Source organism: Tachypleus tridentatus, chromosome 11 (genome assembly GCF_004210375.1).
Source record: "Tachypleus tridentatus isolate NWPU-2018 chromosome 11, ASM421037v1, whole genome shotgun sequence".
NCBI lineage: Eukaryota > Metazoa > Arthropoda > Merostomata > Xiphosura > Limulidae > Tachypleus > Tachypleus tridentatus.
In genome coordinates, this window is record NC_134835.1 from 25,752,143 (window position 1) to 25,896,321 (window position 144,179).

At 33.4% G+C, this 144,179-nt stretch overlaps 1 protein-coding gene across 2 annotated transcripts; it reads right to left on the minus strand.

Moving 5' to 3' along the window:
• Window positions 1-11,261: 11,261 nt before the first annotated feature.
• On the minus strand, window positions 11,262-82,407 carry LOC143231778 (SKI family transcriptional corepressor 1 homolog-B-like). 2 transcript variants are annotated; one of them, XM_076466423.1, is made up of 8 exons: window positions 81,756-82,404; window positions 45,860-47,395; window positions 27,179-27,221; window positions 20,746-20,829; window positions 18,374-18,448; window positions 15,905-15,979; window positions 12,802-12,867; window positions 11,262-11,778 (listed from the first exon to the last, which is right to left on the minus strand). In XM_076466423.1, the coding sequence occupies exons 1-8, from the start codon at window positions 81,810-81,812 to the stop codon at window positions 11,687-11,689; spliced, it is 2,028 nt and encodes a 675-aa protein (XP_076322538.1). In that variant the 5' UTR covers window positions 81,813-82,404; the 3' UTR covers window positions 11,262-11,686. The 2 variants fall into 2 exon arrangements, with proteins under 2 accessions (XP_076322538.1, XP_076322539.1); XM_076466424.1 differs by lacking the exon at window positions 18,374-18,448 and having other exon boundaries at window positions 81,756-82,407.
• Window positions 82,408-144,179: the final 61,772 nt, after the last annotated feature.

Sequence of the window (144,179 nt, forward strand, 5' to 3'; positions counted from 1 at the left end):
GTGGGGGCGTTATAATGATACGGTCAATCCCACTATCCGTTAGTAAAAAAGTAGCCCGAGAGTTGGCGATAGGTGGTGATGACTAGTTGCTTTTCCATTTAGTATTACTCTGCTAAATTCGGGACGGCTAGCGCAGATAGTCCTCGTGTAGCCTTGCGCGAAATTAAAAAAAACAAATGAATGTTGTGAGATATATTTCTTCCTACTTACTTTTTAAGGTAAGAAAGTAGCTATTTTCACACCAGGTGTTAGCACGTGATTTTCAAAATAGTCGAAACGTCGTTGTTTAAAGGAAAAAACCAAAAACCTTAAGATTAATAAAAATGTATTTGCTTATTATTTGGAATTTAATGGATGCCTTCTGTAAGAAGTGTTTGTTTGACGAATCGTGCTATTAATGGTTTTATTCTTGTGGGTCAGGTTTGGCCTAGGGATAAGCGTACTTGAATAGTGAGTCCGTGGATTCATGTTTCGCGCCTCGTCGCGACGAGCGCTGTGTGGGTGTAGTGTAAGAGTGACTGATAGTCACTTCGAGAGCCAGATTATAGTAGGTCAAACATTATTGATAAATATTGTTGACCAGCTATACGAGAATATATCAAATACTGTCTGTTGGTGATTGTTATTGACTAGTCAGACTAGAAAACATCAAATATTGGTTGTTATTGGATACTGTTGACGAGCCAGACTAGAGGAGGTCAAATATTGGTTGTTAATGGATACTGTTGACTAGCCAAACTAGAGGAGGTCAAATATTGGTTGTTAATGGATACTGTTGACTAGCCAGACTAGAGGAGGTCAAATATTGGTTGTTAATGGATACTGTTGACTAGCCAGACTAGAGGAGGTCAAATATTGGTTGTTAATGGATACTGTTGACTAGCCAGACTAGAGAAGGTCAAATATTGGTTGTTAATGGATACTGTTGACCAGTCAGACTAGAGGAGGTCAAATATTGGTTGTTAATGGATATTGTTGACTAGCCAGACTAGAGGAGGTCAAATATTGGTTGTTAATGGATACTGTTGACTAGCCAGACTAGAGGAGGTCAAATATTGGTTGTTAATGGATACTGTTGACTAGCCAGACTAGAGGAGGTCAAATATTGGTTGTTAATGGATATTGTTGACTAGCCAGACTAGAGGAGGTCAAATATTGGTTTTAATGGATACTGTTGACTAGCCAGACTAGAGGAGGTCAAATATTGGTTGTTAATGGATACTGTTGACTAGCCGATTCGCTCTTGTTTATGACTTCAAACTTAGGGATGCTGTTTGGGTGTAGTATTTGTGTGAAAATTCTTTAAAATATTGTTTTGGAATTTCTCGTAAAGCTACACAACAACTATCTGCGTTAGCCGTCCCTAACTGAGCAGTGAAATACTAGAGGGAAGGCAGCTAGTCTTTATAACCAACCGCCAACTCTTGGGCTAGCCGTCCCTAATTTAGCTGTGAAAAACTAAAGGGAAGGAGCTAGTCATCATCACCCACCGCCAACTATTGGGCTACTTTTTTACCACCGAATATTGAGGTTTACCGTCACATTATGAAACCCATACAGCTGAAAGGGCGAGTACGTTGGATGGGAGTAGGATTCGAACCCGCGACCCTCAGATTGCGAGTCAAGGTCTCAATCCACCTAGCAAATGTAAAATATAAATATTTTGGTACAGATTTTATGTTGCTGTAAAGTGTTCGTTTTAAATAATTAACATTTTAGCGATAGCTTCTTCTATCAATAAAACTGATTGTCGAAGTTAATTATACAGCAATAAAAGAAAAAAAAAAACATAATGCGATGTGTGGATTTTGTCATTTTAATACAGAAATAAATATTCACTTCATTATACCACGGCCGGCATGTCTAGGTGGGCTAAGGCGTTCGACTCGTAATCCCAGGGTCGTGGGTTCGAATCTCCGTCGCACCTAACATGCTCGCACTTTCAGCCGTGGGGATGTTATAATGTGACTGTCAATCTCACTAATCGTTGGTAAAAGAGTAGCCCAAGAGTTGGCGGTGGGTGGTGGTGACTAGCTGCCTTCCTTTTGGTCTTACACTGTTAAATTAGGGACGGCTGGCGAAATACAAACAAACAAATATTATATTACCACAAACAAGCAAGGCGTCTAAACACAATTAGTGGACTTCGCTCTTCATTCAAGACACAGCTAAATACTGAAAGATCGTTTGAATATTATAATTGATAGATGAACTGCTTTTCCCCCATCCTTGTGTATCTTCCATCTTAAAACCGGATTTTTATCCTGGACTACACTTTGTGTAACGTGTTACAATCTTAAATGTTTTTACAAGTGTAATGACGACTCTTATGAAGTTGCGAATCTCGAGCTTCGTAGAAGCGGGCCTACTGCTTTTCGATAAGAGGGACACCAAATTCTGATACTTCACTCTTCTGTCCGTCTGTATTCCTCCATTTATCTTTCCTACTTGCAGTCAAGATGCAACAAACTGAAACACATTTAATTTCACTGTGCCACAATCGACACGGTTGTATGCCCGGTCCCATTTTTCACGCGAGGGAAAACCGACTCTTAGACAAATGATGTTAGTCCTACGTAATTCATATTAGTCCGAACTTTCGTACATCTGATCTTTTTGACGTTAACAATCGGTTTTCTCGACTCTCTGGAGACGTAACTCACACGCTCACAACGTTTCCAAGAATTTAACCTTTACTTATCCCAAAATATTGATCTAGATACAGCCTAACTCAGTTAACTGAACAGTAAAAGTTGACGGAACTTTAAACCGACGTGGACTAATATAAAATTCAATTTAACCGTATGTTTTTACGTCTGCGCTAGTAGTTAGTTTTTGTAACGGCGCCCGATTTTCTAAATGCCGGGAAACACCTGTCTGTATAAAGCACAAACTAATGATAGAGTATCTGATAACATGAACTAATATTTATTTTATCTAAAACCATTCACTTCCGGTTGTAATTACTTGTAAATTTTAACCTTTAAAGTAGTGTTATTATTTTTTATGTAATATATTATAGGGTAGATTATTACGTTTTGACTTGCTAATAGAAAATATTGATCAGTTTCTGTACCAGCCAGTGAAAATTGTATGCTTTTGTGATCTGTAAATAACTCATAAATTTGATAAAAACTACACTTCACCAGCTTAATAAAGCTCACATCATTGAAGTTGTTGTTTTCACATATTGGGTCACCTATTTTTAACCACTAGCACAAGTATACAGCAGTGTGTTGTCTGTTAGTCAGTCAGTAGACACTAAAACGACGTCTCATAAGGGACGCTTGACGTTGCAGTTTTACTGTAGTGACGTCAATAGAATGGGAAACACGAGAAAACGCATGCACTCTATAAGCTGTAACACGAACTTCTAAAACTAGAAATAAAAATATCTGTCACTCTTAATTTTCGTTTTATTTAAGCATGAAAAAGAACACTTTCTGGGACCCTGCGGAAGTTCCTCTAGTGTCAACACCACTACTATGCCAACCGGCCTGAAGATCCCTGGTATTGTACGAAAAATATATATATTGTGTTGGTTTGTTTTTGAATTTCGCACAAAGCTACTCAAGGGCTATCTGTGCTAGCCGTCCCTAATTTAGCAGTGTAAGACAAGAGGGAAGGCAGCTAGTCATCGCCACCCACTGTTAACTCTTGGACTACTCTTTTACCAATGAATAGTGAGATTGACTGTCACATTATAACTGAAAGGGCGAGCATGTTTGGCGCGACAGGGATGCGAACCCGCGGCTCTCAGATTACGAATCGCACGCCTTAACACGTTTGGCCATGCTGGGCTGATATATATTGTATGGTTGCCGTGTATAAACATTTGTAGTTCTAGGTTTTCTCTCATTGGCGCTGTCTTTGTTTGACCTGCTTCAAGTACTAAATGATTATCATACTTGCTTCCCAGTTCGTTGAATGTTGATAAAGTTAAATAAAGTAATAATAATAATAATGGTTAATATCTCGTGTTTTTAATAAATAACTAACAAACTGTAATTAATTTTTCTTTGTAAATGATACAAATAAAACCGATATCACTTATATTTCACTAACTTCATTGAGTTCACTCAATAAAAGTTAATGTTTATGCAGCTGGTGATATAAATAGCACCTCGACCACTGTGATACTTGTCGTAGTCTAGCCAGCCTGACGAGTCATGGTATTGGCCGAAAGGCCTCGTCGTCTGTGGATATGGTAGATGTAGTGGGGTTAATATGTTATTCTATGCTTGGCTTTATTTTGATTCGTTATATATTGTTTTCCCACTTATACGTATTGTTTTGCACTGACTGTTGACTTATCGCATAGATTTAGAAGTAGCTTTAATATCCAAGGCACGTGACTCACGTGATAAGATATAGTGATGTAGTGACGAGATGTACTATGATTTAAGTTTTTGTTTCTAAGCTGTTTTACAATATTACTTACTTCTTGTCACATTAACATAAATAATTAGACACTTTATTTATTAATTCTGTTTTATATAGCAAGATTTGATTAAAAGTTAAAATAATTACGAGTAATTTATGTCTGCGGTTCAAGGAAGACATTTAAATAGCAGGTCAGTCACAAATGTTAATGATACATTCGAGACTTCTGATTCAGGTTTCGCAAAAGGACATAATGATGTTTGTGGTATTTCCACTTTATGTTCTAACAGTTTCACCTCTTCTGACATTTTAAGCCTATTAAGAGCGAGCGGGCCTCCCAGTAGCACAGCGATACGTCTGCGGATTTATAACGCTAGAATCCGGATTTCAATACACCTGGTGAGCAGAGCAAAGATAACCCATGGTGCAGCTTTGTGCTTAATTACAAATAAACAAGAGCGAGCGGAAAAATAACAGCTTTTTCTTACAGAAATGTTCATACTTATATTAGGTTAAAAACAATAAACAAAACGTGTAAGACGTACAAACAATATAAAGATAAAAGCTCGTGAGATTTCCTATTTCAGGTGTTGTAATGCACAACTTTGAAAACACTCTAAGGTGTTTTTCATTCTTTTTTGTCAAAACAAGAAATAAATGGTTCGAACTTTTTTAAATACAAGAACCACATAAATAGCACTGCTTGTTGGATATATATCCAATCTTACCACTGTTGTCTGCTAGAAGCAGAAATTTATTGCTATACTTTGGCTGCTACAAACAGTAGAGACGGGTTTGCTTTGTTTCGTATCTGCCGTTGGCAACTGTAACAGAGGAGAAAACGAAGTGGCGAATTTTTGCCCTCACGTTTACTGTATCTGATGGGCTTGTTTGATATTTTTTTTTGTGTTTGAAGTTAAGCACAAAGCAGCATAATGGGCTTTCTGTGCTCTGCCCACCACGGGTATCGAAACCTGGACTGTAGTGTTACATGTCCGTAGACGTACCGCTGTGTACTAGGGAGCGTAGGTGATGGAACTGGACGATTTATGCGCGTGTTTGATGTTTCTTAATAAACAAATAAAGTAAAATAAAACAAGCTAAAGCTAGACAATGATCTATGCTTTCTCTCTCTCACCACCAGGAGAAATCGAAACATGAGTTATAATGATGCAGATCAGTGAACTTACCACTGGTCTTGGAAGACATTGAATGTTTAAAGTAACATTTTGTTAAGAGATCGATAGATTTTTCAAACTTTTTTTATCGTCTGTAAGTAAATAAAGAAAAACTGACATCTTGTTATGTTTATTTGTTTGTTTGTTTTTAATTTCGCGCAAAGCTACTCGAGGGGTATCTTCACTAGTCGTCCCTAATTCAGTAGTGTAAAACTAGAGGGAAGGCAGTTAGTCATCACCACACACCGCCAATTCTGGTCGTTACAGGAGGTTAACAAATGAAACACTGGTCGTTACAGGAGGTTAACAAATGAAACACTGGTCGTTACAGGAGGTTAACAAATGAAACTCTGGTCGTTACAGGAGGTTAACAAATGAAACACTGGTCGTTACAGGAGGTTAACAAATGAAACACTGGTCGTTACAGAGGTTAACAAATGTATACTAATAGTGGTTAAGAGCGACAGACTGGCGGAGTTTCAAAACTTTCTTGTATACATACTTGTTATGTGTGTTCTAACTTTAAACCTTGAGTGCTTACTCTTTACTGACCACTAATTAAATACGTGTCTACTATAAGTGCTACTTTTAGTATTGTTAATTGTACTATCTGTAGCTGGTGTTTTCAACATTTATGTACATGTGTATAATGGGAATTTACAACATGTTTTGGTTGAGTTGGATGAAATGTTGTTTTCTATCAGTTGTATTTTATCCATTTTTTGTTATATCTCCGTTAAAACTATGGCCAATTTCCGTAATTTGTTCAGTTCAGTTTAATGCCCACCTCTAGAACAGTGGTTCGTTTTCGGATTTACAACGCTAAAATCAGGTGTTCAATTTCCCTTGGTGGACACAGCAGATATCACGATGTGCCCTTGCTATAAGAAAATAACACACACACTCCTGTTTAGTTTGCCCCGGCGTGGCCAGGTGGGTTAAGGCGCTCGACTCGTAATCCGAGGGTCGTGGGTTCGACTCTCCGTCACACCAAACATGCTCGCCCTTTCAACCGTGGGGGCGTTATAATGTGACGGTCAATACCACTATTCGTTGGTAAAAGAGTAGCCCAAGAGTTGGCGGTGGGTGGTGATGACTAGCTGCCTTCCATCTCGTCTTACACTGCTAAATTAGAGACGGCTAGCGCAGATAGCCCTCGAGTAGCTTTGCGCGAAATTTAAAACAAACCAAACAAACCAAGGCCTGTTCAGTTTAAATGAAAGATAGGTCAAGTTGAATATTTACCTTTGTTTATATTGCAATATATTTTCCTTTTCATTTTATAGAGTTTATGTGTAAACCATTCCATAAATCGTAAGGTAATAAAGTTCCTTCTGTTTTTTCAATTTTGTTCCGTTTAGTGTTTTAATCAGGAACAATTCTTTGCCCTCCAACTGTTAAAAAAAATCGAATATTTTCTCGTTAAAATTCAAATCTGAGAGTGACGTCCTTCTACAAAAAAAAAAAAAAAGAGAAAAACTTGTGTCTTAGTTGTCAAACGTGAAGCTTATCCGAATGTAGGGTTACTGTTAACAGCCAGCGAACGCAAACAAGCCAACATAAAAGTGAGCCCAAGGTGGTCGTATATTTGTAACACTAGTCTAACTTGCCCGTTCAAATCACCCTCTTATCGTGGGTATTGGCTTGGATCGCTCTATATATTATAAGAGTAGACGTTACGTGTGAAACTTTCGCTAACGCTACAACAGAATGAACTGTGTGCGAGGTACCCTTACTGAGTGATTTAAACTTGTCTATTACAGATTTTGGTTACACAGCTGATCTGGATGTAAAGCGGTAATTTGTTTCAAGGTACATCATTATGCCATGAATTTCAAGAGTTGTAGTCAGTGTTGATTATTCTGAGTTAACGTTTTGCACTCAAGGTTGAGTCTATCTGAAACGGTTCATCGCGTAAATGAATATTTAGATATGCATCATTTACAATTTGTATTCAAAATAGAAACAAACAAACTAGTGGAGTTTTCAATATAGCACTAGCGTTGATCAGATCTGGCCCTGAAACAAATACGGAAATGTGTTTGTATGTTCGTTCTTATTAACGAACACTGACCATTACTGCAGGTCAGTGAGTAACAATATTCTGTACACGTCCACCAAGTTTCGTCAAAATACAATCACTTCTTGACTGAGTTATAGAACAAAAATAGAAAAATCAGTCCCCATGTTAACAACTAAAGAGTTTTGGATTTTCATGTCATTGTTGTCACTTTGACCATTGAAATTGATCCTCTAAAATTCCTTTTAAGTTGGGTCATAGTTCAAATGTATATCAACGTTCGTCCAAATCTATTCAGTCTTTTCCGAGAAATTGTGCTGACAAACGTAAGCACACAACAGGAGTGCAAACATAGCTTCTGTCCATCTTCAGTAACGGAGGTATTGAAATATCACATATACATTTTAAAATTTTCTATATATTTAAGAGATTTTATGCTGAAGACCCAATCGTCAGCTGAATTTGGTTTTGCCACTTTTCTCTCCCTCTCCCGTGGTGAGTCAATAATAAGTTTACGGATTTACAGCTCTAAAATCCGGGGTTTGATTCCCCGTGGTGGCCAGAGCTCATAAAGCCAACTGTGTACCTTTGCGCTAAAACAGTAGCAATGCTTACCAATTATCTGAATTACATGTTTTTATCATTTGCTCTAAAAATATAGCGCAGAACTCGACTATTGTAAACTAATAACTTTCATTAATAGAACCCATTCCGTTAGGCTTAGTTCCCCAATGGCACCGTTAGAAACCGAGCTTCGATACCCGTGGTGGGCAGAGCACAGATAACTCATTGTGTAGCTTTGTGCTTAATTATAATCAACTAAACAAACAAACCATTAGACTTAGAAACTGTGTCATTCTTGGATGAATATTTTAGTTTTATTGTAGTAATATTATGCTTATGCTAACTTATGCATGTTTAGGCTTAGATTCATAACTTGTAACATGTAATTTGTCACCATTTATTTTGTGTGTGTGGCTTCCCATTTTATTTTCAATTAATCACCTGTTATTTACTAATGGTAAAACTGCATCAAACAATAAGATTATTTAATATTAATGACATCTTAATAATTCTAACGCTAAAACCAAGGTTTAATACCCGTGTTGGGCATAGCACTGTGTAACTTCGCGTTTAACACTGAGTAAACATATTCTTTATGATTTAATCTTGAACTTCTTACCTCTAGTGTCCAGATGGTAATTAATATTATATATCTTCAACCTACTGTATTATATTATATTCAGTATGTGAATATTCCTCAGTCCCTACAAAACATGTCATAAAGACCTTTTGTGAGTTTCTAGTATTTGGTATAAAATAAATACTTGTAAAAAACACGTTTTCTAACTCTTCGTTCACATGAAAATATATAAATTTGAAATCATAATTTTAACCCAATGATATCTGTACGAAAAGGCGTGTGCATGAAAGCATGGCTACCAACTGAAAACCGACCGAAGAAATATTTATCTATCAGTCGTTTTTGTCAAAATCATAGACTGAAACTTGAGGTTAAATTAAAATCGATGAGTGGCGGAGTAATAACAGTAAGAAATAGAGCAGTGTGTGGTTTTAACTCGTGACGCAACTCTAGCATCAGCTTTTTATGCATTCGTCTGAAAAATAAAAACAAACCAATGGGATCAGGAAAATAAGATGGACCAGTTTCTTATGTTTTAATTAATTCTGTTTCACGTATCAAAATATTTTCATAAAAAGTAGTCCCTCGGTTTATCAGTGGTAAGTTTGCGGACTTACAATGTTAAAATTCGGAATTCATCTTCCGCGATGAAAAAATTAAAAAACAAAACATTATTTCGAGCTATGGGATAACAACGTTTTTATAGTAGTTCTTGTATTTCTGTTTGACAAACTTTTATTGAATTGAGTGGGTTAAAATGTCTTAAAAATCTCAAATAACATAATCTCCTAAAGTTTGGTTTGTTTTGAATTTCACGCAAAGCTACATGATGGCTATCTTCGCTAGCCGTCCCTAATTTAGCAGTGTAAGACTAGAGGGAAGGCAGCTAGTCATCACCACCCACCACCAACTTTTGCGCTACTCTTTTACCAACGAATAGTGGGATTGACCGTCACATTATAATGTCCCCACGGCTGAAAGGGCGAGGATGTGTGGTGCGACGGGGATTCGAACCCGCGACCCTCAGATTACGAGTCGAGTGCCTTAACCACATTGTCATACGTTTCCTAGAGAGAGATCTGAAGGCCGGTCTCCTTTTTTAACCATTTACATCACTTTATTGTAGTGTGTTGTCTGTCAGTCAGTCGGTCAGTAGACACTAAAATGACGTCACATAAAAGATGATCAACGTTGAAATTTGTACTTTCGTGACGTCAGTAAAATGTACGCATGACATGAATCAGGAGAAGAATTATGAAGTCTGTAGGTTACAACACAGCAGTAAATATGAAATAAAAAACAAGGAACAAAAATATTTGTTACTGTTAATTTGGTATTATTTACTCTTGAAGCGGATAAACCCTCCCTGCGGATGGACATCTAGTAAGCATTTATGAAATTAATTGGTCTGATAATATCTCATTGAAAACAATAACACACATCAATTAAGTAAATAGCATTTAAAGACATGTTGTTCCTGAAAGGTCAGAAAAATCAGATGCTTATAGTCCATTGAGTTTCTGACAATACAAAGTTCTTGCTTTTATTTTGTACAAGATTTAAATGGATATCTTTGGTTTGAAAACGAGCTAAGTAAGCAAAACTAAAAGTACTTTACTTCTTGTTAATACAGTAAAATGTGCTTTCATATAACTTTGCGTTTAAAGTCTTTTTTTATTTAGACAATATTCTGTTTATCCGTTTGAATACAGTGGTTGAGTACGTTATATTAAAATAATTTTGTTGTCTCACCATGCTGTTTCTCTTCAAGTTGCCACGAAGGTTTTGCTCTAGTCAACAACTGTGCATCCTGAAAGTAACTTTACAGCGTCGGTTATATTGTAAAATGTTCAACTGTAAGTCTGTCTGGTTCAAAGCACGTTTCTTCTCCATGAATCGTTTCATAAGCCTGTCCTGTTCAAAGCGCGTTCCTCCTTCATGAAGCTTTCCACAAGCCTGTCGTGTTCAAAGCACACTTCTTCTTCCTGAAGTTTATCGTAACTAATCTAATGTCTAAAATCATCGAATTCCTTGCATCGGTTTTAACAGCTCGATCGTACAAACATTCATAGGTTCTCCGTCCGGCGACTTTACTGGTATGCTTTAATATGGAAATAGCATAAATATCCATTCATATTTCTTTATCTTACAATGCCATTAAGTAGAAGGGATATCCATGTTCTAGAAATTCTATATCTCCGATCTGAACATATCTTTAAAATCTGACATTATGAATATTTTGATTCGGAAAAGTTTTTTATTTATGCTTCTTAGAAGTGATCAATTGTCGCTAACATTAGACTACGTTAAAGAATATCAAAATGTAGTTCTGATACATGCTGTCCTACAGCAAATTCATCTTGACTTTGGTTGTCACGTAATTTGCTGATTAGAATACAAAAAAATATTTTAATCTAACGTATTCAAGCCTATATGATGAGTACCTCATATACCTTCATGGATATTTTACTTGTGATAGATATGATATTAAACTTGGAGTGGAACTGAATATTAGTTGTTACAAAGACAACAAGAATGACAGTTCTATTTATTTATTTCACTTTAACTTACATTTATAAATTATATGGCAATAAGTTTTTCTATCATTGTACATCGTACATAACAAGGACAATAAACAGCATTAGACTAGGCTTATCTCCACTAATCTATATGACTAACCAGTACTTATTGGCCAATACGACTTATCGTTTCTGATATGTTGTAATTAACCTGACTTCGGCCAAACTTAACCCTAAGACCATTCATGCCCTTCATTTGAAATATATACAGAAATCCACTGACTTCTATACTAACCAGTTTAACAAATAAAAACAAGCCAATGTGATTAGGGAAGTTTACACACGCAGGTAAAGAGTGAAAAGTTACACACAACTAAGATCAGATGTACCAGTAATTGGTTACAAGGTGCTAATGGGATGGGACATTGTCGAAAAGATCTCGTCATTCCATTAAAGAAGACTTGTAACCACACTCGCCGCAGTGACGTGGGTTCAGCACCTTACAGGTGAAGGCCTGGAGAGCTGTCTGAGCTTCTGGAAGAAAAAACGAAAACAAAATATTTTTTATACACACACACACACAAATAAATCAATGCATTTCTCTATAAATATCTAACAGAAGCACCACATAAAATCTGAGATTTTGATCCGGGCATTTCCTGACCTTATTCCATACACCCTGCAGATGTATATCTCTTGGTGATTAGTAACTATGTAAGCAGGTGGATACGACATTGTCGTATAACCACGGTTTATGTGAAAAGAGTCTTCACGTTACCGCTGTATATGATTAAGTTACTAATACACTTTCCTGGTGAAACAAAACAGATCTTCTTACAAGGTCCACTGCCTTCACACCCGGCATGGCCAGGTGGTTAAGGTGCTCGAATCCCCATCACACCAAACATACTCGCCCTATCAGCCGTGGGAGCGTCATAAAGTGACGGCCAATCTCACTATTCGTTGGTAAAAGAGTAGCCCAAGAGTTAGGGGCGGGTGGTAATGACTAGCTGCCTTCCCTCCAGTCTTACACTGCTAAATTAGGGACGGCTAGCGCAGATAGCCCTCGTTTAGCTTTGTGCGACATTCAGATCAAACCACTGCCTTCACAAGAAAACATAAATATATTATTTGGTAGGCATTATTTTTAAATTTAATATCCCTTTTTGAGTCTTGGAATCAGTACCAAAGCCATAACAACTGGTCACGGCAATACGGATAATGGAAAGATTGAACGGTGTTGCTGTTAACAGATATTTAACATTTAGTAACAAGTGGTAAAATATATATAAAATAAGAAGCTGGCAAGTGTTTGACGCCTGACGAAAGATCTTCGTGTTTTGTCCATAAACTCAAATAAAAGGAAATGAAACGTTTCGAAAGTTTATATTGAAACATTTAATTCATTCTTTAAAAAACAAATCCGTCTTAGGCTTCCATGTGCAAACATTGATTGATACATATTGGTTGAAAATAAAAGATGGTAAAAGCGTAATGCTGAAGCATTATCGTTAGGACTATGTGAAGGACTGCAGGTAACATGTGTCTGTTTTTTACCTTTAAGTTTTTGCTGCACAGTGAAACGTGCCTTCCTTTCTTGATCCAGCTCTTGGCACAGAGCATCTACACGAAAAAACCAAAAGTTGTGGTTCGTATTACAGTACACACTAAAAACTAAACAAACTATTATATATAGGAACACTTAAAACTCTTAAGACAGAGCATCTACACGAAAAAAAAAACTTGTGGTTCGTATTACAGTACACACTAAAAACTAAACAAACTATTATATATAGGAAAACTTAAAACTATTAAGACAGAGCATCTACACGAAAAAAAACAAAACTTGTGGTTCGTATTACAGTACACACTAAAAACTAAACAAACTATTATATATAGGAAAACTTAAAACTCTTAAGACAGAGAATCTACACGAAAAACACAAAAGTTGTGGTTCGTATTACATTACACACTTAAAACTAAACAAACTATTATATATAGGAAAACATAAAACTCTTAAGACAGAGCATCTACACGAAAAAAACAAAACTTGTGGTTCGTATTACATTACACACTAAAAACTAAACAAACTATTATATATAGGAAAACTTAAAACTCTTAAGACAGAGCATCTACACGAAAAAACAAAACTTGTGGTTCGTATTACATTACACACTAAAAACTAAACAAACTATTATATATAGGAAAACTTAAAACTCTTAAGACAGAGAATCTACACGAAAAACACAAAAGTTGTGGTTCGTATTACATTACACACTTAAAACTAAACAAACTATTATATATAGGAAAACATAAAACTCTTAAGACAGAGCATCTACACGAAAAAAACAAAACTTGTGGTTCGTATTACATTACACACTAAAAACTAAACAAACTGTTATATATAGGAAAACTTAAAACTCTTAAGACAGAGCATCTACACGAAAAAAACAAAACTTGTGGTTCGTATTACATTAACACTAAAAACTAAACAAACTGTTATATATAGGAAAACTTAAAACTCTTAAGACAGAGCATCTACACGAAAAAAACAAAACTTGTGGTTCGTATTACATTAGACACTAAAAGTAAACAATTTTTTTATATAGGAAAACTTAAATCTCTTGACATAAAATATCTAGTAAAATGAAACGTTTTGTCTCAGTATATTGGTATCTTATGTTACGTTTTCTAAAATGAACACAGGGGTCTCTTTCATACTCAAGGTATCAGATTGTTACGTTTTCTAAAATGAACACAGGGGTCTCTTTCATACTCAAGGTATCAGATTGTTACGTTTTCTAAAATGAACACAGGGGTCTCTTTCATACTCAAGGTATCAGATTGTTACGTTTTCTAAAATGAACACAAGGGTCTCTTTCATACTCAAGGTATCAGATTGTTACGTTTTCTAAAATGAACACAGGGGTCTCTTCATTCTCAAGGTATCAGATTGTTACGTTTCTGATTATACACACATTTCTTCTTTGACCACAATGGTCTGATTACATCGCTGCAGGGTAATGGTTTTCTAATGTCTAAGTTACAGCTTGCTGCTACAGGTTAAAACTGCTTGAACTGTAATTTGTAGGATGGGTTTTATGTCGTCAAATAGCAATACAGATATCAAGTTATTTTTAGTTATCAACGCTTTGGACTCCTAAAACGTTTTCTAGATTGTCTCGAACATTTTATCCTAGAAGATGTTTAATTAATATTCTATCACATTTTAGAGTAACATATGCTACATCAATGTTTTTTGTGACACACCCCGAAACTTCCCTTACAGAAAAAACAAAGTTTCTGATACCCCGAAACTTCCCTTATAGTAAAACTAAAGTTTTTGTGATGCCTCTAGAACTCCCTTACGTTAAAAGCAATGTTTTTTGTGACGCACCCCGAAACCTCCCTTACACTAAAAGCAATGTGTTTGTGATTCCCCCTAGAACTCCCTTACAGTAAAACTAATGTTTCTGTGATCCCTCTGAAACTTTCCTTAGAGTAGAACCAATGTTTTTGTGATGCTCCCTGGAACTCCCTTACAGTAAAACTAATGTTTCTGTGATCCTTCTGAAACTTTCCTTAGAGTAGAACTAATGTTTTTTGTGATACCTCTGAAACTTCCTTATAATAAAAAGGAATCAAAATATTTTGTTAGTGATTATTCACGAAAATCGTGTAGAAGTAATAATCATACAATTAAAATCACTATATGCTTTTGGCTGACAAAGATATTGCACACAAAAATATATGTTCGCAAATAATCACAAATCTAGACAATCAACTGTTCTTGTTGTGCCTACGACGGGTATCGAAACCCGATTTTTAGCGTTACAAGTCTGCGGACTTTCCGTTGAACTACTTGGGGCAGGCAACAGTGACAATGAAAATGAATAGTTTTTTAGCATCAATAGCAATAATTTTTGAAAATAATCAAGGCTCGCATTCTTGAAACTTAATTTAATATAATTTAATAACAACGGTAGTTGTTCTTCGTTTTCACTAAAATTTGGGTTTATGATCGAAAATGTCGTTATTAAGGAGAGTACATGACTGATGAAAGAATTCTTTCTGAACATTCTAAGTAAGAGAGTGAAGGCAGTATATTTAATTAGCTATTTTCGTTACCGGACTGATTTTTATATAAATTTAAATTTCACTAAGTACATTTCACCTGTCGGAAGTTGATGTTATTAACTTTTTTATCTTTATTACGAAAATCAGTGATTAAGAAAAATCTTTTTAGTCTGCTCATTTATCTCTGACCCCAAGCGAGGATTTTAAGAAAGTGTTTTTGAGAATCATGAAACTTACCGTTTAACTGCAAAGGAGCCCCCTCTAGTAGAGCGGTAAGTCTACGGATTTACAACGCTAAATCATGGGTTCGATACCGCTCGGTGGGCTCAGCAGTTAGCCCGAAGTGGCTTTGCTATAAGAAAACACACACATTACAGGGGGACTAAAAGGGAGTGTTTTTGTTAGATAATGAAATTCACCACTGACGCAGCGGGGAATTTAGGGGGAGTGCTTTTGTGGATAAAGAAACTTACCTCCGAACCACCAGGGGAATTTATAGGGAGTGCTTTTGTGGTTTGTAAAGCTTCCTACTGATTCCCCAGGAGAATTTACAGGGAGTGCTTTTGAGGATTGTGAAACTCACCTCTAACATAGTGAAGCTGCTTGGAAAGTTCTTCTCTGTATGCCATTTCCTTTCGAACTTGTTCTTGAAAAGTTTCTAACAGCGAATAAAAGTAAGTTGGTGGTTTTCTGGTTAAAGTGTTTTATTACATTTACATATATATATATACATACACACACCAAGTAATGGCATTCATTAGTTTTTCGCTTCGAGTAGTGAGTGCTTACGTCTTCTTATTACGTTAAAATAAATCAATACATACATATATATATATACAGTTTGTAAGAGATTTTGGCTGGTGTTCATGAAACCATCACATATTTGTCTTAATATACAAAAGATGCAAATCAGAAGTTTATATCAAGAAGCATATCCACCAAATATATACTAAGTTGGTATAATTTAATAATTTTGCTATAATAATATCTTCTAATGTTATTTATACGTGGAACGTCCATAATAAGAACTACCTATCGTAATCGAAGTAAACTTAATATATGGTTCTAATTCTTTATTTCTTATGTGAGACTGGCGAATGGAGGTTAAAACTGATAGACGGTGTATCCCCACTGCTATGTGGGTCCTACTTAGGCAGTCACCTCCAAAACCTGGTGTACATTTTATAATCCCACATTATAGTTTGTACCCTGGGATCTTTTCAATTAGTGCAGCGTTTTTTAAGTTATTTTTGTATATATACACATTGCCAACTGAGGCCAAGGACTTTCTACAAACTACAAAGATTTATGATGTAGAAAAATTCAGAAAGTGTTGAATAACATGATGTCAAAGGGCCCCGGCATGGCCAGGTGGGTTAAGGCGTTCGACTAGTAATCTGTGGGCCACGGGTTCGAATCCCCGTCGCACCAAATATGCTCGCCCTTTCAGCCGTGGGGGCGTTATAATGTGACGATCAATTCCACTATTCGTTGGTAAAAGAGTAGCCCAAGAGTTGGCGGTGAGTGATGACTAGCTGCCTTCCCTCTAGTCTTACACTGCTAAATTAGGGACGGCTAGCGCAGATAGCCCTCGTGTAGCTTTGCGCGAATTTCTAAAATAAACAAACAAACATTGATTCGTAAACAGTTAAATATGAAAAACTTGCCTTAACTACCACTTCCAAAAATAACTTATTTTAACATTATCTAAATAAAAATTTTCACATTAAATTTATTTAAAACAATCTTATGTATCTGATAGAGAATATTTTTAAATTAATTGAGGTACATATATCTAAACCATTATTGGACAAAAATCTCTTTGTGTGTGTGGCCACCTATAATTGGCGAACTAATATAGAATTAGGGTACAAACAAGAAGGTAAAATGGTAAATGTGCTTTAACAAGAGAGGAATATGTGAAATTAGAACCCACTCTTCTATTGTTTTTTGTTTCATGTACAGAAACAATGTATATATATGTATGAGTGTGTGCTTTTACACACAAAAAAATGATAATTCTGATTTTCATGTTTCATTGAGTTTTAGATCTGACCAATCAGATTTGCATAGTAGGAAACAAAACCCAATAGCATGCCCTTCAGTGGCACAGCGGTATGTCTGCGGACTCACACCGCTAAAAACCAGGTTTCGATACCCGTGGTGGACAAGCACATATAGTCCATTGTGTGGTTTTGTGCTCAATTCAAACAAACCAAACCCAGTAGTACACCCTCCCTGTTGTATGTCTTCAGATACGTAATAACTTTTAGTATGGGATTCGTATCTATGAAGCTTATTTTTTGCATTAAGATTATCTTTCTTCGAGGTCTTGTTATTTAAGATAAAAAGTAATCGAATGTGGGAGATGCTGTTACATAAATCCTTCTTTCTGCCCCCCGCTAGTACAGCGGTATGTCTCCGGATTTACAACGCTAAAATCAGGGGTTCGATTCCCCTCGGTGGGCTGAGCAGATAGCCCTTTATGGCTTTGCTATACGACAAACACACAAACACACACACCTTCTTTCTACTAGATATTAAAATTAGATAAGTCTGTGTATAATACAGAATACACCCAAATCTTTTCTGTTTCAGTGATGTATTTAAGATAAGTCTGTGTATAATACAGAATACACCCAAATCTTTTCTGTTTCAGTGATGTATTTAAGATAAGTCTGTGTATAATACAGAATACACCCAAATCTTTTCTGTTTCAGTGATGTATTTAAGATAAGTCTGTGTATAATACAGAATACACCCAAATCTTTTCTGTTTCAGTGATGTATTTAAGATAAGTCTGTGTATAATACAGAATACACCCAAATCTTTTCTGTTTCAGTGATGTATTTAAGATAAGTCTGTGTATAATACAGAATACACCCAAATCTTTTCTGTTTCAGTGATGTATTTAAGATAAGTCTGTGTATAATACAGAATACACCCAAATCTTTTCTGTTTCAGTGATGTATTTAATTTATAACCTTAAATAAGCACTATTGAAGGAGTTGTCCGTAAGCAACACAAATGATCCGTATACTAATTGTGATACCTCTCATTTTGTCATATTCCTTCTGGACCTTTCGTCTTGCCTCTGTGTTTTGCAGAAGAGCTTCAGAAAAAGATTCTAATGTAATAAAGAAAGTTCACATGTTTATAAGCCGTATAAATATTGTTGAAAGTCACGAATAAACGTTTGTTGAACTATTTTAGAAAATTTCAGAAAATGTATTAAAATTAAGCTTAATGTTTTTAATTTCGCGTAAAGCCACTAGAGGGCTACATGCGCTAGCTTTCCTCACTTTAGCAGTGTAAGACTAGAGAGAAGGCAGTTAGTCATCACTACCCGCCGAAAACTCTTGAGTTACTATTTTACCAACAAAAAGTGGGAGTGCCCAGCACATTATAACGCCCCTACGGCTGAAAGGGCGAGCACGTTTGGTGTGTGATGGGAATTCGAAACCGCCGCCCTCGTATTACAAGTCGAGCTCCCTAACCATCTAACCATGCCGAACATGTCTATACGTACTTCATAACATTAATACAACTACCGTCTAAATCCCTAACACGTCTCACTCGGCCAGACGAACCAGGAATCACGAATGCTCGCTTGCTGGTTCGTCAGTTCGTTTGATCATCCAGCGTAACAATTGACAATATATGAGACTGGAATAAATAAATAATGACAGTAATAAGTCTTTTTCCTTAATTATATTATGTTGTCAAGCAGTTTGCTAATATAAATAATGTTCTCAGTTTTCCAGCTGGCATGACACATTTTGGTGTCGTACGGCAGACTTCGTCGGCACCGGTTACAGTAGTTATAAGGTGGTTAACATATTATTATAGGCTTTTATTTACTTTCACTGGATGTTTCTTGCTGATTATTACTATAGTAGTATCGTCCATCAAAATTATGTTGTCTAATGTAAATATTGAATTGTGTTTATTATAAGATATTAGTTTGAGGTTCATAATAATAATAATTTTAATATTACATTACTTATTATTTCCTTTAATTATTCTTTTCAGAGAAGTAGAATGTATGATAGTATTTCAGTTACTCTATGCTTGCCATATCCATTCCCAACGACGCGTTTCATTCAAGACCAGAGCTCATCGGGCCGGCCGAAACGCATTAAATGTATTAGTGGTCAGGGAGCTGCTTATTTAATATACTTGTTATAATAACTTTTATTATGTGAACACCATTGCTAAGCTGTGAAATAGTTATTGTAATAATTATATTTGACATAAGACAACAGTATTAAACTTGCTGAATTTTTAACAGTTCATTCTTTACCAAGTCCCGTAGGATATTTCTGAGAAGAACATATATAATAGTATTTCAACCGCACCATGTCCATTATATTATTTACGAAATAAAAGGTCTACGAAACACTTATAAGATTGAATAAACTAATAAATTCATTAAAAAAATGAAAAACCTTGCAAATCGGAATTGTAATATTCTAACGAACATCTGGGAGATGTTATTCCTTTCACTGCCTGGTGCAAAAAAAAAAAAAAAGGTAGAGTTACTCTTCGTCTTGGTCCGGCATGGTCAGGAGGTTAAAGCATTCGATGCGTAATCTGAGGGTCGCGGGTTCAAATCCCTGTCACACCAAACATACTTGCCCTTTTAGCCGTAAGTTTTAGGTAAACAATATCCTTTCCAGCGAAATAATATGTTACGCCACGGTCCACAAAATGACTATCATTTATGTAAAACAGATACTACATTACATACAGAATACACTTCAGCTTCTCTTTACAGAGAGTAGGTAACAATGAGTAATAATGTACTTGATATAAAGATGAATAAACATCTCAATATTACATTAAATAGAACTGGTTAGTGCTACATGTAAGATAAATATTTTATCTAATGTAGAGACGAATATACACCTCAATGTTACTTTAAATAGAGCCGTTTGTTGATATATATATGTATTACAAATAATGTAATTGATAAATATTCAAATAAACACCTCAACGTTATTTTACAGGGAATACGTTACAAATGTATTATAGAGAATAGTGCACTTGATGTTTATACGAATAAACACTTCAATGATACTTTAGAAAAAAGATGTTTACTGCTACATCTATAACAATTCACATACTTGATATAGGTAAGAGTAAACACATCACTATTCGTTGGTATACAAGAGTAGTACAAGAGTTGGCGGTGGGTGGTGATGACTAGCTGCCTTCCCTCTAGCCTTACACTTCTCAATTAGGGATGTCTAGCGCAGATAGCTCTCATGTAGCTTTGCGCGAAATTTAAAACGAATCAAACCAAACCTCTTCGTCTCACTGATTTTGTAATGATATAACTACATCTTCGGTCCTAAAAACACATCAAACTAAATAATATAATGTAGCTGTCTAATCGAATTGCTAAATCTTAGACTAAGATACCTTGTGAAGTCATAGAAGCAGAGACGTGGAGGTCATTCTCATCTTGATTTCTTTTCTTGTAACTACTAGCCTCGGTAGGTCCATCTAAGAGAATGTAACAGTGCACATCAGTGACACCTAGGTTTAGTGTTAACTTTTATTATATATTATTTATTTGAAAATAAAGTGCTTATTGAAAATATAATATTATTTCAGTTATATTTGGTTAAACAACAAGTACAACATATACTATACTTAAATTTTAGTGTTAACTTTTATTATATATTATTTATTTGAAAATAAAGTGCTTATTGAAAATATAATATTATTTTAGTTATATTTGGTTAAACAACAAGTACAACATGTACTATACTTAAATTTTACATAATGTATTAAGAGTTAAGCCTAAGAGACCCAAAAATACCCCATTTTTTTCTTTACTATTTATATTTTGCAACAATAATGTGTGTTTAAAGTTGGCTGTTGGTTGTTCTCAATGCAAAACTACACAATGGGATATCTGTGTTCTGCCATTCAAGTTCATAGAAATCCAAATTTTAACGCTCTAATCACGCGTACATACTTTGGTATTGTGACGGTAAATTCTACTTTTTGTTGATAAAATAGTAGCCCAAAACTTGGCGTTGAATAGTATTAACAAACTCTCTTCCCTCTAGTCTCAAGCTTCTAAATTGGGGATTCGAGTACCTTTACACGGAATTTAACAAATAAAGATATTAAAATTGTGTTTTGAAATATTAACACTATATCATAATACAAAGTAAAACTAAGTGGTTAAGGCTCTCGACGCGTAATCTGAGGGTCGCGGATTCGAATCCCCGCCACACCAAACATACTCGCCCTTTCAGCCGTGGGGGCGTTATAATGTACGACCAATCCCACTATTCGTTGGTAAAAGAGTAGCCCAAGAGTTGGCTAATTTTACACTGCAAAATTAGGGACTGCTAGCGCAGATAGCTCACGTGTAGCTTTGCGCGAAATTCAAACCAAACCAAACCAAATCGATACCCGTGGTGGGCAGAACGCAGATAGCCCATCGTGTAGGTTTGTGCTTAACAACAAACAAACCAAACTAAGAGGAACTATCAGAAAGCCTTGTTGACTTTCATGAGAATTAAAAAAGGATAACATAGCCGTATCTTGATTTTTGTTTGTTTCCTTCTATCATATCCCTCATTCAATGACTCAGCAGTGAGTCTGTAGAATTATGACACAAAATTCGAATTTTAAATGCTTATCTCTAACCTTAACAACAAACAAAACAACTTCTCAAAAATCTGTTATTTTTTTTTATTGTTTTAACATTGTTTCACCTTATGTTTTTGGCGGTGTTATAGTTTCTGAGAATGGTTTATGTGAGTTTTACGTATTTATTTTTCAGTTATTTTAATCTTAAGTAAACCACAAACAATCTGGTTTTTATTCTCAATGATCATTCCGTCTGCGTAAGGTCAAAAACTTGTGAAATATTTATTGGTAAAAAACACACGAAGAAATTCTTTGTGATATAACCGTGATCATAATTTTGTGCATTTATGTTTTTCTTTTAAAAATTACAAACAAAACTAGAACCAAGCCCACTACATGCATTAAAACATCTTTAATGAGCAAAATGCTTCAACAAACAGAAACAGGTGGTTAGAATTAGGCAGAAAAAGTTTTAATCGTGAATCACAATATTAAAGAAAAGAACCAATCAGGAGAGTCTCTAAGAAATACAAGCACGAATCAGTGATCCAAACACATCTGTAAACATTGTTGCTACCACCAGCATCATATAATCTTCTATTTAAATAAGAAATATGTGAACGAACACTAATTTGTAATCCAAACACATCTGTAAACGTTGTTGCTACCACCAGCATCATATAATCTTCTATTTAAATAAGAAATATGTGAACGAACAATAATTTGTGATTCAAACACGTCTGTAAACGTTGTTGCTACCACCAGCATCATATAATCTTCTATTTAAATAAGAAATATGTGAACGAACACTAATTTGTAATCCAAACACATCTGTAAACGTTGTTGCTACCACCAGCATCATATAATCTTCTATTTAAATAAGAAATATGTGAACGAACAATAATTTGTGATTCAAACACGTCTGTAAACGTTGTTGCTACCACCAGCATCATATAATCTTCTATTTAAATAAGAAATATGTGAACGAACACTAATTTGTGATCCAAACACGTCTGTAAACGTTGCTGCTACCACTAGCAACACATAATCTTCCATTTATAACCATCCTGCTGGTTCGATATTTGTCCACAAGCGAGCACACAAATGAGGACTGCTCAAGTGGTCCCTGAGGACTAGTGTGTCAGGTTTCCTACATATGGTAGTCGCGCTACACAGTAGACTAGATGGTCTTTGAAGTACCTCTATGGTCCTGATATAATATATCCTCTTCCTCGCACTACTGTTCGCCATGTTTAATTTACCATAAGGAACCATTTCCACATTCTGCCGACGAAATTTCTTCTTGAAAATTGGAAGTGCCAAATACAAAAGAGAAAAAACAAATCTCGTTGCATAAAACACATTTCGATAAGGAGTAATTATAACTTTAATATCATTTCATTATCGAGCAACATTCGAAACACAACACGATTTTGAAATCATAAGATTAAACAGTGGACCCCCATACCCACTGCTCTATCAGAAAGGAGATAATTTTACTCTTGTTCGTGATCTCAATATCACATTTTTTGTTTTGTTTTAGTTAAGCACAAGAAGCTCTCTGTGCTTTGCTCACCATGAGTATTGAACCTCGATTTCTATCGTTGAAAGTCAGCAGACATACCGCTGTGCCACTGGGGGCTTAAAATTAAGAAAAAAATATTTGTTGATTTCTTAACTCAGAGTCTCCACTGATTAAAATTTGTTTTGTTTTTAACGTTGGTGATATAATAGAAAATAGCTTAATCCTAAAATTGGAGGGGGTACAAGTATCACATAATTACTACAGGGGGTAGGGTAACACATGATCACTGAAGAGAGTACAAGTATCACATAATCACTGGAGGGATACAAGTATCACATAATTACTGGAGGGGTACAAGTATCACATAATTACTGGAGGGGTACAAGTATCACATAATTACTACAGGGGGTATAGTATCACATAATCACTGGAGGGGTACAAGTATCACATAATTACTGGAGGGGTACAAGTATCACATAATCACTGGAGGGGGTACAAGTATCACATAATCACTGGAGGGGTACAAGTATCACATAATCACTGGAGGGGTACAAGTATCACATAATCACTGGAGGGGTACAAGTATCACATAATCACTGGAGGGGTACAAGTATCACATAATCACTGGAGGGGTACAAGTATCACATAATTACTACAGGGGGTATAGTATCACATAATCACTGGAGGGTACAAGTATCACATAATTACTGGAGGGGTACAAGTATCACATAATTACTACAGGGGGTATAGTATCACATAATCACTGGAGGGGTACAAGTATCACATAATTACTGGAGGGGTACAAGTATCACATAATTACTACAGGGGGTATAGTATCACATAATCACTGGAGGGGTACAAGTATCACATAATTACTGGAGGGGTACAAGTATCACATAATTACTGGAGGGGTACAAGTATCACATAATCACTGGAGGGGTACAAGTATCACATAATTACTGGAGGGGTACAAGTATCACATAATCACTGGAGGGGTACAAGTATCACATAATCACTGGAGGGGTACAAGTATCACATAATCACTGGAGGTACAAGTATCACATAATCACTGGAGGGGTACAAGTATCACATAATTACTGGAGGGGTACAAGTATCACATAATCACTGGAGGGGTACAAGTATCACATAATCACTGGAGGGGTACAAGTATCACATAATTACTGGAGGGGTACAAGTATCACATAATTACTACAGGGGGTATAGTATCACATAATCACTGGGGGTACAAGTATCACATAATTACATAATATCACTAATTACTGGGGTACAAGTATCACATAATCACTGGAGGGGTACAAGTATCACATAATCAAGTATCACATAATCACTGGAGGGGTACACATAATTACTGTACAAGTATCACATAATCACTGGAGGGGGTACAAGTATCACATAATCACTGGAGGGGTACAAGTATCACATAATCACTGGAGGGGTACAAGTATCACATAATCACTGGAGGGGTACAAGTATCACATAATCACTGGAGGGGTACAAGTATCACATAATCACTGGAGGGGTACAAGTATCACATAATTACTGGAGGGGTACAAGTATCACATAATCACTGGAGGGGTACAAGTATCACATAATCACTGGAGGGGTACAAGTATCACATAATTACTGGAGGGGTACAAGTATCACATAATCACTGGAGGGGTACAAGTATCACATAATCACTGGAGGGGTACAAGTATCACATAATCACTGGAGGGGTACAAGTATCACATAATCACTGGAGGGGTACACAGTATATCACATAATCACTGGAGGGGTACAAGTATCACATAATGACTGGAGGGGTACAAGTATCACATAATCACTGGAGGGGTACAAGTATCACATAATTACTGGAGGGGTACAAGTATCACATAATCACTGGAGGGGTACAAGTATCACATAATCACTGGAGGGGTACAAGTATCACATAATCACTGGAGGGGTACAAGTATCACATAATTACTGGAGGGGTACAAGTATCACATAATCACTGGAGGGGTACAAGTATCACATAATCACTGGAGGGGTACAAGTATCACATAATCACTGGAGGGGTACAAGTATCACATAATTACTACAGGGGGTATAGTATCACATAATCACTGGAGGGGTACAAGTATCACATAATTACTGGAGGGGTACAAGTATCACATAATTACTGGAGGGGTACAAGTATCACATAATCACTGGAGGGGTACAAGTATCACATAATTACACATGGAGGGTACAAGTATCACATAATCACTGGGGGTACAAGTATCACATAATTACTGGAGGGGTACAAGTATCACATAATCACTGGAGGGGTACAAGTATCACATAATCACTGGAGGGGTACAAGTATCACATAATTACTGGAGGGGTACAAGTATCACATAATCACTGGAGGGGTACAAGTATCACATAATAACTGGAGGGGGTATAGTATCACATAATCACTGGAGGGGTACAAGTATCACATAATCACTGAGGGGTACAGGGGGGTACAAGTATCACATAATCACTGGAGGGGTACAAGTATCACATAATCACTGGAGGGGTACAAGTATCACATAATCACTAGTATCACATAATCACTGGAGGGGTACAAGTATCACATAATTACTGGAGGGGTACAAGTATCACATAATTACTGGAGGGGTACAAGTATCACATAATTACTACAGGGGTATAGTATCACATAATCACTGGAGGGTACAAGTATCACATAATTACTGGAGGGGTACAAGTATCACATAATTACTGGAGGGGTACAAGTATCACATAATCACTGGGGGTAGGGGTATCACATAATTACTGGAGGGGTACAAGTATCACATAATCACTGGAGGGGTACAAGTATCACATAATTACTGGAGGGTACAAGTATCACATAATCACTGGAGGGGTACAAGTATCACATAATCACTGGAGGGGTATCACATAATCACTGGAGGGGTACACATACATAATCACTGGAGGGGTACAAGTATCACATAATCACTGGAGGGGTACAAGTATCACATAATCACTGGAGGGGTACAAGTATCACATAATCACTGGAGGTACAAGTATCACATAATCACTGGAGGGGTACAAGTATCACATAATCACTGAGGGGTACAAGTATCACATAATCACTGGAGGGTATCACATAATTACTGGAGGGGTACAAGTATCACATAATTACTGGAGGGGTACAAGTATCACATAATCACTGGAGGGGTACAAGTATCACATAATTACTGGGGGGGTACAAGTATCACATAATCACTGGAGGGGTACAAGTATCACATAATCACTGGAGGGGTACAAGTATCACATAATTACTGGAGGGGTACAAGTATCACATAATCACTGGAGGGGTACAAGTATCACATAATAACTGGAGGGGTACAGTATCACATAATAACTGGAGGGGGTATAGTATCACATAATAACTGGAGGGGGTATAGTATCACATAATCACTGGAGGGGTACAGTATCACATAATCACTGCAGGGGGTACAGTATCACATAATAACTGAAGGGGGTACAATATCACATAATCACTGGAGGGGTACAGTATCACATAACAACTGAAGGGGGTACAGTATCACATAATAACTGAAGGGGTACAGTATCACATAATCACTGGAGGGGTACAGTATCACATAATCACTGAACGGGTACAGTATCACATAATCACTGAAGGGGGTACAGTATCACATAATCACTCACCTACATCAAATGAAGAGGTCCTTGTAGAGCAGTGTTTCCTTCCCTAATGAAATTTTAAAAAATAATTAAATTTCCTTCGTTAAATTCAACCATTTTTTTATAATTCATTAAAAGTTGTATATTAGTTGAGAAAAAATTACAAAGAAATACAAAGAAACCAAAACCCAAATCTCTGGAACTACAAGCACTTCAACATATATTACAGAATGCGTTCCACAGACTCGCTTTGTAATTCGAAACATGTCTGGATTAACTGGAGCTCATATGTGAAAATAAGAAAAATGTTAGTGACCTCTAGTTCCAGATTTTTCGGACACTCCATCTATTCATAACACTCACAGCACTGTTCTACCTAACTGTCTTTCCGTAATGCACACAATATCAACAGTGTTCGGTTGTATCCAAGAAACATTATAAACAATCATTAGTATACGTTGCGTTATGATACGTTTATTGTTTATACAATTTTATTAAAAGTGGAATGTGTAAATACAACTACTTTCTTACTGCGCTGTTTTGATGATTTCAACTTCCTAAGTTGACCTTTTTGCGGCCTGATGAAAGATTGTTTCTTTGTTTTTTGAATTTCGCGCAAAGCTACACGAGGGCTATCTGTGCTAGCCGTCCCTAATTTAGCAGTGCAAGACTAGAAGGAAGGTAGCTAGTCATCACCCCCCACCGTCAACTCTTAGGCTACTCTTTTACCAACGACTAGTTGTATTGGCCGCCACATTATAACGAGTTGACAGCTGAAAGGGCGAACATGTTTGGTGTGACGGGGATTCGAACTCGCGACCCTCTGATTACGAGTCGAGCGCCTTAACCACCTGGCCATGCCGGGCTCTAACGTTAAAAGTTGGTTTCTGGATATGGCTTGGTGAATACATTTCATTATATGTATTACTTAGAGTAAGTAAAAACAGAACGTGAAGGTTATTTAAATTACTAGTTTTCCTTTATTTTTATTACGTATAGCCGTTTATTCTACTTCATACAGTATTTAGAATATTTTATGAAACAATTAATTTATTCCATTAACAATTATCAGTAATTCTTTTAACGGTTCCTCAAAAAAAGGTCATGAGCACAAAACGTCACGGTTAGGTTAAGTCCGACAAGATATTCACATGTTGCCGTTAACAACAAGCGGCTGAGAATTGTCCTAGATCTCTCGCAGTACTCCGATTAAACCCTGCAATAAATGTTTAATAACTCTATGTTCGTTAAAATATTGTTTAAGATATATTTATGTCCACCCTTTTCTAGTTCCTTGTTATTCATACCAGTTTTAAACTATAACATTTCTCACAAAGCAGACATTTATGTAAATATAGATACCATCGATTAGGGCTAGGTAATGTCACCTTAAACAAGATTGCAAATCAAGTAAATCAGAGAGATAACGAGTTAGTGGTAATTAGATGCTTATCGCATACGTTACTATGGTATAAATATACATCAATCGTAAACGTTCGCACATCGGGGAACCGGATGGTCAGGACGCTCGATTCATAATCTGGGGTTGCGGGTTCGAATCCCACCAACAAACACACTAGATCTCTTTCCGTTGTGGGGACGTTATAACGTGAAGACCAGTTCTACTATTCGTTGATAAAGAATACGCCAAGAGTTGGTGTCGGGTGTTGTTCACTAGCCACCATATCTCTAGTCTGTCACTTCAAGATTATATTAATTCAGGGCAGATAGACCTGGAGTAGCTATGCGCGAAATTCAACACCCAAAGAAATTAAGATCAGGAAATAAAGTATTGGTGGAAGTCTGTGTCAGATATTATATATTGGTTAAAATAAAAGTTAATAACTACACTGTATTAAAAGTAAACCCTGGTTTCTTTGACCAGTTTTCAAGAAATAGTGGAACCAGAACACTAAATCTATTTTGCTATTTTTTATATGTTCGTATTATTCAATTTTCTCCTATTTTAGTTGTTTTTTTCCTGAAGTAGTTAAGACTCGACATAACACAGCGGAAAAAATATAAATAAACTTTCAGTAATTAATTCAGTGTATTTTGTTAGTACGTGACTCAACAAGATTGTAATAACACGAAACTTTTCTTGTGTGTTTCTTTGTTTTAGCGCAAAGTTACACAGCGGTCTATCTGCGTTCTGTCCACCGCGAGAAAATAACTCCAGCTGGTAATTAGTATTGTAAGACTGTAAATTTACCGCTGACCTCTGGGAGACATGTCACAGGGTGAAAGGTTATATTCTCAATAACTTATGAGTGATCTATTCACTATCTCGAGCCTTTCTTTCTGAACACTCCAAAACTTAAAGCAATGTATCTATATATACAGTCACGTGAAAAAGTTACGACATCCTATGAGAGCCTGTGTATTTTTTTAACATTTTTGGATACATAGATATTAAATCTCAATTTCAACAATACTGAGAGATTATGGGAATATAACTAAACAATTAAAACTGAAGAAAAGACTTTTCAAGATCTTCTGTAAATGTCATGCTACAAAAATGCATATTCTAACTGAGGAAAAAGTTAGGACACCCTACCCCCTAATAGTTAGTGTTACCCCCTTTGGCTGAAATAACTGCAGTGAGATGGTTCTTGTAGCCATCTATCAGTCTCTGACATCGGTCTGAAGAAAGTTTGCCCCACTCCTCAATGCAGAATTCTTTTAGCTGTGAGATGTTTGAGGGATTTCTTGCATGTGCAGCCCGTTTCAAGTCACCCCACAGCATCTCAATGGAATTAAGACCTGGGCTTTGACTTGACCATTCCAGAACTCTCCATTTCTTAGTTTTCAGTCAGTCCTTGGTGGATTTACTGGTATGTTTTGGGTCATTGTCGTGTTGCTGGGTCCAGTTCTGTTTCAGCTTTAATTTTCTTACAGATGGTCTCAGATGATCCTCAAGCACCCTCTGATACACAGTAGAATTCATGGTGGATTCTATGATTGTGAGCTGTCCAGGTCCTGATGCAGCAAAGCAGTCCCAAACCATGACACTTCCACCTCCATGCTTCACAGTTGGTATGAGGTTCTTTTCCTGGAATGCTGTATTTGGTTTACGCCAAACATGTACTCTGTTCTAGTGTCCAAATAATTCGAATCTGGACTCATCTGTCCAAAGAACATTATTCCAGAAGTCCTGGTCTTTGTCTACATTCTCTCTGGCAAACTTCAGTCTGGCCTTGATGTTTCTCTTAGAGAGCAAAGGTTTCCTCCTTACACACCTCCCATGCAAGTTAAACTTGCGCAGTCTCTTTCTGATTGTAGAGACATGCACTTTCACATCAACAGTAGCCAGAGCCTGCTGTAGGTCCAGTGATGACGTGTTAGGGTTTTTGGAGACCTTTCTTAGCATCTTGCGGTCTACTCTCGGAGTGAACTTGCTTGGACGACAAGACCTGGGCATGTTGACAGTTGTTTTGAAAGCCCTCCACTTGTTTACTATTTTCCGGACAGTGGAATGGCTGATTTCAAAATCTTTTGGGATCTTTTTAAATCCTTTACCAGACTCATAAGCTGCTACAATTTTCTTTCTGAAGGCCTCAGACAGCTCTTTTGCTTTCACCATGGTGCTCACTCTCACTTCAACAGTCAGGAGCACACCAAACTAAATGTCTGAAGTTTAAATAGGGCAAGCCTCATTCAAAACGCTGAGTAACGATCTTCTAATCATTTGAGCCATTTTAAGTGGGAATAAATGTGGGGGTGTCCTAACTTTTTCCTCAATTAGAATATGCATGTTTGTTGAATTACATTTACAGAAGATCTTGAAAAGTCTTTTCTTCAGTTTTAATTGTTTAGTTATACTCCCATAATCTCTCAGTATTGTACATCCGGAGACTTACCGCTGTACTAGTGGGGGAGTGTATGGGGTTTATAAAGGCAGAAATCTGTAACTAGACAGCAGCTATTTAGCGATTTTATGCAGCATTAAAAACTGTAAATATTTCTGTTTACCCGTTATTTCTATCCAAATCCAATATTCCAGAGAAATGAAATAACAGTAGAAAACATTTAATCAGTTTTCAGTCCATGAAAGCTTTTAAACATTTTATGAAACGAGCGAGACTTCACAGTATTACGTTTTACAAACAAACTTCAACTTATTTGCCAACACTCACAGTCTATTAGCAAGTGTTTTAGAACTTAACTCAGACCAAAAACAACATAAAACTGCGATATGCAGAAATTAAACTCGCTTCTGTTTCACTTTCTCAGGTAGATAGATCTTAGTAGTGGGTGGAATATAATGGTTGGGACATAACGGTATCGCCCCAAATACGAGGAACAGTCGGGAGGGCAAATAGAGATATAAGTATCCCTGAACGTCCCAGCTAAACAAGTCCCGCTTTACTTTAAAACCAAATTTGTGCCACGATGTTAAAATTAAATTAGAAGAAAGAAAAGAAGGGAGAAAACTAGTTTGAATGTGACTTTGTCCTCAAAAATGTGACGAGATGTAAGGACAATGTCCTAGTTTTGACATGGATGAATCGTCTGGATCATGAAGAAAAGTGAGGAGAATATCCTAGTTTTTACATGGATGAATCGTCTGAACCATGAAGAGAAAGAAATGAGGAGAATATCCTAGTTTTTACATGGATGAATCGTCTGAACCATGAAGAGAAAGAAGTGAGGAGAATATCCTAGTTTTTACATGGATGAATCGTCTGAACCATGAAGAGAAAGAAGTGAGGAGAATATCCTAGTTTTTACAGGGATGAATCGTCTGAACCATGAAGAGAAAGAAGTGAGGAGAATATCCTAGTTTTTACAGGGATGAATCGTCTGAACCATGAAGAGAAAGAAGTGAGGAGAATATCCTAGTTTTTACATGGATGAATCGTCTAAACCATGAAAAGAAAGAAGTGAGGAAAATATCCTAGTTTTTACATGGATGAATCGTCTGAACCATGAAGAGAAAGAAGTGAGGACAATATCCTACTTTTTACATGGACGAATCGTCTGAACCATGAAAAGAAAGAAGTGAGGAAAATGTCCTAGTTTTTACATGGATGAATCATCTGAACCATGAAGAGAAGTGAGGACAATGCCCTAGTTTTGACATGGATGAATCGTCTGAACCATGAAGAGAAAGAAGTGAGGAGAATATCCTAGTTTTACATAGATGAATCATCTGAACCATGAAGAGAAGTGAGGACAATATCCTAGTTTTTACATGGATGAATCGTCTGAACCATGAAGAGAAAGAAGTAAGGAAGAATATCTGAACGATGAGAGAAGTGAGGACAATGCCCTAGTTTGTACATGGATGAATCGTCTGAACCATGAAGAGAAAGAAGTGAGGAGAATATCCTAGTTTTTACATGGATGAATCATCTGAACCATGAAGAGAAGTGAGGACAATATTATTATCTGAACTTATTTCACGTGATTTAGACTCGATTCTCTAACAATTGTAAAATAATCCATGAATTTCTTGTCATATTATAATAATATTTCAAGTCCTCTACCAGCTGCCTTAATGTATGTAAACAATAACCTTTCCAGCGAAATAATATGTTACGCCACGGTCCACAAAATGACTATCATTTATGTAAAACAGATACTACATTACATACAGAATACACTTCAGCTTCTCTTTACAGAGAGTAGGTAACAATGAGTAATAATGTACTTGATATAAAGATGAATAAACATCTCAATATTACATTAAATAGAACTGGTTAGTGCTACATGTATGACAAATATTTTATCTTATGTAGAGACGAATATACACCTCAATGTTACTTTAAATAGAGCCGTTTGTTGATATATATATGTATTACAAATAATGTAATTGATAAATATTCAAATAAAGACCTCAACCTTACTTTACAGGAAATACGTTACTGATATATGTATAGAGAATAGTGCATTGTGTTTATTCTTATGCACATCAAGTACTTGAATTGTTATCGATGTCAACATCTTTCTGTAAAGTATTATTGAGGTGCTTATTCGTCTAAACACGTCACTGTAGGGTCGGCATGGCCAGGTTGTTAAGGTATTAAACTCGTAATCTGAGGGACGCAGGTTCGAGTCCCCCTCGCACCAAACATGTTCGGTCTTTCAGCGGTGGGGGCGTTATAATGTGCGGTCAATCCCACTATTCGTTGTTAAAAGAGTAGCCCAAGAGTTATCCGTCGGTAGTGATGACTAGCTGCCTTCCCTCTAGTTTTACACTAGTAAATTAGGGACGGCTAGCGCAGATAGCCCTCGAGTAGCTTTGCGCGAAATTCAAAACAAAGAAAACTTTATCATTGTAAGTTTACAGAGACTTGGTTACTGTTATATCTATTTGCAACAATGTACATGGTGCATAGAAGGATCAATACCTTTTTGTTTATCTACAAAAAATTCATTACTGTTATAAACCTATAACAAATAAGTACTTGACATACAGACGAATAAACACCTTTATTTACAAAGAGTTGGTTACTGCTATATGTATGACAAATAACGTACAGACAAAAAAAGGTCCCATTTTATATTACAGAGAGTTAGTAGCTGGTAAGTCTGTGACAAGTGATATACTTGACATAGAAACAAATAAACACCTAAAGATTACTACGCCAGAATGGGTTGTTCTTTTTTTCTAACTATTTCTATGTTTTAGTTTATAATTATTGGAACACTAAAATATAATTAATGTTTTTCATTGATTTCCTATTCACTGGAGTTCCCACATTAAATTATATGTTATCATATAATATTAAATTATTATTCGAAGATTTCTGTTTGTTGCGCAAAGCTACAAAGAGCTCTCTGTGTTAGACGTCCTTAATTTAGCAGTGTAAGACTAGAGGGAAGGCAGCTAGTCATCATCACCCACCGCCAACTCTTGGGTTATTCTTTAAACAACGAATAGTGGGATTGACCGTCACATTATAACGCGCCTACCGCTGAAAGAGCGAGCATGTTTGGTGCGAGGGGAATTCGAACATGCGACTCTCGGATTACGACTCGAACGCCTCAACCTACCTGACCATGCCGGCCGAGGAAGATTTGTATTTGGTCACTTTTATATACTAACTAGTCTGAAAAATGACCGTTTTAAAATTATACATTTTCTTCCCGTGTATGTTTGAGAAAGAAAAATATGTCTTAAATAACTGTTGCATTTTTTTTAAATTGTCAAATAATTGATTTGTTATTAAATACATTTCCTTAGTTTTAAATACATATTTGTGGAACGAAACATACGTCATATAAACTAACCTACAGTATGTTCTTGTTGTTAGTTACCCTGTGGAAAACGTTTTCAAGCAGCGTTTCCGACCAACTAAAATTATCCCATGTTTCTACCTCTCTTGTCATACTCCAGCGTCTACGAATTCGAATCAAGACCCGAGAGATTTGACTGGTGACTGTCTGCTCTTTGGGACAGCGGTTTCTTTGTTTAAATTTCGCGCGAAGCTACTCGAGGGCTATCTACGCTAGCCGTCCCTAATATAGCAGTGTAAAACTAGAGGGAAGGTAGCTAGTCATCACCACCCACCGCCAACTCTTGGGCCACTCTTTTACCAACGAATACTAGGATTTATTGACCGTAACATTATAACGCCCCCACCGCTGAAAGGGCGAGCACGTATGGTGAGATGGGGATTCGAACCCGCGACCCTCGGATTACGAGTCGAACGCTCTAACCCACCTGGCCATGTTGGGCCAACCGGAGCAGCGCAGACACAAACTTATTATTCTCTTAGAGAATAATAGAGAACCATTCTTGTCCACGTTTTGTAATTCCCTTGGAAAATGTAAGTGTAGATGCAGTGCAGTTTGAAGTGAATAGGTTTAGTCGCATTTCAAAGGCCAAATTTTAGGTGTTTAAATATCATTATAACGTTCCAGTTATATTGAGAAAAAAAAAAAAACTCTAATAACTTATTATTTAAGATATAGAGAGAAACAGAGCCACAGTCATGAACGTCTTTTCTAAAAATCACCAAATTTAAGATAGATGATGAAACCTTTTACTCTTTGCCTTTTATTTAAACATATTCATTTAGGAATCGTAGAAAGTTCCGCGCTTGAAAGCGAACGCCCAATGCGTTTGCAACGTCAGGACGCGTACAGGTAAGCAATCCGCAATCGGGTTCTCAGTGCCTCGTCAGTTAACAAGCCGCCTTCATTTAAATTTCTCTATTCTATTAATATTTATTTAAGAATTCAATGAACGCGCACAAGGCGCGAGGGATCCGCAACTAAAGCAGAAACTCGTGAACCATGTAATCAGGCTATTGGGAGCCCCATGCACGTGCAGCACGACTCTCGAGGGGGTGATGGACAAACAGCCTACTTGAATTAAAAACGCTCCAGGTATGAAAGAACAGACATTATGAATTACTTATAGATGTGTCGTTTCTTCTAGATTCAATTTCATTTCGTGTGAAGAATAATAAATATACATCGACCACAGGGATTCATCTTAGAGGCACGTGACTCGTGCACAATATGTGTTTATGGTTTGACTTCTCCCTGCCAATGAAAAAGAAACAACTGCATCTTCCTTAACACATAGACACACACACACACACACACACAGTGTGTAGCAAGGTAGATTCGTCCGCAGAAATATGCTCTGACGTATGATTAATATAAATTATTACTTGATGAATAGTTCTGGTATTGGCCCAGCATAATCAGATGGTGAGGGCGCTCTACTCGTAGATATGAGGGTCGCGGGTTCGAATCCCCATCACAAAAAAGCATACTCTACTTTTCAGCCAAAATTTCGATATGATGTGACGGTCAATCCCACTATTCTTTGATAAAAATGTAGCCCAAGAGTTGACGATATGTAGTGATGACTAGCTGTCTTTCTTCTAGTCCTACACGCCCCCCGCTAATACAGCGGTATGTCTCCGGATTTACAACGCTAAAATCAGGGGTTCGATTCCCCTCGGTGGGCTCAGCAGATAGCCCGATGTGGCTTTGCTATAAGAAAACACACACTCTAGTCCTACACTGCTAATTAGGGATGGCTAGCGCAGATAGTCCTCGTGTAGCTTTGCGCGAAAATTCAAAACAAACAAACAAAAGCTATAGCACATTACACTCTATTTCTTGTACATAGAATAGGCTTAATTTTAAAAAAAAATTATTTAATGACAACATCAAATTTCCATGTTAAAGAAACGTTTCTCTATCCATAACAGCCCCTTTAACAATATTCTTCTTAAAAAATAATTTTCTGTCAGTATATTCATTATTCATCAATAAATTGACTTATATAACTGTGTCACTTAAGGTTTATTGTGAACAACATCGTTTAGAAGGTACTGACTTGTGTAACTATGGCACTTAAGGTTTATTGTGAACAACATCGTTTAGAAGGTACTGACTTGTGTAGCTATGGCACTTAAGGTTTATTGTGAACAATATCGTTTAGAAGGTACTGACTTGTGTAACTATGGCACTTAAGGTTTGTTGTGAACAACATCGTTTAGAAGGTACTGATTTGTGTAACTGTGGCACATAAGGTTTATTGTGAACAATATCGTTTAGAAGGTACTGACTTGTGTAACTATGGCACGTAAGGTTTATTGTGAACAACATCGTTTAGAAGAAGTTACTGACTTGTGTAACTACGTCACTTAAGGTTTTAGCAAAAAGTACTGACTTGTGTAACTTTGTCACTTAAAGTTTATTGTGAATAGCACCGTTTGGAATAAGTTACTGACTTGTATGACTATGTCACTTAAGGTTTATTGTGAACAGCACCCTCTAGAGGAAGTTAACGTAACATGCCATTGAATCTACCAAAATAGATTTAATTGAACTGAGACATAACATCCCATTTAATTAATATTGTATTAACTGTCCAGCCTCTAAAATGGCTGACCTTGTCTTTAATACACATATATAGCTGTGTATAATCACTTAACCTATAAATATTTAATCACACCTATCCATTTTACAGTTTTTGTCGTTGCTTACAGCGCCACTTCATGGCAGCGTCGAAAATCTACACTACATAATAAGAGGCGTTTCCATCTGTAACGTTAATAGTTTCACCACTGAACACGAAAATCGTTTACTACATAGAATCAGTTGATGGTTTCGTAATTTTTTTTCCATCATTTATTTTTACTGCTCTCTGTCAAAACCACAGTACAAATTTGTCATGCTCACAAGAATTAGTTTATAGAATCTTTAGTAATTAGGCACACAACAGAATCATCTCAGTAATACGTTTTATTCATGGATTTCAAAAGTATTTTTTTTATTGTCAAAATAAACAACATCAGCATATCAATTTACCTTATGCATAGATTCTGATTCCATATCTAAGAGACGAGAAATAGTTGGTACACGTTCAGAGGATGCTTGTACTATGCACGTGACAAGTAGTGATATTTGCACTTTTATATGCTAACCTCACTGTATGGAAATTACATCGCATGGCAGTCTCTATTAATGACGTCACGTGAATAACGGTAAACGTGAACAGTGGTGAAAGTAAAAACGTTCGCCCTTACGAGCGGGAATTAAGATATCATGAGAATACACACACACATCGGTAAACACGCGTTTCTAATGAACAGTAGGGGGGGGGGAGAATATTATGATAATTATAAACAAAAGAAATGTCGATTTCATTTCACTCAAATCCAATTAGAACAGAGTCCGTTACACCGGCAAGGCTATTAATAGTCGATTGATTATTAAGCCAAAATTTTTAAAACTGGCACAGATGATTTGTTACAAGTGTGTACGTACCAGACGCTTCTGTCTGTGTTCTTTACTCTTTTGCATAAATGAAACTATATGTATCAATGTAAACATACAACAAAAGCGTGCGTGCGTCATAGATTACTCAATTTTTTGACATAAAATGCGAATAGAAATTCAATTCATGAGAACCTGAGAGTAACTTATTGAAAATTCGATACCAGGTACTTTCAACGCACTAGTGCTCACCTTATCGCTTATTGCGCTCGACAAATGTTTATCTAAACCTTGTATTGACTGTTAAAATTACTTCCCATTTCAAATGCGGGAAAAACGTTTCTCTTTTATAACAATGGTTTCGAGGAAGCTGACATACAATGCATTTTTTGTTGTTGTTTACATTACTCTAGTTGTTAGATATTGTTTATTATAAGAATGTAAACAGAACAATAGATTGAGAGGCGCTTCTTTCGGCCTTAACTGTATTGTTTTTGAAACTAAAACTGTTCACGCGATTTAGACCTTCTGAAATGATAACCTTTAGTTTGAACCATCTGAAAGAGTAACCATCTAGCTTGAGTCTGACCTGCCCGAAGGGGCATCTAGCTTGGGTTTGACCTGTCTAATAAAACATCAAGTTTGAGTTGACCTGTGTGAAAGGACACCAAGCTTAAGTTTGACATCTATGAAGTGGTATCAAACTTGAGCAGGACCTGATTATTAGAACACCTTTAACCTCAACGTGTAGTTAACCTTAAGTTTAGTTTCAGGAAAATAAATGCCTAGCATAAGCTTCATAAAATAAAGTTTCATTGTGCTTCTAGTTTAGTTAATGAGTATTTATTAAATATATTTTTTACGATTCTTTTTGTTCCACACAGTTTATAGTAAAAAGTAATTTAGAAAAAAACTTGTACGGGTCTTTCGTTTCGAACTGACATAATAATGTTCCTGAGAACACCATAATGCTTCGTTAACCTAGTTCAAAATAAGCAATAACACAGTATTTACACCATCAAAACTTCACAACTATCAACGGTAAAAGAGTAAACCCGTAATACATATCTACCATATAAAGTATGCTAAATGTACTTCACCCAAAGTTTAACTAAGTTGAGGTGTCAATGACGTATCTGCAACTCTAAGTTTATTCTAAAACTATAAAGAAATTTATTCATGGTTTTAAGTAGAAAACTAGTCCCGGCATGGCCAGATGGTAGGGCAGTCATCTCGTAATTGGAGGGTCGCGGATTCGCCTCCCTTTCACGCCAAACATGCTCGCCCTTTCAGCACTGGGGACAATATAATGCTACGATTAATCCCACTATTCGTTGGTAAAAGAGTAGCCCAACAGTTGGTGGTAGGTGGTGATGACTAGCTGTCTACCCTCTAATCAGTGATGACGAGAAACCCACTTGTTGAGAAATTTATATGCAAAAACGGCTCGTTTGGGCTGAGAAAACACTTTACATAGAAGAGCGAACAACGTTTCGACCTTCTTCTGACGATGACCGAAGAAGGTCGAAACGTTGTTCGCTCTTCTATGTAAAGTGTTTTCTCAGCCCAAACGAGCCGTTTTTGCATATAAATGTCTACCCTCTAGTCTTACACTGCAAAATTAAGTATGACTAGCGCAGATGGCCCTCGTGTAGCTTTGCGCGAAACTAAAAAGAAACAAGTAGAAAACTGCTTGATAACCGATTCAAAGAAAACTGTAACATCAACACTTTAACTGTGTTTCAAATAATACAAGAAGCAGTTTCACTCAGAAAATGTAACACTGATCTTAACCATAAAGAGTAAATATTTAAGCGAGATGTCAAGCTTAAAAAACAAAGGCACTAATATATGAAAAATAGTGCAGAACTTAGACAAATTTGTTTCAAAATGTTATTTAATTAAGATAATGGATAAGCGATTTGGAACGATGCTCCAATTACTAGTGAGAGAAATAATTCCCTTTAGTAACGATTTATATACGTTTGGGTTTAATTAATCGTTTACGATTATTAATCTAAATGCCATTTAAAGGTGAACTGTCCAGCAGAAGATTTGCAGATTTGGACGGTGTAATCATATCTTACATGCGTAAAGTTTAGGGATTATGTGGAAATAAATGTTTCAAATATATATAATAATATATATAATAATGTTTTATGTAAGAATATTCTGTTATCATTTTCCGTCATTAGAACAGCGGTAAGTCTATGGACGTGCAATGATAAAATTCTGAGTTCTATTCCCCACGGTGGATTTCCTATAAAACAAACTGCTGTTATTTAAGTTCATGCGATTAAATTGCGAGGTGTGTCGGTTTACATGCACTTTCTCGCTAGTATGAGCAAGCTGTTCGTGGAAATCTTTGTAAAAACCACACGAGTCTCAAACCTTGCACCTCCGCTCGAACAGCGGTAGGTCTTGGATTCATGATGTTATTATCAGGAGTTCGATAACCTTTGGTAGATACAACAGATATGGCTTTGTTACAAGAAACATACACACACACACTCTTCAGATATGGCTTTGTTATAAGAAACATACACACACACACTCTTCAGATATGGCTTTGTTATAAGAAACATACACACACACACTCTTCAGATATGGCTTTGTTATAAGAAACATACACACACACACTCTTCAGATATGGCTTTGTTATAAGACACACCCACACACACTCTTCAGATGTGGCTTTGTTATAAGACACACCCACACACACTCTTCAGATGTGGCTTTGTTATAAGAAACATACACACACACACTCTTCAGATATGGCTTTGTTATAAGAAACATACACACACACACTCTTCAGATATGGCTTTGTTATAAGAAACATACACACACACACTCTTCAGATATGGCTTTGTTATAAGAAACATACACACACACACTCTTCAGATATGGCTTTGTTATAAGAAACATACACACACACTCTTCAGATATGGCTTTGTTATAAGAAACATACACACACATACTCTTCAGATATGGTTTTGTTATAAGAAACATTCACACACACTCTTCAGATATGGTTTTATAATAAGAAACATACATACACACACTCTTCAGATATGGCTTTGTTATAAGAAACATACACACACACACTCTTCAGATATGGCTTTGTTATAAGAAACATACCCACACACACTCTCCAGATGTGGCTTTGTTATAAGAAACATACACACACACTCTTCAGATATGGCTTTGTTATAAAAAACATACACACACACACTCTTCAGATATGGTTTTGTTATAAGAAACATACACACACACTCTTCAGATATGGCTTTGTTACAAGAAACATACACACACACACACTCTTCAGATATGGTTTTGTTATAAGAAACATTCACACACACTCATCAGATATGGCTTTGTTATAAGAAACATACACACACACTCTTCAGATATGGCTTTGTTATAAGAAACATACAGACACACTCTCCAGATGTGGCTTTGTTATAAGAAACATACACACACACTCTTCAGATATGGCTTTGTTATAAAAAACATACACACACACACTCTTCAGATATGGTTTTGTTATAAGAAACATACCCACACACACTCTCCAGATGTGGCTTTGTTATAAGAAACATACACACACACTCTTCAGATATGGCTTTGTTATAAGAAACATACACACACACACTCTTCAGATATGGTTTTGTTATAAGAAACATACACACACACTCATCAGATATGGCTTTGTTATAAGAAACATACACACACACTCTTCAGATATGGTTTTGTTATAAGAAACATACAGACACACTCATCAGATGTGGCTTTGTTATAAGAAACATACACACACACTCTTCAGATATGGCTTTGTTATAAGAAACATACACACACACACACTCTTCAGATATGGTTTTGTTTTAAGAAACATACCCACACACACTCTCCAGATGTGGCTTTGTTATAAGAAACATACACACATACACTTATCAGATATGGTTTTGTTATAAGAAACATACCCACACACACTCTCCAGATGTGGCTTTGTTATAAGAAACATACACACATACACTTATCAGATATGGCTTTGTTATAAGAAACATACAAACACACACTCTTCAGATATGGCTTTGTTACAAGAAACATACACACACACACTCTTCAGATATGGTTTTGTTATAAGAAACATACAGACACACTCTTCAGATATGGCTTTGTTATAAGAAACATACACACACACTCTTCAGATATGGCTTTGTTATAAGAAACATACACACACACACTCTTCAGATATGGTTTTGTTATAAGAAACATACCCACACACACTCTCCAGATGTGGCTTTGTTATAAGAAACATACACACATACACTTATCAGATGTGGCTTTGTTATAAGAAACATACACACACACAGATGTGGCTTTGTTATAAGAAACATACACACACACACTCTTCAGATATGGTTTTGTTATAAGAAACACACAAACACTCTTCAGATATGGTTTTGTTATAAGAAACACACAAACACTCTTCAAATGTGGCTTTGTTATTAGAAACACATTAGCTCTCTCTCCTTACCCCAGACTTAGTAGTTAGGTAAATCACTAGGCTGATGCGAATATGCGTGAGTTAGTACGTGTGCAAAGCTGTCACCCAGATATTATCATTCAGAAATTATGTAATTATTGTACCTTCCTAAATTCAGATATGCGCCCTGCATCATCCGAACCCTGAATTTTAACATTGTATATTCCCACACTTACTGCTGACCCACCTGCAATGCATACGAAGGAAGCTGGTTAAATAGGAGCGAAAACAGTAGATAACACTGATATTACGTATATAACTGTTTCCTGACAGTGAATATAAGTGATACTGTGTATACAACAGGTTCCTAACAGTGAATATAAGTGATACTGTGTATACAACAGGTACCTAACAGTGAATATAAGTGATACTGTGTATACAACAGGTTCCTAACAGTGAATATAAGTGATACTTTGTATTCAACAGGTTCCTAACAGTGAATATAAGTGATACTGTGTATACAACAGGTACCTAACAGTGAATATAAGTGATACTGTGTATACAACAGGTACCTAACAGTGAATATAAGTGATACTGTGTATACAACAGGTACCTAACAGTGAATATAAGTGATACTGTGTATACAACAGGTACCTAACAGTGAATATAAGTGATACTGTGTATACAACAGGTACCTAACAGTGAATATAAGTGATACTGTGTATACAACAGGTTCCTAACAGTGAATATAAGTGATACTGTGTATACAACAGGTACCTAACAGTGAATATAAGTGATACTGTGTATACAACAGGTTCCTAACAGTGAATATAAGTGATACTTTGTATTCAACAGGTTCCTAACAGTGAATATAAGTGATACTGTGTATACAACAGGTACCTAACAGTGAATATAAGTGATACTGTGATACAACAGGTACCTAACAGTGAATATAAGTGATACTGTGTATACAACAGGTACCTAACAGTGAATATAAGTGATACTGTGTATACAACAGGTACCTAACAGTGAATATAAGTGATACTGTGTATACAACAGGTACCTAACAGTGAATATAAGTGATACTGTGTATACAACAGGTACCTAACAGTGAATATAAGTGATACTGTGTATACAACAGGTACCTAACAGTGAATATAAGTGATACTGTGTATACAACAGGTTCCTAACAGTGAATATAAGTGATACTGTGTATACAACAGGTACCTAACAGTGAATATAAGTGATACTGTGTATACAACATGTTCCTAACAGTGAATATAAGTGATACTGTGTATACAACAGGTTCCTAACAGTGAATATAAGTGATACTGTGTATATAACTGGTTCCTGTTAATGTATAATTGTAATATTGCGTATAAAACTGGTTCCTGACAGTGTATAATAGTGATATTGTGTACATAACTGGTTCCTGACAGTGTATAACAGTGATATCGTGTACATAAATGGTTCATGTTGTGTAAATATGTATCAAATTGGAAACTGGACTAAATAAAAGTTTCATTTTATTAAAACGACTCTAAACTTGAATGTTGAACACTAAAGACAGCCTTTGTTGACTCAGGAAGGCGAAATTTCTCTGAAAACTAATTTATTTTGTGCTTGAAACTGCTGTCAGAGAAAAATTACGTGGCACGTACGTGATCCATTATGTGTTTTATTTGTGTGTTTTTTGTTATGCAAACGTGAATATACCAAGCGAAAAGGTTATTTTTTAAACCATATAATAGTAATTACTCAGAAATATAAAACAAACCTGCTCGATTTGGATAGAAAATTATATACAATGGTCGTCTGAGATAGGCCCACTCTTTTCATTTTAAATAGGCTCTTGATATTGAACGTCTGTACGTGCATTGGTGTGTATCTATCCTCTGCCTATTGAAACGGTAGATAGTAGCCTTGAATACAGTTTGTTTGTATGGTATTGAAACTGGGGATAGTGTAGCATACGTGTAGCATAGGATATTGTTTTAACACACAAGGTCGGCACAACTCAAGTGATAAAAGTAGCTGCTTTGTTTGTTTTTTTAATTTCGCGCTAGCCGTCCCTAATTTAGTAGTGTGAGACTAGAGGGAAGGCAGCTAGTCATCACCACCCACCGCCAACTCTTAAGCTACTCTTTTACCAACGAATAGTGGGATTTACTGCACGTTATGATGCTCTCATGTTACAATGTGACTATCACGATGGGAGGGTGAGCATTTTTGGTGTGACGGGGATTCAAACCCGCGACCCTCAGATTACGAATCGAGCGCCCTAACCACCTGGTCATGTCGGGCCAAATGTAATTTGAAAGTTATAAAACTGCAAGATTTAGAGTGTACAAATAAACAAATTTTAGGCTTAGCAATTTGTTGGTTTTTGTTTGTTTTTCTCTAATAAAGCAGCATTATTGAAAAACCAAAGTAATTTTATCCATTTTGGTAATAATTTTAATATACGGGCAAAAAAAAATTGTCGAAACTAGTTTGCTGATTGGTTTGGTTGTCTTAGGGTAAAAACCATAATATATTCACAGTGGGAAATTGAAAGTTGTAGGTCTGTAGACTTATCACTGTCTCACTGTGTGTGTGAGGGAAGTTGTTAAAATAAGTCGTAATAATGTTTAAATAAATACAGCCTTACGTATATGTATTCGAAATGTTCTGTGAAACTTTAAAATCTGGTGAACATCCATTCTCAGTGTTACTTGTGCATAATTATTTTTACATATAACCAGACTTTTAAATCTTACCATGGAATCGTTACCATAATTGAGTGATAGCCCACTATTAACGTCCTGCATTTCGGTTGTTAGTCTGATAATACGTTGATAAAAGCTTCCTGGTCGTAATTAATAACCATAGCAACGACTAGGGTTTAGTTAACTTCACCTTGTCGTAACACGTATAACTTTGTACCAAAACTTCAAACTTAAGAATTACTAGGTCTCCGTCTACTGCTTATAAAGAAACGAAAATTACATCTAGACAAGTCAAAATGTCACTAAATCGACGTATTGAGTTATTTAGCTATTATAACCTATTTTTAGTATTACAGTCACGACCGAAACCTTTCGCTTAATAGAATGACTAATTCGATAGAGTTCTCAGAGCGTTGATATGAAAAAAGTTAATTATTGAAAAATCTTAAATTATAAAATTACTACTCATATACGTAATTCAAGTGAAGTTTAACTTTTCACGTGCTAATTCTTGGTTGCTTTTACTATTAGTGCATTATTAGTCTAATATTTTAAACTTAACACAGAGGTCGCTAGTTAACCGATTTGAATCCTATATTTGTAAATTAGGTATCTGTACAGTGCGCAGTCGCGCTATAAACGAATATTTCCTTCATTTTCTCTAATGAAATATCTTTTAATTTAATTTTGTAAAAATCACAGTTCTTTACACGATGGAACTTTTAAGTTCCCAAAATCATTTAAAGGAGTAATAAAACATGTCTTATTTGCAATGAATCTGTAACGGATGAACAAGAGAGTAATATAATTTCATGAACTTACTTCTGTAACTGAAGTTACACTGGTATCAGCAATAGAGGGCGTTACTCCATTCACTGGCCGAAAGATGACATGAGCGCCAGGGTTTACATGGTTGTCAAGACTGGATTCTGAGACGCCGTCATTGCTGGACATGTCCGTAACATCTACTTCTAGGGATGCTGATCCACGGGACCCAGACCTACATGTGTCAGACGTTTCTCCACAGGTTGTAGTTGTATCTGCTGTTGTGTCGCACACTGATGGTTCCACCTCGTACGGCCGATTTCCTGTCTTACTCACGGGCCGGAAGGCCGACGTTCGAGAGTAGGTGTTTTCTGGACTTTTCACTTGAGTCTGACTTTGTTCCACTTCAAACTGCTGTTTTCTAAAGTCTGAATCTGAAGTAGAAGACAGAAGAGGAGCTTGCGTAGTCAATGTCAAAGAAGGATGGACCATATTTTCAATGACAGCATCTTCCCTGTAATCCACGGATGAAGGATTGGAATCTCTAGACCAGAACATGGGGCCGTAGGGTAGGGGAAATGATTGTTTTCCTGCCCACATATATTCAGCGAAACACTGTCTGATATCCGAGGCTGAAAATGGCTTACCGGCTGTAAAGTAGAATGGTGAGGTTGGTGCAACAAAAGGGGGCGCTGGAGGAATATGATAGTTTTTGTTGGAGAAAGGGACAACTGGTAGATACGGAGATTTGGAGCCTTCGTTGGGAGGGTTGAGTGAAGAGTTGTGTTTTTCCGGAGAAGGATGATTAGGGAAACGTGGCCGTTTCGCTTCTTGGCTCCTGGAGGAGCTAGCCAAGGAAGAACAAGCCGTGATACGTTTCCTGCTTCCACCATTAAACATGGCTTTCACGTCCTCCCACGCGTGAATTATGTCATCAGATGGCATTCCAATTAACTTAATATGCCTTCGCCAAGAATTGAAGTTAGCGGCGTCCGGTTGGACGTACTTGGAGTCCGAGAAACGGTGAGAGTGGAAGACAAATTTGTTCGGAGAGAAAAACAGACTGCAGTAAGCACACTTGATGCACTTGGCTCGAGAACTGTTGTAACGTGACGGTACGAACTTGCCGCGACAGCCCCAAGCACACTGGTGGTAGATGTCGAACGCAAAGTTGTCCGGGAGTTTAGGAGGGGCAGTTTCTGCTAGGAAGGACTTGCACAACCTTTCTGCTTCTCGCTTGGAAATCATACCGCAGCGGCGTGAGGATACAGGCATGGCCCCGGCTCGCCGTAACAGTTCCAGCTGGACAGGAGTGCACTGAACGCACGTGATGCCCAGAGCCACTCGTCGATTGTGAATTTCGTTATAACTGAAGTGTTTTAGAAGAGTGTTGGAAATCTGAGCGAGGCAAAGTCTTTCCTGGCCATCAATGACTAGTGAAACTATAGGAATTCCATACAAAATAACTGATCGGACCTCATTGTTTCGAGACCCTTCTGTAATGTGGCTTACTTTGGAGTTGATCATTTCTGGACCGTTTGGAGCAATCGAAGGTGGAGGAGTTGGAGGATCTTTCTTTGGGGCTCTTGGATCCTAATTAGGAGTCGAAACAGAAAAACAACAACAAGAAATTAAAGTTTTAACTCTCAGGAAATAATATAACAACATCTGGAAGTATTGAATGTGAAACCATTTGTTTGACACATCTAATCCAACCTTTCATCTTTAGTTATAATAGATAATAAACATATCGTTCAAACATTGATTTAAAACAAAAATTGGCAGTGAAATATTCAACAGATGAGTGTATTTCCCAAACGCGCAAGAGATAGTTATTCTGAACACACGTGCAGAATGTTCGCCACTACTAATTATTATTTAACCGACCAGTTACACAAGTACTAGTTATTCTGAACACACATGCAGAATGTTCGCCACTACTAATTATTATTTAACCGACCAGTTATACAAGTACTAGTTATTCTGAACACACGTGCAGAATGTTCGCCACTACTAATTATTATTTAACCGACCAGTTACACAAGTACTAGTTATTCTGAACACACATGCAGAATGTTCGCCACTACTAATTATTATTTAACCGACCAGTTACACAAGTACTAGTTATTCTGAACACACATGCAGAATGTTCGCCACTACTAATTATTATTTAACCGACCAGTTACACAAGTACTAGTTATTCTGAACACACGTGCAGAATGTTCGCCACTACTAATTATTATTTAACCGACCAGTTACACAAGTACTGACACCTGTTTATAAATTCATAAACGTGAAAGTAAAAAAAACAAGGTCGAAAACTATTAATCAGTTAGAAGACCAAACGAAAGCAGGTCTTGAAATATTCCATTTATTTCCACAAGTTCAGTTATGGAGTTAAAAGTACGATCAGTAATTATTATAAAATATAACTTCAACCATCCAGTCTGCTCTGTAAACTGTTAAAAGCTATTAAAAGATTTCCTGTCAATTTTTCCTGCTCTTACCTTACGCATAACTTTATACACATCCAATATCAGCCCCAGAGTTCATGGTAATAGAAATAGATTACGTAATATCAAGACTCGGCATGGCCAGATGGTTAAGGCACACGGCTCGTAACCCGAGGGTCGCGGGTTCGAATTCCCACCCTACCATACATGCTCGTCCTTTCAGTCGTGGAGGCGTTATAATGTGAGAATTAATACCGCTATTCGTTGGTAAAGAGTACTCCAAGAGTCGGTGGTGGGTGGTAATGACTAGCTGCCTTCCCTCTATTCTTACACTGCCCTAGTAGGGACGGATAGCGCAGATAGCCCTCGAGTAGCTTTGCGTGAAATTCAAAACAAACGTAATATCAAGCGTTTGTAAAATAATTTCACGAATCCATTCTGGAATAGTTATATTGATCTTCAGTTTCGTTGTTCTATTATACAGGGTGACCCAAAAACATGTATACACACTTTGAATGATTATAACTCACTCAAACTTTTTTTTTTTACAGGTGCAACTGATTTGAAGTAACGGCAGAAGTAAGACTAAGCTTTGAGAAAAGGAAATTTATTTTAAAGTGTTACTGGAAGTGCGAGAACATAGCTGAAGCGCAAAGACGGTTTGAAGGGAGTTTCAAACAGATCCACCAACACCACTCATCATTACTCGAAAATATTTGAAACAAATGGAACTGTTCAAGATGTCCATAAAGGGCGTTCTGGAAGACCACGGTCTTCCACCAGTCCCACACGAGAGGCAGAGCTGTTGGAAAGTCTCCATCGATCGCCAAAAACAAAATCTGTTCAACAAACAGCCCGTGAGACAGGAATCCAAAAATCGAGCGTCAATCGCATTTTGAAGCGCGTTCATTGGAAAAGTTTTATTCCGGCGCTAGTCCACGCCCTCAGTGAAGATGACCCTGACCGGACAGTTGAACTTTGTGAGTGGTACCTGGAAAAATTTGCAGAGGATGCACAGTTTCCAAACAAGATTGTCTGGAGTGGTGAGGCCACATTTAAGTTAAATGGCTCAGTTAATCATCACAATTACACCTACTTGGCATCTCAGAACCCGCATGTTACGGTTGAAAACCACGTAAACTCACCAGGGGTTACAAAGTGTGGTGTGGATTATCAGCGTTGGGCGTAGTTGGACCAATATTTTTCGAAAACACAGTCACTGGTCTCGTTTAACTTAACTTGATGCAAGAATCTGTCATGCCACGCATTGAGAACAATTTGGAGATGAGGAGTCTTGTTTCCAGAAAGATGGATCGCCTCCCCACTACCATCGTAATGTGAGGGCCTATCTTGACTAAGATTTGCTGAACAGATGGATTAGGAGAAGAGGAAGTGGTGAATTCCCGCCCCTCCACGTTCACCAGACCTCACACATCTGGACTTTTTTTATGGGGATACGTCAAAGATAAGGTTTATAGTATCTGCAACAATCAATGAGCTGAGAGCAGAAATTGAAAGAGAATGCACCTACATACCAAATGCAATTATTCGTGGTTTGCAATTCCATCTGTCCGTGTTATCAGCAGTGTCTGGATCAGAACGGGTTGTTTGTTTTTGAATTTCGCACAAAGCTACTCGAGGGCTATCTGTGCTAGCCGTCCCTAATTTATCAGTGTAAGACTAGAGGGAAGGCAGCTAGTTATCACCACCCACCGCCAACTCTTGGGCTACTCTTTTACCAACGAATAGTGGGATTGATCGTAACATTATAATGCCCCCACAGCTGAAAGGGCGAGCATGTTTGGCACGACGCGGATGCGAACCCGCGACCCTCAGATTACGAGTCGTACACCTTAACACGCTTGGCCATGCCGGGCCGGATCAGAACGGTCATCAGTTCGAGCACCTGTGATAACTCAAAATATTCTACACTTGTATTCCTAAACTTGGATTATAAAACCGAGATATATCTTAATAAACATTGTATTTATAATCATTCAAAGTGTGTATACGTTTTTTGGGACACCCTGTATATATAACTGTACAACCTAAACATCTACAAGTTTCTACACGTAATACTCAAGTCTATTGTTTTTATCTTTATTATTTTCTTCTTCTCATTGGAAATAGCAAAGAGAAAAAATAAAAACTCAAGGGCTGTAAATGTTCTTTTTATGTCTATCTATCTGTGTGTGTCTGAAGGGAGCAGAAATGGTACAAATACATCAGCCAAAACCCTAACACTGTAACAGTCACTATACATACAAATGTATTGCTGTTTTTGTATTTAACCCTAACATCTACCATACCTAGAAATGTATTGCTGTATTTTGTATTTAACCGTAACGTCCACCATACATGGAAACGTTAGCTGTTTTCGCACTGTTTTGTAGTCTTCATTTAATACAACCGTTTAAAACAATCACATTTTTATATACTACCTGTAGTTTGTTTATAAGTCCTACTGTTAAACTGTTAACCACAAAATAAGGAAGTCTCAGTATTTAAAGCTGATTTGTGATTATATTTTAAACAAGTGTTAACTTAAACTTTGGACCTTTGTGTCAGTTAACGTTTATTGTTTTAAAGTGTCGTTTCCAGTTATAGTCACCTATATGAATTACATTCAAGTTTGATGTAACCAATAACAGATATTTACATTATTTGTGAGATAAATATTTCTGTTCAAGGGCGAAGAAGCTAAGGTTTCTGAGAGTTCGGCAGCACTCCTGGCATGATGTATGGTGTTTAAGTCAGTATCGACGTTTCTTGTTTTGACTGTTTGTTTGCGGGATGGTGTCTCGGGTCTCGAACCAGATTTCTGACATTTACCAAACTCTACATATTTTGACGAAGTAAAAAGAGAAACAATCCAGACAAAATCAGAACGTGTTACGTAACTACAGTGTATTATTTATCACAGCGCAAATATGTGCTCATGCCCTGAAAATGCACACCGCATTAGCATGGTATTAAAGAGTCTTTGCGTAGATAAAGATGGAGAACGGACCTACCGTCTTGTACCACAACTGAACGAATACAGATTAAAAAAAACACCAAAACAACTACTATACCCGTGAAAGAATAACATAAAACAAGCCTTATATCAATACAAATTATGGTCTTTCGAACTTATGAGCAGTTTAATCGAAAATCAATATTCAGAGTCTTTGTTTTCATTGAACGTTTAATACAAAATCATTATCTTAAAAGTACATTTTTGTCGAATACTAAATCGCTACTTTAAAAGAAGTCAAGTTAATCCTTTATAAGGCATACTTATATTTGAAGTTTATGGATACAACTGTATGAAAGTAGAATAATAAACCAAATCGCGGATCTTTCTAGCATGTGTACGTGATTTATTGAAATTCGATGTGCTACACAACGCTTTATGTATTCTTGAATTGCCGAGAACCTCATCGGGGTCGCTCAATACACACAATCTTTGCTGTCCCTAATTTCTTTACGTATTCATGTAAAAATTAAAATAATTATGTTTTGAAATCGCTGAAAGGCCCGCCTCCCGCACTTACGACTAAGGCTGGTGTAACACCGTACGAGTTATGAACATTAATCACTTTGAAAAATTCCTGACAGAAAAGCTTTATTTTTGATAGGTTTAATAGAAAGTTTTGTTCGAATTATTTTTCGATTGAGAAAGATGTGCTTTCTTAAAGCTAAACGTGTCCTTCCATTTGTAGAAAGTCTTGCCAGACGCTGTCAGTAAAACCTGATTATGGAATCTGGCAACGCCAACTAAGTTCAAACCTAAACATTCTTGATTATGGAAAATAACTGCATCTTGTTTACAAGCTGTAAACCCCTTTAACATTTAATCATGGAATCTAACGACGTTATGTTCACTAGCTATAAATCTAATAACACATGATTAATAAAACTAACGGCACCATGTTTATCAGCCATAAACCTAATAAAGGTATGTGTTTTTTTTTCAGTACTCTATTTGACTTAGTGACTTAAGTGTGTACTTAAATAACCTAGTATTTATAATTCGAAACACACGAATTATACAAAGAAAGAAATACAACATGAGAACAAGCATCGATGATAATAGAGCGAAAACTTCTGAATGGAACAGTAACCCTATGGTAGAAATCACGCTTCCAGATATTACGTGGAATTATAAACGGACCTTTCTATACATAAAGGTCGGTATGGTCAGGTGGTTAAGGCACTCGACTCGTAATCTGAAAGTCGCGGGTTCTCATCCCCGTCGCACCAAACATGCTCACCCTTTCAGCCGTGGGGGCGTTATAATGTGACGGTCAATCTCACTATTCGCTGGTAAAAGAGTAGCCCAAGAGTTGGCGGTGGTGATGATGACTAGCTGCCTTCCCTCTAGTCTTACACTGCTAAATTAGAGACGGCTAGCGCAAATAGCCCGCGAGTAGCTTTGCGCGAAATTCAAAAACAAACAAACAATTAAAACTTTAATCAAAACAAAGTACAAAATAACGTTTCGACCTTCTTTGGTCACTTTCAGATTAATAAATCTGGGTTAAGTTTATTTTAAACACGAAATCAAACGTGGACTGTGATCTATCAAATATTGTACAATTCTATCCAGGCCTTGCTTCAGGGCTATTCTCTAGTTATTCGAACAAAAGTCAAAAATCGAATCGTCTATACTTGTCTACACGCACGTAATGGAAATTTCTGATAAAAAGTTTGCCAACATTAAAACGTCCCTCCCCCAGTTTGTCAGTAGCAAACTAACAGAGCTATAATACTAAAATACATGGTTCGATTCATCGTAGTGAACAGAGGGTAGATAGATTTTTATGCATGTCTACGCAAAAGCAACAAGAACATTGAAACAGAGAGTCAAATTTAAGGTACAAATCCACCGTAATTACCTTTAAAAATAACATGCGCATGTATTTCAGGAGTTCATATTTTAAATATAATAAAGATGAGCAAACTAATTTAAGGGGTAATTCACTGTTAGGCCTATTCTTAATGTTGGTGTTGTTTTTGTTACAAAGACCTCTTTTGTAAGTTTTAGTTGTTTTACTTGATATTCATTAGTCTCTAGATCAGATGATACCTCATTAATGTATTTAATAACAAACATAAATTCAGAAGTATTACTAACATATTTTCCACTGACGTACAAAGCAAATAGAGATGTTTCTAAGGCACTTCATGAACCTATTGACAGTTGTGCGATTTATCTTAGATTTTAGTAAACTGGTAATTGCAAGAAAACCACTAATATTTATATTTTAACCTAACCCTCTTAAACAAGCACAGTTCACTGTGTAAACAGATTACTCTAAGGTTGTAATATGTTTATATGTCTAAAGTAGAAAGGTATCCGGTTACAAATAATAACGCCGCAGGTTTTAACATGTTACAACTTATGGCGAAAGTTGTTTCTTGGCTTGAGTGGAAAACGTTAGATACGAGGTGTAGTTAGCCAAACATCAAACCGAACATAAGCAATATACTTTCTACTTAATCTGAATTTCATTTCAAAGGATAATCGTGAAATAACTTATTTCACATTTGTGATAATTTATCATAGCTGATAAAAAATGGAAACATTGCACTTCTCATTTGCTCTATCCAGACGTCTCTCGTGGGATCAAATGGCAAATTGGATTTTTTTTAGTGCACTGAAACGACGACGCCGTCTGTAGTCAGGTTGTGTTACTAGTTATTTGTTTTTTCTGCATCAGTGCTCTTACACCGATCTCTGCCATACATTAAACTATCATCGTGCGCACCAATTGGTTTGGCATCATATAATTACGTCCATTTTAGTCAGCTATATTTGAACTCATTACTAAAAACAAACATGTAACTGAAAATGCAACTATCTGCAGAAATAACCATAATCGAATCTTCTCAACACACGAAGCGGTTTTACTCTGGCATCTTCCGTGTTTATAATAATGTCTTTACTCTGTGTCAAACGGTCCTTACCTATTAAAGTCCATATTAACGAATGGAAGCTCTCAAATGTGTGTGTGCACGAGATATTTTAATATTAAACATGTTGTTACGTAATATGAAATAATGAATAGGTTATTGTAATACTGTTGTATTCGTGACACTGAGAAACAGTAGCTAACACATCATTGTTAGCCTCAGTTCACGAAACATACTAATTAAAAACATGTAGGATTAACCACACGCACCAACCTTTCACCACGACTGGAAAACCTGCGCTGAGCTAATCCAAGAAATACCGGGAGTTTAGTAGTTTATGAAACGTAAATTGTGGTAAAACAATGCGTACCATTTGTGACACAAGAACTTATCTGTGGAACCTAATATACCAACCACACAAACTGTGTTTAAACAAATTCTTCCAAATATACACTGGTATATAAATGTGTACTGTACTTTGGACTGTAACATGAAAGATAGTTAGCGTATTAATACACTCATGATGTAAGGAAAACACATAGGTTCAAAACATCAGTTAAAGATGTAAACGAAACACGAAAACCCGAGAGCTTTCGGAAAATGAACCTTACTCATCACGGTTAAGTTCAAAATATTTGTTCAGTGTATTAGTAAATATATTGCCATCTTCTCTTGTAATATGAAATGATGAATACGACTTGGTTTAGTTCATTGTACTTAGAGTATAATTGAAGAAACTAACGAAGTCAAAATAAATAATTATTTTCACAAAACAAAATCCCCATCAATTAAACTAATCAACCATCTCACTGTCTGCAACCATACTGCTTATAGCCTTTATCTAATGATGTAACATCGTCAACTGTAGATTTATCAACCATCTCACTGTCTGTAAACATACTGCTTATAGCCTTTATCTAATGATGTAACCTTGTCAACTGTAGATTTATCAACCATCTCACTGTCTGCAAACATACTGCTTATAGCCTTTATCTAATGATGTAACCTTGTCAACTGTAGATTTATCAACCATCTCACTGTCTGCAAACACACTGCTTATAGCCTTTATCTAATGATGTAACCTAGTCAACTGTAGATTTATCAACCATCTGACTGTCTGTAAACATATTGCTTATAGCCTTTATCTAATGATGCAACCTCGTCAACTGTAGATTTATCAACCATCTCACTGTCTGCAAACACACTGCTTATAGCCTTTATCTAATGATGTAACCTAGTCAACTGTAGATTTATCAACCATCTCACTGTCTGTAAACATATTGCTTATAGCCTTTATCTAATGATGTAACCTTGTCAACTGTAGATTTATCAACCATCTCACTGTCTGCAAACATATTGCTTATAGCCTTTATCTAATGATGTAACCTTGTCAACTGTAGATTTATCAACCATCTCACTGTCTGTAAACATACTGCTTATAGCCTTTATCTAATGATGTAATCTTGTCAACTGTAGATTTATCAACCATCTGACTGTCTGCAAACATATTGCTTATAGCCTTTATCTAATGATGTAATCTTGTCAACTGTAGATTTATCAATCATCTCACTGTCTGTAAACATACTGCTTATAGCTTTATGTAATGATGTAACCTCGTCAACTGAATATTTAAACAATACGAAGTCATCCCTTACACTGTACTTTTCTAGGACATCGTCAACTGAATAGTTAAACAATACGAAGTCATCCCTTACACTGTACTTTTCTAGGACATCGTCAACTGAATAGTTAAACAATACGAAGTCATCCTTTGCACTGTACTTTTCTGGGACATCGTCAACTGAATAGTTAAACAATAAGTAAGTAGTTAACCGTTTAGTAAGTAGTTAACTGTTTAGTAAGTATTTAACTGTTTAGTTATTAGTTAATTGTTTAATTATCAGTTAACTGTTTAATTATTAGTTAATTGTTTAGTAAGTAGTTAACTGTTTAGTTATTAGTTAACTGTGTAGTTATTAGTTAACTGTTTAGTAAGTAATTAATCGTTTAGTAAGTAGTTAACCGTTTAGTAAGTAGTTAACTGTTTAGTAAGTAGTTAACTGTTTAGTTATTAGTTAACTGTTTAGTAAGTAGTTAACTGTTTAGTTATTAGTTAACTGTTTAGTAAGTAGTTAACTGTTTAGTAAGTAGTTAGCTGTTTAGTAAGTAAGTAACCGTTTAGTAAGTAGTTAAAGGTTTAGTAAGTAGTTAACTGTTTAGTTATTAGTTAACTGTTTAGTTATCAGTTAACTGTTTAATTATTAGTTAATTGTTTAGTAAGTAGTTAACTGTTTAGTAAGTATTTAACTGTTTAGTTATTAGTTAATTGTTTAATTATCAGTTAACTGTTTAATTATTAGTTAATTGTTTAGTAAGTAGTTAACTGTTTAGTTATTAGTTAACTGTGTAGTTATTAGTTAACTGTTTAGTAAGTAATTAATCGTTTAGTAAGTAGTTAACCGTTTAGTAAGTAGTTAACTGTTTAGTAAGTAGTTAACTGTTTAGTTATTAGTTAACTGTTTAGTAAGTAGTTAACTGTTTAGTAAGTAGTTAGCTGTTTAGTAAGTAAGTAACCGTTTAGTAAGTAGTTAAAGGTTTAGTAAGTAGTTAACTGTTTAGTTATCAGTTAACTGTTTAGTTATTAGTTAGTTGTTTAGTTATTAGTTAGCTGTTTAGTTATCAGTTAACCGTTTAATTATTAGTTAATTGTTTAGCTATCAGTTAACTGTTTAGTTATTAGTTAATTGTTTAGTTATTAGTTAACTGTTTAGTTATTAGTTAACTGTTTAGTTATTGGTTAACTCTTTAGTTATTAGTTAATTGTTTAGTTATCAGTTAATTGTTTTGTTATTAGTTAACTGTTTAGTTATTAGTTAATTGTTTAGTTATCAGTTAATTGTTTAGTTATTAGTTAATTGTTTAGTTATCAGTTAATTGTTTAGTTATTAGTTAACTGTTTAGTTATTAGTCAGTTGTTATGAGGACGTACTGACTGTGTACAGACTGTGAGTGAACGAATGATCACCCAACAACATATGCAAATCAACATACCGAAGTTCTTCAAAGTGCCAACGATAAGTTTACTGATTTCCAAAACTAAAACCTGGGATTTGATTCCTTGGGAAGGATAGATATCATGTAGCCTATTGTGGGGCTTTGACCTAAAATAAATCGCAAACTATCATACATACACACACTCGCTCCTAGAAACAATAGACAAGACAGATACTTCATAATAAACAGATACAATAGAATATTTTCTTACACCATTCACAGACATCTTACATTCAACGTTTCAGCCTTTGAGTTGCTAAAAAAGCGCCTCAGAAGTTCTTAACACTATGGTCGGTCAAATTTGGAAAGCATGTAACAGGTAAGGAGGGTCAGTGCTTTCCTCAGTGTATTTCACTTTCAGTGGAAATAGTGTTTTCTATATAAATATAACAGTACTGTCTAATGTATGCCCATGTAACTACTTATCTATATGAATATAACAGTATTGTCTGTTATATGTTCACATAACTACTTACCTATATAAATATAAGAGTATTGTCTGTTTTCTGTCCATGTAACTACTTATCCATATAAATATAACAGTACTGTCAGTTGCATGTCCACGTAACTGCTTATTATATAAAGATAATAGTACCTGTTCTATGCCCAAGTAACTACTTATCTTTATAAATATAAGAGTACACTGATGTATGTCCACGTAACAACTTATCTGTATAAGTGTAACAGTACTGCCTGTTGTATGTCCACGTCACAACTTATCTATATAAATATAACAGTATTGTCTGTTGTGTGTCTAAGTAACTGCTTATCTTTATAAATATAATAATAATGTCTGTTGTATCACCACCTAACTACATATCAGCATAAATAAAACAGTACTGACTGTTGTCTGCCCATGTAACTACTTAAGTATATAAATATAATAGTACTGTCTGTAGTATGACGACGTAACTACTTATCTTTATAAATATAACACTACAGTGTGTTGAATGTTCATGTAAGTACTTATCCATATAAATATAATAGTACACGGTTGTGTGGCCACGTAACTACTTATCTATATAAATATAATAGTATTTTCTCAAGTAACAAACACGCAAAAAAGTTTCTTTTCACTCTTAATAAATGTTTTTGATTCCGAAATTATTTTTCGCGCAAGCATCAAGTATCGTAACTGTGATAACAATTTGTATTGTTTCAAGATCAGCTCTGGAGACACACTGGTAAACTTGTCGATATAATCAGCTCTGGTGACACACTGGTAAACTTGTCGATATAATCAGCTCTGGAGACACACTAGTAAACTTGTCGATATAATCAGCTCTGGAGACACACTGGTAAACTTGTCGATATAATCAGCTCTGGAGACACACTAGTAAACTTGTCGATATAATCAGCTCTGGAGACACACTGGTAAACTTGTCGATATAATCAGCTCTGGAGACACACTGGTAAACTTGTCGATATAATCAGCTCTGGAGACACACTGGTAAACTTGTCGATATAATCAGCTCTGGAGACACACTGGTAAACTTGTCGATATAATCAGCTCTGGAGACACACTGGTAAACTTGTCGATATAATCAGCTCTGGTGACACACTGGTAAACTTGTCGATATAATCAGCTCTGGAGACACACTGGTAAACTTGTCGATATAATCAGCTCTGGTGACACACTGGTAAACTTGTCGATATAATCAGCTCTGGTGACACACTGGTAAACTTGTCGATATAATCAGCTCTGGAGACACACTAGTAAACTTGTCGATATAATCAGCTCTGGAGACACACTGGTAAACTTGTCGATATAATCAGCTCTGGAGACACACTGGTAAACTTGTCGATATAATCAGCTCTGGAGACACACTAGTAAACTTGTCGATATAATCAGCTCTGGAGACACACTGGTAAACTTGTCGATATAATCAGCTCTGGAGACACACTAGTAAACTTGTCGATATAATCAGCTCTGGAGACACACTGGTAAACTTGTCGATATAATCAGCTCTGGAGACACACTGGTAAACTTGTCGATATAATCAGCTCTGGAGACACACTGGTAAACTTGTCGATATAATCAGCTCTGGAGACACACTAGTAAACTTGTCGATATAATCAGCTCTGGAGACACACTGGTAAACTTGTCGATATAATCAGCTCTGGAGACACACTAGTAAACTTGTCGATATAATCAGCTCTGGAGACACACTGGTAAACTTGTCGATATAATCAGCTCTGGAGACACACTGGTAAACTTGTCGATATAATCAGCTCTGGAGACACACTAGTAAACTTGTCGATATAATCAGCTCTGGAGACACTAGTAAACTTGTCGATATAATCAGCTCTGGAGACACACTGGTAAACTTGTCGATATAATCAGCTCTGGAGACACACTAGTAAACTTGTCGATATAAATGTAACTACTCACTCCCTTCAAATTTTAATTAATTTTAGCAGTAAATATTCGAAGACTATTCCAATCTTTTAAAGAGACAGGAGAGAAGGAAAGAATGAACAATAGAAAAAGGAAGAGAAGGGTTTACATCACAAAGGGTTTACATCACGTTCTTCGAGTTAGAACCTTTTTATTTTCATGAAATCGTAACGACAGACAAAACCCTCTCAGTCACTCCGGAATGTTTTATCCATGAAATAGCTGTTAAGCAATAACAAGCATTAACTGAACGTGGAAAGTAAAACACTGGTCGTTTTGACATGTATTACTTCTGTACTTTGTTTTTTCTTACTTTTTTGCTACTGTTTGTTACCAAGCACAAATCAACATGACAGACTATCTGTGCTCTGCCCAGCACAGGCATGCGTCTATTCTAATAACATTGTATCCAGCAATAGTCAGCCAATGATATATACATACATATAACATAGTTAACTTTCCGTCTAGTTGTAAATGCCAGTAGTTCGAATCCCAGTCGCACCAAACATGCTCGCCCTTTCAGCCGTGGGGCGTTATAATGTTCGGTCATTATCCCACTATTCGTTGGTAAAAATCTAGCCCAAGAGTTGGCGGTAGGTGGTGATGAATAGCTGCTTTCCTCTAGTCTTAAAGTGCTAAATTAGGGACGGCCAGCGCAGATAGCCTTTGTTTAGCTTTGCGCGAAACACTAAACAAACGAAACTGTTTCTGTTACTGCCATCATGTGCCTAGGTTAAAAGTGTCGAAATTAGAAAGTGTGTTTTAAAAAGTGATCAAAGATAATAGAAAGTTAAATGTTTTATATATGTTTGTATAAAGAGATGTTCGTTCTAGCGTATTCGACGATGTATTTCTGTAATATTAATGTCTCAACGCACATACTTTCATACAGAGTGTTCCAATACGAGTGTTCGGAAAATAGCTGTTGTCACAATTTTTGACGTTTAAGTCCTGTCAAAATACTTACACGTTAAACAAGTAGAACCTTTTGTCGTTTGTTTGTTTTTAATCTGAACTCTTCACTACAGTTGTTGGCCCGGCATCGCCAAATGGTAATTAACACGCTCGACACGTAATCCGAGGGTCGCGGGTTCGAATCCCCATCACACTGATCATGTTCGCCCTTTCAGCTGTAGAAGCGTTATAAAGTAACGGTCAATCCCATTATTCGTTGGTAAAAGAGTAGCCCAAGAGTTGGCGATGGGGGATGATGACTAGCTGCCTACCCTATAGTCTTACACTGCTAAATTAGAGACGGCTAGCGCAGGTAGTCTTCGTGTAGCTTTGCGCGAAATTCAAAACAAACCAAAGTACATTTGTTACTTGTTGGTGGAAACGGTCAAGCTCGTGCTATCCTTAAAGTTGTATTAAACAACTGAGTTGATGTTCCACAGTAATTTAGTATTCTGTTCTTTTCTCATGTTGTTTACAATATTATAGATAATTCTAAGAACTTATGTCTAAAAACAAAGAAGAAAATATGACAATATTTAACCATCACTACAAGCCCAACATGTTGTTTACTAAGTTTAGCGTAATGTATTCCAAAGAGATACACTACCTCTACCCAGTTGATTCACTCAACAGTAGAACAAAGAATTTGCTTTTCTGGTTGTTCTAAACACACGTTATATCAGTAAGTTTAATAACTTTGTACCTTGCTAAACACCACCTTTCTAGAAACTTATCTAAATATGTTTATTCGTAGGTCGACATGCCACCCAGCTTTTTGTTGTTGTTGTAAAGTCATTGTAATATTAAACCATATTAAGTAACACAAAATGCGTGGTACATAAGTTAATGTAATAGTAAGCCGTATTTAGTAACACAAAATGCGTGGTACATAGGTTACTGTAATATTAAACCATATTAAGTAACACAAAATGCGTACTACATAAGTTACTGTAATAGTAAGCCGTATTTAGTAACACAAAATGCGTGGTACATAAGTTACTGTAATAGTAAGCCGTATTTAGTAACACAAAATGCATGGTACATAAGTTAATGTAATATTAAAACATATTAAGTAACACAAAATGCATGGTACATAAGTTAATGTAATATTAAAACATATTAAGTAACACAAAATGCGTAGTACATAAGTTACTGTAATAGTAAGCCGTATTTAGCAACACAAAATGCGTGGTACATAAGTTAATGTAATATTAAACCATATTAAGTAACACAAAATGCGTGGTACATAAGTTAATGTAATAGTAAGCCGTATTTAGTAACACAAAATGCGTAGTACATAAGTTACTGTAAAAGTAAGCTGTATTTAGCAACACAAAATGTGTGGTACATAAGTTAATGTAATATTAAACCATATTAAGTAACACAAAATGCGTGGTACATAAGTTACTGTAATATTAAACCATATTTAGTAACACAAAATGCGTGGTACATAAGTTACTGTAATATTAAACCATATTTAGTAACACAAAATGCGTGGTACATAAGTTACTGTAATATTAAACCATATTTAGTAACACAAAATGCGTGGTACATAAGTTACTGTAAAAGTAAGCCGTATTTAGTAACACAAAGTGCGTAATACATAAGTAACTGTAATAACAGTTTTTTCATACAAAATGTATTTTGGATATACCTATCAGGATTGTCAGCAGCTTTTATTGTCATAGAAACTTGGAATGGTTCTTATTATGAACTACCAAACTTAATATAAATAATGTTATTATTTCCATCTGTTACAGTAACAATGATTTTATTTAAAATTAAAACTGAGCTATAATTAGATTTTACAACGCCTTATCTATTGATTTGTTATCGAACATTCCATCAGAATATTGAAACCTTGGTTTGGAACTAAAACGCTAATGAAATATTTCTGTCAGAAAAAAAGAAAACCAAAATCAACTAGTGATAATTTGCTACGTTTTTCCGATCGACGTTTAGGGCCTAAATCCATTAGATTAACACTTTGATTGCTGTTAATTCCTGTGGGATTACTTTAGATCCCGGAAATAATTAATATTCAACCTTCAATCAAATATCTGTCACAATGAACTGACTATATTTGGTTCTATTCTCATATGAGACATCTATTATTATTTTACTTTAATCTATTTCATTACCTATTATTTTGTTTTCCGTGGGTTTATAAAGCTAAAAGACCAAGTTCTGATATTCATGGTGGAAAGAACACAATATCCTATAAGTTAGGTTATTGTTTAACCAAACAAGCTTATTGTACATATGTTAAAGATTTATTCTATTTTCACCAGAGGTGAAATTGAAAAGAAAAGCTGTGACGTACACACCTAATTCATCCTTTGATTGGCCATGGCCTGTGTTATAGACAGCAGTTTTAACTGTGCGAGGTACGTCAGTACAGATTGGATGAGCAAACCAAATACCATTAGGCCTCTTATAACAGTGAACTGTATATAATATGCGATTTCGAGTCCGTTTCAGATAACCATATAATAACCTAAACTAATTTAGGTATGTCAATAATGTTGCGATAGTTTGGAGAATCTATTACACTGTGCAACAAAATTTTTACTTTTTCTTGTTCCTGGACAGAAAGTGTTATTTCCCAATTGCTTATGCCTAAAGTAAATGGAAAAGACCTGGTTTCTCTTCAAACTTTGTTTTTGTGACCTGGAAGCGTATAACGAAAACATGATGGGAGACTCTATTTGGGGTCTGATACGTGAAAGTGATTTACATTACAGTCGCAAATCTCGAAAAACTACTCACTTCTAAACATTTTTGTATAACTTTGGTATAAATACATGTAAATCTTGATTCATATGTTGTTTTATTCAGACCTTATGTAAATGAAAATGTGCAAATTTGCCCGTTTTTACATAGAAGATAAGTTAATTTCTAAATTTCATTATCCAGGTCACAAAAGCAAAGTTTGAAGGGAATAATGGTCATTTTCTGTACTTTTACAACATAAGCAATTAAGAAATAAGTTATACTATCCAGGAACAAAATTTGTGTTACATAGTGTTATTAGGGTTACGTAGTGTTATTTGTGTTACATAGTTTTATTTGTGTTACACAGTTTCGTTTGTGTTACATAGTGTTATTTGTGTTACATAGTGTTATTTGTGTTACATAGAGTTATTTGTGTTACATAGTGTTATTACTGTTGCTGTTATTATCAGTTATTGTTTCTATTGTTGTTTATTGTTTTTCACTTCATTATTGTCACTAATATCTAATGTTTCTATATTACTCCTATTGAATTCATTATAATAAATAATAATTTCTTAACAAAACATCTTATTTTTCATGATTCTATTTTCACATCATCTGTTCCATTCTACCGTATCTTCTTACATCATCAGTCACTATCATGTGTTAAAAATCCTGAAACTAACAACTCTAATCACTCCAGCACTGTCAAGATAGTCAACTTTACTTTCCTTGTCTAACCCATCCTAATTCACCCCTGATAAAGTAAAGCCAAATTGTGACGTCATTGAAGTTCACTTCGCATCTTTTCATTGCATGTCTAGTCATTCTTAATTCATCCATCATAAAGAAAGGCAAACATATGACGTCACTAAACATCACTTCGTTCCATTACTTTACAATTCAATTCATTCCTGATTCATTAGAGGGTCTACTCATGACGTTATCCTACTACATTATACATCTAATCATTTTTAATACATTACTGGTAAAGAACGGTCTACCCATGACGTTACTCCACTACAATGTACATCTAATCATTCTTAATACATTACTGGTAAAGAACGGCCTACCCATGACGTTACTCCACTACAATGTACATCTAATCATTCTTAATACACTACTGGTAAAGAACGGTCTACCCATGACGTTACTCCACTACAATGCACGCCTAATCACTTTTAATACATTACTGGTAAAGAACGGTCTACCCATGACGTTACTCCACTACAATGCACGCCTAATCACTTTTAATACATTACTGGTAAAGAACGGTCTACCCATGACGTTACTCCACTACAATGTACATCTAATCATTCTTAATACATTACTGGTAAAGAACGGTCTACCCATGACGTTACTCCACTACAATGTACATCTAATCATTCTTAATACACTACTGGTAAAGAACGGTATACCCATGACGTTACTCCACTACAATGCACACCTAATCATTCTCAATACACTACTGTTAAAAAACGGTCTACCCAAGACGTTATTCCACTACAATGCACACCTAATCATTCTCAATACACGACTGATAAAGAACGGTCTACCCAAAACGTTACTCCACTATAATGCATATCTAATCATTCTTAACACACTACTGATAAAGAACGGTCTACCCATGACGTTACTCTACTACAATGCACACCTAATCATTCTCAATACACTACTGGTAAAGAACGGTCTACCCAAAACGTTACTCCACTATAATGCATATCTAATCATTCTTAACACACTACTGATAAAGAACGGTCTACCCAAAACGTTACTCCACTATAATGCATATCTAATCATTCTTAACACACTACTGATAAAGAACGGTCTACTCATGATGTTACTCTACTACAATACACATCACACTTAACACAATATTACTAATAAAGAACGGTCTACCCATGACGTTACTCTACTACAATGCATATCTAATCATTCTTAACACACTACTGATAAAGAACGGTCTACCCATGACGTTACTCTACTACAATGCATATCTAATCATTCTTAACACACTACTAATAAAGAACGGTCTACTCATGATGTTACTCCACTACAATGCGCACCTAATCATTCTTGATACACTACTGGTAAATCACGGTCTACCCATGACGTTACTCCACTATAATCCATATCTAATTATTTTTAATACACTACTGGTAAAGAACTGTCTACCCATGTCGTTACTCCACTATAATGCACACCTAAGTATTCTTAATACACTACTGATAAAGAACGGTCTACTCATGGTGTTACTCCACTACAATGCATATCTAATCAATCTTAATACACTACTGCTGAAGAACGCACACCAAATCATTCTTAATACACAAATAATAAAGAACGGTCTACCCATGACGTTACTCTACTACAATGCACATCACTCTTAACAAAATACTACTGATAAAGAACGGTCTACTCATGACGTTACTCCACTACAATGCGCACCTAATCATTATAAATATACTACTAATAAAGAACGGTCTACCCATGACGTCACTCCACTACAATGTACACCTAATCACTTTTGATGCACTACAGGTAAAGAACAGTCTACCCATGACGTTACTCCACTACAATGCAATCTAATCATTCATATTACACTACATGTAAAGAACGGTCTAACCATGACGTTACTCTACTACAATGGACACCTAATCATTCTTAATACACTACTGGAGAAGAACGGTTTACCCATGACGTTACTCCACTACAATGCATATCTAATCATTCTTAACACACTACTGATAAAGAACGGTCTACCCAAAACGTTATTCCACTACAACGCACACCTAATCATTCTTAATACACTAGTAATAAAGAACGGTCTACCCATGACGTTACTCTACTACAATACACATCACTCTTAACAAAATATTACTAATAAAGAAAGGTCTACTCATGATGTTACTCCACTACAATGCACACCTAATCATTCTTGATACACTACTGGTAAATCACGGTCTACCCATGACGTTACTGCACTATAATCCATATCTAATTATTTTTAATACACTACTGGTAAAGAACGGTCTACCCATGACGTTACACCACTACAATACATACCTGATCATTCTAAACAAAATACTGCTGATAAAGAACTGTCTACCAATGTCGTTACTCCACTATAATGCACACCTAAATATTCTTAATACACTACTGATAAAGAACGGTCTACTCATGGTGTTACTCCACTACAATGCATATCTAATCAATCTTAATACACTACTGCTGAAGAACGCACACCAAATCATTCTTAATACACAAGTAATAAAGAACGGTCTACCCATGACGTTACTCTACTACAATGCACATCACTTTTAACAAAATACTACTGATAAAGAACGGTCTACTCATGACGTTACTCCACTACAATGCGCACCTAATCATTCTTAATACACTACTGGTAAAGAACGGTCTACCCATTGCGTTACTCCACTACAATCCATATCTAATAATTCTTAATACAGTACTGATAAGAAACGGTCTACCCATTGTGTTACTCCACTACAACTCACACCTAATCATTCTTAATACACCACTAATAAAGAACGGTCTACTCATGACGTTACTCCACTACAATGCGCACCTAATCATTCTTAAAACACTACTGGTAAAGAACGGTCTACCCATTGCGTTACTCCACTACAATCCATATCTAATAATTCTTAATACAGTACTGATAAGAAACGGTCTACCCATTGTGTTACTCCACTACAACTCACACCTAATCATTCTTAATACACCACTAATAAAGAACGTTCTACCCATGACGTTACTTTACTTTTATGCACACCTAATAATTTTTAATACAATACTGATAAAGAACGGTCTACCCATGACGTTACTCTACTACAATACACATCACACTTAACAAAATATTACTAATAAAGAACGGTCTACTCATGATGTTACTCCACTACAATGCGCACCTAATCATTCTTAATACACTACTGGTAAATCACGGTCTACCCATGACGTTACTCCACTATAATCCATATCTAATTATTTTTAATACACTACTGGTAAAGAACGGTCTACCCATGACGTTACTCCACTACAATACATACCTGATCATTCTTAACAAAATACTGCTGATAAAGAACTGTCTACCTATGTCGTTACTCCACTATAATGCACACCTAAGTATTCTTAATACACTACTGATAAAGAATGGTCTACTCATGGTGTTACTCCACTACAATGCATATCTAATCAATCTTAATACACTACTGCTGAAGAACGCACACCAAATGATTCTTAATACACAAGTAATAAAGAACGGTCTACCCATGACGTTACTCCACTACAATGCAAACCTAATCATTCTAAATATACTACTAATAAAGAACGGTCTACCCATGACGTCACTCCACTACAATGTTCACCTAATCATTCTTAATACATTACTGGTACGTAATGGTACGTAAGAACGGTCTACTTATAACATTAGTCCACTACAATGCACACCTAATCAATCTTAATACAATACTGATATACAACGGTCTACCCATGTCATTACTACACTACAATGCACACCTAATCATTCTTAAATCACTAATGATAAAGAACGGTCTACCCATGACGTTATTCCACTACAACGCATATCTAATCATTCTTAATACATTACTGGTAAAGAACGGTCGGCCCATGATGTTACTCCACTACAATGCACATCGAGTCATTCTTAATACACTACTGGTAAAGAACGGTCTAACCTTGACGTTACTCCACTAAAATGGACACCTAATCATTCTTAATACAGTACTGATAAAGAATAGTCTACGCATGACGTTACTTCACTACAATGCACATCTAATCATTCTTGATACACTACTGGTAAAGAACGGTCTACCCATGTCATTACTACACTACAATGCACACCTAATCATTCTTAACACACTAATGATAAAGAACGGCCTACCCGTGACGTTACTCCACTACAATTAATATCTAATAATCCTTAATACACGACAAAAAACAATGATCTACCTACGGTGTTACAACACTACAATGCATATCTAATCATTCTTAACACACTATTGGTAAAGAACGGTCTACCCATGACGTTACTCCACTATAATGCACACCTAATCATACTTAATACACCACTGGTAAAGAACGGTTTACCCATGGTGTCACTCCACTACAATGCATATCTAATCATTCTTAACACACTACTCGTAAAGAACGGCCTACCCATGACGTTACTCCTCTATAATCCATATCTAATAATTATTAATACACGACAATGTACAGCTAATCATTCTTAATACATTACTGGTACGTAATGGTACATAAGAACGGTCTACCCATGACGTTACTCCACTACAATGCAAACCAAATCATTCTAAATATACTACCAATAAACAATGGTCTAACCATGAAGTAACTCCACTACAATGTACACCTAATCATTCTTAATACACTACTGGTAAAGAACGGGTACTCCACTACAATGCACAGATAATCATTCGTAATACACTACTGATAAAGAACGGTCTACCCATGACGTTACTCCACTATAAGGCACACCTATTCATTTTTAATACACTACTGGTAAAGAACGGTCTATGCATGGCGTTACTCCACTACAATGTACACCTAATAATTCTAAATACACTGCTGATAAAGAACGGTCCACCCATGACGTTAATCCACTATAATACATACCTGATCATTCGTAATACACTACTGGTAATAAACGGTCTACCCATGACATTACTCCACTACAATGCCCACCTAATCGTTCTTAATACACTATTGATAAGAAACGGTCTACCCATTGTGTTACTCCACTACATCTCACACCTAATCATTTTAATACACTAATAATATAGAACGTTCTACCTATGACGTTACTTTACTTTTATGCACTCCTAATAATTTTTAATACAATACTGATAAAGAACGGTCTACCCATGACGTTATTCCTCTACAATGCATATCTAATCATTCTTTATACACAACTGATAACAACGGTCTACCCATGATGTTATTCCACAATAAGGCATATTTAACGGTCTACCCATGACGTTACTCCACTACAATGCACAACTAATCATTCTTAATACTTTACTGGTAAAGAACGGTCTATACATGACGTTACTCCACTACAATGCAAACCTAATCATTCTAAATATACTACTAATAAAGAACGGTCTACCCATGACGTCACTCCACTACAATGTTCACCTAATCATTCTTAATACATTACTGGTACGTAATGGTACGTAAGAACGGTCTACTTATAACATTAGTCCACTACAATGCACACCTAATCATTCTTAATACAATACTGATATACAACGGTCTACCCATGTCATTACTACACTACAATGCACACCTAATCATTCTTAACACACTAATGATAAAGAACGGTCTACCCATGACGTTATTCCACTACAACGCATATCTAATCATTATTAATACATTACTGGTAAAGAACGGTCGGCCCATGATGTTACTCCACCACAATGCACATCTAGTCATTCTTAATACACTACTGGTAAAGAACGGTCTAACCTTGACGTTACTCCACTAAAATGGACACCTAATCATTCTTAATACACTACTGATAAAGAATAGTCTACGCATGACGTTACTCCACTACAATGCACATCTAATCATTCTTGAAACACTACTGGTAAAGAACGGTCTACCCATGTCATTACTACACTACAATGCACACCTAATCATTCTTAACACACTAATGATAAAGAACGGCCTACTTGTGACGTTACTCCACTACAATTAATATCTAATAATCCTTAATACACGACAAAAAACAATGATCTACCTACGGTGTTACAACACTACAATGCATATCTAATCATTCTTAACACACTATTGGTAAAGAACGGTCTACCCATGACGTTACTCCACTATAATGCACACCTAATCATACATAATACACCACTGGTAAAGAACGGTTTACCAATGTTGTCACTCCACTACAATGCATATCTAATCATTCTTAACACACTACTCGTAAAGAACGGCCTACCCATGACGTTACTCCTCTATAATCCATATCTAATAATTATTAATACACGACACTGTACAGCTAATCATTCTTAATACATTACTGGTACGTAATGGTACATAAGAACGGTCTACCCATGACGTTACTCCACTACAATGCAAACCAAATCATTCGAAATATACTACCAATAAACAATGGTCTAACCATGAAGTAACTCCACTACAATCTACACCTAATCATTCTTAATACACTACTGGTAAAGAACGGGTACTCCACTACAATGCACAGATAATCATTCGTAATACACTACTGATAAAGAACGGTCTTCCCATGACGTTACTCCACTATAATGCACACCTATTCATTTTTAATACACTACTGGTAAAGAACGGTCTATGCATGGCGTTACTCCACTACAATGTACACCTAATCATTCTAAATACACTGCTGATAAAGAACGGTCTACCCATGACGTTAATCCACTATAATACATACCTGATCATTCGTAATACACTACTGGTAATAAACGGTCTACCCATGACATTACTCCACTACAATGGCCACCTAATCGTTCTTAATACACTATTGATAAGAAACGGTCTACCCATTGTGTTACTCCACTACATCTCACACCTAATCATTTTAATACACTAATAAATAGAACGTTCTACCTATGACGTTACTTTACTTTTATGCACTCCTAATAATTTTTAGTACAATACTGATGAAGAACGGTCTACCCATGACGTTATTCCTCTACAATGCATATCTAATCATTCTTTATACACAACTGATAACAACGGTCTACCCATGACGTTATTCCACAATAATGCATATTTAATTATTTTTAATACACTACTGGTGATGAACGGTCTACCCATGACGTTACTCCACTACAATGCACAACTAATCATTCTTAATACATTACTGGTAAAGAACGGTCTACCCATGACGTTACTCTACTACAATACATACCTGATCATTCGTAATACACGACTGATAAAGAACGGTCTACACATAACGTTACTCCACTACAATGCACACCTAATCATTTTTAATACACTACCGATAAACAACGGTCTACCCATGTTATTACTCCACTACAATGCACATAATTCTTAACAAAATACTGCTGATAAAGAACGGTCTACCCATGTCGTTACTTCACTATAATGCACACCTAAGTATTCTTAATATACTACTGATAAAGAACGGTCTACACATTACTCCACTACAATGCACACCTAATCATTCTTAATACACTACTGATAAACAACGGTCTACCCATGGCGTTACTCCACTACAATCCATATCTAATAATTCTTAACACAGTACTGATAAGAAACGGTCTACCCATTGTGTTACTCCACTACAATGCACACCTAATCATTCTTAACACACTACTCGTAAAGAACGGCCTACCCATGACGTTACTCCACTGCATCGCACACCTAATCATTCTTAACACAAAACTAATAAAAAACGGTCAACCAGTGACGTTAATCCACTACAATGCACATCCAATCATTGTTAATTCACAACTGGTAAAGAACGGTCTACCCATGACGTTACTCCACTACATTGCACACCTAATCATTCTAAATATACTACTAATAAAGAATGATCTACCCATGACGTCACTCCACTACAATGTACACCTAATCATTCTTAATACATTACTGGTACGTAATTGTACGGAATAACGGTCTACCTATGACATTAGTCCACTACAATGCACACCCAATCATTCTAAATATACTACTAATAAAGAATGATCTACCCATGACGTCACTCCACTACAATGTACACCTAATCATTCTTAATACATTATTGGTACGTAATTGTACGGAATAACGGTCTACCCATGTCATTACTCCACTACAATGCACACCTAATCATTCTTAATACACTACTGGTAAAGAACGGTTTACCCATGACGTAACTCCACTATAATCCATATCTAATAATTCTTAATACACGAATGAAAAAAATGATGTACCTATGGTGTTACTACACTACAATGCATATCTAATCATTCTTAACACACTACTCGTAAAGAACGGTATACCCATGACGTTACTCCACTGCAATGCACACCTAATCATTCTTAATACACTACTGGTAAAGAACGGTCTACCCATGACGTTACTCTACTATAATGCATATTTAGTTATTTTTAATACACTACTGGTGAAGAACGGTCTACCCATGACGTTACTCTACTACAATACATACCTGATCATTCGTAATACACGACTGATAAAGAACGGTCTATCCATGACGTTACTCCACTATAATGCACACCTAATCATTCTTAATACGCTACTGATAAACAACGGTCTACCCATGGAGTTACTCCACTACAATCCAAATCTAATAATTCTTAATACAGTACTGATAAGGAACGGTCTACCCATGACGTTACTCCACTGCAATGCACACCTAATCATTCTTAATACACTACAGGTAAAGAACGGTCTACTCATGGTGTCTCTCCATTCTTAATACACCATTAATAAAGAACGATCTACCCATGACGTTACTTTACTTTTATGCACACCTAATCATTTTTAATACACTACTGGTAAAGAACGGTCTACCCATGACGTTACTCCACTATAATGCATATTTAATTATTTTTAATACACTACTGGTGAAGAACGGTCTACCCATGACGTTACTCTACTACAATACATACCTGATCATTCGTAATACACGACTGATAAAGAACGGTCTACCAATGTCGTTACTCCACTATAATGCACACCTAAGTATTCCTAATACACTCCTGGTAAAACACAGTCTATCCATGACGTTACTCCACTATAATGCACATCTAATCATTTTTAATACACTACTGATAAAGAATGGTCTACCCATGATGTAACTCCACTACAATGTACACCTAATCATTCTTAATACACTACTGGTAAAGAACGGTTACTCCACTACAATGCACAACTAATCATTCTTAATACACTACTTGTAAAGAATGGTCTACCCGTGATGTTACTCCACTACAATGCAAACCTAATCATTCTAAATATACTACTAATAAAGAATGATCTACCCATGACGTTACTCCACTACAATGCAAACCTAATCATTCTAAATATACGACTAATAAAGAATGGTCTACCCATGATGTAACTCCACTACAATGTACACCTAATCATTCTTAATACACTACTGGTAAAGAACGGTTACTCCACTACAATGAACAACTAATCATTCTTAATACATTACTTGTAAACAATGGTCTACCCGTGATGTTACTACACTACAATGCAAACCTAATCATTCTAAATATACTACTAATAAAGAATGATCTACCCATGACGTCACTCCAGTACAATGCAAACCTAATCATTCTAAATATACTACTAATAAAGAATGATCTACCCATGACGTCACTCCACTAAAATGTACACCTAATCATTCTTAATACATTACTGTTACGTAATGGAACGGAAGAACGGTCAACCTATGACATTAGTCCACTACAATGCACACATAATCATTCTAAATATACTACTAATAAAGAATGGTCTACCCATGATGTAACTCCACTACAATGTACACCTAATCATTCTTAATACACAACTGGTAAAGAACGGTTACTCCACTACAATGCACAACTAATCATTCTTAATACACTACTTGTAAAGAATGGTCTACCCGTGATGTTACTCCACTACAATGCAAACCCAATCATTCTAAATATACTACTAATAAAGAATGATCTACCCATGACGTCACTCCAGTACAATGCAAACCTAATCATTCTAAATATACTACTAATAAAGAATGATCTACCCATGACGTCACTCCACTACAATGTACACCTAATCATTCTTAATACATTACTGGTACGTAATGGAACGGAAGAACGGTTTACCTATGACATTAGTCCACTACAATGCACATCTAATCATTCTTAATACACTACTTGTAAAGAATGGTCTACCCGTGATGTTACTCCACTACAATGCAAACCTAATCATTCTAAATATACTACTAATATAGAATGATCTACCCATGACGTCACTCCAGTACAATGAACACCTAATCATTCTTAATACACTACTGATAAACAACGGTCTACCCATGGAGTTACTCCACTACAATCCAAATCTAATAATCCTTACTACAGTACTGATAAGGAACGGTCTACCCATGACGTTACTCCACTGCAATGCACACCTAATCATTCTTAATACACTACAGGTAAAGAACGGTCTACTCATGGTGTCTCTCCATTCTTAATACACCATTAATAAATTACGATCTACCCATGACGTTACTTTACTTTTATGCACACCTAATCATTTTTAATACACTACTGGTAAAGAACGGTCTACCCATGACGTTACTCTACTATAATGCATATTTAATTATTTTTAATAAACTACTGGTAAAAAACGGTCTACGCATGACGTTACTCTACTACAATACATACCTGATCATTCGTAATACACGACTGATAAAGAACGGTCTACCCATGTCGTTACTCCACTATAATGCACACCTAAGTATTCCTAATACACTCCTGGTAAAACACAGTCTATCTATGACGTTACTCCACTATAATGCACATCTAATCATTTTTAATACACTACTGATAAAGAACGGTCTTCCCATGACGTTACTCCACTACAATGCACACCTAATCATTTTTAATAAACTACTGGTAAAAAACGGTCTACGCATGACGTTACTTCACTAGAATGCACACCTAATCATTCTTAATACACTACTGATAAACAACGGTCTACCCATGGCGTTACTCCACTACAATCCAAATCTATTAATCCTTAATACAGTACTGATAAGGAACGGTCTACCCATGACGTTACTCCACTACAATGCAAACCTAATAATTCTAAATATACTACTAATAAAGAATGGTCTACCCATGATGTAACTCCACTACAATGTACACCTAATCATTCTTAATACACTACTGGTGAAGAACGGTTACTCCACTACAATGCACAACTAATCATTCTTAATACACTACTTGTAAAGAATGGTCTACCCGTGATGTTACTCCACTACAATGCAAACCTAATCATTCTAAATATACTACTAATAAAGAATGATCTACCCATGACGTTACTCCACTACAATGCAAACCTAATCATTCTAAATATACTACTAATAAAGAATGGTCTACCCATGATGTAACTCCACTACAATGTACACCTAATCATTCTTAATACACTACTGGTAAAGAACGGTTACTCCACTACAATGCACAACTAATCATTCTTAATACACTACTTGTAAAGAATGGTCTACCCGTGATGTTACTCCACTACAATACAAACCTAATCATTCTAAATATACTACTAATAAAGAATGATCTACCCATGACGTCACTCCAGTACAATGCAAACCTAATCATTCTAAATATACTACTAATAAAGAATGCTCTACCCATGACGTCACTCCACTACAATGTACACCTAATCATTCTTAATACATTACTGGTACGTAATAGAAAGGAAGAACGGTCTACCTATGACATTAGTCCACTACAATGCACACATAATCATTCTAAATATACTACTAATAAAGAATGGTCTACCCATGAAGTAACTCCACTACAATGTACACCTAATGATTCTTAATACACAACTGGTAAAGAACGGTTACTCCACTACAATGCACAACTAATCATTCTTAATACACTACTTGTAAAGAATGGTCTACCCGTGATGTTACTCCACTACAATGCAAAACTAATCATTCTAAATATACTACTAATAAAGAATGATCTACCCATGACGTCACTCCAGTACAATGCAAACCTAATCATTCTAAATATACCACTAATAAAGAATGATCTACCCATGACGTCACTCCACTACAATGTACACCTAATCATTCTTAATACATTACTGGTACGTAATGGAACGGAAGAACGGTCTACCTATGACATTAGTCTACTACAATGCACACATAATCATTTTAAATATACTACTAATAAAGAATGGTCTACCCATGATGTAACTCCACTACAATGTACACCTAATCATTCTTAATACACTACTGGTAAAGAACGGTTACTCCACTACAATGCACAACTAATCATTCTTAATACACTACTTGTAAAGAATGGTCTACCCGTGATGTTACTCCACTACAATGCAAACCTAATCATTCTAAATATACTACTAATAAAGAATGATCTACCCATGACGTCACTCCAGTGCAATGCAAACCTAATCATTCTAAATATACTACTAATAAAGAATGGTCTACCCATGATGTAACTCCACTACAATGTACACCTAATCATTCTTAATACACTACTGGTAAAGAACGGTTACTCCACTACAATGCACAACTAATCATTCTTAATACACTACTTGTAAACAATGGTCTACCCGTGATGTTACTACACTACAATGCAAACCTAATCATTCTAAATATACTACTAATAAAGAATGATCTACCCATGACGTCAACCAGTACAATGCAAACCTAATCATTCTAAATATACTACTAATAAAGAAAGATCTACCCGTGACGTCACTCCACTACAATGTACACCTAATCATTCTTAATACATTACTGGTACGTAATGGAACGGAAGAACGGTCTACCTATGACATTAGTCCACTACAATGCACACATAATCATTCTAAATATACTACTAATAAAGAATGGTCTACCCATGATGTAACTCCACTACAATGTACACCTAATCATTCTTAATACACTACTGGTAAAGAACGGTTACTCCACTACAATGCATAACTAATCATTCTTAATACACTACTTGTAAAGAATGGTCTACCCGTGATGTTACTCCACTACAATGCAAACCTAATCATTCTAAATATACTACTAATAAAGAATGATCTACCCATGACATTAGTCCCCTACAATGCACACATAATCATTCTAAATATACTACTAATAAAGAATGGTCTACCCATGATGTAACTCCACTACAATGTACACCTAATCATTCTTAATACACTACTGGTAAAGAACGGTTACTCCACTACAATGCACAACTAATCATTCTTAATACACTACTTGTAAAGAATGGTCTACCCGTGATGTTACTCCACTACAATGCAAACCTAATCATTCTAAATATACTACTAATAAAGAATGATCTACCCATGACGTCACTCCAGTACAATGCAAACCTAATCATTCTAAATATACTACTAATAAAGAATGATCTACCCATGACGTCACTCCACTACAATGTACACCTAATCATTCTTAATACATTACTGGTACGTAATGGAACGGAAGAACGGTCTATCTATGACGTTACTCCACTATAATGCACATCTAATCATTTTTAATACACTACTGATAAAGAACGGTCTTCCCATGACGTTACTCCACTACAATGCACACCTAATCATTTTTAATAAACTACTGGTAAAAAACGGTCTACGCATGACGTTACTTCACTACAATGCACACCTAATCATTCTTAATACACTACTGATAAACAACGGTCTACCCATGGCGTTACTCCACTACAATCCAAATCTATTAATCCTTAATACAGTACTGATAAGGAACGGTCTACCCATGACGTTACTCCACTACAATGCAAACCTAATCATTCTAAATATACTACTAATAAAGAATGGTCTACCCATGATGTAACTCCACTACAATGTACACCTAATCATTCTTAATACACTACTGGTAAAAAACGGTTACTCCACTACAATGCACAACTAATCATTCTTAATACACTACTTGTAAAGAATGGTCTACCCGTGATGTTACTCCACTACAATGCAAACCTAATCATTCTAAATATACTACTAATATAGAATGATCTACCCATGACGTCACTCCAGTACAATGCAAACCTAATCATTCTAAATATACTACTAATAAAGAATGATCTACCCATGACGTCACTCTACTACAATGGACACCTAATCATTCTTGATACACTATTGGTAAAGAACGGTCTGCTAATGGTGTCTCTCCATTACAATCCCTATCTAATCATTATTAATACTCTCCTGGAGAAGTAAACAGTTAGTGCAAATTAATAACAACTACGACTTATCCACACGTTTACTTCAAGTACCACATCTCTACTGAGATACGACGTCTACCTGTTACCTCTTACGATACGACGTCTACCTTCTAGAAAATAAATATTTTTGTTCCGCTTTAGTTCTAAACTGTGTTTTGATATACTGATGAAATGTTCAAAATGTTCGGTAATAGCTTTAGAGTAGCTTTTATTATTTATGAGCATCATAACATTTTTTTTTCTAGATGAGTATACAATACCCATGATGTCACAAGTTAGATATCCGCAAATATACAAATAAAAAGCAAATGGACTGGTTTCTACAGGTGAATTTTATCGGCTCTCAGAAATTCCGTAAACCATCAGTTACCTTGTAATTTAGCTTTCTAAAAGAGCCGAAAACGTATTTACTTCAACAACTGGAAAACACAAACAAAACTTGGAGTCGTAATAGCGTTAATCTGAGGACGAATTTGAACCTCAGTTTTCTATATTGAAGTTACAAATACCTCAGAAATGTTTAGTGACTTTTGGTTCAGGTTTCTCGTGTTTTACGGTTGGGGTAGTTTAACGTTTTTATGTTTTTGTTTTCTTCTGAAATATGTAAGCTGAGTTACTACAGTACCAGACGATATTCAAATATAAAGTTTATCATTTGTATGTTCTCAGATATTAATTCAAAAACAATTTTAAAACGTATTTTTGTTTTTCATCACACAGATAAACAATGGACCATTTGTTATCTGCCATTGCGTGTATTAAAACTCGATTTTTAGTGTTATAAACCTCAAGACATATCGCTGAGCTTCTGATGGGGGGAGGCTTTAACAAATTAAAACAATTAAAGTGATACAATAGTTCGTTAATAATATTTTATTAATTTAATATACGATATTTTGTTTGTTTAGAATTAAGCACAAAGTTACACAATGGGCTATCGAAACCCCGTTTATAGCGGGGTGGGTTCGCTGTGCCACTGGTGGGGTCTTACTACATGATATTTAAACAATAACTTTTTATCTTGTATTCAGTTATAATTATAACTTTATTTTTTATCAACGAGATTACATATATATAACAGCCATCGAACAAAGTAAAATAAAATCAATCCATTTATGGCCAAATCAGACATTAGCTCGAATTTGTAAATCTTCAGCTAAATTGGATTTGGAAAGTGACAACATAAAGGTTTTCTGTGATCGTAATCCTAAGCCTTTTATAAAAACTTCAGTGTATTCGTTCATATTCAAATAATTAACTTGATTACAAAATTTTCTTATACGTCCAAAGTGTTCGTTAAGCAGAGTAGTACAAAAACCCTTTAAAATATCTCTTGTAAAATGAAACAGTGTAATTAGGAAACAAAATCTGTCTAGGTAAAGTTTGGTTAAGAAGAACAGTTTAATGACAAGCTATCAAATACAATGTTATGAATGGCATTAAAGGAACATTTTTTAGATTGTTTTGTAGATGGACAAAAGTGAGTGAATGAAAATCTTTTAGGCAATAAGGATTTAATTATTCAAAGTTTTAACTATAAATAATTAAATTAATTGTTTTTGAAAGTAATGAAAATTGATTTAATATAATATATTTAGTATCACTTAACTAGTTGGTCATTAAATATTTATATACTGAGTTCGCGGTTGAGAAAACTCAATTTAATAATGACTTACGAACACACAAAACCCCGAAAGTTTGTTAATATTATTGAACAGAGAAAAATATACTGTTTAGAAACCATATATACATACATTTATTTAGTAAGTAACTGTCAATAAAAACAAGGTCTTCCAAGACTACTTCGCATCTATAAAGAAACGACACCTTCTTTAGACATCAGCCAGTTAAAGATAAGATTTATTTTAAAAGTAAACGATTGGTACGACGTTCGAGATCATATACAGGAAACGTGCTACATAATTTCAGAAATGTTACCCACGTTTGTTTATAATTAAACCACTATTCATAAAAAAAACATCGATATGACTCTTTCCAAGAAGTATCCATAACTATCATCTGAGTTTTAATTTTTTTTTCAAGAAACGTCTATGATTATTATAATTATTATCTTAGATTGCATTTAATAAGGTAGGTAATTTTCAAAGTTGTTAGTTTCAAATTCAACTTTTTGTGAAATATTTATGAAACAGCCTTTCATATTGTTCGTGTCGTAATTTACTATTTTAATTATAAGTATACAACAGTGACCAACTGGTCAGTTAGCGCAATATTATTGTGCCTGCTGGACTGATAATAATTATTAGATAAGACAAAAAAGTGATTTTTATTAAGAATTAATATTTAGGTATATATCCAAATTTCCAGTGGAATACTTGTTAAGTTTTTTTTGTTTTTTTTTGTCTTTAACCATGCCCATCATGGTTAGCAACATTCGATATTGAGATTCTCTGATTTACGGGCCCGGCATGGCCAAGTGTGTTAAGGCGTTCGACTCGTAATCCGAGGGTCGCGGGTTCGAATCTCCGTCACACCAAACATGCTCGCCATTTCAGCCGTGGGGGCGTTATAATGTGACGGTCAATCCCACTATTCGTTGGTAAAAGAGTAGCCCAAGAATTGGCGGTGGGTGGTGATGTCTAGCTGCCTTCCCTCTAGTCTTACACTGCTAAATTAGGGACGGCTAGCGCAGATAGCCCTCGAGTAGCTTTGCGCAAAATTAAAAAAAAAACAACAACAACCAAAAACAAACTCTGATTTACTGTTTTTTGGCAGCATTATACTGTACAGCACAAAAACAGTTTTACAGGGGCAAACTCGGTACTATGAATAAAGAATACAATAACAATAAACGGAATTAATTAAAAGCAAGTAAAATATAAATACGACGTTTTCACAGTCACAGAATTACTAGCATGTAAAAAAATGTCGTACGTAGTTGGAAAGAAAGTTTTTTCTCTGTATTTTCTAGTCTGTCCCGTCGTTTTATATCACTATAAAAGACAACTTGCAAAACTAAAATAGTGAACAACATCCATGGCTAACAAAGTATTATAATATTTAGAACGAAATTCAGTTACATCAGTTATGCCAAAGACCATTAAAATAATTACGGGATATTTTCAAATGTTCACTAGTGTTCAAGTAATGAGTGATTAGAACGTTATTTGATTTGCATGTGAGTTAACACCAAAGTGAGTTTTAAATAAATAATATTATTAATGTAAGATTAGGTCACGAGTCAGGATCAACTGATATTAAAAGTGGACGGTATGTGTGCGTAAATACAGAACGCTCTACGGTATGAACACTGTAGAAAAAATCATTGAAAACCGTCACATCGCTAAGCCTTTTTCTCCTATGAAACGGTGTTTATTGTTAATATTTTAAGCGCCACCAGTTTCCAATATATTCCAAATATAGTTTTAACATTTTTCTCTATAAATTGTTCAGCATTACCGCGATCCAGGTAGAGAAGACAAAAACCTATGCATGCAACTTACGGCTGTGACGTCAGGAGCAGGGGGCGGAGTCGTACTTCCTTCCCGCTGTGTGGACATAACTAATATTGGATGTTGAACGTAAAAGTCGACTTCAGCTTTGTCGCTTCTTAATGAATGAGGGCAATGTCCGTCGAAACAAGGGCAAAACAAGAAGAGATTGTCTTTCAATAATTAAGTAAGATAAATATTTAAAGTTTTGGCTCAAATAGTTTTTAATTTTTACTTGAAGTTTAGAAAATTAAGAGATTTCCGGGGCGAGTAAATGTAACGGTAACATTACAGGTCTAGTACTAGATTTCTGCTTAGCTGTCCCGCTGCTTGTCCCTATCAGGAGGCTGGTCAGAGTGAAGCGATGTTTCAATACGACTGCTCATTTCATGTAAGTACCAAGGCTCGTCGCCACTCGACAGAATATTTAATTTAAAGCAGCAAGACACCGATTAATGATGGTAAGAGTCGATATGGGGCTGGAACGGAGTGCCACCGCTCCGGTTTCATTTCTGATTGGCTGAAAACTTTTCTTTAGTATGCTAGATTCAAGCACCAGAGGAGTGACGTATTTGGAAGGTACGCGATTGGCTCAGTGGACAAGCGATTACTGAGTGCACGCGGCGGGAGATCGAACTGCTCCCTATTACGCGAAAAGCGAGCCTAGTTAAATAATGTTACCACGTGCCTCGCGTTTAATATGCAAATAAGCGTGCACTCGCAGATCTAGAGGCTAGTTTGAAGCTCTTCATGTAATCGACTACAAAGTACCTTCTCAGACGTTGGTTGCAGGAAAACTGTTATAAAGAGAAAGCGTCGAACGTTGAAAGAACTTTCGGAAGGTTTGCGTGAGAGTTGTCCATCTTCTCTTACCGTGCTTGTAATAATAATAACCATGTCTTTCTATTTACTCTTTCAAGGGGGCGTGAGATACTGCTTTCTGACAAAAAGAAAATTAACAGAACTGCGGTTTGTTTGTAAATGAATTAAACAGACTTAATAGGGGGAGCAGATTACATTTGTATGGTCTCATAAAGAAAAGACCGGATTTGTGTCATTATATAGTAGAAAAATAACCTTCTTTTTATTCAACTTTATTAAACCAATAGACACATTACTTGCTTTTCCTGCTTGTTCCGTAAGTCAAAATTATCATATGTGAAAACAACAACATTTGGCTAAACATTATACACTGTAGGTAATACGGCATATAATAGTAATATGGTATATAAGGTTATTAACAATAGAAGTAACGCTAAATTTGTTGTCTGAAAAATATATTACGAACTCCAAACTTATAGAGGGAACACTTATTAGCAAGATTATTTAGACTGTTTATATAATTATTGTTTTAAAACATGTTAACTGTTATATCGAACAGAATACAGTGAGATTTGTGCGGAGTGTATCCTGGATGGTTTGGGCCGAATATTTAACAGTAACACTAAATGTTTCATGGACTGACTTTGTTTGATGAACGATATTTTGAGTCTATACGCTAATACCTTCATCGGTTTACTGTAATCCATGTTCATCTTTCTGGTAGTATGAAGACTTACAGATCTAAACGTTGAAATTAAATATGTGTACTGTTTCTCCAATCACTGGACGTATGAAATTAAACAGGGTTACTTGAGAGGCAAAAGTGTCGTAAATTAAAAAGGACTTGTGCATTTCTTTGTAGTTAAGCACAGAGCTGTGCAATAGGCTATCTGTGCTCTATCCACAATGAGTATCGAAACCCGGTTTCTAGCGTTGTATTGTTTATTTTTTGAATTTCGCGCAAAGCTACCCAAGGGCTATCTGCGCTAGCCGTCCCTAATTTAGCAGTGTAAGACAAGAGGGAAGGTAGCTAGTCATCACTACCCACCGCCAACTCTTGGGCTACTCTTTTATCAACAAATAGTGGGATTGACCGTCACATTATAACGTCCCTACGACTGAAAAGGCGAGCATGTTTGGTGCGCCGGGGATTCGAACCCGCGACCCTCAGATTACTCTAGAGTGATAAGTCAGCAGACAACTGCTGTGCCATTAAGTGGGAAGAATCAAACATAAAATGAACGAAGGCGACTTGGGAAGATAAAGTGCTAATACTGATGTTGGTATTCTAAATGTGAAAGACCACTTATACGGCACATGCGCTAAACGGACAAAGGTCAGAGATGTATGAAACCGAAGTAGGCTCAGCTCTAATATTAATCTATTAACAAGAGAGAGCGTATTCACTAAAAAAACACACACATATTTATGTCGTTATTCTTAGCTGTATAACAGAATAGCATCACAAATGCAGCGCTCTTACAAATGAGAGAGTTGAAAATGTCCAGTGGCATATCGTTGCTCAAACTTTAGGCCTTCCTATATGCATCCCAGCAAATGTTGGAACGTAGGTCACCATCAAACGACGTACACATAGCCAGTGTAATGAGAGCAAAAAAATCTTAGAAAATGGTTCTTAATCAAAATGGGAAAGCACAATTGAAAATTTTCAGAGGATATTAAAATATTCTGATGACAGAAGTCTCGGGAACAACAGTAACAACATGAACAAGAGGAGTATAATAGAACTGTAGGTTACTCAAGAAAATTACCTCCCCTCAAAAAAAAATGTTTGTTTTAGAGCAAAGCCACATTAAGTTATCTGCTGTGTCTACCACGGAGATCAAATCTCGAATTTTTATCTTTGTAACTCCATAAACTTACCGAGAGAAAAGTGAAAGGAAGAAAGTGTTTTATGGTAAAAGAAATGGTGAAAATTCCCTTGTTGCGTTAATAAATATCCTGAAGTTACTGTGTCGCGTGTTTATTTCATAAGTGTAGCGCGGTCTGGTTAGAGAGCTCCAGATTTTCAAGTGTTATACAAACCAGTCATTTAAGTAATTAACTCTGTCATGTTATATATGTAAAATAACGGATGGTATGGGTAGAGAAATTACTATGTAGAGAAGCGAACAACGTTGCGACTTTCCTAAATCATCGTCAGGTTCACAAAGAAAGGAAGAGGTAACTGGCCGACAGCTGACCACATGTTTGAAGGGGGTTGTGTAACTGAATGTAGAAATGTAGAGGGCGTGCTTAGATGTTTGATTATATTTATTAATATAGGTATAAAGGTGTTCCTTTGTATTGGTTTATTTTGAGCTTGAGTTGTGTAAGTAAGGCTTCTTTAATTTTGTGTTTGTTTATGTTTGTTTCTTTATTCAGTATTTGAGTGTTTTCTATGGTTATGTTGTGTTTATTTGACTTGCAGTGTTCGAAAACGTGTGAAGGTGACTTTTTGTGTTCTTTGTGTTATACATTCCTACACTCAATTACACAACCGTCTTCAAACATGTGGTCAGCTATCGGCCAGTTACCTCTTCCTTTCTTTGTGAACCTTGCGACGACCGAAGAAGGTCGAAACGTTGCTTGTTCCTCTATATAGTGTTTTCTCTACCCATACCATCCGTTTTTTACATATATAATTTTCTATACAAGTGGGTTTTCTCGTGCATTGTTTTATTTACAAAAACAGATATTATGTCGTGTTTTTTTTTCTACTTCTCACTGGGACGCTAAAACAATTGCGATAACAATTTCGTAATTGTCCCGTAAACAACCGAACGCTAAGGTTTGATTTGTTGCAAGTTAAGCACAAAGTTATGTAATGACTTCACTCCCTACATGTATCGAAACCCGGTTTCTTACGCTGTAAGTCCGTAGACATAGAAGTAAACAGCCTCTGGTACTGTACAATATTCACTGTGGATGTTTGAAAATGTCTTTCCAATAATGGAGGACAGGTGGTTAAGGCACTCGACTCGTAATCGGAGGATTGCAGGTTCGAATCCCCGTCACACTAAACATGCTTGCCCTTTCATATGACGGTCAATCCCACTATTCGTTGGTAAAAGAGTAGCCCAAGAGTTAGCGGTGGGTAGTGATGACTTTGCGCGAAATTCAAAATCCAAAACCAAACTGTTGCAGTAATGAACTCATCCCATCAGGTTACGTGTAACAATATGCAAAAGCATCATAACCTACAAAACGAAACGTACGTTAAACAATACAGTCTTTATATATCTATTCTTGCCAATATAACGTATTAGAGAAAAATATTGTAAGATGTCCTGATCAATCGATGTTTCTCCTTGACGTTGGTTTCACATCTGTTGTTATTTCAGTTAAATATACAGAGAACTCAAAAATCCTGAGGTATAGAAAGCAATTGTTTGTGTAACATGACATGCAACGCACAATGTATCTGTAAGCTCTAATTGTTTATATCGTATAAAATATTACATGTCTTGCTGATGTATTATAATACATTGTATCGTGTAAGTAAGAATGGCTGCCTATGTACGTGTACCAAGATATGTATACAATAATGTATTATGGGGAGCAATGAATTATTTATGTGCATCAAAACCTATTTAATTATTTTTCCAGATGAGTACGCAAAATTCACTGTGTTACAAGTACGAAAGTTGATCAAACACGGCTTTTTGTAAGGTTTTAGAATTATATATGACGTTTACGTATTGTCATGTTCCGTGTGGAAAATGGAAAGTCTGTGAAAGACAGGTTTTATCTGATAATACTTCCTTAGCTTTCGTCATCTGGACATTTGTTCTCAAAAGAAAGAAACATCTGCTAAGAGATGAATGTTCTTATGATACAGATTTTTAAATCTTCGTCCGGTTCTCGTGCTGACTTTTGTGTTGTCTTTTCATGGTAATCTTCATAACACTTGTGACATACAAGTTCTGGTTCTCTCATCTCGGCCGGTTTGTGTGTTGGTTATTAATAAAAATTATTACCAATTTATGTGTTGAAATATTAAATATTGTTAGATGTCACAACCAGAAATGTTTTTTTTGACAGTTTGAGCATGACATATTTAGTAATTACGTGGTATTATAGGGATATAAGTTGAGTTTCGGTTCTTTTATTTCTTACAGCTTTGGTTAGTAATAAGCACAGACTCTGATAGCAAATTCCCCATTTATTGATAGAATTCTGGCTGTCTCTATAAAGAGTCATCGATACCAATTTGTCGTAAAGACTTTTGGACATAAACCTACCACGTTAGCATGTTAGGTACGTGGCTTAATGAGTATGCGTGATATTATAGAAGTCAAAATAGCCAATATAGTGTACAATCCTAGAATTCTTTCCAATAACGGCCCGGTACAGCCAGGTGGTTAAGGCGCTCGATTCGTTATCCGAGGGTTGCGGGTTCGAATACCCGTCACACCAAACATGCTCGCCCTTTCAGCCGTGGGGAGGTTATAATGTGACGGTCAATCCCACTATTCACTGCTAAAAGACTAGCCCAAGATTTGGCGGTGGGTGGTGATGACTAGCTGCCTTCCATCTAGTTTTACACTGCTAAACTAGGGACGGCTAGCGCAGATAGCCCTGGAGTAGCTTTGCGCGAAATTCAAAACAAACCAAACCTTTCCAATAACTAAGTTCACAATTTTAACACAAGCTATGAAATAGCAGTGCATTTTGTGGGACCGTAAATGTATTTGGAAATTTTGTAATAACTGAATAGCTTCAACGGTATGCGAAATTCGGAGGTTTATTGGTTGTACTTTTTAACTGCGATTGTAAAATATACGTTGAGGTTTAGAAGACATTTTTGGGTGATTTCAACCAGAGACTTGTGTAACACTTCAACAGCTCGTGACTTCCAATCAAGTTAAAAGCCGGGTGTCCACTAGTTGGTCACTTGCGCGGTCAGTTTCATCAAGCGCTTAGTGGTTGGTTCCACCGAGCTAACAACCGTTTGTTCGGGATTAACTTGAGACTAGGAGCTAGTGTTGGCGACAAGCACACGGTAGGAAGAAAGTGACACACACAGGCTCGCCAACAGCATTATCCCGTCTGCTGGAAACAGCCACGAGTCCCTCGAGGTTGTGGCGCTCCACCGTTTGCTGAGCTAACGAGGACCATTAATTACCGAACGATCCACAATGCGATTACGAGGTCAAGGAATAATTTCTCGTCGGAAGAACGCTTATGTACTAAAACAGTTTACAAGGGAAAACTTCGACTAGCCACCAGTAGTGCGCGTAACAACGTTTCTCAGCAACTTTTTTGGATGGCTAATTCTATTGCACCCCTTCTACGAACACAGAGAGGAAGACAGTAGCCTCCCCTGGCGACACACTAATTGAATCGGGTCGTTGTTTTGTAGATTCTTGCGAAAAACTGCTGAGAGGAAAGAATCTCCCGGTGCCGAAGATAATAGAATATTTGTTTTGTTTGTTTGTTTTTGAAATTCACGCAAAGCTACACGAGGACTGTCTGCGCTAACCGTCCCTAATTTAGCAGTGTAAGACTAAAGGGAAGGCAGCTAGTCGTCACCACCCACCGGTAACTTTTATCGACGAATAGTGGGATTGACCGTAACTTTATAACGCCCCCCACGGCTGAAAAGGCGAGCATGTTTGGTGTGACGGAGATTCGAATCCGCGACCCTTGAATTACAAGTCGAGTGCCTTAACCACCTGTCCATGCCGGGTCGACAATAGAACATCAGCTTATGGTTGAGTGGTATTAATTGCTTTAACTTACAGTAGCATGCCGATCAAAAAGAAATTCAAAAGAGGGTAAGACAGGGTAACATATTTGTTAATTTACACCCTAGCCTCTCGTGGTTTTATGATGCTAAAGATAAATATCGTTAAATTATTTTGTTACAATCAGCAAAGAACATAGAAATCCGCTATATATTTGTCTCTAACTTAATAGGAAAAACTGTTAATTAAAAATTAAAAAATGCGTGAGATTTTTAAAAGTAAAACAGAAATCAGTGTTATATATCTTTGATTATGTTTCTGATTTAATAGAAAGAAATTTGAAATTGTTGTAGAGTATAAATGTGTTTTTTGGCTTACGCAATAATAAACACAAATACTGTATATATATATATACGTATGTAGCAAAGCCTAACTTTATCGTATTAGCAATAATAAAATAATATTTTAAACCTGCAGTTTCTTTATTACACATTTGTAATTCTTAGTAAATTTTGTTCATATCCTGTTTAAATATATGTTCGATTTAATGTCAGTTCTTCAAATAATATCAGATGTGTAGTTAATGAAACAAAAGTTAAGGCATTATGAAGTTTGGTGTAAGAATCGGTTGGGGCGAGAAATAAACCGAATTTGATCAAATCCCCAAAGATTAGGAGATTTAAAGCACCAATTGGCCCGGCAAGGCCAGATGGGTTAAGGCATTAGACTCGTAATCTGAGGATCGCGGGCTCTAATCCCTATCGTACCAAACATGCTTAACCTTTCAGCCGTGGGGACGTTATAATGTGTCGGTCAATCCCACTATTCGTTGGTAAAGAGTAACCCAAGAGTTGGCGGTGAGTGGTGATGACTAGCTGTCTTCCCTCTAGTCTTACACTGCTAAATTAGGAACGGCTGGCGCAGATAGCCCTTGGGTAGCTTTGCGCGAAATTCAAAACAAACAAACAAAGCACTGATTAGTAGAGTGATCATCCAGTTTACACGTTTGGCTGCTAAGGGATCATCCAATTTACACGTTTGGCTGTTGTGAAGTTCATGAAACCCCCTACGATTAGGAATGCTAAAATCCCAATTACGGAAAACGTGTTGAAGCTGAGATAAACAGCACCTGTTGGTGATATCTTGGGAAAGCTATATACAATATAGTGTTTAAGGGATACAAAAGGTAGATCCTAACATGTTAGAGTGAGTGGTGAACCAAGTAAGATAAGGAAGAAAATACAATACAACCAGTAAAAACAGATCTAATTTTTATGTGGTCTTGATACAGTAATAAACAGAAAATTGTTGCGTTCTTATTTGATACGAGTGAGTTTCTGATAGAAATACGTATAATCTTTACTCAGTTGAAGGGAATGCCCGTGAGAGTAGATAACGGTTCACAACAAAGTGGTATTAAAACAATCGATGTCAGAAAATGGGCATATAAAACTATGTTTTTATATCTAGCACTAGAGTCAACATATACAATTATAATAAGCTGATCTCTAATCCTAGAACACTAAACTTTGACATAAAATTCAAGAGGTAAGAAATATGTTTCAGGATTTCTCTCAGTAAATAGCCGGAAATCCAACTGCACGCTCTTTCGAGTGTCGATAGTTTGTTTCATTGTAAAAACTTAAAGAATGAGCTATCTCAGCGCAGTAAGCCTACAAATGTACTGCTGAAGGACTAAGTACTGATAGATTTGTTTGTTTTGAATTGCGCACAAAGCTACTCAAGGGCTATCTGCGCTAGCCGTCCCTACCTTTGCAGTGTAAGACTAGAGGGAAGGCAGCTACTCATCACCACCCACCGCCAACTCTTGGACTACTCTTTTACCAACGAATAGTAAGATTGACCGTCACATTATAACGCCCCCACGGTTGAAAGAAAGAGTATGTTTGGTGTGATAAGGATTCGAACCATGGATTCTCAGATTACGAGTCGTGTGCCTTAACTACCTGGCCATGCCGGGCCAAGTATTAATAGAGATATTCACGAGACCTTGAATTACGTCAGACTAAGAAAGCATGAAATATTCTGTCTACCTGATTATATTATCTTTAAAATCAAGATATTATTAGAGAATTATGAACAAAAATGAGGGATGAAAGTCAGTTTATTATTGAAGAGAAGTCTAAAGAACTGTATCTTAGACACCACAGAAATTTGTTTTTCTCCAGACAGATGTTTGGTATCAGGAGGAAGTCTTTATTGGAAACAGAAGTGCGTACGAATTAGCTTAGATAGCAGACGGTTAAACCAGTTGACATTAAAATGCTTTATGTGATGTAGTGAATGGAACTTCAATATGAGTATCCTTGTTGGTTAAGGTTACCTATTATTTCCAGTGAATATTCGTGTAATGACTGACATTCCTTGAATGATGAGATCAACAAGAACTTTTGATCCCAGGAATATTAAACAGAGTCTAGTCGATCAAGGATTTTCTAATTGTTGATGTAACCAACAGCATTTAATTAAAAAAATATAAAGATTGAATGTCATGTGTTTGGGATGCTTCGAGAAGAAGGTTTTCAAATTGTTATTCCTTTGTCATAATTGGACTGTCATTAAGCTACTGATATATATATACACACACATATAATGTCAAGGATGCCCACCGAGAACGTTCAATCCTTACAGTTTGTTGAATCTAGTCTCGATTGACCGAATCTACTGCAGGCCTCCCTGTCTATAGGAAGTTAAGGCCTAATCTGCAATTGTTAGGATCGTCTCCCACTATGCACAGCAACACGTGGATAAAAGTTTAAATCTCTGACAAGGTATGCTGAACAGGTAGAGCTCTCCCTGAGAGATGTCTTCACTATGTACAAACATCCACATCGAGGATAGAGGTGTGTCCTTAGATTAATACAACAAAGAACAAAATCGTAATATTATTAAGAATTATAGTAAAGATAACTATTTGTATAATAATACCCCAGGAGATGAGCAACAAACCTCTGATACTGAATTATTACCTGAGGTACCCTTCATTTCGTAAAATACTATAAGATATTTAACTGGTTTCCTACCTTGGACCTACGTTCGGTTATTTACTCAGAAACTACGTAAGCACTTCAATCTATTGTTAAAGCAACAATAAAAGATCTCTTCAGGTCAAGATATTGTAACCTTTAACACTGATTTTTTGTAACTGTGCTTCTTGGAGATTTCAATTTTTATTGGCCTAGTACTTAAGTGGCTCCACTCGCAATCTGTAGGTTACGGGTTCGAATCCGTTCATCCGTGAGGACGTTATAATGTGTCGGTTAGTCCCACTCTTCGTTGGTAAAAGGGTAGCCTAAAAGTTGGCAGTGGGTGGTGATGATTAGCTGTCTTCCTTCTAGTCATATACTGCAAAATTAGGGACCGCTAGCGCAGATAGCTCTCGAGTAGCTTTGCGCGATATTAGAAAAAAAGAATAGTGAGATTGACCGTAACATTATAACGCCCCCACGGCTGAAAGGGCGAGCATGATTGGTGCGACGGGGATTCGAACCCGCGACCCTCAAATTACGAGTCGAATACCTTAATACACCTGGCCACACCGGGCCGTCGGCGTCTTTTCAACTACTTATTAAAGTTTTAGGCATTCGCTGTATGTGATACGAACGTATCTGTTTGTTTGTTTTTTAGATTATTTGATACTTAGTTAGCATACAATTACATTTTCCCTCTCAGTTTATAACCAGACCCATTTCATCATTCGTGTGATGCAAATAAATGTCAGATTAATTATGTAACATTCTTCTACCTTCGGTATCTAAGTTCGTTATCATGTCACTCTTGTTATCTCCGTAATGAACAAATATTATATTAAAACAAATTAGAAGTAAATACGACACCGCAACCAATTACTTTAAATGATTCAGTTTTCACGTGCTAATTAATGTATTGCCGTGCACGTTCATTTGCTTTCCATCTAAAATACATACCTGCTAAGTATGCTGTAGGGTATTAGTTGCACGTCTGTTCTGCACGTTGTTGATTCCTATGCCATTTGAAATGAGGAAGAATGCGCAGATGAAGTCACGTTGTACACGACCAAGACATTTTAGGACATTTGGATAAACATACATAAATAACAAATTAAAATATGAAACACAAACCGTCAAGATTCTAGTATGCCAATACCAACTAAAAAAAAAAAGTATACAGATCTTTGAACCCTCAATCATTTCATTTAACGTCGAGTTTTAGAATCTCCCACTTTGAATTAACTCAAAGCATTCATAATTTTAAGTCTTTCATCTTGAGCCTTGTAGATGTTTCGAATAATTAATAATTACCCTGAGTAAATAGTCTTAAAACTAGTGTTTCCGGTATGGTAGATTTGCATGAATAATAAAGAATTGTTCGACTTCGTACAAAAATGTTTTATTTATTGTATTTCCCGCCTATCACTGGTTCAGGGGTAAGTCCAGTCCGATGATTTATAATACTAAAATTCAGGTTTTAGTAGCTATATTTAAACAGAATTTCTAGAATGTTACAAAATAATTCTAATCGCAAACAACGAAATCTGTAAATACACTTGTCTTAGGCCTAACACTTGCTAAGCCTTTATTAAGTACGGGCTGTATTCGATAAAGGCGTAAATTAATAGTGTAACTTGTGCACGAATTTTGGTTTAGTTTGGAATAATAATCAGTGATGTCGAGAAACCCACTTGTTGAGAAATTTATATGCAAAAACGGCTCGTTTGGGTTGAGAAAATATTTTACATAGAAGAGAGAACAACGTTTCGAAACGGTTTTTGCATATAAATTTGGTTTAGTTTATTTAGGGCTACATTTTGCCATGTTTAATACTATCAGTAGATGCATTTATAATGTTACTCTACGACCTAAGGCTAAACGTTTGCTTAAAAAACACTTCGATAAACCTTCAACATGTTGTGAAATATATATACTGAGATATATTTTACATCTCAATTTTGTCTGCTGCTGTTAAAATAACGCGCATGCGCATAGCATACGTATTTAGATAGTAAGGCGCGTTTGCATTTTAAGAAAACAGAAACTGAATATTATTTTAATAGATTACCGATTTGAATTTTAATTTTTATCTTTTAAAGTAGATTGCTTTGGTCAGAAATTATACTTAATTAATATGCAAGTTCTTAAATAGCAAAATAATTAGTGATTTAACTTTATATAAATATAAAGGTACTATCTCTTGTACATTCATGTAACCTGGGCCAGGTATGGTCAAATAGTCAGGGATCTCGATTCGTAATCTGCGGGACCCGGGTTCAAATCTCATTCACATCAAACATGCTTGCACTTTCAGCCGTGGGGGCATTCTAATGTGATGATCAATCCAACTATTCGTTGATAAAAGAGTAGCCCATGAGTTGGCGGTGGGTGGTGATGACTAGCTGCTGTCCCTCTTGTCTTAAACTGCTAAATTAGGGACAGCTAGCGCAGATAGCCCTCGTGTAACTTTGCGCGAAATAAAAAAAATTAATATAACTACTTCTTATCTATATAAATATGAAAGTAATACCGTCTGTTGTATGTCCATGTAACTACTTCTTTTCTATATAAATATGAGAGTACTACCTCTGTTGTATGTCCATGTAACTTCTTCTTATCTATATAAACATTAGAGTACTACCGTCTGTTGTATGTCCATGTAACTACTTCTTATCTATATAAACATTAGAGTACTACCGTCTGTTGTATGTCCATGTAACTACTTCTTATCTATATAAACATTAGAGTACTACCGTCTGTTGTATGTCCATGTAACTACTTCTTATCTATATAAACATTAGAGTACTGCCGTCTGTTGTATGTCCATGTAACTACTTCTTATCTATATAAACATTAGAGTACTGCCGTCTGTTGTATGTCCATGTAACTACTTCTTATCTATATAAACATTAGAGTACTGCCGTCTGTTGTATGTCCATGTAACTACTTCTTTTCTATATAAATATGAGAGTACTACCTCTGTTGTATGTCCATGTAACTTCTTCTTATCTATATAAACATTAGAGTACTACCGTCTGTTGTATGTCCATGTAACTACTTATCAATATAGATATAAGTACTACCGTCTGTCGTATGTCCATGTAACTACTTCTTATCTATATAAACATTAGAGTACTACCGTCAGTTGTATGTCCATGTAACTTCTTCTTATCTATATAAACATTAGAGTACTACCGTCTGTTGTATGTCCATGTAACTACTTCTTATCTATATAAACATTAGAGTACTACCGTCTGTTGTATGTCCATGTAACTACTTCTTATCTATATAAACATTAGAGTACTACCGTCTGTTGTATGTCCATGTAACTACTTCTTATCTATATAAACATTAGAGTACTACCGTCTGTTGTATGTCCATGTAACTACTTCTTATCTATATAAACATTAGAGTACTGCCGTCTGTTGTATGTCCATGTAACTACTTCTTATCTATATAAACATTAGAGTACTACCGTCTGTTGTATGTCCATGTAACTACTTCTTATCTATATAAACATTAGAGTACTACCGTCTGTTGTATGTCCATGTAACTACTTCTTATCTATATAAACATTAGAGTACTGCCGTCTGTTGTATGTCCATGTAACTACTTCTTATCTATATAAACATTAGAGTACTACCGTCTGTTGTATGTCCATGTAACTACTTCTTATCTACATAAATATGAGAGTACTACCGTCTGTTGTATGTCCATGTAACTACTTCTTATCTATATAAACATTAGAGTACTACCGTCTGTCGTATGTCCATGTAACTATTTCTTATCTACATAAATATGAGAGTACTACCGTCTGTTGTATGTCCATGTAACTACTTCTTATCTATATAAACATTAAAGTACTACCGTCTGTTGTATGTCCATGTAACTACTTCTTATCTATATAAACATTAGAGTACTACCGTCTGTTGTATGTCCATGTAACTACTTCTTATCTATATAAACATTAGAGTACTACCGTCTGTCGTATGTCCATGTAACTACTTCTTATCTATATAAACATTAGAGTACTGCCGTCTGTTGTATGTCCATGTAACTACTTCTTATCTATATAAACATTAGAGTACTACCGTCTGTTGTATGTCCATGTAACTACTTCTTATCTATATAAACATTAGAGTACTACCGTCTGTTGTATGTCCATGTAACTACTTCTTATCTATATAAACATTAGAGTACTGCCGTCTGTTGTACCATGGGCTTCATGGTTTTCATGGTTTTTTTTATGTTTCTTATTAGTACTTCACTCCCTGTTGATAAATAGTCACCAAATTTGGCATGACGGTTTGATTAATTATTTGAAATTAAGCACAAAGCTTCACAATGGGCTATCTGTGTTTGCCCACCACAGGTATCGAAATCCGGTTTCTAGCGTTGTAAGTCCGCAGACATTCCGCTGTGCCACTAATGGGCTGACATGGAGAAGATGCTCACGTTTCGTGTTTTGCAGTTTTTGCGAACGTTTCTGTATTTTTTACAATTACATGCAAGGGAAGCATCATTCCTGTTCTGAGATAACCTTTCATTGACCGCAAATTTACATAGTCTCCTACCAATGGACGGGTTCTACAGCTGGCATGTATATATAATAGTGTAAAAACCTAGTAACTGGAAATTAATATTATACAACACCGTATGGTTTAGGTAAAATTTTGTTAGTTCGTCTAAGAGCACTGCTACATTGGACTATCTACCATGAGCACCACGTGAAATCGAACCCACATTTTAGCGTTATAAATTCGTAAACTTAACGCTGTCTCACCGAAGAACGAGGGTAAATTTATAATAAATAATTGAAGAAATAAACAATTTCTCCTGTCGGTAAGCTTATGAACTACGAAGTTAAGACGGTAACGTGTGTAATCTTCTAACAAGGCTATTATATATTCTTTCACGAACAGAAAGGGTTAAAAAATACAGTCATAATGCTTATGTTTCACAAATTAAAGCAGTCATCGAAATAAATTAACAGAGTTTTTAATCCAACCTTAAAAGTGTTGTAAATGATGCTTATATGTAATACAATGTTTCTGTAAAGTTACTTCCATTGACTTTAACATCTGTTAGTTTACTGTTAACGTGTTAAGAGTGTAATCTGGGCTCAAAGTCTTAAATTAAACGAGTTTCTCCTATGTGTGCTCTAAGTACAATTTCGTCTTTGTTATCTTTGGTCTACATTTTTATAGCATTAACAATAAAACATTTAAAATCATGACAAACCTTCAATGATAATATCGTATAACCTTCACCATGAAATCTTAAAACCAAGTTTTATCACACTTAAGGTGTGTTGAAGAAAGCGATATAAGGAACAATCACAGTATGTGTTATTATTCTTACTTTCTCTTACGAAGCTCCTAATTCCATAAATAATCAGTTTAGTCTGCTTCTGCAACGTATGAGAAACAGGCAACAAACAATGTTTTTGTCCAAAATAACAACTGGTGAGTTTGCCATGTAAGTGGTAATAAGAATAGAGGTAATAGCTTGAAAGTTGCTTGAAATGCACACGATTTGTCGACAATACTGGAATCGAGTCGGTGGGTGACGAACGCACATATCTGTGAATCGTGTATGCATTCACTTTCCGTGGCTCGTTTGTATACGATTCTATTAAATTCAGGCCGTGTTCTCAAGCGGAAAAGTGGCATATGGTTCCGGAACCAATTAGTTACAGTAGTCACGATACCTAGTTTCTAGTCGCGTGGGTACGTTGATTCTTTTAAGTGAACAATGGGCTTCTCTGATGACTACGGTGTATAGTTTATTCTACACCGGCCGCTGGTACTTTATGATGTGTGTGTGTGGTTCATTGCAGGAAGGCCCTATTTCAGGCGAATTAATCAGTACGAGGAGATTAAACGAAAACTGATTCCACTGGTCTTTCGCCAGTCAGTTTGTGAAAATGAAAAGGCTTAGTGTTATAGAATGAGAGTTTGTATCCGACAGATCAGACTGGCTAAAAGTGTTCACGGATAGTTACGAAAATCTAGAAGAAACACACCTCTCTCAACCGATGTAGTGTTGGATTACAAAACTGGAGAACTGCACGCTTACAGTTAATTAACAATGCTTTATTACAGTGAGTATCGAATGACCACCTAACTACGAGCAAACGTGTGGAGATCGTATAATAAACTTAGTTTTATGTCAGTGTTTAGTAGGTAGAAAGTAGGCCTAGTAGCTGTACATCACAGAAATGTTATCTTATAGGTGTCGCATAAAACTTTATTCAGTGTGTTATAATCTATTTTAATTAAGGCTTCACCCCTATTTCATACAACTTCAACAAACGAAAATTTGTGGGCCGAAAAAGAAATAAGAATTCCGGGTTCGATACACACTGGTTGTTGTTTTATTATTAGAATTAAAATATCACAACATTTTCATTGAATTATGTTAATTTATGACAACACTTACGTCATGTATAATTACTGGAAATACTTTGAATAAAGCAGCACCGTGATTATAAAATTTAAATTTCAAATAATACTTTGCTTGATACAGGATTTCGCTCAATTATTATCGAATATTAGGTTTAAAAGAATGCTACACGGTACATTTAAGAATACCAAACAAAAGAGATCTGTTTGTTTGTTTTGGAATTTCGCACAAAGCTACTCGAGGGCTATTTGTGCTAGCCGTCCCTAATTTAGCAGTGTAAGACTAGAGGGAAGGCAGCTAGTCATCACCACCCACCGCCAACTCTTGGGCTACTCTTTTACCAACGAATAATGGGATTGACCGTAACATTATACACCCCCACGGCTGGGAGGGCGAGCATGTTTAGCGCGACGCGGGCGCGAACCCGCGACCCTCGGATTACGAGTCGCACGCCTTACGCGCTCGGCCATGCCAGGCCTAAAGAGATCTGTCGTGATACATTTCGTCTTTACCGTGTTTCTCCGATAATAAGACCTACCCATAAAATAAGACCTAGTGTGATTTTTGGGGATAGTTTTAATATAAGCCCTACCCTTAAAATAAGCCCTAGTTAAGAGTGGCAGGAAGAGGAAAGAAATAAAAAATTTAATTTATTAATTAGTTTAATAGTTAGTTAATTAGTTTGTTTAAGTATTAATCAGTTAGTTTAATAGTTTAATAATAGTTTATTTTAAATGGTTAGTTTAATAGTTTTACTTTGTAACTTCATTTTTTTAATATATCAAAATAAGACATCCTCCGAAAATAAGCCCTAGTGTCATATTTTGGAGTGAAAATTAATATAAGCCCTGTCTTATTTTCGGAGAAACACGGTAGTAGTTAATGACTTAAAATCAGTTCTATGTTAGCACTACCTATCAGTTATATTCAAATATAAATAGTTATTGACTTAAAACAAAATCAGTTCTACGTTAGCACTTCTCATCAGTTACATTCAAATATTTAAAGTAGTTATTGACTTAAAATAAGTTCTATGTTAGCACTTCCCATCAGTTATATTCATATATTTAAAGGTTCGTCAAACACTGTTCATAACCTAATGTTTAAATATTTCGCCATCAATAACAAAGATCTATAAGGCTTATTTTACTAAGTTTTCACCCACAGTATGGATCGTAAATTTTGTAAACCTTATATCTGTTATGATGTCTTCCACCTGGCATGGCCAGGTGGTTAAGGTACTCGACTCGTAATCTGATAGTCCTGAATTCGAATCACTATTGCACCAAACATGCTTACCCTTTCAGGCTTGGGGGCGTTATAAAGCGACAGTCAATCCCACTATTCCTTGGTAAAAGAGTAGCCCATGAGTTGGCGGTGGGTAGTGATGACTACCTGCTCTCCCTCTAGTCTTACACTGCTAAATTAGGGACGGCATTTATTTGTTTTTAAGAACGTGTTCTGAATTTGATTCTGAATACTCATCAGTCTTTCCGTAAAATTCGAATTTAAAATAAATTGAAAAAAAACACAAAGAGAAAGTCAAACCGGAAGATAGATTGTTCATGGCTATCTGCGCATTACGGTCCCTAATTTTAAATTGATAGCCTCGTAAATTACTCCTTTCTAAATATATATTGGGATTTGAACGCTATTCTTATAACGCACCTACAGCTCCAGAGGGTGGAACTAGGAATTCTCGCATTCAAAGTCCAGGATTCTGACACTAATCCATGATAATTCAGGATAAATAAATAGCTGGATTTCGTTTGGGAAAACAACTGTACACATGTGAACAAAAATGTACATACAGATAGGATATTAAAATTCTAAAATTTCCTTGTTAATCCAAAGTAAAGGAGAAATGTTGTCACAGCCTACTGTAAATTAAATTTTGTAACACAAAATAATGATCGTTATCTGCTCAAGACTTATGATAATAAAGAAAAGACGTGAGTGTCGTAGTGGACTGGAAATGATACATAAAAATGAGCTTATCGATTTGATTACAAATGGGTGTGTGTGTTTGTGTGTGTTTTTCTTATAGCAAAGCCACATCGGGCTATCTGCTCAGCCCACCGAGGGGAATCGAATCCCTGATTTTAGCGTTGTAAATCCGGAGGATTACAAATGGGAAACAAAATATTGGAACAGTTAAGCCCTTACACTAACTATTATAACATGCACTGAATTATCAGATACTTACAGCAAACTTTCAAAATCGTGAAATATGTTCAGGTAGAAATAGTTACACTTGCAAATAGAAATACATTGAACTATGGTCGGTACAAACAATGTGTTTGTTGAATTTCGCAAAAGCTGTACGAGGGTTATCTGCGCTAGCAGTCCCTAATTTACCAGTGTCACCCACCGCCCACTCTTGAACTACTCTTTTTTCCAACGAATAGTGGGATTGACCATTACTTTAATACGCCTGCACGGCTGAAAGGTCGAGCATAGTTGGTGTGAAGGAAATTCGAACCTGCAACTCTCGAATTGCGAGTCGAGCGCCGTAACCATCTGGCCATTCCGGGCTAATCTATAAAAACAGTTATATGACTCAGTATAAAGTAGGTTATGTCTGATCATAATGCGATTCTGAAAAGTAAAACGAATGCCTTTTTTACGTGTTTTCTAAGTATTCACACACCAGATTGTTTTTTAAAGTTTTTTACTAATATCATTTTATATAATATTTCAAATAAAGTTGACTATCATTAATAGTACTAAGACTCATTCTTTTGAAGGTTATTTCACATTATTTACTGTACGTGAAATTAAGACTGACCTAAACTGGTCGGCTCTCATAAGGTATTGTTGGGATGACGGACGAAAATGTTTTTAACTGCAAGAGTGTCAGTAAGTAGGTTAATTATTCAGTAGATTCTAATTCGTTTTATTTATATCACACATGTTATTATAATAACTTTGTTACGGTAGGACTGACTCCAGTTATACATTCTATTTAGTTGTTTTTTTTATATGCTAGTTTGTAATATCACACATGTTATTATAATAACTTTGTTACGGTAGGACTGACTCCAGTTATACATTCTATTTAGTTGTTTTTTTTATATGCTAGTTTGTAATATCACACATGTTACTATAATAACTTTGTTACGGTAGGACTGACTCCAGTTATACATTCTATTTAGTTGTTGTTTTTTTATATGCTAGTTTGTAATATCACACATGTTATTATAATAACTTTGTTACGGTAGGACTGACTCCAGTTATACATTCTATTTAGTTGTTTTTTTTTATATGCTAGTTTGTAATATCACACATGTTATTATAATAACTTTGTTACGGTAGGACTGACTCCAGTTATACATTCTATTTAGTTGTTTTTTTATATGCTAGTTTGTAATATCACACATGTTATTATAATAACTTTGTTACGGTAGGACTGACTCCAGTTATACATTCCATTTATTCGTTTTTTTATATGCTAGTTTGTAATATCACACATGTTATTATAATAACTTTGTTACGGTAGGACTGACTCCAGTTATACATTCTATTTAGTTGTTTTTTTTATATGCTAGTTTGTAATATCACACATGTTATTATAATAACTTTGTTACGGTAGGACTGACTCCAGTTATACATTCTATTTATTCGTTTTTTTTATATGCTAGTTTGTAATATCACACATGTTATTATAATAACTTTGTTACGGTAGGACTGACTCCAGTTACACATTCTATTTAGTTGTTTTTTTTATAATTTGACTATATTAACTATCAAAATTTAATCATAAACATCTTAAAGGACTTAAAAGAAAGAAATCAAAACTTGTGGCCGAACATGGGGCATGATGGTGGGTAAAATAAAAATATGGCTTGATTTACTAATGATTGAATATCTTTTGTAAATTTTATCAATGTTATAAGTGTAGTTCCCAGTTTGTTCGCTAATTTTTATCTCATTTAAGTCGTACACTCAATCCGTTTTGGACGCATTTTTTTGTACTAAAAATGTTTTGATTATACATAATATCTCTTTGACAATACATACTAACAAACGAAAACAAGAAAAAAATGACACCCGATAGCAACCAACATTAACTTTAGGATCGCAACTCTATTACATGGAAAAAGATCAATGCTATAAGGTATATAGCCAACCAAATTATTTAAAATATATGGTGGTAGTTTTCCTTTCTAAAGCAGCATTTATATCTTCATTTATAATAACACCATGGAATTTAGATTAATAGTTTCTTGTCATCGCCTGCATGCACTTGGCATAGCCATATTAAAAGTCATTATTTATACTAACTGCTTAATCTAATATCATGTAATGTTAAAAGATCTTCAATTAAAATAATTTCATAAAATGTAGTAATCTCTGCTTAAAAGTCGGCAATAAATAATGAATACCGTCCGCCATAAATGAGTATTTTCAAAACGTGATCTAGAAAATGCTAATCTAGTTTGCTTGGCTTAACCAATACTTTGTATCTGCACATATTTTCAACCTATAGTTTTGCAATTTTAAATCAATGATCATTAAAGCGAATGAAGAAAACCAAAAACTGTCCATTTTTATTGTTAGGTGAAGCAATAGGAAGATTTTCAGACTGATAGTTCAGGTGACCTTTTGTGTAGGCGAGTGCAAAAAATTTCGTCTAATTTGAGCAGTTTTGTTGAATAACTCATGCGGCTTATATTTAAACCAAATTTTACATCTTATTGTAGGCTAGAGTTTTTAAATCTCGTAAATTTCTCAATGGATTGTCATGAAATTTAGAAAGTAACGTAAAATATCAGTGGATTACATCCCCTGATAATGTGTGTTAGTTTGGTTTACCACAGTCCGATCTACAGAAGGTAAAATCTCGCTGAACCTGTTTATAACGCATAGTGTTCCCTGCATGTTATTTTTCCCGCACAACACATTACCGTGCTTCACGATAAGTTCTGAGTAATTTTATTAAATAAAAGTAAATAGATTAACAAACAACGTAAATAGAAGAAGTTTTATGATAGAATACTCGAACTTTCTGATGCTAATGGTAGTAAAATAATACCAAAACTAGTAATGCATAAGCTTTAAATGCCAAAGAATGGACGTAAAGATCCATAATAGTATGCATAAAAAATGAGAACATGCAATAAACGACCAATTATTCTGGTGCAGAGGAGAAGTCCGGTTTGCTTATGGAGAAATGAAATATTCACAGGTTTTCCGAATACTTTTCGATCACCTTGTCAGCTACGCTCTCACGAGAGTGGTGTTATGCGTATATTTTCGTTACAATGTTTACGACTCAACGCTTTAAGCATTGTGGATACAGACACCAGGTGTATGCTGGCTCCAGTGTACACTCAATAACAAATACCTCCTGTCGAGTTCATTTGGTAAAATAGCATTATATATTGACCAAAATCCCCCTGTTCTCCTTTCAGTAACAATTATGCTAATGAGTGAGTAACTAAAACTATGACAGTGGCCTTCTTTTGTATTTTGTATGATTTCATTTTAAATATTTTCTGATGGCTGAAGAGGTACATTCTATGATTTAATGAAATATTTACGTTGTGATAAGTAATGTAATAACAAACTCTCCTTCCAAAGGCTCATTATATGACAAGAAATTTAAAAGGGGTTTGTTTATTTTGAATTTCGCGCAAAGCTACTCGAGGGCTATCTGCGCTAGCCGTCCCTAATTTAGCAGTGTAAGACTAAAGGGAGAACAGCTAGTCATCACCACCCATCGCCAACTCTTTGGCTACTCTTTTACCAATGAATAGTGGGATTGACCGTCACATTATAACGCCCCCACGGCTGAAAGGGCGAGCATGTTTGGTGCGACCGGGATTCAAACCCGCGACCCTCGGATTACGAGTCGGACGCCTTAACGCACTTGGTCATGCCGGGTCACACTTAAAAAGGTAATCAGAAAACGTAGGTTGAATCTACCTGTATTATTCGTTCACCGTGGAGTGTGCGCTTTACCAAACGACAAAACTACTTTACCTCTGTTTGGTGTGGATTTTGTTTTCCCCGTATTGTCAACAAACAACAAACATTTAAAGTAAAAGTTTCTGTTCCTGTTGTTTCAGAAACGCTACTGATTTAATAATCTTACAAATTATATAATATTGTTTTCAGACTTCATTCCATTGGGTTCCCCATGCTATTTCTGCTTTCCGAAAATCTCTGAATCAAACCATATAACTGAAACTTCACTGTAGATTTTGTCCTTTAATTTCATAAGATCGAATGTATTACATGTTTAGTGAAATTAAAACATGGTAATACATAATAAAATATAGTAACACGTAAACTCTTAAAAACAAATTGCTTGTAAGTCCACAACGTTTTTTGGTTGTAGAGTCCCTAAATGCGCATGCGTCAGGGAAATCATGCAAATAAGAATATTGTCAATATTTGATCTTCTTTATATTCTATATACACATGAAAGTATAGAAAAATGTAATATGTATATATATATCAACCATATTACGCTCCTGGCGAAGCCAGATGGTTGAGGCACTCGACTCGTAATGATATAACGTTATAATGTTAGGATCAACCCTACTATTTTTTGGAAGTTAGCGGTGGGTGGTGATGACTAGCTGCCTGCCCTTTAGTCTTACACTGCAAAATTAGGGATGACTAACGCAGACAGGCCTCGTGTAGCTTTGTACGAAATTCCAAAACATAAAAATAAACAAATCATATTATTCCTGTGCCGAAGAGGCCTTTCACTGAATACCAGAGTTCCACAGGATAGGGCAAAAATTGTAGTTATAGAAACGATATTTATATTGCCAGTTAGTTAAAGAACTGGTTCAGTGTAACTAAATTAAGTTACTAATTTGTAACTTTTTATCAATTGTATTTTTACAAAAATCATATTATTTTAATATTAATATTTTATTACATGTTATTTATCTATTTTAATAATAGTTGATTGTTTGTTACGTTAGTTTTATTGTATTTCTATTCAAATCAACCAAACTCACATCTTTAACCAGCTCTTTCCACCGAGTGTTCTAGCAGATATAAACATAAATTACTCAGTAAATGGACTCCACTACTGAATTGTGTAAACCAAGTAGGCGTGTGTGTGTTTTTCTTATAGCAAAGCCATATTAGGCTGTCTGCTGTGTCCACCGAGGGAAACCGAACCGCTAATTTTAGCGTTGCAAATCCATAGACTTACCTTTGTCCTAGCGGGGGACAACAAATAGGTACTTTACTGTAAAAAAATTTTAATAAAAAACCGCGTGCGTCCTTATCACGAGTGCAAAATTTTGCACGAGTTAATACCAAGTTATAATTTCAAAATTGCGACATTCACAAACAAATCAATTTAAAGAATTTCACGCCATCTATTAACCAGATTTTTATTTGCTTCTTCGTCTTTATTTAAGTTAAAAATTATGTTCATATACTTAATTATATCAACAGATTCTTTGAACTAATGAAACTAAACACTCGATTCAACTGTAAAAAAAATTAAAATTTAAATGAACACATAAATTAATCACTTACTATTAAACACAATTAAAAGTATGAATTTGAAAACCTTTGTTACTGCCGATAGATCATAAACAATCTCATCACGTCATAGATCATTCAGGAACATATGAATGGAGGTAATAGTTATTTACACGTTTGTAGCTAATGCTACACAGTGGGCTATCTGTACTTTGCCCACCACGAGTATTGGAACAGGTTTTCTAGTGTTGTAAATGTGTTACGCCTGTGTGCGGGGGACTGAAGATAGTTAACATGTGTATCTATCTCTACCATTTGCATATAAACCTCCAAATCTATATATTCCTTCAAATAAAAGTGGTGAGTCTTATGCTCACCGAGACTTGGTACGTACAAAAAAAGGTGGATTATACAAAGTCTTACATGAACATTCAAATTTATCATCCATTTTTTTTAATAAAAATTGATGTCAGCGAGAAAATCTAGATAGAATGGGGAATTTATTTTATAAATAATATTCCCCATGAGTGTCAATAATTCATGAAATGGATATAATCCTGAGTTTCAATAATTCATGAAATGGATATAATCCTGAGTTTCAATAATTCATGAAATGGATATAATCCTGAGTTCCAATAATTCATGAAATAGATATAATCCTGAGTTTCAATAATTCATGAAATGGATATAGTCCTGAGTTCCAACAATTCATGAAATAGATATAATCCTGAGTTTCAATAATTCATGAAATGGATATAATCCTGAGTCTCAATAATTCATGAAATGGATATAATCCTGAGTTCCAATAATTCATGAAATGGATATAATCCTGAGTTCCAATAATTCATGAAATGGATATAATCCTAACTTTCAATACTTCATGAAATGGATATAATTCTAGGTTTCAATAATTCATGAAATGGATATAATCCTGAGTTCCAATAATTCATGAAATGGATATAACCCTGAGTTTCAATAATTCATGAAATGGATATAATCCTGAGTTCCAATAATTCATGAAATGGATATAATCCTGAGTTCCAATAATTCATGAAATGGGTATAGTCCTGAATTCCAATAATTCCTGAAATGGATATAATCCTGAGTTCCAATAATTCAGGAAATGGATATAATCCTAAGTTTCAATAATTCACGAAATGGATATAATCCTGAGTTTTAATAATTCATGAAATGGATATAATTCTGAGTTTCATTAATTCATGAAATGGATATAATCCTAACTTTCAATACTTCATGAAATGGATATAATCCTGAGGTTTCAATAATTCATGAAATGGATATAATCCTGAGTTCCAATAATTCATGAAATAGATATAATCCTGAGTTTCAATAATTCATGAAATGGATATAGTCCTGTGTTCCAACAATTCATGAAATAGATATAATCCTGAGTTTCAATAATTCATGAAATGGATATAATCCTGAGTCTCAATAATTCATGAAATGGATATAATCCTGAGTTCCAATAATTCATGAAATGGATATAATCCTGAGTTTCAATAATTCATGAAATGGATATAATCCTGAGTTCCAATAATTCATGAAATGAATATAATCCTGAGTTCCAATAATTCATGAAATGGATATAGTCCTGAGTTCCAATAATTCCTCAAATGGATATAATTCTGAGTTTCAATAATTCATGAAATGGATATAATCCTGAGTTCCAGTAATTCAGGAAATGGATATAATCCTAAGTTTCAATAATTCATGAAATGGATATAATCCTGAGTTTTAATAATTCATGAAATGGATATAATCCTGAGTTTCATTAATTCATGAAATGGATATAATCCTAACTTTCAATACTTCATGAAATGGATATAATCCTAGGTTTCAATAATTCATGAAATGGATATAATCCTGAGTTCCAATAATTCATGAAATGGATATAGTCCTGAGTTTCAATAATTCATGAAATGGATATAATCCTGAGTTTCAATAATTCATGAAATGGATATAATCCTGAGTTTCAATAATTCATGAAATGGATATAATCCTGAGTTCCAATAATTCATGAAATGGATATAATCCTAAGTTTCAATAATTCATGAAATTGATATAATCCTGAGTTTCAATAATTCATGAAATGGATATAATCCTGAGTTTTAATCATTCATGAAATGGATTTAATCCTGAGTTTCAATAATTCATGAAATGGATATAATCCTAAGTTTCAATAATTCATGAAATGGATTTAATCCTGAGTTTCAATAATTCATGAAATGGATATAATCCTGAGTTTAAATAATTCATGAAATGGATATAATCCTGAGTTTCAATAATTCATGAAATGGATATAATCCTGAGTTCCAATAATTCATGAAATGGATATAGTCCTGAGTTCCAATAATTCCTCAAATGGATATAATTCTGAGTTTCAATAATTCATGAAATGGATATAATCCTGAGTTCCAGTAATTCAGGAAATGGATATAATCCTAAGTTTCAATAATTCATGAAATGGATATAATCCTGAGTTTTAATAATTCATGAAATGGATATAATCCTGAGTTTCATTAATTCATGAAATGGATATAATCCTAACTTTCAATACTTCATGAAATGGATATAATCCTAGGTTTCAATAATTCATGAAATGGATATAATCCTGAGTTCCAATAATTCATGAAATAGATATAGTCCTGAGTTTCGATAATTCATGAAATGGATATAATCCTGAGTTTCAATAATTCATGAAATGGATATAATCCTGAGTTTCAATAATTCATGAAATGGATATAATCCTGAGTTTCAATAATTCATGAAATGGATATAATCCTGAGTTCCAATAATTCATGAAATGGATATAATCCTAAGTTTCAATAATTCATGAAATGGATATAATACTGAGTTTCAATAATTCATGAAATAGATATAGTCCTGAGTTTCGATAATTCATGAAATGGATATAATCCTGAGTTTCAATAATTCATGAAATGGATATAATCCTGAGTTCCAATAATTCATGAAATGGATATAATCCTAAGTTTCAATAATTTATGAAATTGATATAATCCTGAGTTTCAATAATTCATGAAATGGGTATAATCCTGAGTTTTAATCATTCATGAAATGGATTTAATCCTGAGTTTCAATAATTCATGAAATGGATATAATCCTGAGTTTCAATAATTCATGAAATAGATATAGTCCTGAGTTTCGATAATTCATGAAATGGATATAATCCTGAGTTTCAATAATTCATGAAATGGATATAATCCTGAGTTTCAATAATTCATGAAATGTATATAATCCTGAGTGCCAATAATTCATGAAATGGATATAATCCTAAGTTTCAATAATTCATGAAATTGATATAATCCTGAGTTTCAATAATTCATGAAATGGATATAATCCTGAGTTTTAATCATTCATGAAATGGATTTAATCCTGAGTTTCAATAATTCATGAAATGGATATAATCCTGAGTTTCAATAATTCATGAAATGGATATAATCCTAAGTTTCAATAATTCCTGAAATAGATATAGTCCTGAGTTTCGATAATTCATGAAATGGATATAATCCTGAGTTTCAATAATTCATGAAATGGATATAATCCTGAGTTTCAATAATTCATGAAATGGATATAATCCTGAGTTCCAATAATTCATGAAATGGATATAATCCTAAGTTTCAATAATTCATGAAATTGATATAATCCTGAGTTTCAATAATTCATGAAATGGATATAATCCTGAGTTTTAATCATTCATGAAATGGATTTAATCCTGAGTTTCAATAATTCATGAAATGGATATAATCCTGAGTTTCAAGAATTCATGAAATGGATTTAATCCTGAGTTTCAATAATTCATGAAATGGATATAATCCTGAGTTTAAATAATTCATGAAATGGATATAATCCTGAGTTTCAATAATTCATGAAATGGATATAATCCTGAGTTCCAATAATTCATGAAATGGATATAGTCCTGAGTTCCAATAATTCCTCAAATGGATATAATCTTGAGTTCCAGTAATTCAGGAAATGGATATAATCCTAAGTTTCAATAATTCATGAAATGGATATAATCCTAGGTTTCAATAATTCATGAAATGGATATAATCCTGAGTTCCAATAATTCATGAAATAGATATAGTCCTGAGTTTCGATAATTCATGAAATGGATATAATCCTGAGTTTCAATAATTCATGAAATGGATATAATCCTGAGTTTCAATAATTCATGAAATGGATATAATCCTGAGTTTCAATAATTCATGAAATGGATATAATCCTGAGTTCCAATAATTCATGAAATGGATATAATCCTAAGTTTCAATAATTCATGAAATGGATATAATACTGAGTTTCAATAATTCATGAAATAGATATAGTCCTGAGTTTCGATAATTCATGAAATGGATATAATCCTGAGTTTCAATAATTCATGAAATGGATATAATCCTGAGTTCCAATAATTCATGAAATGGATATAATCCTAAGTTTCAATAATTCATGAAATTGATATAATCCTGAGTTTCAATAATTCATGAAATGGATATAATCCTGAGTTTTAATCATTCATGAAATGGATTTAATCCTGAGTTTCAATAATTCATGAAATGGATATAATCCTGAGTTTCAATAATTCATGAAATAGATATAGTCCTGAGTTTCGATAATTCATGAAATGGATATAATCCTGAGTTTCAATAATTCATGAAATGGATATAATCCTGAGTTTCAATAATTCATGAAATGGATATAATCCTGAGTGCCAATAATTCATGAAATGGATATAATCCTAAGTTTCAATAATTCATGAAATTGATATAATCCTGAGTTTCAATAATTCATGAAATGGATATAATCCTGAGTTTTAATCATTCATGAAATGGATATAACCCTGAGTTTCAATAATTCATGAAATGGATATAATCCTGAGTTCCAATAATTCAGGAAATGGATATAATCCTGAGTTCCAATAATTCATGAAATGGGTATAGTCCTGAATTCCAATAATTCCTGAAATGGATATAATCCTGAGTTCCAATAATTCAGGAAATGGATATAATCCTAAGTTTCAATAATTCACGAAATGGATATAATCCTGAGTTTTAATAATTCATGAAATGGATATAATTCTGAGTTTCATTAATTCATGAAATGGATATAATCCTAACTTTCAATACTTCATGAAATGGATATAATCCTAGGTTTCAATAATTCATGAAATGGATATAATCCTGAGTTCCAATAATTCATGAAATAGATATAATCCTGAGTTTCAATAATTCATGAAATGGATATAGTCCTGTGTTCCAACAATTCATGAAATAGATATAATCCTGAGTTTCAATAATTCATGAAATGGATATAATCCTGAGTCTCAATAATTCATGAAATGGATATAATCCTGAGTTCCAATAATTCATGAAATGGATATAATCCTGAGTTTCAATAATTCATGAAATAGATATAATCCTGAGTTCCAATAATTTAGGAAATGAATATAATCCTGAGTTCCAATAATTCATGAAATGGATATAGTCCTGAGTTCCAATAATTCCTCAAATGGATATAATTCTGAGTTTCAATAATTCATGAAATGGATATAATCCTGAGTTCCAGTAATTCAGGAAATGGATATAATCCTAAGTTTCAATAATTCATGAAATGGATATAATCCTGAGTTTTAATAATTCATGAAATGGATATAATCCTGAGTTTCATTAATTCATGAAATGGATATAATCCTAACTTTCAATACTTCATGAAATGGATATAATCCTAGGTTTCAATAATTCATGAAATGGATATAATCCTGAGTTCCAATAATTCATGAAATAGATATAGTCCTGAGTTTCGATAATTCATGAAATGGATATAATCCTGAGTTTCAATAATTCATGAAATGGATATAATCCTGAGTTTCAATAATTCATGAAATGGATATAATCCTGAGTTCCAATAATTCATGAAATGGATATAATCCTAAGTTTCAATAATTCATGAAATTGATATAATCCTGAGTTTCAATAATTCATGAAATGGATATAATCCTGAGTTTTAATCATTCATGAAATGGATTTAATCCTGAGTTTCAATAATTCATGAAATGGATATAATCCTAAGTTTCAATAATTCATGAAATGGATTTAATCCTGAGTTTCAATAATTCATGAAATGGATATAATCCTGAGTTTAAATAATTCATGAAATGGATATAATCCTGAGTTTCAATAATTCATGAAATGGATATAATCCTGAGTTCCAATAATTCATGAAATGGATATAGTCCTGAGTTCTAATAATTCCTCAAATGGATATAATTCTGAGTTTCAATAATTCATGAAATGGATATAATCCTGAGTTCCAGTAATTCAGGAAATGGATATAATCCTAAGTTTCAATAATTCATGAAATGGATATAATCCTGAGTTTTAATAATTCATGAAATGGATATAATCCTGAGTTTCATTAATTCATGAAATGGATATAATCCTAACTTTCAATACTTCATGAAATGGATATAATCCTAGGTTTCAATAATTCATGAAATGGATATAATCCTGAGTTCCAATAATTCATGAAATAGATATAGTCCTGAGTTTCGATAATTCATGAAATGGATATAATCCTGAGTTTCAATAATTCATGAAATGGATATAATCCTGAGTTTCAATAATTCATGAAATGGATATAATCCTGAGTTTCAATAATTCATGAAATGGATATAATCCTGAGTTCCAATAATTCATGAAATGGATATAATCCTAAGTTTCAATAATTCATGAAATGGATATAATACTGAGTTTCAATAATTCATGAAATAGATATAGTCCTGAGTTTCGATAATTCATGAAATGGATATAATCCTGAGTTTCAATAATTCATGAAATGGATATAATCCTGAGTTCCAATAATTCATGAAATGGATATAATCCTAAGTTTCAATAATTTATGAAATTGATATAATCCTGAGTTTCAATAATTCATGAAATGGATATAATCCTGAGTTTTAATCATTCATGAAATGGATTTAATCCTGAGTTTCAATAATTCATGAAATGGATATAATCCTGAGTTTCAATAATTCATGAAATAGATATAGTCCTGAGTTTCGATAATTCATGAAATGGATATAATCCTGAGTTTCAATAATTCATGAAATGGATATAATCCTGAGTTTCAATAATTCATGAAATGTATATAATCCTGAGTGCCAATAATTCATGAAATGGATATAATCCTAAGTTTCAATAATTCATGAAATTGATATAATCCTGAGTTTCAATAATTCATGAAATGGATATAATCCTGAGTTTTAATCATTCATGAAATGGATTTAATCCTGAGTTTCAATAATTCATGAAATGGATATAATCCTGAGTTTCAATAATTCATGAAATGGATATAATCCTAAGTTTCAATAATTCATGAAATAGATATAGTCCTGAGTTTCGATAATTCATGAAATGGATATAATCCTGAGTTTCAATAATTCATGAAATGGATATAATCCTGAGTTTCAATAATTCATGAAATGGATATAATCCTGAGTTCAATAATTCATGAAATGGATATAATCCTAAGTTTCAATAATTCATGAAATTGATATAATCCTGAGTTTCAATAATTCATGAAATGGATATAATCCTGAGTTTTAATCATTCATGAAATGGATTTAATCCTGAGTTTCAATAATTCATGAAATGGATATAATCCTGAGTTTCAAGAATTCATGAAATGGATTTAATCCTGAGTTTCAATAATTCATGAAATGGATATAATCCTGAGTTTAAATAATTCATGAAATGGATATAATCCTGAGTTTCAATAATTCATGAAATGGATATAATCCTGAGTTCCAATAATTCATGAAATGGATATAGTCCTGAGTTCCAATAATTCCTCAAATGGATATAATCCTGAGTTCCAGTAATTCAGGAAATGGATATAATCCTAAGTTTCAATAATTCATGAAATGGATATAATCCTAGGTTTCAATAATTCATGAAATGGATATAATCCTGAGTTCCAATAATTCATGAAATAGATATAGTCCTGAGTTTCGATAATTCATGAAATGGATATAATCCTGAGTTTCAATAATTCATGAAATGGATATAATCCTGAGTTTCAATAATTCATGAAATGGATATAATCCTGAGTTTCAATAATTCATGAAATGGATATAATCCTGAGTTCCAATAATTCATGAAATGGATATAATCCTAAGTTTCAATAATTCATGAAATGGATATAATACTGAGTTTCAATAATTCATGAAATAGATATAGTCCTGAGTTTCGATAATTCATGAAATGGATATAATCCTGAGTTTCAATAATTCATGAAATGGATATAATCCTGAGTTCCAATAATTCATGAAATGGATATAATCCTAAGTTTCAATAATTCATGAAATTGATATAATCCTGAGTTTCAATAATTCATGAAATGGATATAATCCTGAGTTTTAATCATTCATGAAATGGATTTAATCCTAAATTTCAATAATTCATGAAATGGATATAATCCTGAGTTTCAATAATTCATGAAATGGATTTAATCCTGAGTTTCAATAATTCATGAAATGGATATAATCCTGAGTTTAAATAATTCATGAAATGGATATAATCCTGAGTTTCAATAATTCATGAAATGGATATAATCCTGAGTTCCAATAATTCATGAAATGGATATAGTCCTGAGTTCCAATAATTCCTCAAATGGATATAATTCTGAGTTTCAATAATTCATGAAATGGATATAATCCTGAGTTCCAGTAATTCAGGAAATGGATATAATCCTAAGTTTCAATAATTCATGAAATGGATATAATCCTGAGTTTTAATAATTCATGAAATGGATATAATCCTGAGTTTCATTAATTCATGAAATGGATATAATCCTAACTTTCAATACTTCATGAAATGGATATAATCCTAGGTTTCAATAATTCATGAAATGGATATAATCCTGAGTTCCAATAATTCATGAAATAGATATAGTCCTGAGTTTCGATAATTCATGAAATGGATATAATCCTGAGTTTCAATAATTCATGAAATGGATATAATCCTGAGTTTCAATAATTCATGAAATGGATATAATCCTGAGTTTCAATAATTCATGAAATGGATATAATCCTGAGTTCCAATAATTCATGAAATGGATATAATCCTAAGTTTCAATAATTCATGAAATGGATATAATACTGAGTTTCAATAATTCATGAAATAGATATAGTCCTGAGTTTCGATAATTCATGAAATGGATATAATCCTGAGTTTCAATAATTCATGAAATGGATATAATCCTGAGTTCCAATAATTCATGAAATGGATATAATCCTAAGTTTCAATAATTTATGAAATTGATATAATCCTGAGTTTCAATAATTCATGAAATGGGTATAATCCTGAGTTTTAATCATTCATGAAATGGATTTAATCCTGAGTTTCAATAATTCATGAAATGGATATAATCCTGAGTTTCAATAATTCATGAAATAGATATAGTCCTGAGTTTCGATAATTCATGAAATGGATATAATCCTGAGTTTCAATAATTCATGAAATGGATATAATCCTGAGTTTCAATAATTCATGAAATGGATATAATCCTGAGTGCCAATAATTCATGAAATGGATATAATCCTAAGTTTCAATAATTCATGAAATTGATATAATCCTGAGTTTCAATAATTCATGAAATGGATATAATCCTGAGTTTTAATCATTCATGAAATGGATTTAATCCTGAGTTTCAATAATTCATGAAATGGATATAATCCTGAGTTTCAATAATTCATGAAATGGATATAATCCTAAGTTTCAATAATTCATGAAATAGATATAGTCCTGAGTTTCGATAATTCATGAAATGGATATAATCCTGAGTTTCAATAATTCATGAAATGGATATAATCCTGAGTTTCAATAATTCATGAAATGGATATAATCCTGAGTTCCAATAATTCATGAAATGGATATAATCCTAAGTTTCAATAATTCATGAAATTGATATAATCCTGAGTTTCAATAATTCATGAAATGGATATAATCCTGAGTTTTAATCATTCATGAAATGGATTTAATCCTGAGTTTCAATAATTCATGAAATGGATATAATCCTGAGTTTCAAGAATTCATGAAATGGATTTAATCCTGAGTTTCAATAATTCATGAAATGGATATAATCCTGAGTTTAAATAATTCATGAAATGGATATAATCCTGAGTTTCAATAATTCATGAAATGGATATAATCCTGAGTTCCAATAATTCATGAAATGGATATAGTCCTGAGTTCCAATAATTCCTCAAATGGATATAATCCTGAGTTCCAGTAATTCAGGAAATGGATATAATCCTAAGTTTCAATAATTCATGAAATGGATATAATCCTAGGTTTCAATAATTCATGAAATGGATATAATCCTGAGTTCCAATAATTCATGAAATAGATATAGTCCTGAGTTTCGATAATTCATGAAATGGATATAATCCTGAGTTTCAATAATTCATGAAATGGATATAATCCTGAGTTTCAATAATTCATGAAATGGATATAATCCTGAGTTTCAATAATTCATGAAATGGATATAATCCTGAGTTCCAATAATTCATGAAATGGATATAATCCTAAGTTTCAATAATTCATGAAATGGATATAATACTGAGTTTCAATAATTCATGAAATAGATATAGTCCTGAGTTTCGATAATTCATGAAATGGATATAATCCTGAGTTTCAATAATTCATGAAATGGATATAATCCTGAGTTCCAATAATTCATGAAATGGATATAATCCTAAGTTTCAATAATTCATGAAATTGATATAATCCTGAGTTTCAATAATTCATGAAATGGATATAATCCTGAGTTTTAATCATTCATGAAATGGATTTAATCCTGAGTTTCAATAATTCATGAAATGGATATAATCCTGAGTTTCAATAATTCATGAAATAGATATAGTCCTGAGTTTCGATAATTCATGAAATGGATATAATCCTGAGTTTCAATAATTCATGAAATGGATATAATCCTGAGTTTCAATAATTCATGAAATGGATATAATCCTGAGTTTCCAATAATTCATGAAATGGATATAATCCTAAGTTTCAATAATTCATGAAATTGATATAATCCTGAGTTTCAATAATTCATGAAATGGATATAATCCTGAGTTTTAATCATTCATGAAATGGATTTAATCCTGAGTTTCAATAATTCATGAAATGGATATAATCCTGAGTTTCAATAATTCATGAAATGGATATAATCCTAAGTTTCAATAATTCATGAAATAGATATAGTCCTGAGTTTCGATAATTCATGAAATGGACATAATCCTGAGTTTCAATAATTCATGAAATGGATATAATCCTGAGTTTCAATAATTCATGAAATGGATATAATCCTGAGTTCCAATAATTCATGAAATGGATATAATCCTAAGTTTCAATAATTCATGAAATTGATATAATCCTGAGTTTCAATAATTCATGAAATGGATATAATCCTGAGTTTTAATCATTCATGAAATGGATTTAATCCTGAGTTTCAATAATTCATGAAATGGATATAATCCTGAGTTTCAATAATTCATGAAATGGATATAATCCTAAGTTTCAATAATTCATGAAATGGATATAATCCTGAGTTTCAATAATTCATGAAATGGATATAATCCTGAGTTTTAATCATTCATGAAATGGATATAATCCTGAGTCTCAATAATTCATGAAATGGATATAATCCTGAGTTCCAATAATTCATGAAATGGATATAATCCTGAGTTTCAATAATTCATGAAATAGATATAATCCTGAGTTCCAATAATTTAGGAAATGAATATAATCCTGAGTTCCAATAATTCATGAAATGGATATAGTCCTGAGTTCCAATAATTCCTCAAATGGATATAATTCTGAGTTTCAATAATTCATGAAATGGATATAATCCTGAGTTCCAGTAATTCAGGAAATGGATATAATCCTAAGTTTCAATAATTCATGAAATGGATATAATCCTGAGTTTTAATAATTCATGAAATGGATATAATCCTGAGTTTCATTAATTCATGAAATGGATATAATCCTAACTTTCAATACTTCATAAAATGGATATAATCCTAGGTTTCAATAATTCATGAAATGGATATAATCCTGAGTTCCAATAATTCATGAAATAGATATAGTCCTGAGTTTCAATAATTCATGAAATGGATATAATCCTGAGTTTCAATAATTCATGAAATGGATATAATCCTGAGTTCCAATAATTCATGAAATGGATATAATCCTAAGTTTCAATAATTCATGAAATTGATATAATCCTGAGTTTCAATAATTCATGAAATGGATATAATCCTGAGTTTTAATCATTCATGAAATGGATTTAATCCTGAGTTTCAATAATTCATGAAATGGATATAATCCTAAGTTTCAATAATTCATGAAATGTATTTAATCCTGAGTTTCAATAATTCATGAAATGGATATAATCCTGAGTTTAAATAATTCATGAAATGGATATAATCCTGAGTTTCAATAATTCATGAAATGGATATAATCCTGAGTTCCAATAATTCATGAAATGGATATAGTCCTGAGTTCCAATAATTCCTCAAATGGATATAATTCTGAGTTTCAATAATTCATGAAATGGATATAATCCTAAGTTTCAATAATTCATGAAATGGATATAATCCTGAGTTTTAATAATTCATGAAATGGATATAATCCTGAGTTTCATTAATTCATGAAATGGATATAATCCTAACTTTCAATACTTCATGAAATGGATATAATCCTAGGTTTCAATAATTCATGAAATGGATATAATCCTGAGTTCCAATAATTCATGAAATAGATATAGTCCTGAGTTTCGATAATTCATGAAATGGATATAATCCTGAGTTTCAATAATTCATGAAATGGATATAATCCTGAGTTTCAATATTTCATGAAATGGATATAATCCTGAGTTTCAATAATTCATGAAATGGATATAATCCTGAGTTCCAATAATTCATGAAATGGATATAATCCTAAGTTTCAATAATTCATGAAATGGATATAATACTGAGTTTCAATAATTCATGAAATTGATATAGTCCTGAGTTTCGATAATTCATGAAATGGATATAATCCTGAGTTTCAATAATTCATGAAATGGATATAATCCTGAGTTCCAATAATTCATGAAATGGATATAATCCTAAGTTTCAATAATTCATGAAATTGATATAATCCTGAGTTTCAATAATTCATGAAATGGATATAATCCTAAGTTTCAATAATTCATGAAATTGATATAATCCTGAGTTTCAATAATTCATGAAATGGATATAATCCTGAGTTTTAATCATTCATGAAATGGATTTAATCCTGAGTTTCAATAATTCATGAAATGGATATAATCCTGAGTTTCAATAATTCATGAAATAGATATAGTCCTGAGTTTCGATAATTCATGAAATGGATATAATCCTGAGTTTCAATAATTCATGAAATGGATATAATCCTGAGTTTCAATAATTCATGAAATGGATATAATCCTGAGTGCCAATAATTCATGAAATGGATATAATCCTAAGTTTCAATAATTCATGAAATTGATATAATCCTGAGTTTCAATAATTCATGAAATGGATATAATCCTGAGTTTTAATCATTCATGAAATGGATTTAATCCTGAGTTTCAATAATTCATGAAATGGATATAATCCTGAGTTTCAATAATTCATGAAATGGATATAATCCTAAGTTTCAATAATTCATGAAATAGATATAGTCCTGAGTTTCGATAATTCATGAAATGGATATAATCCTGAGTTTCAATAATTCATGAAATGGATATAATCCTGAGTTTCAATAATTCATGAAATGGATATAATCCTGAGTTCCAATAATTCATGAAATGGATATAATCCTAAGTTTCAATAATTCATGAAATTGATATAATCCTGAGTTTCAATAATTCATGAAATGATATAATCCTGAGTTTTAATCATTCATTAAATGGATTTAATCCTGAGTTTCAATAATTCATGAAATGGATATAATCCTGAGTTTCAATAATTCATGAAATGGATATAATCCTAAGTTTCAATAATTCATGAAATGGATATAATCCTGAGTTTCAATAATTCATGAAATGGATATAATCCTGAGTTTTAATCATTCATGAAATGGATATAATCCTGAGTTCCAATAATTCATGAAATGGATATAATCCTAAGTTTCAATAATTCATGAAATGGATATAATCCTAAGTTTCAATAATTCATGAAATGGATATAATCCTGAGTTTTAATCATTCATGAAATGGATTTAATCCTGAGTTTCAATAATTCATGAAATGGATATAATCCTAAGTTTCAATAATTCATGAAATGGATATAATCCTGAGTTTCAATAATTCATGAAATGGATATAATCCTAAGTTTCAATAATTCAGGAAATGGATATAATCCTGAGTTTCAATAATTCATGAAATGGATATAATCCTGAGTTTCATTAATTCATGAAATGGATATAATCCTAAGTTTCAATAATTCATGAAATGGATATAATCCTGAGTTTCAATAATTCATGAAATGGATATAATCCTGAGTTTTAATCATTCATGAAATGGATATAATCCTGAGTTCCAATAATTCATGAAATGGATATAATCCTAAGTTTCAATAATTCATGAAATGGATATAATCCTAAGTTTCAATAATTCATGAAATGGATATAATCCTGAGTTTTAATCATTCATGAAATGGATTTAATCCTGAGTTTCAATAATTCATGAAATGGATATAATCCTTTCAATAATTCATGAAATGGATATAATCCTGAGTTTCAATAATTCATGAAATGGATATAATCCTGAGTTTCAATAATTCATGAAATGGATATAATCCTGAGTTTCAATAATTCATGAAATGGATATAATCCTGAGTTTCAATAATTCATGAAATGGATATAATCCTGAGTTTCATTAATTCATGAAATGGATATAATCCTGAGTTTCAATAATTCATGAAATGGATATAATCCTGAGTTTCATTAATTCATGAAATGGATATAATCCTGAGTTTCAATAATTCATGAAATGGATATAATCCTGAGTTTCAATAATTCATGAAATGGATATAATCCTGAGTTCCAATAATTCATGAAATGGATATAATCCTGAGTTTCAATAATTCATGAAATGGATATAATCCTGAGTTTTTCAATAATTCATGAAATGGATATAATCCTGAGTTTCAATAATTCATGAAATGGATATAATCCTGAGTTCTAATTCATGAGTATAATCCTAAGTTTCAATAATTCATGAAATGGATATAATCCTGAGTTTCAATAATTCATGAAATGGATATAATCCTGAGTTTCAATAATTCATGAAATGGATATAATCCTGAGTTTCAATAATTCATGAAATGGATATAATCCTGAGTTTCAATAATTCATGAAATGGATATAATCCTGAGTTCCAATAATTCATGAAATGGATATAATCCTGAGTTTCAATAATTCATGAAATGGATATAATCCTGAGTTTCAATAATTCATGAAATGGATATAATCCTGAGTTTCAATAATTCATGAAATGGATATAATCCTGAGTTTCAATAATTCATGAAATGGATATAATCCTGAGTTTCAATAATTCAGTTTCAATAATTCATGAAATGGATATAATCCTAAGTTTCAGTTTCAATAATTCATGAAATGGATATAATCCTGAGTTTCCTGAGTTTCAATAATTCATGAAATGGATATAATCCTGAGTTTCAATAATTCATGAAATGGATATAATCCTGAGTTTCAATAATTCATGAAATGGATATAATCCTGAGTTTCAATAATTCATGAAATGGATATAATCCTGAGTTTCAATAATTCATGAAATGGATATAATCCTGAGTTTCAATGAAATGGATATAATCCTGAGTTTCAATAATTCATGAAATGGATATAATCCTAAGTTTCAATAATTCATGAAATGGATATAATCCTGAGTTTCAATAATTCATGAAATGGATATAATCCTAAAATGTTTCAGTGGATATAATCCTGAGTTTCAATAATTCATGAAATGGATATAATCCTGAGTTTCCATGAGGATATAATCCTGAGTTTCAATTTCATGAAATGGATATAATCCTGAGTTTCAATAATTCATGAAATGGATATAATCCTGAGTTTCAATAATTCATGAAATGGATATAATCCTGAGTTTCAATAATTCATGAAATGGATAAATGGATATTCAATAATTCATGAAATGTATAATCCTGAGTTTCAATAATTCATGAAATGGATATAATCCTGAGTTTCAATAATTCATGAAATGGATATAATCCTGAGTTTCAATAATTCATGAAATGGATATAATCCTAAGTTTCAATAATTCATGAAATGGATATAATCCTGAGTTTCAATAATTCATGAAATGGATATAATCCTGAGTTTCAATAATTCATGAAATGGATATAATCCTGAGTTTCAATAATTCATGAAATGGATATAATCCTGAGTTTCAATAATTCATGAAATGGATATAATCCTGAGTTTCAATAATTCATGAAATGGATATAATCCTGAGTTTCAATAATTCATGAAATGGATATAATCCTGAGTTTCAATAATTCATGAAATGGATATAATCCTGAGTTTCAATAATTCATGAAATGGATATAATCCTGAGTTTCAATAATTCATGAAATGGATATAATCCTGAGTTTCAATAATTCATGAAATGGATATAATCCTGAGTTTCAATAATTCATGAAATGGATATAATCCTGAGTTTCAATAATTCATGAAATGGATATAATCCTGAGTTTCAATAATTCATGAAATGGATATAATCCTGAGTTTCAATAATTCATGAAATGGATTTCAATAATTCATGAAATGGATATAATCCTGAGTTTCAATAATTCATGAAATGGATATAATCCTAAGTTTCAATAATTCATGAAATGGATATAATCCTGAGTTTCAATAATTCATGAAATGGATATAATCCTGAGTTTCAATAATTCATGAAATGGATATAATCCTGAGTTTCAATAATTCATGAAATGGATATAATCCTGAGTTTCAATAATTCATGAAATGGATATAATCCTGAGTTTCAATAATTCATGAAATGGATATAATCCTGAGTTTCAATAATTCATGAAATGGATATAATCCTGAGTTTCAATAATTCATGAAATGGATATAATCCTGAGTTTCAATAATTCATGAAATGGATATAATCCTGAGTTTCAAGTAATTCATGAAATGGATATAATCCTGAGTTTCAATAATTCATGAAATGGATATAATCCTGAGTTTCAATAATTCATGAAATGGATATAATCCTGAGTTTCAATAATTCATGAAATGGATATAATCCTGAGTTTCAATAATTCATGAAATGGATATAATCCTGAGTTTCAATAATTCATGAAATGGATATAATCCTGAGTTTCAATAATTCATGAAATGGATATAATCCTGAGTTTCAATAATTCATGAAATGGATATAATCCTGAGTTTCAATAATTCATGAAATGGATATAATCCAAGTTTCAATAATTCATGAAATGGATATAATCCTGAGTTTCAATAATTCATGAAATGGATATAATCCTGAGTTTCAATAATTCATGAAATGGATATAATCCTGAGTTTCAATAATTCATGAAATGGATATAATCCTGAGTTTCAATAATTCATGAAATGGATATAATCCTGAGTTTCAATAATTCATGAAATGGATATAATCCTGAGTTTCAATAATTCATGAAATGGATATAATCCTGAGTTTCAATAATTCATGAAATGGATATAATCCTGAGTTTCAATAATTCATGAAATGGATATAATCCTGAGTTTCAATAATTCATGAAATGGATATAATCCTGAGTTTCAATAATTCATGAAATGGATATAATCCTGAGTTTCAATAATTCATGAAATGGATATAATCCTGAGTTTCAATAATTCATGAAATGGATATAATCCTGAGTTTCAATAATTCATGAAATGGATATAATCCTGAGTTTCAATAATTCATGAAATGGATATAATCCTGAGTTTCAATAATTCATGAAATGGATATAATCCTGAGTTTCAATAATTCATGAAATGGATATAATCCTGAGTTTAATAATTCATGAAATGGATATAATCCTGAGTTTCAATAATTCATGAAATGGATATAATCCTGAGTTTCAATAATTCATGAAATGGATATAATCCTGAGTTTCAATAATTTCATGAAATGGATATAATCCTGAGTTTCAATAATTCATGAAATGGATATAATCCTGAGTTTCAATAATTCATGAAATGGATATAATCCTGAGTTTCAATAATTCATGAAATGGATATAATCCTGAGTTTTCAATAATTCATGAAATGGATATAATCCTGAGTTTCAATAATTCATGAAATGGATATAATCCTGAGTTTCAATAATTCATGAAATGGATATAATCCTGAGTTTCAATAATTCATGAAATGGATATAATCCTGAGTTTCAATGAATTCATTTCAATAATTCATGAAATGGATATAATCCTGAGTTTCAATAATTCAAAATGGATATAATCCTGAGTTTCAATAATTCATGAAATGGATATAATCCTGAGTTTCAATAATTCATGAAATGGATATAATCCTGAGTTTCAGTTTCCTGAATAATTCATGAAATGGATATAATCCTGAGTTTCAATAATTCATGAAATGGATATAATCCTGAGTTTCAATAATTCATGAAATGGATATAATCCTGAGTTTCAATAATTCATGAAATGGATATAATCCTGAGTTTCAATAATTCATGAAATGGATATAATCCTGAGTTTCAATAATTCATGAAATGGATATAATCCTGAGTTTCAATAATTCATGAAATGGATATAATCCTAAGTTTCAGTTTCAATAATTCATGAAATGGATATAATCCTGAGTTTCAATAATTCATGAAATGGATATAATCCTGAGTTTCAATAATTCATGAAATGGATATAATCCTGAGTTTCAATAATTCATGAAATGGATATAATCCTGAGTTTCAATAATTCATGAAATGGATATAATCCTGAGTTTCAATAATTCATGAAATGGATATAATCCTGAGTTTCAATCATTCATGAAATGGATATAATCCTGAGTTTCAATAATTCATGAAATGGATATAATCCTGAGTTTCAATAATTCATGAAATGGATATAATCCTGAGTTTCAATAATTCATGAAATTTCCTGAGTTTCAATAATTCATGAAATGGATATAATCCTGAGTTTCAATAATTCATGAAATGGATATAATCCTGAGTTTCAATAATTCATGAAATGGATATAATCCTGAGTTTCAATAATTCATGAAATGGATATAATCCTGAGTTTCAATAATTCATGAAATGGATATAATCCTGAGTTTCAATAATTCATGAAATGGATATAATCCTGAGTTTCAATAATTCATGAAATGGATATAATCCTGAGTTTCAATGGATACTGTGGTAATTCATGAAATGGATATAATCCTGAGTTTCAATAATTCATGAAATGGATATAATCCTGAGTTTCAATAATTCATGAAATGGATATAATCCTGAGTTTCAATAATTCATGAAATGGATATAATCCTGAGTTTCAATAATTCATGAAATGGATATAATCCTGAGTTTCAATAATTCATGAAATGGATATAATCCTGAGTTTCAATAATTCATGAAATGGATATAATCCTGAGTTTCAATAATTCATGAAATGGATATAATCCTGAGTTTCAATAATTCATGAAATATAATCCTGAGTTTCAATCCTGAAATGGATTAATCCTGAGTTTCAATAATTCATGAAATGGATATAATCCTGAGTTTCAATAATTCATGAAATGGATATAATCCTGAGTTTCAATAATTCATGAAATGGATATAATCCTGAGTTTCAATAATTCATGAAATGGATATAATCCTGAGTTTCAATAATTCATGAAATGGATATAATCCTGAGTTCCAATAATTCATGAAATGGATATAATCCAATAATTCATGAAATGGATATAATCCTAAGTTTCAATAATTCATGAAATGGATATAATCCTGAGTTTCAATAATTCATGAAATGGATATAATCCTGAGTTTCATAATTCATGAAATGGATATAATCCTGAGTTTCAATAATTCATGAAATGGATATAATCCTGAGTTTCAATAATTCATGAAATGGATATAATCCTGAGTTTCAATAATTCATGAAATGGATATAATCCTGAGTTTCAATAATTCATGAAATGGATATAATCCTGAGTTTCAATAATTCATGAAATGGATATAATCCTGAGTTTCAATAATTCATGAAATGGATATAATCCTGAGTTTCAATAATTCATGAAATGGATATAATCCTGAGTTTCAATAATTCATGAAATGGATATAATCCTGAGTTTCAATAATTCATGAAATGGATATAATCCTGAGTTTCAATAATTCATGAAATGGATATAATCCTGAGTTTCAATAATTCATGAAATGGATATAATCCTGAGTTTCAATAATTCATGAAATGGATATAATCCTGAGTTTCAATAATTCATGAAATGGATATAATCCTGAATAATTCATGATAATTCATGAAATGGATATAACCTGAGTTTCCTGAGTTTCAATAATTCATGAAATGGATATAATCCTGAGTTTCAATAATTCATGAAATGGATATAATCCTGAGTTTCAAAATAATTCATGAAATGGATATAATCCTGAGTTTCAATAATTCATGAAATGGATATAATCCTGAGTTTCAATAATTCATGAAATGGATATAATCCTGAGTTTCAATAATTCATGAAATGGATATAATCCTGAGTTTCAATAATTCATGAAATGGATATAATCCTGAGTTTCAATAATTCATGAAATGGATATAATCCTGAGTTTCAATAATTCATGAAATGGATATAATCCTGAGTTAATCAATAATTCATGAAATGGATATAATCCTGAGTTTCAATAATTCATGAAATGGATATAATCCTGAGTTTCAATAATTCATGAAATGGATATAATCCTGAGTTTCAATAATTCATGAAATGGATATAATCCTGAGTTTCAATAATTCATGAAATGGATATAATCCTGTTTCAGAAATGGATATAATCAAATAATTCATGAAATGGATATAATCCTGAGTTTCAATAATTCATGAAATGGATATAATCCTGAGTTTCAATAATTCATGAAATGGATATAATCCTGAGTTTCAATAATTCATGAAATGGATATAATCCTGAGTTTCAATAATTCATGAAATGGATATAATCCTGAGTTCCAATAATTCATGAAATGGATATAATCCTGAGTTTCAATAATTCATGAAATGGATATAATCCTGAGTTTCAATAATTCATGAAATGGATATAATCCTGAGTTTCAATAATTCATGAAATGGATATAATCCTGAGTTTCAATAATTCATGAAATGGATATAATCCTGAGTTTCCTAAGTTTCAATACATTCATGAAATGGATATAATCCTGAGTTTCAATAATTCATGAAATGGATATAATCCTGAGTTTCAATAATTCATGAAATGGATATAATCCTGAGTTTCAATAATTCATGAAATGGATATAATATAATCCATGAAATGGATATAATCCTGAGTTTCAATAATTCATGAAATGGATATAATCCTGAGTTTCAATAATTCATGAAATGGATATAATCCTGAGTTTCAATAATTCATGAAATGGATATAATCCTGAGTTTCAATAATTCATGAAATGGATATAATCCTGAGTTTCAATAATTCATGAAATGGATATAATCCTGAGTTTCAATAATTCATGAAATGGATATAATCCTGAGTTTCAATAATTCATGAAATGGATATAATCCTGAGTTCCAATAATTCATGAAATGGATATAATCCTGAGTTTCAATAATTCAAATGAAATGGATATATAATCCTGAGTTTCAATTCATGAAATGGATATAATCCTGATTCATGAAATGGATATAATCCTGAGTTAATCAATAATTCATGAAATGGATATAATCCTGAGTTTCAATAATTCATGAAATGGATATAATCCTGAGTTTCAATAATTCATGAAATGGATATAATCCTGAGTTTCAATAATTCATGAAATGGATATAATCCTGAGTTTCAATAATTCATGAAATGGATATAATCCTGAGTTCCAATAATTCATGAAATAATTCATGAAATGGATATAATCCTGAGTTTCAATAATTCATGAAATGGATATAATCCTGAGTTTCAATAATTCATGAAATGGATATAACCTGAGTTTCAATAATTCATGAAATGTTAATCCTGAGGTTTCATAATTCATGAAATGGATATAATCCTGAGTTTCAATAATTCATGAAATGGATATAATCCTGAGTTTCAATAATTCATGAAATGGATATAATCCTGAGTTTCAATAATTCATGAAATGGATATAATCCTGAGTTTCAATAATTCATGAAATGGATATAATCCTGAGTTTCAATAATTCATGAAATGGATATAATCCTGAGTTTCAATAATTCATGAAATGGATATAATCCTGAGTTTCAATAATTCATGAAATGGATATAATCCTGAGTTTCAATAATTCATGAAATGGATATAATCCTGAGTTTCAATAATTCATGAAATGGATATAATCCTGAGTTTCAATAATTCATGAAATGGATATAATCCTGGAGTTTCAATAATTCATGAAATGGATATAATCCTGAGTTTCAATAATTCATGAAATGGATATAATCCTGAGTTTCAATAATTCATGAAATGGATATAATCCTGAGTTTCAATAATTCATGAAATGGATATAATCCTGAGTTTCAATAATTCATGAAATGGATATAATCCTGAGTTTCAATAATTCATGAAATGGATATAATCCTGAGTTTCAATAATTCATGAAATGGATATAATCCTGAGTTTCAATAATTCATGAAATGGATATAATCCTGAGTTTCAATAATTCATGAAATGGATATAATCCTGAGTTTCAATAATCCATGAAATGGATATAATCCTGAGTTTCAATAATTCATGAAATGGATATAATCCTGAGTTTCAATAATTCATGAAATGGATATAATCCTGAGTTTCAATAATTCATGAAATGGATATAATCCTGAGTTTCAATAATTCATGAAATGGATATAATCCTGAGTTTCAATAATTCATGAAATGGATATAATCCTGAGTTTCAATAATTCATGAAATGGATATAATCCTGAGTTTCAATAATTCATGAAATGGATAATCCTAGTTTCATTCATGAAATTATAATCAATAATTCATGAAATGGATATAATCCTGAGTTTCAATAATTCATGAAATGGATATAATCCTGAGTTTCAATAATTCATGAAATGGATATAATCCTGAGTTTCAATAATTCATGAAATGGATATAATCCTGAGTTTCAATAATTCATGAAATGGATATAATCCTGAGTTTCAATAATTCATGAAATGGATATAATCCTGAGTTAATCCTGAATAATTCATGAAATGGATATAATCCTGAGTTTCAATAATTCATGAAATGGATATAATCCTGAGTTTCAATAATTCATGAAATGGATATAATCCTGAGTTTCAATAATTCATGAAATGGATATAATCCTGAGTTTCAATAATTCATGAAATGGATATAATCCTGAGTTTCAATAATTCATGAAATGGATATAATCCTGAGTTTCAATAATTCATGAAATGGATATAATCCTGAGTTTCAATATATTCCTGAGTTTCAATAATTCATGAAATGGATATAATCCAATAATTCATGAAATGGATATAATCCTGAGTTTCAATTCATGAAATGGATATAATCCTGAGTTTCAATAATTCATGAAATGGATATAATCCTGAGTTTCAATAATTCATGAAATGGATATAATCCTGAAATGGATATTCCTGAGTTTCATAATTCATGAAATGGATATAATCCTAATAATTGATGGATATAATCCTGGATATAAATCCTGAGTTTCAATAATTCATGAAATGGATATAATCCTGAGTTTCAATAATTCATGAAATGGATATAATCCTGAGTTTCAATAATTCATGAAATGGATATAATCCTGAGTTTCAATAATTCATGAAATGGATATAATCCTGAGTTAATCAATAATTCATGAAATGGATATAATCCTGAGTTTCAATATAAATGAAATGGATATAATCCTGAGTTTCAATAATTCATGAAATGGATATAATCCTGAGTTTCAATAATTCATGAAATGGATATAATCCTGAGTTTCAATAATTCATGAAATGGATATAATCCTGAGTTTCAATAATTCATGAAATGGATATAATCCTGAGTTTCAATAATTCATGAAATGGATATAATTTTAATTCATGATATAATCCTGAGTTTCAATAATTCATGAAATGGATATAATCCTGAGTTTCAATAATTCATGAAATGGATATAATCCTGAGTTTCAATAATTCATGAAATGGATATAATCCTGAGTTTCAATAATTCATGAAATGGATATAATCCTGAGTTTCAATAATTCATGAAATGGATATAATCCTGAGTTTCAATAATTCATTTCAATAATTCATGAAATGGATATAATCCTGAGTTTCAATAATTCATGAAATGGATATAATCCCTGAGTTTCAATAATTCATGAAATGGATATAATCCTGAGTTTCAATAATTCATGAAATGGATATAATCCTGAGTTTCAATAATTCATGAAATGGATATAATCCTGAGTTTCAATAATTCATGAAATGGATATAATCCTGAGTTTCAATAATTCATGAAATGGATATAATCCTGAGTTTCAATAATTCATGAAATGGATATAATCCTGAGTTTCCAATAATTCATGAAATGGATATAATCCTGAGTTCCAATAATTCATGAAATGGATATAATCCAATAATTCATGAAATGGATATAATCCTGAGTTTCAATAATTCATGAAATGGATATAATCCTGAGTTTCAATAATTCATGAAATGGATATAATCCTGAGTTTCAATAATTCATGAAATGGATATAATCCTGAGTTTCAATAATTCATGAAATGGATATAATCCTGAGTTTCAATAATTCATGAAATGGATATAATCCAATAATTCATGAGTTAATCCTGAGTTTCAATAATTCATGAAATGGATATAATCCTGAGTTTCAATAATTCATGAAATGGATATAATCCTGAGTTTCAATAATTCATGAAATGGATATAATCCTGAGTTTCAATAATTCATGAAATGGATATAATCCTGAGTTTCAATAATTCATGAAATGGATATAATCCTGAGTTTCAATAATTCATGAAATGGATATAATCCTGAGTTTCAATAATTCATGAAATGGATATAATCCTGAGTTTCAATAATTCATGAAATGGATATAATCCTGAGTTTCAATAATTCATGAAATGGATATAATCCTGAGTTTCAATAATTCATGAAATGGATATAATCCTGAGTTTCAATAATTCATGAAATGGATATAATCCTGAGTTTCAATAATTCATGAAATGGATATAATCCTGAGTTTCAATAATTCATGAAATGGATATAATCCTGAGTTTCAATAATTCATGAAATGGATATAATCCTGAGTTTCAATAATTCATGAAATGGATATAATAATCTGAGTTTCAATAATTCATGAAATGGATATAATCCTGAGTTTCAATAATTCATGAAATGGATATAATCCTGAGTTTCAATAATTCATGAAATGGATATAATCCTGAGTTTCAATAATTCATGAAATGGATATAATCCTGAGTTTCAATAATTCATGAAATGGATATAATCCTGAGTTTCAATAATTCATGAAATGGATATAATCCTGAGTTTCAATAATTCATGAAATGGATATAATCCTGAGTTTCAATAATTCATGAAATGGATATAATCCTGAGTTTCAATAATTCATGAAATGGATATAATCCTGAGTTTCAATAATTCATGAAATGGATATAATCCTGAGTTTCAATAATTCATGAAATGGATATAATCCTGAGTTTCAATAATTCATGAAATGGATATAATCCTGAGTTTCAATAATTCATGAAATGGATATAATCCTGAGTTTCAATAATTCATGAAATGGATATAATCCTGAGTTTCAATAATTCATGAAATGGATATAATCCTGAGTTTCAATAATTCATGAAATGGATATAATCCTGAGTTTCAATAATTCATGAAATGGATATAATCCTGAGTTTCAATAATTCATGAAATGGATATAATCCTGAGTTTCAATAATTCATGAAATGGATATAATCCTGAGTTTCAATAATTCATGAAATGGATATAATCCTGAGTTTCAATAATTCATGAAATGGATATAATCCTGAGTTTTAATAATTCATGAAATGGATATAATCCTGAGTTTCAATAATTCATGAAATGGATATAATCCTGAGTTTCAATAATTCATGAAATGGATATAATCCTGAGTTTCAATAATGAAATGGATATAATCCTGAGTTTCAATAATTCATGAAATGGATATAATCCTGAGTTTCAATAATTCATGAAATGGATATAATCCTGAGTTTCAATAATTCATGAAATGGATATAATCCTGAGTTTCAATAATTCATGAAATGGATATAATCCTGAGTTTCAATAATTCATGAAATGGATATAATCCTGAGTTTCAATAATTCATGAAATGGATATAATCCTGAGTTTCAATAATTCATGAAATGGATATAATCCTGAGTTTCAATAATTCATGAAATGGATATAATCCTGAGTTTCAATAATTCATGAAATGGATATAATCCTGAGTTTCAATAATTCATGAAATGGATATAATCCTGAGTTTCAATAATTCATGAAATGGATATAATCCTGAGTTTCAATAATTCATGAAATGGATATAATCCTGAGTTTCAATAATTCATGAAATGGATATAATCCTGAGTTTCAATAATTCATGAAATGGATATAATCCTGAGTTTCAATAATTCATGAAATGGATATAATCCTGAGTTTCAATAATTCATGAAATGGATATAATCCTGAGTTTCAATAATTCATGAAATGGATATAATCCTGAGTTTCAATAATTCATGAAATGGATATAATCCTGAGTTTCAATAATTCATGAAATGGATATAATCCTGAGTTTCAATAATTCATGAAATGGATATAATCCTGAGTTTCAATAATTCATGAAATGGATATAATCCTGAGTTTAATTCAATAATTCATGAAATGGATATAATCCTGAGTTTCAATAATTCATGAAATGGATATAATCCTGAGTTCCAATAATTCATGAAATGGATATAATCCTGAGTTTCAATAATTCATGAAATGGATATAATCCTGAGTTTCAATAATTCATGAAATGGATATAATCCTGAGTTTCAATAATTCATGAAATGGATATAATCCTGAGTTTCAATAATTCATGAAATGGATATAATCCTGAGTTTCCAATAATTCATGAAATGGATATAATCCTGAGTTTCAATAATTCATGAAATGGATATAATCCTGAGTTTCAATAATTCATGAAATGGATATAATCCTGAGTTTCAATAATTCATGAAATGGATATAATCCTGAGTTTCAATAATTCATGAAATGGATATAATCCTGAGTTTCAATAATTCATGAAATGGATATAATCCTAAGTTTCCACAATAATTCATGAAATGGATATAATCCTGAGTTTCAATAATTCATGAAATGGATATAATCCTGAGTTTCAATAATTCATGAAATGGATATAATCCTGAGTTTCAATAATTCATGAAATGGATATAATCCTGAGTTTCAATAATTCATGAAATGGATATAATCCTGAGTTTCAATAATTCATGAAATGGATATAATCCTGAGTTTCAATAATTCATGAAATGGATATAATCCTGAGTTTCAATAATTCATGAAATGGATATAATCCTGAGTTTCAATAATTCATGAAATGGATATAATCCTGAGTTTCAATAATTCATGAAATGGATATAATCCTGAGTTTCAATAATTCATGAAATGGATATAATCCTGAGTTTCAATAATTCATGAAATGGATATAATCCCCTGAGTTTCAATAATTCATGAAATGGATATAATCCTGAGTTTCAATAATTCATGAAATGGATATAATCCTGAGTTTCAATAATTCATGAAATGGATATAATCCTGAGTTTCAATAATTCATGAAATGGATATAATCCTGAGTTTCAATAATTCATGAAATGGATATAATCCTGAGTTTCAAGTTTCAATAATCATGAAATGGATATAATCCTGAGTTTCAATAATTCATGAAATGGATATAATCCTGAGTTTCAATAATTCATGAAATGGATATAATCCTGAGTTTCAATTTCAATAATTCATGAAATGGATATAATCCTGAGTTTCAATAATTCATGAAATGGATATAATCCTGAGTTTCAATAATTCATGAAATGGATATAATCCTGAGTTTCAATAATTCATGAAATGGATATAATCCTGAGTTTCAATAATTCATGAAATGGATATAATCCTGAGTTTCAATAATTCATGAAATGGATATAATCCTGAGTTTCAATAATTCATGAAATGGATATAATCCTGAGTTTCAATAATTCATGAAATGGATATAATCCTGAGTTTCAATAATTCATGAAATGGATATAATCCTGAGTTTCAATAATTCATGAAATGGATATAATCCTGAGTTTCAATAATTCATGAAATGGATATAATCCTGAGTTTCAATAATTCATGAAATGGATATAATCCTGAGTTTCAATAATTCATGAAATGGATATAATCCTGAGTTTCAATAATTCATGAAATGGATATAATCCTGAGTTTCATAATTCATGAAATGGATATAATCCTGAGTTCCAATAATTCATGAAATGGATATAATCCTGAGTTTCAATAATTCATGAAATGGATATAATCCTGAGTTTCAATAATTCATGAAATGGATATAATCCTGAGTTTCAATAATTCATGAAATGGATATAATCCTGAGTTTCAATAATTCATGAAATGGATATAATCCTGAGTTCCTGAATTCATGAAATGGATATAAGTCCTGAGTTCCAATAATTCCTCAAATGGATATAATCCTGAGTTTCAATAATTCATGAAATGGATATAATCCTGAGTTCCAATAATTCAGGAAATGGATATAATCCTAAGTTTCAATAATTCATGAAATGGATATAATCCTGAGTTTTAATAATTCATGAAATGGATATAATCCTGAGTTTCAATAATTCATGAAATGGATATAATCCTAAGTTTCAATACTTCATGAAATGGATATAATCCTGAGTTTCAATAATTCATGAAATGGATATAATCCTGAGTTCCAATAATTCATGAAATAGATATAGTCCTGAGTTTCGATAATTCATGAAATGGATATAATCCTGAGTTTCAATAATTCATGAAATGGATATAATCCTGAGTTTCAATAATTCATGAAATGGATATAATCCTGAGTTTCAATAATTCATGAAATGGATATAATCCTGAGTTCCAATAATTCATGAAATGGATATAATCCTAAGTTTCAATAATTCATGAAATGGATATAATACTGAGTTTCAATAATTCATGAAATGGATATAATCCTGAGTTTCAATAATTCATGAAATGGATATAATCCTGAGTTTCAATAATTCATGAAATGGATATAATCCTGAGTTCCAATAATTCATGAAATGGATATAATCCTAAGTTTCAATAATTCATGAAATTGATATAATCCTGAGTTTCAATAATTCATGAAATGGATATAATCCTGAGTTTTAATCATTCATGAAATGGATTTAATCCTGAGTTTCAATAATTCATGAAATGGATATAATCCTGAGTTTCAATAATTCATGAAATAGATATAGTCCTGAGTTTCGATAATTCATGAAATGGATATAATCCTGAGTTTCAATAATTCATGAAATGGATATAATCCTGAGTTTCAATAATTCATGAAATGGATATAATCCTGAGTGCCAATAATTCATGAAATGGATATAATCCTAAGTTTCAATAATTCATGAAATTGATATAATCCTGAGTTTCAATAATTCATGAAATGGATATAATCCTGAGTTTTAATCATTCATGAAATGGATTTAATCCTGAGTTTCAATAATTCATGAAATGGATATAATCCTGAGTTTCAATAATTCATGAAATGGATATAATCCTAAGTTTCAATAATTCATGAAATAGATATAGTCCTGAGTTTCGATAATTCATGAAATGGATATAATCCTGAGTTTCAATAATTCATGAAATGGATATAATCCTGAGTTTCAATAATTCATGAAATGGATATAATCCTGAGTTCCAATAATTCATGAAATGGATATAATCCTAAGTTTCAATAATTCATGAAATTGATATAATCCTGAGTTTCAATAATTCATGAAATGGATATAATCCTGAGTTTTAATCATTCATGAAATGGATTTAATCCTGAGTTTCAATAATTCATGAAATGGATATAATCCTGAGTTTCAATAATTCATGAAATGGATATAATCCTGAGTTTCAATAATTCATGAAATGGATATAATCCTGAGTTTCAATAATTCATGAAATGGATATAATCCTGAGTTTTAATCATTCATGAAATGGATTTAATCCTGAGTTTCAATAATTCATGAAATGGATATAGTCCTGAGTTTTAATAATTCCTCAAATGGATATAATCCTGAGTTCCAGTAATTCAGGAAATGGATATAATCCTAAGTTTCAATAATTCATGAAATGGATATAATCCTAGGTTTCAATAATTCATGAAATGGATATAATCCTGAGTTCCAATAATTCATGAAATAGATATAGTCCTGAGTTTCGATAATTCATGAAATGGATATAATCCTGAGTTTCAATAATTCATGAAATGGATATAATCCTGAGTTTCAATAATTCATGAAATGGATATAATCCTGAGTTTCAATAATTCATGAAATGGATATAATCCTGAGTTCCAATAATTCATGAAATGGATATAATCCTAAGTTTCAATAATTCATGAAATGGATATAATACTGAGTTTCAATAATTCATGAAATAGATATAGTCCTGAGTTTCGATAATTCATGAAATGGATATAATCCTGAGTTTCAATAATTCATGAAATGGATATAATCCTGAGTTCCAATAATTCATGAAATGGATATAATCCTAAGTTTCAATAATTCATGAAATTGATATAATCCTGAGTTTCAATAATTCATGAAATGGATATAATCCTGAGTTTTAATCATTCATGAAATGGATTTAATCCTGAGTTTCAATAATTCATGAAATGGATATAATCCTGAGTTTCAATAATTCATGAAATAGATATAGTCCTGAGTTTCGATAATTCATGAAATGGATATAATCCTGAGTTTCAATAATTCATGAAATGGATATAATCCTGAGTTTCAATAATTCATGAAATGGATATAATCCTGAGTTTCAATAATTCATGAAATGGATATAATCCTAAGTTTCAATAATTCATGAAATTGATATAATCCTGAGTTTCAATAATTCATGAAATGGATATAATCCTGAGTTTTAATCAATTCATGAAATGGATTTAATCCTGAGTTTCAATAATTCATGAAATGGATATAATCCTGAGTTTCAATAATTCATGAAATGGATATAATCCTGAGTTTCAATAATTCATGAAATGGATATAATCCTGAGTTTCGATAATTCATGAAATGGATATAATCCTGAGTTTCAATAATTCATGAAATGGATATAATCCTGAGTTTCAATAATTCATGAAATGGATATAATCCTGAGTTCCAATAATTCATGAAATGGATATAATCCCAAGTTTCAATAATTCATGAAATGGATATAATCCTGAGTTTCAATAATTCATGAAATGGATATAATCCTGAGTTTTAATCATTCATGAAATGGATTTAATCCTGAGTTTCAATAATTCATGAAATGGATATAATCCTGAGTTTCAATAATTCATGAAATGGATATAATCCTGAAGTTTCAATAATTCATGAAATGGATATAATCCTGAGTTTCAATAATTCATGAAATGGATATAATCCTGAGTTTTAATCATTCATGAAATGGATATAATCCTGAGTCTCAATAATTCATGAAATGGATATAATCCTGAGTTCCAATAATTCATGAAATGGATATAATCCTGAGTTTCAATAATTCATGAAATGGATATAATCCTGAGTTCCAATAATTTAGGAAATGGATATAATCCTGAGTTCCAATAATTCATGAAATGGATATAATCCTGAGTTCCAATAATTCCTCAAATGGATATAATTCTGAGTTTCAATAATTCATGAAATGGATATAATCCTGAGTTCCAATAATTCAGGAAATGGATATAATCCTAAGTTTCAATAATTCATGAAATGGATATAATCCTGAGTTTTAATAATTCATGAAATGGATATAATCCTGAGTTTCATTAATTCATGAAATGGATATAATCCTAACTTTCAATAATTCATGAAATGGATATAATCCTAGGTTTCAATAATTCATGAAATGGATATAATCCTGAGTTCAATAATTCATGAAATAGATATAGTCCTGAGTTTCAATAATTCATGAAATGGATATAATCCTGAGTTTCAATAATTCATGAAATGGATATAATCCTGAGTTCCAATAATTCATGAAATGGATATAATCCTAAGTTTCAATAATTCATGAAATTGATATAATCCTGAGTTTCAATAATTCATGAAATGGATATAATCCTGAGTTTTAATCATTCATGAAATGGATTTAATCCTGAGTTTCAATAATTCATGAAATGGATATAATCCTAAGTTTCAATAATTCATGAAATGGATATAATCCTGAGTTTCAATAATTCATGAAATGGATATAATCCTGAGTTTAAATAATTCATGAAATGGATATAATCCTGAGTTTCAATAATTCATGAAATGGATATAATCCTGAGTTCCAATAATTCATGAAATGGATATAGTCCTGAGTTCCAATAATTCTCAAATGGATATAATTCTGAGTTTCAATAATTCATGAAATGGATATAATCCTGAGTTCCAGTAATTCATGAAATGGATATAATCCTAAGTTTCAATAATTCATGAAATGGATATAATCCTGAGTTTTAATAATTCATGAAATGGATATAATCCTGAGTTTCATTAATTCATGAAATGGATATAATCCTAACTTTCAATAATTCATGAAATGGATATAATCCTAGTTTCAATAATTCATGAAATGGATATAATCCTGAGTTCCAATAATTCATGAAATAGATATAGTCCTGAGTTTCAATAATTCATGAAATGGATATAATCCTGAGTTTCAATAATTCATGAAATGGATATAATCCTGAGTTTCAATAATTCATGAAATGGATATAATCCTAAGTTTCAATAATTCATGAAATGGATATAATCCTGAGTTCCAATAATTCATGAAATGGATATAATCCTGAGTTTCAATAATTCATGAAATGGATATAATCTGAGTTTCAATAATTCATGAAATGGATATAGTCCTGAGTTTCGATAATTCATGAAATGGATATAATCCTGAGTTTCAATAATTCATGAAATGGATATAATCCTGAGTTCCAATAATTCATGAAATGGATATAATCCTAAGTTTCAATAATTCATGAAATTGATATAATCCTGAGTTTCAATAATTCATGAAATGGATATAATCCTGAGTTTCAATAATTCATGAAATAGATATAATCCTGAGTTTCAATAATTCATGAAATGGATATAATCCTGAGTTTTAATCATTCATGAAATGGATTTAATCCTGAGTTTCAATAATTCATGAAATGGATATAATCCTGAGTTTCAATAATTCATGAAATAGATATAATCCTGAGTTTCAATAATTCATGAAATGGATATAATCCTGAGTTTCAATAATTCATGAAATGGATATAATCCTGAGTTTCAATAATTCATGAAATGGATATAATCCTGAGTTTCCAATAATTCATGAAATGGATATAATCCTAAGTTTCAATAATTCATGAAATTGATATAATCCTGAGTTTCAATAATTCATGAAATGGATATAATCCTGAGTTTTAATCATTCATGAAATGGATATAATCCTGAGTTTCAATAATTCATGAAATGGATATAATCCTGATTTTCAATAATTCATGAAATGGATATAATCCTAAGTTTCAATAATTCATGAAATAGATATAATCCTGAGTTTCAATAATTCATGAAATGGATATAATCCTGAGTTTCAATAATTCATGAAATGGATATAATCCTGAGTTTCAATAATTCATGAAATGGATATAATCCTGAGTTCCAATAATTCATGAAATGGATATAATCCTAAGTTTCAATAATTCATGAAATGGATATAATCCTGAGTTTCAATAATTCATGAAATGGATATAATCCTGAGTTTTAATCATTCATGAAATGGATTTAATCCTGAGTTTCAATAATTCATGAAATGGATATAATCCTGAGTTTCAATAATTCATGAAATGGATATAATCCTAAGTTTCAATAATTCATGAAATGGATATAATCCTGAGTTTCAATAATTCATGAAATGGATATAATCCTGAGTTTTAATAATTCATGAAATGGATATAATCCTGAGTTCCAATAATTCATGAAATGGATATAATCCTAAGTTTCAATAATTCATGAAATGGATATAATCCTAAGTTTCAATAATTCATGAAATGGATATAATCCTGAGTTTTAATAATTCATGAAATGGATATAATCCTGAGTTTCAATAATTCATGAAATGGATATAATCCTAAGTTTCAATAATTCATGAAATGGATATAATCCTGAGTTTCAATAATTCATGAAATGGATATAATCCTAAGTTTCAATAATTCATGAAATGGATATAATCCTGAGTTTCAATAATTCATGAAATGGATATAATCCTGAGTTTCATTAATTCATGAAATGGATATAATCCTAAGTTTCAATAATTCATGAAATGGATATAATCCTGAGTTTCAATAATTCATGAAATGGATATAATCCTGAGTTTTAATCATTCATGAAATGGATATAATCCTGAGTTCCAATAATTCATGAAATGGATATAATCCTAAGTTTCAATAATTCATGAAATGGATATAATCCTGAGTTTCAATAATTCATGAAATGGATATAATCCTGAGTTTTAATCATTCATGAAATGGATTTAATCCTGAGTTTCAATAATTCATGAAATGGATATAATCCTGAGTTTCAATAATTCATGAAATGGATATAATCCTGAGTTTCAATAATTCATGAAATGGATATAATCCTAAGTTTCAATAATTCAGGAAATGGATATAATCCTGAGTTTCAATAATTCATGAAATGGATATAATCCTGAGTTTCATTGATTCATGAAATGGATATAATCCTGAGTTTCATTAATTCATGAAATGGATATAATCCTGAGTTTCATTAATTCATGAAATGGATATAATCCTGAGTTCCAATAATTCATGAAATGGATATAGTCCTGAGTTTCAATAATTCATGAAATGGATATAATCCTGAGTTCCAATAATTCATGAAATGGATATAATCCTAAGTTTCAATAATTCATGAAATTGATATAATCCTGAGTTTCAATAATTCATGAAATGGATATAATCCTGAGTTTTAATCATTCATGAAATGGATTTAATCCTGAGTTTCAATAATTCATGAAATGGATATAATCCTGAGTTTCAATAATTCATGAAATAGATATAGTCCTGAGTTTCGATAATTCATGAAATGGATATAATCCTGAGTTTCAATAATTCATGAAATGGATATAATCCTGAGTTTCAATAATTCATGAAATGGATATAATCCTGAGTTCCAATAATTCATGAAATGGATATAATCCTAAGTTTCAATAATTCATGAAATTGATATAATCCTGAGTTTCAATAATTCATGAAATGGATATAATCCTGAGTTTTAATCATTCATGAAATGGATTTAATCCTGAGTTTCAATAATTCATGAAATGGATATAATCCTGAGTTTCAATAATTCATGAAATGGATATAATCCTAAGTTTCAATAATTCATGAAATAGATATAATCCTGAGTTTCGATAATTCATGAAATGGATATAATCCTGAGTTTCAATAATTCATGAAATGGATATAATCCTGAGTTTCAATAATTCATGAAATGGATATAATCCTGAGTTCCAATAATTCATGAAATGGATATAATCCTAAGTTTCAATAATTCATGAAATTGATATAATCCTGAGTTTCAATAATTCATGAAATGGATATAATCCTGAGTTTTAATCATTCATGAAATGGATTTAATCCTGAGTTTCAATAATTCATGAAATGGATATAATCCTGAGTTTCAATAATTCATGAAATGGATATAATCCTGAGTTTCAATAATTCATGAAATGGATATAATCCTGAGTTTCAATAATTCATGAAATGGATATAATCCTGAGTTTTAATCATTCATGAAATGGATATAATCCTGAGTTCCAATAATTCATGAAATGGATATAATCCTAAGTTTCAATAATTCATGAAATGGATATAATCCTAAGTTTCAATAATTCATGAAATGGATATAATCCTGAGTTTTAATCATTCATGAAATGGATTTAATCCTGAGTTTCAATAATTCATGAAATGGATATAATCCTAAGTTTCAATAATTCATGAAATGGATATAATCCTGAGTTTCAATAATTCATGAAATGGATATAATCCTAAGTTTCAATAATTCAGGAAATGGATATAATCCTGATTTCCAATAATTCATGAAATGGATATAATCCTAAGTTTCAATAATTCATGAAATGGATATAATCCTAAGTTTCAATAATTCATGAAATGGATATAATCCTGAATTTTAATCATTCATGAAATGGATTTAATCCTGAGTTTCAATAATTCATGAAATGGATATAATCCTGAGTTTCAATAATTCATGAAATGGATATAATCCTAAGTTTCAATAATTCATGAAATGGATATAATCCTGAGTTTCAATAAGTCATGAAATGGATATAATCCTGAGTTTTAATCATTCATGAAATGGATATAATCCTGAGTTCCAATAATTCATGAAATGGATATAATCCTAAGTTTCAATAATTCATGAAATGGATATAATCCTAAGTTTCAATAATTCATGAAATGGATATAATCCTGAGTTTTAATCATTCATGAAATGGATTTAATCCTGAGTTTCAATAATTCATGAAATGGATATAATCCTAAGTTTCAATAATTCATGAAATGGATATAATCCTGAGTTTCAATAATTCATGAAATGGATATAATCCTAAGTTTCAATAATTCATGAAATGGATATAATCCTGAGTTTCAATAATTCATGAAATGGATATAATCCTGAGTTTCATTAATTCATGAAATGGATATAATCCTAAGTTTCAATAATTCATGAAATGGATATAATCCTGATTTCCAATAATTCATGAAATGGATATAATCCTAAGTTTCAATAATTCATGAAATGGATATAATCCTAAGTTTCAATAATTCATGAAATGGATATAATCCTGAGTTTTAATCATTCATGAAATGGATATAATCCTGAGTTTCAATAATTCATGAAATGGATATAATCCTAAGTTTCAATAATTCATGAAATGGATATAATCCTGAGTTTCAATAATTCATGAAATGGATATAATCCTGAGTTTCAATAATTCATGAAATGGATATAATCCTGAGTTTCAATAATTCATGAAATGGATATAATCCTGAGTTTCATTGATTCATGAAATGGATATAATCCTGAGTTTCATTAATTCATGAAATGGATATAATCCTGAGTTTCATTAATTCATGAAATGGATATAATCCTGAGTTTCATTAATTCATGAAATGGATATAATCCTGAGTTCCAATAATTCATGAAATGGATATAGTCCTGAGTTTCAATAATTCATGAAATGGATATAATCCTGAGTTCCAATAATTCATGAAATGGATATAATCCTGAGTTTCAATAATTCATGAAATGGATATAATCCTAACTTTCAATAATTCATGAAATGGATATAATCCTAAGTTTCAATAATTCATGAAATGGATATAATCCTGAGTTTCAATAATTCATGAAATGGATATAATCCTGAGTTTCAATAATTCATGAAATGGATATAATCCTGAGTTTCAATAATTCATGAAATGGATATAATCCTGAGTTTCAATAATTCATGAAATGGATATAATCCTGAGTTTCAATAATTCATGAAATGGATATAATCCTGAGTTTCAATAATTCATGAAATGGATATAATACTGAGTTCCAATAATTCATGAAATGGATATAATCCTGAGTTTCAATAATTCATGAAATGGATATAATCCTGAGTTTCAATAATTCATGAAATGGATATAATCCTGAGTTTCAATAATTCATGAAATGGATATAATCCTGAGTTTCAATAATTCATGAAATGGATATAATCCTGAGTTTCAATAATTCATGAAATGGATATAGTCCTGAGTTTCAATAATTCATGAAATGGATATAATCCTGAGTTTCAATAATTCATGAAATGGATATAGTCCTGAGTTTCAATAATTCATGAAATGGATATAATCCTGAGTTTCAATAATTCATGAAATGGATATAATCCTGAGTTTCAATAATTCATGAAATGGATATAATCCTGAGTTTCAATAATTCATGAAATGGATATAATCCTGAGTTTCAATAATTCATGAAATGGATATAGTCCTGAGTTTCAATAATTCATGAAATGGATATAATCGCACAACTTTAACAAAGAGAAGAAACGTGTTCTTAAGACAGCTGGTAAAGGGTTTTAATTAATAATAAAGTACAGAACAGCGTTTCGACTTTCTTAGGTCATCTTCAGGTTAACAAAGAGAGTTTGCAACTAACCATTCTTGAACACCGCAAATCAAATAAACACAACATAACCACAGAAAACAGCCAAATACTAAATATGGAAACAAATATAAACAAATGTAAAATCAAAGAAGTCCTAGTTATACAACAACTCAAACCAAAATAGAATCAGTATAAATTAACACCTTTATACCTACAATAATTAACAA

What these genes read in the sequence shown, in the direction of transcription:
- LOC143231778 (XM_076466423.1), bottom strand. Translation starts at nt 81,812, where the DNA reads ATGTCCACACAGCGGGAAGGAAGTACGACTCCGCCCCCTGCTCCTGAC. An exon ending in TGCTTCTATGACTTCACAAG is followed by an intron (nt 18,449 to 20,745) that starts GTATCTTAGTCT and finishes TTATTACATTAG; the next exon opens with AATCTTTTTCTGAAGCTCTT. An exon ending in GGAATATGACAAAATGAGAG is followed by an intron (nt 15,980 to 18,373) that starts GTATCACAATTA and finishes ATTCGCTGTTAG; the next exon opens with AAACTTTTCAAGAACAAGTT.